This window comes from Procambarus clarkii, chromosome 84 (genome assembly GCF_040958095.1).
Source record: "Procambarus clarkii isolate CNS0578487 chromosome 84, FALCON_Pclarkii_2.0, whole genome shotgun sequence".
Lineage (NCBI taxonomy): Eukaryota > Metazoa > Arthropoda > Malacostraca > Decapoda > Cambaridae > Procambarus > Procambarus clarkii.
Genome location: NC_091233.1, coordinates 11,722,135 through 11,866,313, shown reverse-complemented (window position 1 = coordinate 11,866,313; position 144,179 = coordinate 11,722,135).

The following is a 144,179-nucleotide window of genomic DNA, read 5'->3' as shown; positions in this document are numbered from 1 at the left end:
TTCGTATTATTTAGTTCCAAGAAAAGACATATGACAATGTTGTTTCCAATACAAATGATAAAAAACAATGTGTTTTCATTAGAATTATCTATAATGTTCTTGATTTTCCGTTTATATTAACGATGGAAGATGTACACGTAAAACAGCTCTAATCCGGCTGAAACGTCGATATATGGAATAAAAACCGAACTTCTCCCCATTTCAATATCTTGCTCAGTATTTTAACGAGAAACAAATAGATGATTGAAAATGAAGTGTTTAAGGTTATTATCTAATCAATTATGTGTTTGCATCATTTTTATCGTATATATATATGAATTAATACCCATGGACGGAAAATTTACAAAAACGTGGAAAACGGCAAAATATTGCCTAATTCGATGATATTTTGTTTAAATCACATGAAGGAAAAGGGGATGATAAACGTCAAATTATTGCTAAATTCGATGATTTTTCGTACGAAACAAAATGCAAGAAAACTTGCTTAAAATGCAATATTACGCGAAATTCTGAGATTTGAAGGGCAAATCACATATCGTGATACTACATGAAATAGTATCGGAATATTGGTAAAAATGAATGTATTTGCGTAATATCAAACTACATGATTAACGTAAAAAAGTCACTATTATACCATATTTGAGGATTTTAACTTCAAATCATAGAGCGAGGTTTCGTATTATTTAGTTCCAAGAAAAGACATATGACAATGTTGTTTCCAATACAAACGATAAAAAACAATGTGTTTTCGTTAGAATTAACTAAAATGTTCTTGATTTTCCGTTTATATTAACGAGGGAAGATGTACACGTAAAACCGCTCTAATCCGGCTGAAACGTCGATATATGCAATAAAAACCGAACTTCTCCCCTTTTCTATATCTTACTTAGTATTTTAACGAGAAACAAATAGATGATTGAAAATGAAGTATTTAAGGTTATTATCTAATCAATTATGTGTTTGCATCATTTTTATCGTATATATATGAATTGGACTGAAAATTCACAAAAACGTGGAAAACGGAAAAAATATTGCCTAATTCGATGATATTTTGTTTAAATCACATGAAGGAAAAGGAGATGATAAACGTCAAAATATTGCTAAATTCGATGATTTTTCGTACGAAACAAAATGCAAGAAAACTTGCTTATAATGCAATATTATGCGAAATTCTGAGATTTCAAGGCCAAATCACATATCGTGATACTACATGAAATAGTATCGAAATATTGGTAAAAATGAATATATTTACGTAATATCAAACTACATGAAAATCGTAAAAAAAGTCACTATTTAACCATATTTGAGGATTTTAACTTAGAATCATAGAGCGAGGTTTCGTATTATTTAGATACAAGAAAAGACATATGACAATGTTGTTTCCAATACAAATGATAAAAATCAATGTGTTTTCATTAGAATTAACTAAAATGTTCCTGATTTTCCGTTTATATTACTGATGGAAGATGTACACGTAAAACCGCTCTATTCCGGCTGAAACGTCGATATATGCAATAAAAACAGAACTTCTCCCCTTTTCAATATCTTACTCAGTATTTTAACGAGAAACAAATAGTTGATTGAAAATGAAGTATTTAAGGTTATTATCTAATCAATTATGTGTTTGCATCATTTTTATCGTATATATATATGAATTAATACCCATAGACTGAAAATTCACAAAAACGTGGAAAAACGGCAAAATATTGCCTAGTTCGATGATATTTTGTTTAAATCAAATAAAGGAAAAGGGGATGATAAACGTCAAAATATTGCTAAATTCGATGATTTTTCGTACGAAACAAAATGCAAGAAAACTCACTTAAAATGCAATATTATGCGAAACTCTGAGATTTGAAGGCCAAATCACATATCGTGATACGACATGATATAGTATCGAAATATTGGTAAAAATGAATATATTTGCGTAATATCAAACTACATGATTAACGTAAAAAAGTCACTATTTTACCATATTTGAGGATGTTACCTTCAAATCATAGAGCGAGGTTTCGTATTATTTAGTTCCAAGAAAAGACATATGACAATGTTGTTTCCAATACAAATGATAAAAAACAATGTGTTTTCATTAGAATTAACTATAATGTTCTTGATTTTCCGTTTATATTAACGATGGAAGATGTACACGTAAAACCGCTCTAATCCAGCTGAAACGTAGATATATGCAATAAAAACCGAACTTCTCCCCTTTTAAATATCTTACTTAGTATTTTACCGAGAAACAAATAAATGATTGAAAATGAAATATTTAAGGTTATTATCTAATCAATTATGTGTTTGCATCATTTTTATCGTATATATATATGAATTAATACCCATGGACGGAAAATTCACAAAAACGTGGAAAACGGCAAAATATTGCCTAATTCGATGATATTTTGTTTAAATCACATGAAGGAAAAGGAGATGATAAACGTTAAAATATTTCTTAATTCGATGATTTTTTGTACGAAACAAAATGCAAGAAAACTTGCTTAAAATGCAATATTACGCGAAATTCTGTGATTTGAAGGCCAAATCACATATCGTGATACTACATGAAATATTATCGAAATATTGGTAAAAATGAATATATTTACGTAATATCAAACTACATGAAAAAAGTGAAAAAAGTCACTATTTAACCATATTTGAGGATTTTAACTTCAAATCATAGAGCGAGGTTTCGTATTATTTGGATCCAAGAAAAGACATATGACAATGTTGTTTCCAATACAAATGATAAAAATCAAAGTGTTTTCATTAGAATTAACTAAAATGTTCCTGGTTTTCCGTTTATATTACCGATGGAAGATGTACACGAAAATCGCTCTATTCCGGCTGAAACGTCGATATATGCAATAAGAACAGAACTTCTCCCCCTTTCAATATCTTACTCAGTATTTTAACGAGAAAGAAATAGTTGATTGAAAATGAAGTATTTAAGGTTATTATCTAGTCAATTATGTGTTTGCATCATTTTTATCGTATATATATGAATTAAAACCCATGGACTGAAAATTCACAAAAACGTGGAAAACGGCAAAATATTGCCTAATTCGATGATATTTTGTTTAAATCACATGAAGGAAAAGGGGATGATAAACGTCAAAATATTGCTAAATTCGATGATTTTCCGTACGAAACAAAATGCAAGAAAACTTGCTTAAAATGCAATATTATGCGAAATTCTGAGATTTCAAGGCCAAATCAAATATCGTGATACTACATGAAATAGTATCGAAATATTGGTGAAAATGAATATATTTACGTAATATCAAACTACATGAAAATCGTAAAAAAGTCACTATTTAACCATATTTGAGGATTTTAACTTAGAATCATAGAGCGAGGTTTCGTATTACTTAGATCCAAGAAAAGACATGACAATGTTGTTTCCAATACAAATGATAAAAAACAATGTGTTTTCATTAGAATTAACTATAATGTTCTTGATTTTCCGTTTATATTAACGATGGAAGATGTACACGTAAAACCGCTCTAATCCGGTTGAAACGTCGATATATGCAATAAAAACCGAACTTCTCCCCTTTTCAATATCTTACTCAGTATTTTAACGAGAAACAAATAGATGATTGAAAATGAAGTATTTAAGGTTATTATCTAATCAATTATGTGTTTGCATAATTTTTATCGTATATATATATATGAATTAAAACCCATGGACGGAAAATTCACAAAAACGTGGAAAACGGCAAAATATTGCCTAATTCGATGATATTTTGTTTAAATCACATGAAGTAAAAGGAGATGTTAACGTTAAAATATTGCTAAATTCGATGATTTTTCGTACGAAACAAAAAGCAAGCAAACTTGCTTAAAATGCAATATTATGCGAAATTCTGAGATTTGAAGGCCAAATCACTTACCGTGATACTACATGAAATAGTATCGGAATATTGGTAAAAATGAATATATTTGCGTAATATCAAACTACATGATTAACGTTAAAAAGTTACTATTTTACCATATTTGAGGATTTTACCTTCAAATCATAGAGCGAGGTTTCGTATTATTTAGATCCAAGAAAAGACATATGACAATGTTGTTTCCAATACAAATGATAAAAAACAATGTGTTTTCATTAGAATTAACTAAAATGTTCCTGATTTTCCGTTTATATTACCGATGGAAGATGTACACGAAAACCGCTCTATTCCGGCTGAAACGTCGATATATGCAATAAAATCAGAACTTCTCCCCCTTTCAATATCTTTCTCAGTATTTTAACGAGAAAGAAATAGTTGATTGAAAATGAAATATTTAAGGTTATTATCTAATCAATTATGTGTTTGCATCATTTTTATCGTATATATATGAATTAAAACCCATGGACTGAAAATTCACAAAAACGTGGAAAACGGCAAAATATTGCCTAATTCGATGATATTTTGTTTAAATCACATGAAGGAAAAGGGGGATGATAAACGTCAAAATATTGCTAAATTCGATGATTTTTCGTACGAAACAAAATGCAAGATAACTTGCTTAAAATGCAATATTATGCGAAATTCTGAGATTTCAAGGCCAAATCACATATCGTGATACTACATGAAATAGTATCGAAATATTGGTAAAAATGAATATATTTACGTAATATCAAATTCGTATTATTTAGATCCAAGAAAAGACATATGACAATGTTGTTTCCAATACAAATGATAAAAATCAATGTGTTTTCATTAGAATTAACTAAAATGTTCCTGATTTTCCGTTTATATTACTAATGGAATATGTACACGTAAAACCGCTCTATTCCGGCTGAAACGTCGATATATGCAATAAAAACAGAAACTTCTCCCCTTTTCAATATCTTACTCAGTATTTTAACGAGAAACAAATAGTTGATTGAAAATGAAGTATTTAAGGTTATTATCTAATCAATTATGTGTTTGCATCATTTTTATCGTATATATATATGAATTAATACCCATAGACTGAAAATTCACAAAAACGTGAAAAACGGCAAAATATTGCCTAATTCGATGATATTTTGTTTAAATCAAATAAAGGAAAAGGGGATGATAAACGTCAAAATATTGCTAAATTCGATGATTTTTCGTACGAAACAAAATGCAAGAAAACTCACTAAAAATGCAATATTATTCGAAATTCTGAGATTTGAAGGCCAAATCACATGTCGTGATACGACATGAAATAGTATCGAAATATTGGTAAAAATGAATATATTTGCGTAATATCAAACTACATGATTAACGTAAAAAAGTCACTATTTTACCATATTTGAGGATTTTACCTTCAAATCATAGAGCGAGGTTTCGTATTATTTAGTTCCAAGAAAAGACATATTACAATGTTGTTTCCAATACAAATGATAAAAAACAATGCGTTTTCATTAGAATTAACTATAATGTTCTTGATTTTCCGTTTATATTAACGATGGAAGATGTACACGTAAAACCGCTCTAATCCGGCTGAAACGTCGATATATGCAATAAAAACCGAACTTCTCCCCTTTTCAATATCTTACTCAGTATTTTAACGAGAAACAAATTGATGATTGAAAATGAAGTATTTAAGGTTATTATCTAATCAATTATGTGTTTGCATCATTTTTATCGTATATATATTTATATGAATTAATACCCATGGACGGAAAATTCACAAAAACGTGGAAAACGGCAAAATATTGCCTAATTCGATGATATTTTGTTTAAATCACATGAAGGAAAAGGAGATGATAAACGTTAAAATATTGCTAAATTCGATGATTTTTCGTACGAAACAAAATGCAAGAAAACTTGCTTAAAATGCAATATTATGCGAAATTCTGAGATTTGAAGACCAAATCACATATCGTGATACTACATGAAATAGTATCGAAATATTGGTAAAAATGAATATATTTGCGTAATATCAAACTACATGATTAACGTGAAAAAGTCACTATTTTACCATATTTGAGGATTTTACCTTCAAACCATAGAGCGAGGTTTCGTATTATTTAGTTCCAAGAAAAGACATATGACAATGTTGTTTCCAATACAAATGATAAAAAATAATGTGTTTTCATTACAATTAACTATAATGTTCTTGATTTTCCGTTTATATTAACGAGGGAAGATGTACACGTAAAACCGCACTATTCCGGCTGAAAAGTCGATATATGCAATAAAAACCGAACTTCTCCCCTTTTCAATATCTTACTCAGTATTTTAACGAGAAACAAATAGATGATAGAAAATGAAGTACTTAAGGTTATTATCTAATCAATTATGTGTTTGCATCATTTTTATCGTATATATATGAATTAATACCCATGGACGGAAAATTCACAAAAACGTGGAAAACGGCAAAATATTGCCTAATTCGATGATATTTTGCTTAAATCACATGAAGGAAAAGGAGATGATAAACGTCAAAATATTGCTAAATTCGATGATTTTTCGTACGAAACAAAATGCAAGAAAACTTGATTTAAATGCAATATTATGCGAAATTCTGAGATTTCAAGGCCAAATCACATATCGTGATACTACATGAAATAGTATCGATATATTGGTAAAAATGAATATATTTACGTAATATCAAACTACATGAAAAACGTGAAAAAAGTCACTATTTAACCATATTTGGTTATTTTAACTTCAAATCATAGAGCGAGGTTTCGTATTATTTTGATCCAACAAAAGACATATGACAATGTTGTTTCCAATACAAATGATAAAAAACAATGTGTTTTCATTAGAATTAACTATAATGTTCTTGATTTTCCGTTTATATTAACGATGGAAGATGTACACGTAAAACCGCTCTAATCCGGTTGAAACGTCGATATATGCAATAAAAACCGAACTTCTCCCCTTTTCAATATCTTACTCAGTATTTTAACGAGAAACAAATAGATGATTGAAAATGAAGTATTTAAGGTTATTATCTAATCAATTATGTGTTTGCATCATTTTTATCGTATATATATATATATGAATTAAAAGACATGGACGGAAAATTCACAAAAACGTGGAAAACGGCAAAATATTGCCTAATTCGATGATATTTTGTTTAAATCACATGAAGGAAAAGGAGATGTTAACGTTAAAATATTGCTAAATTCGATGATTTTTCGTACGAAACAAAATGCAAGAAAACTTGCTTAAAATGCAATATTATGCGAAATTCTGAGATTTGAAGGCCAAATCACATATCGTCATACTATATGAAATAGTATCGGAATATTGGTAAAAATGAATATATTTGCGTAATATCAAACTACATGATTAACGTAAAAAAGTCACTATTTTACCATATTTGAGGATGTTACCTTCAAATCACAGAGCGAGGTTTCGTATTATTTAGTTCCAAGAAAAGACATATGACAATGTTGGTTCCAATACAAATGATAAAAAACAATGTGTTTTCATTAGAATTAACTGTAATGTTCTTGATTTTCCGTTTATATTAACGATGGAAGATGTACACGTAAAACCGCTCTAATCCGGTTGAAACGTCGATATATGCAATAAAAACCGAACTTCTCCCCTTTTCAATATCTTACTCAGTATTTTAACGAGAAACAAATAAATGATTGAAAATGAAGTATTTAAGGTTATTATCTAATAAATTATGTGTTTGCATCATTTTTATCGTATATATATATGAATTAATACCCATGGACGGAAAATTCACAAAAACGTGGAAAACGGCAAAATATTGCCTAATTCGATGATATTTTGTTTAAATCACATGAAGGAAAAGGAGATGATAAACGTCAAAATATTGCTAAATTCGATGATTTTTCGTACGAAACAAAATGCAAGAAAACTTGCTTAAAATGCAATATTATGCGAAATTCTGAGATTTCAAGGCCAAATCACATATCGTGATACTACATGAAATAGTATCGAAATATTGGTAAAAATGAATATATTTACGTAATATCAAACTACATGAAAATCGTAAAAAAAGTCACTATTTAACCATATTTGAGGATTTTAACTTAGAATCATAGAGCGAGGTTTCGTATTATTTGGATCCAAGAAAAGACATATGACAATGTTGTTTCCAATACAAATGATAAAAAACAATGTGTTTTCATTAGAATTAACTATAATGTTCTTGATTTTCCGTTTATATTAACGATGGAAGATGTACACGTAAAACCGCTCTAATCCAGCTGAAACGTAGATATATGCAATAAAAACCGAACTTCTCCCCTTTTAAATATCTTACTCAGTATTTTACCGAGAAACAAATAAATGATTGAAAATGAAATATTTAAGGTTATTATCTAATCAATTATGTGTTTGCATCATTTTTATCGTATATATATATGAATTAATACCCATGGACGGAAAATTCACAAAAACGTGGAAAACGGCAAAATATTGCCTAATTCGATGATATTTTGTTTAAATCACATGAAGGAAAAGTAGATGATAAACGTTAAAATATTGCTTAATTCGATGATTTTTTGTACGAAACAAAATTCAAGAAAACTTGCTTAAAATGCAATATTACGCGAAATTCTGTGATTTGAAGGCCAAATCACATATCGTGATACTACATGAAATATTATCGAAATATTGGTAAAAATTAATATATTTACGTAATATCAAACTACATGAAAAAAGTGAAAAAAGTCACTATTTAACCATATTTGAGGATGTTACCTTCAAATCATAGAGCGAGGTTTCGTATTATTTAGTTCCAAGAAAAGACATATGACAATGTTGTTTCCAATACAAATGATAAAAAACAATGTGTTTTCATTAGAATTAACTATAATGTTCTTGATTTTCCGTTTATATTAACGATGGAAGATGTACACGTAAAACCGCTCTAATCCGGCTGAAACGTCGATATATGCAATAAAAACCGAACTTCTCCCCTTTTCAATATCTTACTCAGTATTTTAACGAGAAACAAATAAATGATTGAAAATGAAGTATTTAAGGTTATTATCTAATAAATTATGTGTTTGCATCATTTTTATCGTATATATATATGAATTAATACCCATGGACGGAAAATTCACAAAAACGTGGAAAACGGCAAAATATTGCCTAATTCGATGATATTTTGTTTAAATCACATGAAGGAAAAGGAGATGATAAACGTCAAAATATTGCTAAATTCGATGATTTTTCGTACGAAACAAAATGCAAGAAAACTTGCTTAAAATGCAATATTATGCGAAATTCTGAGATTTCAAGGCCAAATCACATATCGTGATACTACATGAAATAGTATCGAAATATTGGTAAAAATGAATATATTTACGTAATATCAAACTACATGAAAATCGTAAAAAAAGTCACTATTTAACCATATTTGAGGATTTTAACTTAGAATCATAGAGCGAGGTTTCGTATTATTTGGATCCAAGAAAAGACATATGACAATGTTGTTTCCAATACAAATGATAAAAAACAATGTGTTTTCATTAGAATTAACTATATTGTTCTTGATTTTCCGTTTATATTAACGATGGAAGATGTACACGTAAAACCGCTCTAATCCAGCTGAAACGTAGATATATGCAATAAAAACCGAACTTCTCCCCTTTTAAATATCTTACTCAGTATTTTACCGAGAAACAAATAAATGATTGAAAATGAAATATTTAAGGTTATTATCTAATCAATTATGTGTTTGCATCATTTTTATCGTATATATATATGAATTAATACCCATGGACGGAAAATTCACAAAAACGTGGAAAACGGCAAAATATTGCCTAATTCGATGATATTTTGTTTAAATCACATGAAGGAAAAGGAGATGATAAACGTTAAAATATTGCTTAATTCGATGATTTTTTGTACGAAACAAAATGCAAGAAAACTTGCTTAAAATGCAATACTACGCGAAATTCTGTGATTTGAAGGCCAAATCACATATCGTGATACTACATGAAATATTATCGAAATATTGGTAAAAATGAATATATTTACGTAATATCAAACTACATGAAAAAAGTGAAAAAAGTCACTATTTAACCATATTTGAGGATTTTAACTTCAAATCATAGAGCGAGGTTTCGTATTATTTGGATCCAAGAAAAGACATATGACAATGTTGTTTCCAATACAAATGATAAAAATCAAAGTGTTTTCATTAGAATTAACTAAAATGTTCCTGGTTTTCCGTTTATATTACCGATGGAAGATGTACACGAAAATCGCTCTATTCCGGCTGAAACGTCGATATATGCAATAAGAACAGAACTTCTCCCCCTTTCAATATCTTACTCAGTATTTTAACGAGAAAGAAATAGTTGATTGAAAATGAAGTATTTAAGGTTATTATCTAATCAATTATGTGTTTGCATCATTTTTATCGTATATATATGAATTAAAACCCATGGACTGAAAATTCACAAAAACGTGGAAAACGGCAAAATATTGCCTAATTCGATGATATTTTGTTTAAATCACATGAAGGAAAAGGGGATGATAAACGTCAAAATATTGCTAAATTCGATGATTTTTCGTACGAAACAAAATGCAAGAAAACTTGCTTAAAATGCAATATTATGCGAAATTCTGAGATTTCAAGGCCAAATCACATATCGTGATACTACATGAAATAGTATCGAAATATTGGTGAAAATGAATATATTTACGTAATATCAAACTACATGAAAATCGTAAAAAAGTCACTATTTAACCATATTTGAGGATTTTAACTTAGAATCATAGAGCGAGGTTTCGTATTACTTAGATCCAAGAAAAGACATATGACAATGTTGTTTCCAATACAAATGATAAAAAACAATGTGTTTTCATTAGAATTAACTATAATGTTCTTGATTTTCCGTTTATATTAACGATGGAAGATGTACACGTAAAACCGCTCTAATCCGGTTGAAACGTCGATATATGCAATAAAAACCGAACTTCTCCCCTTTTCAATATCTTAATCAGTATTTTAACGAGAAACAAATAGATGATTGAAAATGAAGTATTTAAGGTTATTATCTAATCAATTATGTGTTTGCATCATTTTTATCGTATATATATATATATGAATTAAAACCCATGGACGGAAAATTCACAAAAACGTGGAAAACGGCAAAATATTGCCTAATTCGATGATATTTTGTTTAAATCACATGAAGAAAAAGGAGATGTTAACGTTAAAATATTGCTAAATTCGATGATTTTTCGTACGAAACAAAATGCAAGAAAACTTGCTTAAAATGCAATATTATGCGAAATTCTGAGATTTGAAGGCCAAATCACATACCGTGATACTACATGAAATAGTATCGGAATATTGGTAAAAATTAATATATTTGCGTAATATCAAACTACATGATTAACGTTAAAAAGTTACTATTTTACCATATTTGAGGATTTTACCTTCAAATCATAGAACGAGGTTTCGTATTATTTAGATCCAAGAAAAGACATATGACAATGTTGTTTCCAATACAAATGATAAAAAAACAATGTGTTTTCATTAGAATTAACTAAAATGTTCCTGATTTTCCGTTTATATTACCGATGGAAGATGTACACGAAAACCGCTCTATTCCGGCTGAAACGTCGATATATGCAATAAAATCAGAACTTCTCCCCCTTTCAATATCTTTCTCAGTATTTTAACGAGAAAGAAATAGTTGATTGAAAATGAAGTATTTAAGGTTATTATCTAATCAATTATGTGTTTGCATCATTTTTATCGTATATATATGAATTAAAACCCATGGACTGAAAATTCACAAAAACGTGGAAAACGGCAAAATATTGCCTAATTCGATGATATTTTGTTTAAATCACATTAATGAAAAGGGGATGATAAACGTCAAAATATTGCTAAATTCGATGATTTTTCGTACGAAACAAAATGCAAGATAACTTGCTTAAAATGCAATATTATGCGAAATTCTGAGATTTCAAGGCCAAATCACATATCGTGATACTACATGAAATAGTATCGAAATATTGGTAAAAATGAATATATTTGCGTAATATCAAGCTACATGATTAAGGTAAAAAAGTCACTATTTTACCATATTTGAGGATTTTACCTTCAAATCATAGAGCGAGGTTTCGTATTATTTAGTTCCAAGAAAAGACATATGACAATGTTGTTTCCAATACAAATGATAAAAAACAATGTGTTTTCATTAGAATTAACTATAATGTTCTTGATTTTCCGTTTATATTAACGATGGAAGATGTACACATAAAACCGCTCTAATCCGGCTGAAACGTCGATATATGCAATAAAAACCGAACTTCTCCCCTTTTCAATATCTTACTCAGTATTTTAACGAGAAACAAATAGATGATTGAAAATGAAGTATTTAAGGTTATTATCTAATCAATTATGTGTTTGCATCATTTTTATCGTATATATATATATATATATATGAATTAATACCCATGGACGGAAAATTCACAAAAACGTGGAAAACGGCAAAATATTGCCTAATTCGATGATATTTTGTTTAAATCACATGAAGGAAAAGGAGATGATAAACGTTAAAATATTGCTAAATTCGATGATTTTTCGTACGAAACAAAATGCAAGAAAACTTGCTTAAAATGCAATATTATGCGAAATTCTGAGATTTGACGACCAAATCACATATCGTGATACTACATGAAATAGTATCGAAATATTGGTAAAAATCAATATATTTGCGTAATATCAAACTACATGATTAACGTGAAAAAAGTCACTATTTAACCATATTTGAGGATTTTAACTTCAAATCATAGAGCGAGGTTTCGTATTATTTTGATCCAACAAAAGACATATAACAATGTTGTTTCCAATACAAATGATAAAAATCAATGTGTTTTCATTAGAATTAACTAAAATGTTCCTGGTTTTCTGTTTATATTACCGATGGAAGATGTACACGAAAATCGCTCTATTCCAGATGAAACGTCGATATATGCAATAAAAACAGAACTTCTCCCCTTTTCAATATCTTTCTCAGTATTTTAACGAGAAACAAATAGTTGATTGAAAATAAAGTATTTAAGGTTATTATCTAATCAATTATGTGTTTGCATCATTTTTATCGTATATATAATGAATTAATACCCATAGACTGAAAATTCACAAAAACGTGGAAAAACGGCAAAATATTGCCTAATTCGATGATATTTTGTTTAAATCAAATAAAGGAAAAGGGGATGATAAACGTCAAAATATTGCTAAATTCGATGATTTTTCGTACGAAACAAAATGCAGGAAAACTTGCTTAAAATGCAATATTATGCGAAATTCTGAGATTTGAAGGCCAAGTCAGATATCGTGATACTACATGAAATAGTATCGAAATATTGGTAGAAATGAATATATTTGCGTAATATCAAACTACATGATTAAAGTGAAAAAGTCACTATTTTACCATATTTGAGGATTTTACCTTCAAATCATAGCTCGAGGTTTCGTATTATTTTGTTCCAAGAAAACACATATGACAATGTTGTTTCCAATACAAATGGTAAAAACAATGTGTTTTCATTAGAAATAACTAAAATGTTCTTGATTTTCTGTTTATGTTAACGATGGAAGATGTACACGTAAAACCGCTCTATTCCGGCTGAAACGTCGATATATGCAATAAAAACCGAACTTCTCCCCTTTTCAATATCTTACTCAGTATTTTAACGAGAAACAAATAGATGATTGAAAATGAAGTATTTAAGGTTATTATCTAATCAATTATGTGTTTGCATCATTTTTATCGTATATATATATGAATTAATACCCATGGACGGAAAATTCACAAAAACGTGGAAAACGGCCAAATATTGCCTAATTCGATGATATTTTGCTTAAATCACATGAAGGAAAAAGAGATGATAAACGTCAAAATATTGCTAAATTCGATGATTTTTCGTACGAAACAAAATGCAAGAAAACTTGCTTAAAATGCAATATTATGCGAAATTCTGAGATTTGAAGGCCAAATAACATATCGTGATACTACATGAAATAGTATCGATATATTGGTAAAAATTAATATATTTACGTAATATCAAACTACATGAAAAACGTGAAAAAAGTCACTATTTAACCATATTTGAGGATTTTAAATTCAAATCATAGAGCGAGGTTTCATATTATTTTGATCCAACAAAAGACATATGACAATGTTGTTTCCAATACAAATGATAAAAATCAATGTGTTTTCATTAGAATTAACTAAAATGTTCCTGATTTTCCGTTTTATTACCGATGGAAGATGTACACGAAAATCGCTCTATTCCGGCTGAAACGTCGATATATGCAATAAAAACAGAACTTCTTCCCTTTTCAATATCTGACTCAGTATTTTAACGAGAAACAAATAGTTGATTGAAAATGAAGTATTTAAGGTTATTATCTAATCAATTATGTGTTTGCATCATTTTTATCGTATATATAATGAATAAATACCCATGGACTGAAAATTCACAAAAATGTGGAAAAAACTGCAAAATATTGCCTAATTCGGTGATATTTTGTTTAAATCAAATAAAGGAAAAGGGGATGATAAACGTCAAAATATTGCTAAATTCGATGATTTTTCGTACGAAACAAAATGCAAGAAAACTTGCTTAAAATGCAATATTATGCGAAATTCTGAGATTTGAATGCCAAATCACATATCGTGATACTACATGAAATAGTATCGAAATATTGGTAAAAATGAATACATTTGCATAATATCAAACTACATGATTAAAGTGAAAAAGTCATTATTTTACCATATTTGAGGATTTTACCTTCAAATCATAGAGCGAGGTTTCGTATTATTTAGTTCCAAGAAAAGACATATGACAATGTTGTTTCCAATACAAATGATAAAAAATCAATGTGTTTTCATTAGAATTAACTAAAATGTTCCTGATTTTCCGTTTATATTACCGATGGAAGATGTACACGAAAATCGCTCTATTCCGGCTGAAACGTCGATATATACAATAAAAACAGAACTTCTCCCCTTTTCAATATCTTACTCAGTATTTTAACGAGAAAGAAATAGTTGATTGAAAATGAAGTATTTAAGGTTATTATCTAATCAATTATGTGTTTGCATCATTTTTATAGTATATATATATGAATTAATACCCATAGACTGAAAATTCACCAAAACGTGAAAAACGGCAAAATATTGCCTAATTCGATGATATTTTGTTTAAATCAAATAAAGGAAAACGGGATGATAAACGTCAAAATATTGCTAAATTCGATGATTTTTCGTACGAAACAAAATGCAAGAAAACTCACTTAAAATGCAATATTATGCGAAATTCTGAGATATGAAGGCCAAATCACATATCGTGATACGACATGAAATAGTATCGAAATATTGGTAAAAATGAATATATTTGCGTAATATCAAACTACATGATTAACGTAAAAAAGTCACTATTTTACCATATTTGAGGATTTTACCTTCAAATCATAGAGCGAGGTTTCGTATTATTTAGTTCCAAGAAAAGACATATGACAATGTTGTTTCCAATACAAATGATAAAAAACAATGTGTTTTCATTAGAATTAACTATAATGTTCTTGATTTTCCGTTTATATTAACGATGGAAGATGTACACGTAAAACCGCTCTAATCCGGCTGAAACGTCGATATATGCAATAAAAACCGAACTTCTCCCCTTTTCAATATCTTACTCAGTATTTTAACGAGAAACAAATAGATGATTGAAAATGAAGTATTTAAGGTTATTATCTAATCAATTATGTGTTTGCATCATTTTTATCGTATATATATATATATGAATTAATACCCATGGACGGAAAATTCACAAAAACGTGGAAAACGGCAAAATATTGCCTAATTCGATGATATTTTGTTTAAATCACATGAAGGAAAAGGAGATGATAAACGTTAAAATATTGCTAAATTCGATGATTTTTCGTACGAAACAAAATGCAAGAAAACTTGCTTAAAATGCAATATTATGCGAAATTCTGAGATTTGAAGACCAAATCACATACCGTGATACTACATGAAATAGTATCGAAATATTGGTAAAAATGAATATATTTACGTAATATCAAACTACATGAAAAACGTGAAAAAAGTCACTATTCTAACCATATTTGAGGATTTTAACTTCAAATCATAGAGCGAGGTTTCGTATTATTTTGATCCAACAAAAGACATATAACAATGTTGTTTCCAATACAAATGATAAAAATCAATGTGTTTTCACTAGAATTAACTAAAATGTTCCTGGTTTTCTGTTTATATTACCGATGGAAGATGTACACGAAAATCGCTCTATTCCAGATGAAACGTCGATATATGCAATAAAAACAGAACTTCTCCCCTTTTCAATATCATTCTCAGTATTTTAACGAGAAACAAATAGTTGATTGAAAATAAAGTATTTAAGGTTATTATCTAATCAATTATGTGTTTGCATCATTTTTATCGTATATATAATGAATTAATACCCATAGACTGAAAATTCACAAAAACGTTGAAAAACGGCAAAATATTGCCTAATTCGATGATATTTTGTTTAAATCAAATAAAGGAAAAGGGGATGATAAACGTCAAAATATTGCTAAATTCGATGATTTTTCGTACGAAACAAAATGCAGGAAAACTTGCTTAAAATGCAATATTATGCGAAATTCTGAGATTTGAAGGCCAAGTCACATATCGTGATACTACATGAAATAGTATCGAAATATTGGTAGAAATGAATATATTTGCGTAATATCAAACTACATGATTAAAGTGAAAAAGTCACTATTTTACCATATTTGAGGATTTTACCTTCAAATCATAGCCCGAGGTTTCGTATTATTTTGTTCCAAGAAAACACATATGACAATGTTGTTTCCAATACAAATGGTAAAAACAATGTGTTTTCATTAGAAATAACTAAAATGTTCTTGATTTTCTGTTTATGTTAACGATGGAAGATGTACACGTAAAACCGCTCTATTCCGGCTGAAACGTCGATATATGCAATAAAAACCGAACTTCTCCCCTTTTCAATATCTTACTCAGTATTTTAACGAGAAACAAATAGATGATTGAAAATGAAGTATTTAAGGTTATTATCTAATCAATTATGTGTTTGCATCATTTTTATCGTATATATATGAATTAATACCCATGGACGGAAAATTCACAAAAACGTGGAAAACGGCCAAATATTGCCTAATTCGATGATATTTTGTTTAAATCACATGAAGGAAAAGGAGATGATAAACGTTAAAATATTGCTAAATTCGATGATTTTTCGTACGAAACAAAATGCAAGAAAACTTGCTTAAAATGCAATATTATGCGAAATTCTGAGATTTGACGACCAAATCACATATCGTGATACTACATGAAATAGTATCGAAATATTGGTAAAAATCAATATATTTGCGTAATATCAAACTACATGATTAACGTGAAAAAAGTCACTATTTAACCATATTTGAGGATTTTAACTTCAAATCATAGAGCGAGGTTTCGTATTATTTTGATCCAACAAAAGACATATAACAATGTTGTTTCCAATACAAATGATAAAAATCAATGTGTTTTCATTAGAATTAACTAAAATGTTCCTGGTTTTCTGTTTATATTACCGATGGAAGATGTACACGAAAATCGCTCTATTCCAGATGAAACGTCGACATATGCAATAAAAACAGAACTTCTCCCCTTTTCAATATCTTTCTCAGTATTTTAACGAGAAACAAATAGTTGATTGAAAATAAAGTATTTAAGGTTATTATCTAATCAATTATGTGTTTGCATCATTTTTATCGTATATATAATGAATTAATACCCATAGACTGAAAATTCACAAAAACGTGGAAAAACGGCAAAATATTGCCTAATTCGATGATATTTTGTTTAAATCAAATAAAGGAAAAGGGGATGATAAACGTCAAAATATTGCTAAATTCGATGATTTTTCGTACGAAACAAAATGCAGGAAAACTTGCTTAAAATGCAATATTATGCGAAATTCTGAGATTTGAAGGCCAAGTCAGATATCGTGATACTACATGAAATAGTATCGAAATATTGGTAGAAATGAATATATTTGCGTAATATCAAACTACATGATTAAAGTGAAAAAGTCACTATTTTACCATATTTGAGGATTTTACCTTCAAATCATAGCTCGAGGTTTCGTATTATTTTGTTCCAAGAAAACACATATGACAATGTTGTTTCCAATACAAATGGTAAAAACAATGTGTTTTCATTAGAAATAACTAAAATGTTCTTGATTTTCTGTTTATGTTAACGATGGAAGATGTACACGTAAAACCGCTCTATTCCGGCTGAAACGTCGATATATGCAATAAAAACCGAACTTCTCCCCTTTTCAATATCTTACTCAGTATTTTAACGAGAAACAAATAGATGATTGAAAATGAAGTATTTAAGGTTATTATCTAATCAATTATGTGTTTGCATCATTTTTATCGTATATATATATGAATTAATACCCATGGACGGAAAATTCACAAAAACGTGGAAAACGGCCAAATATTGCCTAATTCGATGATATTTTGCTTAAATCACATGAAGGAAAAAGAGATGATAAACGTCAAAATATTGCTAAATTCGATGATTTTTCGTACGAAACAAAATGCAAGAAAACTTGCTTAAAATGCAATATTATGCGAAATTCTGAGATTTGAAGGCCAAATAACATATCGTGATACTACATGAAATAGTATCGATATATTGGTAAAAATTAATATATTTACGTAATATCAAACTACATGAAAAACGTGAAAAAAGTCACTATTTAACCATATTTGAGGATTTTAAATTCAAATCATAGAGCGAGGTTTCATATTATTTTGATCCAACAAAAGACATATGACAATGTTGTTTCCAATACAAATGATAAAAATCAATGTGTTTTCATTAGAATTAACTAAAATGTTCCTGATTTTCCGTTTTATTACCGATGGAAGATGTACACGAAAATCGCTCTATTCCGGCTGAAACGTCGATATATGCAATAAAAACAGAACTTCTTCCCTTTTCAATATCTGACTCAGTATTTTAACGAGAAACAAATAGTTGATTGAAAATGAAGTATTTAAGGTTATTATCTAATCAATTATGTGTTTGCATCATTTTTATCGTATATATAATGAATAAATACCCATGGACTGAAAATTCACAAAAATGTGGAAAAAACTGCAAAATATTGCCTAATTCGGTGATATTTTGTTTAAATCAAATAAAGGAAAAGGGGATGATAAACGTCAAAATATTGCTAAATTCGATGATTTTTCGTACGAAACAAAATGCAAGAAAACTTGCTTAAAATGCAATATTATGCGAAATTCTGAGATTTGAATGCCAAATCACATATCGTGATACTACATGAAATAGTATCGAAATATTGGTAAAAATGAATACATTTGCATAATATCAAACTACATGATTAAAGTGAAAAAGTCATTATTTTACCATATTTGAGGATTTTACCTTCAAATCATAGAGCGAGGTTTCGTATTATTTAGTTCCAAGAAAAGACATATGACAATGTTGTTTCCAATACAAATGATAAAAAATCAATGTGTTTTCATTAGAATTAACTAAAATGTTCCTGATTTTCCGTTTATATTACCGATGGAAGATGTACACGAAAATCGCTCTATTCCGGCTGAAACGTCGATATATACAATAAAAACAGAACTTCTCCCCTTTTCAATATCTTACTCAGTATTTTAACGAGAAAGAAATAGTTGATTGAAAATGAAGTATTTAAGGTTATTATCTAATCAATTATGTGTTTGCATCATTTTTATAGTATATATATATGAATTAATACCCATAGACTGAAAATTCACCAAAACGTGAAAAACGGCAAAATATTGCCTAATTCGATGATATTTTGTTTAAATCAAATAAAGGAAAAGGGGATGATAAACGTCAAAATATTGCTAAATTCGATGATTTTTCGTACGAAACAAAATGCAAGAAAACTCACTTAAAATGCAATATTATGCGAAATTCTGAGATATGAAGGCCAAATCACATATCGTGATACGACATGAAATAGTATCGAAATATTGGTAAAAATGAATATATTTGCGTAATATCAAACTACATGATTAACGTAAAAAAGTCACTATTTTACCATATTTGAGGATTTTACCTTCAAATCATAGAGCGAGGTTTCGTATTATTTAGTTCCAAGAAAAGACATATGACAATGTTGTTTCCAATACAAATGATAAAAAACAATGTGTTTTCATTAGAATTAACTATAATGTTCTTGATTTTCCGTTTATATTAACGATGGAAGATGTACACGTAAAACCGCTCTAATCCGGCTGAAACGTCGATATATGCAATAAAAACCGAACTTCTCCCCTTTTCAATATCTTACTCAGTATTTTAACGAGAAACAAATAGATGATTGAAAATGAAGTATTTAAGGTTATTATCTAATCAATTATGTGTTTGCATCATTTTTATCGTATATATATATATATGAATTAATACCCATGGACGGAAAATTCACAAAAACGTGGAAAACGGCAAAATATTGCCTAATTCGATGATATTTTGTTTAAATCACATGAAGGAAAAGGAGATGATAAACGTTAAAATATTGCTAAATTCGATGATTTTTCGTACGAAACAAAATGCAAGAAAACTTGCTTAAAATGCAATATTATGCGAAATTCTGAGATTTGAAGACCAAATCACATATCGTGATACTACATGAAATAGTATCGAAATATTGGTAAAAATGAATATATTTACGTAATATCAAACTACATGAAAAACGTGAAAAAAGTCACTATTCTAACCATATTTGAGGATTTTAACTTCAAATCATAGAGCGAGGTTTCGTATTATTTTGATCCAACAAAAGACATATAACAATGTTGTTTCCAATACAAATGATAAAAATCAATGTGTTTTCACTAGAATTAACTAAAATGTTCCTGGTTTTCTGTTTATATTACCGATGGAAGATGTACACGAAAATCGCTCTATTCCAGATGAAACGTCGATATATGCAATAAAAACAGAACTTCTCCCCTTTTCAATATCATTCTCAGTATTTTAACGAGAAACAAATAGTTGATTGAAAATAAAGTATTTAAGGTTATTATCTAATCAATTATGTGTTTGCATCATTTTTATCGTATATATAATGAATTAATACCCATAGACTGAAAATTCACAAAAACGTGGAAAAACGGCAAAATATTGCCTAATTCGATGATATTTTGTTTAAATCAAATAAAGGAAAAGGGGATGATAAACGTCAAAATATTGCTAAATTCGATGATTTTTCGTACGAAACAAAATGCAGGAAAACTTGCTTAAAATGCAATATTATGCGAAATTCTGAGATTTGAAGGCCAAGTCACATATCGTGATACTACATGAAATAGTATCGAAATATTGGTAGAAATGAATATATTTGCGTAATATCAAACTACATGATTAAAGTGAAAAAGTCACTATTTTACCATATTTGAGGATTTTACCTTCAAATCATAGCCCGAGGTTTCGTATTATTTTGTTCCAAGAAAACACATATGACAATGTTGTTTCCAATACAAATGGTAAAAACAATGTGTTTTCATTAGAAATAACTAAAATGTTCTTGATTTTCTGTTTATGTTAACGATGGAAGATGTACACGTAAAACCGCTCTATTCCGGCTGAAACGTCGATATATGCAATAAAAACCGAACTTCTCCCCTTTTCAATATCTTACTCAGTATTTTAACGAGAAACAAATAGATGATTGAAAATGAAGTATTTAAGGTTATTATCTAATCAATTATGTGTTTGCATCATTTTTATCGTATATATATGAATTAATACCCATGGACGGAAAATTCACAAAAACGTGGAAAACGGCCAAATATTGCCTAATTCGATGATATTTTGCTTAAATCACATGAAGGAAAAAGAGATGATAAACGTCAAAATATTGCTAAATTCGATGATTTTTCGTACGAAACAAAATGCAAGAAAACTTGCTTAAAATGCAATATTATGCGAAATTCTGAGATTTGAAGGCCAAATAACATATCGTGATACTACATGAAATAGTATCGATATATTGGTAAATATTAATATATTTACGTAATATCAAACTACATGAAAAACGTGAAAAAAGTCACTATTTAACCATATTTGAGGATTTTATCTTCAAATCATAGAGCGAGGTTTCGTATTATTTTGATCCAACAAAAGACATATAACAATGTTGTTTCCAATACAAATGATAAAAATCAATGTGTTTTCATTAGAATTAACTAAAATGTTCCTGGTTTTCTGTTTATATTACCGATGGAAGATGTACACGAAAATCGCTCTATTCCAGATGAAACGTCGATATATGCAATAAAAACAGAACTTCTCCCCTTTTCAATATCTTTCTCAGTATTTTAACGAGAAACAAATAGTTGATTGAAAATAAAGTATTTAAGGTTATTATCTAATCAATTATGTGTTTGCATCATTTTTATCGTATATATAATGAATTAATACCCATAGACTGAAAATTCACAAAAACGTGGAAAAACGGCAAAATATTGCCTAATTCGATGATATTTTGTTTAAATCAAATAAAGGAAAAGGGGATGATAAACGTAAAAATATTGCTAAATTCGATGATTTTTCGTACGAAACAAAATGCAGGAAAACTTGCTTAAAATGCAATATTATGCGAAATTCTGAGATTTGAAGGCCAAGTCACATATCGTGATACTACATGAAATAGTATCGAAATATTGGTAGAAATGAATATATTTGCGTAATATCAAACTACATGATTAAAGTGAAAAAGTCACTATTTTACCATATTTGAGGATTTTACCTTCAAATCATAGCTCGAGGTTTCGTATTATTTTGTTCCAAGAAAACACATATGACAATGTTGTTTCCAATACAAATGGTAAAAACAATGTGTTTTCATTAGAAATAACTAAAATGTTCTTGATTTTCTGTTTATGTTAACGATGGAAGATGTACACGTAAAACCGCTCTATTCCGGCTGAAACGTCGATATATGCAATAAAAACCGAACTTCTCCCCTTTTCAATATCTTACTCAGTATTTTAACGAGAAACAAATAGATGATTGAAAATGAAGTATTTAAGGTTATTATCTAATCAATTATGTGTTTGCATTATTTTTATCGTATATATATGAATTAATACCCATGGACGGAAAATTCACAAAAACGTGGAAAACGGCCAAATATTGCCTAATTCGATGATATTTTGCTTAAATCACATGAAGGAAAAAGAGATGATAAACGTCAAAATATTGCTAAATTCGATGATTTTTCGTACGAAACAAAATGCAAGAAAACTTGCTTAAAATGCAATATTATGCGAAATTCTGAGATTTGAAGGCCAAATAACATATCGTGATACTACATGAAATAGTATCGATATATTGGTAAAAATTAATATATTTACGTAATATCAAACTACATGAAAAACGTGAAAAAAGTCACTATTTAACCATATTTGAGGATTTTAAATTCAAATCATAGAGCGAGGTTTCATATTATTTTGATCCAACAAAAGACATATGACAATGTTGTTTCCAATACAAATGATAAAAATCAATGTGTTTTCATTAGAATTAACTAAAATGTTCCTGGTTTTCTGTTTATATTACCGATGGAAGATGTACACGAAAATCGCTCTATTCCAGATGAAACGTCGATATATGCAATAAAAACAGAACTTCTCCCCTTTTCAATATCTTTCTCAGTATTTTAACGAGAAACAAATAGTTGATTGAAAATAAAGTATTTAAGGTTATTATCTAATCAATTATGTGTTTGCATCATTTTTATCGTATATATAATGAATTAATACCCATAGACTGAAAATTCACAAAAACGTGGAAAAACGGCAAAATATTGCCTAATTCGATGATATTTTGTTTAAATCAAATAAAGGAAAAGGGGATGATAAACGTAAAAATATTGCTAAATTCGATGATTTTTCGTACGAAACAAAATGCAGGAAAACTTGCTTAAAATGCAATATTATGCGAAATTCTGAGATTTGAAGGCCAAGTCACATATCGTGATACTACATGAAATAGTATCGAAATATTGGTAGAAATGAATATATTTGCGTAATATCAAACTACATGATTAAAGTGAAAAAGTCACTATTTTACCATATTTGAGGATTTTACCTTCAAATCATAGCTCGAGGTTTCGTATTATTTTGTTCCAAGAAAACACATATGACAATGTTGTTTCCAATACAAATGGTAAAAACAATGTGTTTTCATTAGAAATAACTAAAATGTTCTTGATTTTCTGTTTATGTTAACGATGGAAGATGTACACGTAAAACCGCTCTATTCCGGCTGAAACGTCGATATATGCAATAAAAACCGAACTTCTCCCCTTTTCAATATCTTACTCAGTATTTTAACGAGAAACAAATAGATGATTGAAAATGAAGTATTTAAGGTTATTATCTAATCAATTATGTGTTTGCATCATTTTTATCGTATATATATGAATTAATACCCATGGACGGAAAATTCACAAAAACGTGGAAAACGGCCAAATATTGCCTAATTCGATGATATTTTGCTTAAATCACATGAAGGAAAAAGAGATGATAAACGTCAAAATATTGCTAAATTCGATGATTTTTCGTACGAAACAAAATGCAAGAAAACTTGCTTAAAATGCAATATTATGCGAAATTCTGAGATTTGAAGGCCAAATAACATATCGTGATACTACATGAAATAGTATCGATATATTGGTAAAAATTAATATATTTACGTAATATCAAACTACATGAAAAACGTGAAAAAAATCACTATCTAACCATATTTGAGGATTTTAAATTCAAATCATAGAGCGAGGTTTCATATTATTTTGATCCAACAAAAGACATATGACAATGTTGTTTCCAATACAAATGATAAAAATCAATGTGTTTTCATTAGAATTAACTAAAATGTTCCTGATTTTCCGTTTTATTACCGATGGAAGATGTACACGAAAATCGCTCTATTCCGGCTGAAACGTCGATATATGCAATAAAAACAGAACTTCTTCCCTTTTCAATATCTGACTCAGTATTTTAACGAGAAACAAATAGTTGATTGAAAATGAAGTATTTAAGGTTATTATCTAATCAATTATGTGTTTGCATCATTTTTATCGTATATATAATGAATAAATACCCATGGACTGAAAATTCACAAAAATGTGGAAAAAACTGCAAAATATTGCCTAATTCGGTGATATTTTGTTTAAATCAAATAAAGGAAAAGGGGATGATAAACGTCAAAATATTGCTAAATTCGATGATTTTTCGTACGAAACAAAATGCAAGAAAACTTCCTTAAAATGCAATATTATGCGAAATTCTGAGATTTGAATGCCAAATCACATATCGTGATACTACATGAAATAGTATCGAAATATTGGTAAAAATGAATACATTTGCATAATATCAAACTACATGATTAAAGTGAAAAAGTCATTATTTTACCATATTTGAGGATTTTACCTTCAAATCATTGAGCGAGGTTTCGTATTATTTAGTTCCAAGAAAAGACATATGACAATGTTGTTTCCAATACAAATGATAAAAAATCAATGTGTTTTCATTAGAATTAACTAAAATGTTCCTGATTTTCCGTTTACATTACCGATGGAAGATGTACACGAAAATCGCTCTATTCCGGCTGAAACGTCGATATATACAATAAAAACAGAACTTCTCCCCTTTTCAATATCTTACTCAGTATTTTAACGAGAAAGAAATAGTTGATTGAAAATGAAGTATTTAAGGTTATTATCTAATCAATTATGTGTTTGCATCATTTTTATAGTATATATATATGAATTAATACCCATAGACTGAAAATTCACCAAAACGTGAAAAACGGCAAAATATTGCCTAATTCGATGATATTTTGTTTAAATCAAATAAAGGAAAAGGGGATGATAAACGTCAAAATATTGCTAAATTCGATGATTTTTCGTACGAAACAAAATGCAAGAAAACTCACTTAAAATGCAATATTATGCGAAATTCTGAGATTTGAAGGCCAAATCACATATCGTGATACGACATGAAATAGTATCGAAATATTGGTAAAAATGAATATATTTGCGTAATATCAAACTACATGATTAACGTAAAAAAGTCACTATTTTACCATATTTGAGGATTTTACCTTCAAATCATAGAGCGAGGTTTCGTATTATTTAGTTCCAAGAAAAGACATATGACAATGTTGTTTCCAATACAAATGATAAAAAACAATGTGTTTTCATTAGAATTAACTATAATGTTCTTGATTTTCCGTTTATATTAACGATGGAAGATGTACACGTAAAACCGCTCTAATCCGGCTGAAACGTCGATATATGCAATAAAAACCGAACTTCTCCCCTTTTCAATATCTTTCTCAGTATTTTAACGAGAAACAAATAGATGATTGAAAATGAAGTATTTAAGGTTATTATCTAATCAATTATGTGTTTGCATCATTTTTATCGTATATATATATATATATGAATTAATACCCATGGACGGAAAATTCACAAAAACGTGGAAAACGGCAAAATATTGCCTAATTCGATGATATTTTGTTTAAATCACATGAAGGAAAAGGAGATGATAAACGTTAAAATATTGCTAAATTCGATGATTTTTCGTACGAAACAAAATGCAAGAAAACTTGCTTAAAATGCAATATTATGCGAAATTCTGAGATTTGAAGACCAAATCACATATCGTGATACTACATGAAATAGTATCGAAATATTGGTAAAAATGAATATATTTACGTAATATCAAACTACATGAAAAACGTGAAAAAAGTCACTATTCTAACCATATTTGAGGATTTTAACTTCAAATCATAGAGCGAGGTTTCGTATTATTTTGATCCAACAAAAGACATATAACAATGTTGTTTCCAATACAAATGATAAAAATCAATGTGTTTTCACTAGAATTAACTAAAATGTTCCTGGTTTTCTGTTTATATTACCGATGGAAGATGTACACGAAAATCGCTCTATTCCAGATGAAACGTCGATATATGCAATAAAAACAGAACTTCTCCCCTTTTCAATATCTTTCTCAGTATTTTAACGAGAAACAAATAGTTGATTGAAAATAAAGTATTTAAGGTTATTATCTAATCAATTATGTGTTTGCATCATTTTTATCGTATATATAATGAATTAATACCCATAGACTGAAAATTCACAAAAACGTGGAAAAACGGCAAAATATTGCCTAATTCGATGATATTTTGTTTAAATCAAATAAAGGAAAAGGGGATGATAAACGTCAAAATATTGCTAAATTCGATGATTTTTCGTACGAAACAAAATGCAGGAAAACTTGCTTAAAATGCAATATTATGCGAAATTCTGAGATTTGAAGGCCAAGTCACATATCGTGATACTACATGAAATAGTATCGAAATATTGGTAGAAATGAATATATTTGCGTAATATCAAACTACATGATTAAAGTGAAAAAGTCACTATTTTACCATATTTGAGGATTTTACCTTCAAATCATAGCCCGAGGTTTCGTATTATTTTGTTCCAAGAAAACACATATGACAATGTTGTTTCCAATACAAATGGTAAAAACAATGTGTTTTCATTAGAAATAACTAAAATGTTCTTGATTTTCTGTTTATGTTAACGATGGAAGATGTACACGTAAAACCGCTCTATTCCGGCTGAAACGTCGATATATCCAATAAAAACCGAACTTCTCCCCTTTTCAATATCTTACTCAGTATTTTAACGAGAAACAAATAGATGATTGAAAATGAAGTATTTAAGGTTATTATCTAATCAATTATGTGTTTGCATCATTTTTATCGTATATATATGAATTAATACCCATGGACGGAAAATTCACAAAAACGTGGAAAACGGCCAAATATTGCCTAATTCGATGATATTTTGCTTAAATCACATGAAGGAAAAAGAGATGATAAACGTCAAAATATTGCTAAATTCGATGATTTTTCGTACGAAACAAAATGCAAGAAAACTTGCTTAAAATGCAATATTATGCGAAATTCTGAGATTTGAAGGCCAAATAACATATCGTGATACTACATGAAATAGTATCGATATATTGGTAAAAATTAATATATTTACGTAATATCAAACTACATGAAAAACGTGAAAAAAGTCACTATTTAACCATATTTGAGGATTTTAACTTCAAATCATAGAGCGAGGTTTCGTATTATTTTGATCCAACAAAAGACATATAACAATGTTGTTTCCAATACAAATGATAAAAATCAATGTGTTTTCATTAGAATTAACTAAAATGTTCCTGGTTTTCTGTTTATATTACCGATGGAAGATGTACACGAAAATCGCTCTATTCCAGATGAAACGTCGATATATGCAATAAAAACAGAACTTCTCCCCTTTTCAATATCTTTCTCAGTATTTTAACGAGAAACAAATAGTTGATTGAAAATAAAGTATTTAAGGTTATTATCTAATCAATTATGTGTTTGCATCATTTTTATCGTATATATAATGAATTAATACCCATAGACTGAAAATTCACAAAAACGTGGAAAAACGGCAAAATATTGCCTAATTCGATGATATTTTGTTTAAATCAAATAAAGGAAAAGGGGATGATAAACGTCAAAATATTGCTAAATTCGATGATTTTTCGTACGAAACAAAATGCAGGAAAACTTGCTTAAAATGCAATATTATGCGAAATTCTGAGATTTGAAGGCCAAGTCACATATCGTGATACTACATGAAATAGTATCGAAATATTGGTAGAAATGAATATATTTGCGTAATATCAAACTACATGATTAAAGTGAAAAAGTCACTATTTTACCATATTTGAGGATTTTACCTTCAAATCATAGCTCGAGGTTTCGTATTATTTTGTTCCAAGAAAACACATATGACAATGTTGTTTCCAATACAAATGGTAAAAACAATGTGTTTTCATTAGAAATAACTAAAATGTTCTTGATTTTCTGTTTATGTTAACGATGGAAGATGTACACGTAAAACCGCTCTATTCCGGCTGAAACGTCGATATATGCAATAAAAACCGAACTTCTCCCCTTTTCAATATCTTACTCAGTATTTTAACGAGAAACAAATAGATGATTGAAAATGAAGTATTTAAGGTTATTATCTAATCAATTATGTGTTTGCATCATTTTTATCGTATATATATGAATTAATACCCATGGACGGAAAATTCACAAAAACGTGGAAAACGGCCAAATATTGCCTAATTCGATGATATTTTGCTTAAATCACATGAAGGAAAAAGAGATGATAAACGTCAAAATATTGCTAAATTCGATGATTTTTCGTACGAAACAAAATGCAAGAAAACTTGATTAAAATGCAATATTATCCGAAATTCTGAGATTTGAAGGCCAAATAACATATCGTGATACTACATGAAATAGTATCGATATATTGGTAAAAATTAATATATTTACGTAATATCAAACTACATGAAAAACGTGAAAAAAGTCACTATTTAACCATATTTGAGGATTTTAACTTCAAATCATAGAGCGAGGTTTCGTATTATTTTGATCCAACAAAAGACATATGAAAATGTGGTTTCCAATACAAATGATAAAAATCAATGTGTTTTCATTAGAATTAACTAAAATGTTCCTGATTTTCCGTTTTATTACCGATGGAAGATGTACACGAAAATCGCTCTATTCCGGCTGAAACGTCGATATATGCAATAAAAACAGAACTTCTCCCCTTTTCAATATCTTACTCAGTATTTTAACGAGAAAGAAATAGTTGATTGAAAATGAAGTATTTAAGGTTATTATCTAATCAATTATGTGTTTGCATCATTTTTATAGTATATATATATGAATTAATACCCATAGACTGAAAATTCACCAAAACGTGAAAAACGTCAAAATATTGCCTAATTCGATGTTATTTTGTTTAAATCAAATAAAGGAAAAGGGGATGATAAACGTCAAAATATTGCTAAATTCGATGATTTTTCGTACGAAACAAAATGCAAGAAAACTCACTTAAAATGCAATATTATGCGAAATTCTGAGATTTGAAGGCCAAATCACATATCGTGATACGACATGAAATAGTATCGAAATATTGGTAAAAATGAATATATTTGCGTAATATCAAACTACATGATTAACGTAAAAAAGTCACTATTTTACCATATTTGAGGATTTTACCTTCAAATCATAGAGCGAGGTTTCGTATTATTTAGTTCCAAGAAAAGACATATGACAATGTTGTTTCCAATACAAATGATAAAAAACAATGTGTTTTCATTAGAATTAACTATAATGTTCTTGATTTTCCGTTTATATTAACGATGGAAGATGTACACGTAAAACCGCTCTAATCCGGCTGAAACGTCGATATATGCAATAAAAACCGAACTTCTCCCCTTTTCAATATCTTACTCAGTATTTTAACGAGAAACAAATAGATGATTGAAAATGAAGTATTTAAGGTTATTATCTAATCAATTATGTGTTTGCATCATTTTTATCGTATATATATATATATGAATTAATACCCATGGACGGAAAATTCACAAAAACGTGGAAAACGGCAAAATATTGCCTAATTCGATGATATTTTCTTTAAATCACATGAAGGAAAAGGAGATGATAAACGTTAAAATATTGCTAAATTCGATGATTTTTCGTACGAAACAAAATGCAAGAAAACTTGCTTAAAATGCAATATTATGCGAAATTCTGAGATTTGAAGACCAAATCACATATCGTGATACTACATGAAATAGTATCGAAATATTGGTAAAAATGAATATATTTACGTAATATCAAACTACATGAAAAACGTGAAAAAAGTCACTATTTAACCATATTTGAGGATTTTAACTTCAAATCATAGAGCGAGGTTTCGTATTATTTTGATCCAACAAAAGACATATAACAATGTTGTTTCCAATACAAATGATAAAAATCAATGTGTTTTCATTAGAATTAACTAAAATGTTCCTGGTTTTCTGTTTATATTACCGATGGAAGATGTACACGAAAATCGCTCTATTCCAGATGAAACGTCGATATATGCAATAAAAACAGAACTTCTCCCCTTTTCAATATCTTTCTCAGTATTTTAACGAGAAACAAATAGTTGATTGAAAATAAAGTATTTAAGGTTATTATCTAATCAATTATGTGTTTGCATCATTTTTATCGTATATATAATGAATTAATACCCATAGACTGAAAATTCACAAAAACGTGGAAAACGGCCAAATATTGCCTAATTCGATGATATTTTGCTTAAATCACATGAAGGAAAAAGAGATGATAAACGTCAAAATATTGCTAAATTCGATGATTTTTCGTACGAAACAAAATGCAAGAAAACTTGCTTAAAATGCAATATTATGCGAAATTCTGAGATTTGAAGGCCAAATAACATATCGTGATACTACATGAAATAGTATCGATATATTGGTAAAAATTAATATATTTACGTAATATCAAACTACATGAAAAACGTGAAAAAAGTCACTATTTAACCATATTTGAGGATTTTAACTTAGAATCATAGAGCGAGGTTTCGTATTATTTAGATCCAAGAAAAGACATATGACAATGTTGTTTCCAATACAAATGATAAAAATCAATGTGTTTTCATTAGAATTAACTAAAATGTTCCTGATTTTCCGTTTTATTACCGATGGAAGATGTACACGAAAATCGCTCTATTCCGGCTGAAACGTCGATATATGCAATAAAAACAGAACTTCTTCCCTTTTCAATATCTGACTCAGTATTTTAACGAGAAACAAATAGTTGATTGAAAATGAAGTATTTAAGGTTATTATCTAATCAATTATGTGTTTGCATCATTTTTATCGTATATATAATGAATAAATACCCATGGACTGAAAATTCACCAAAACGTGGAAAAAACTGCAAAATATTGCCTAATTCGGTGATATTTTGTTTAAATCAAATAAAGGAAAAGGGGATGATAAACGTCAAAATATTGCTAAATTCGATGATTTTTCGTACGAAACAAAATGCAAGAAAACTTGCCTAAAATGCAATATTATGCGAAATTCTGAGATTTGAACTCCAAATCACATATCGTGATACTACATGAAATAGTATCGAAATATTGGTAAAAATTAATATATTTGCGTAATATCAAACTACATGATTAAAGTGAAAAAGTCACTATTTTACCATATTTGAGGATTTTACCTTCAAATCATAGAGCGAGGTTTCGTATTATTTAGTTCCAAGAAAAGACATATGACAATGTTGTTTCCAATACAAATGATAAAAAATCAATGTGTTTTCATTAGAATTAACTAAAATGTTCCTGATTTTCCGTTTATATTACCGATGGAAGATGTACACGAAAATCGCTCTATTCCGGCTGAAACGTCGATATATGCAATAAGAACAGAACTTCTTCCCTTTTCAATATCTTACTCAGTATTTTAACGAGAAACAAATAGTTGATTGAAAATAAAGTATTTAAGGTTATTATCTAATCAATTATGTGTTTGCATCATTTTTATCGTATATATAATGAATAAATACCCATGGACTGAAAATTCACAAAAAAGTGGAAAAAACGGCAAAATATTGCCTAATTCGATGATATTTTGTTTAAATCAAATAAAGGAAAAGGGGATGATAAACGTCAAAATATTGCTAAATTCGATGATTTTTCGTACGAAACAAAATGCAAGAAAACTTGCCTAAAATGCAATATTATGCGAAATTCTGAGATTTGAAGGCCAAATCACATATCGTGATACTACATGAAATAGTATCGAAATATTGGTAAAAATTAATATATTTGCGTAATATCAAACTACATGATTAAAGTGAAAAAGTCACTATTTTACCATATTTGAGGATTTTACCTTCAAATCATAGAGCGAGGTTTCGTATTATTTAGTTCCAAGAAAACACATATGACAATGTTGTTTCCAATACAAATGGTAAAAACAATGTGTTTTCATTAGAAATAACTAAAATGTTCCTGATTTTCCGTTTATATTACCGATGGAAGATGTACACGAAAACCGCTCTATTCCGGCTGAAACGTCGATATATGTAATAAAATCAGAACTTCTCCCCTTTTCAATATCTTACTCAGTATTTTAACGAGAAAGAAATAGTTGATTGAAAATGAAGTATTTAAGGTTATTATCTAATCAATTATGTGTTTGCATCATTTTTATCGTATATATATGAATTAATACCCATGGACTGAAAATTAACAAAAACGTGGAAAACGGCAAGATATTGCCTAATTCGATGATATTTTGTTTAAATCACATAAAGGAAAAGGGGATGATAAACGTCAAAATATTGCTAAATTCGATGATTTTTCGTACGAAACAAAATGCAAGAAAACTTGCTTAAATGCAATATTATGCGAAATTCTGAGATTTCAAGGCCAAATCACATATCGTGATACTACATGAAATAGTATCGAAATATTGGTAAAAATGAATATATTTACGTAATATCAAACTACATGAAAAACGTGAAAAAAGTCACTATTTAACCATATTTGAGGATTTTAAATTCAAATCATAGAGCGAGGTTTCATATTATTTTGATCCAACAAAAGACATATGAAAATGTGGTTTCCAATACAAATGATAAAAATCAATGTGTTTTCATTAGAATTAACTAAAATGTTCCTGATTTTCCGTTTATATTACGGATGGAAGATGTTCACGAAAACCGCTCTATTCCGGCTGAAACTTCGATATATGCAATAAAATCAGAACTTCTCCCCCTTTCAATATCTTACTCAGTATTTTAACGAGAAAGAAATAGTTGATTGAAAATGAAGTATTTAAGGTTATTATCTAATCAATTATGTGTTTGCATCATTTTTATCGTATATATAATGAATTAATACAAATAAACTGAAAATTCACAAAAATGTGGAAAAGCGGCAAAATATTGCCTAATTCGATGATATTTTGTTTAAATCACATAAAGGAAAAGGGGATGATAAACGTCAAAATATTGCTAAATTCGATGATTTTTCGTACGAAACAAAATGCAAGAAAACTTGCTTAAAATGCAATATTATTCGAAATTCTGAGATTTGAAGGCCAAATCACATATAGTGATACTACATGAAATAGTATCGGAATATTGGTAAAAATGAATATATTTGCCTATTATCAAACTACATGATTAATGTGAAAAAGTCACTATTTTACCATATTTGAGGATTTTACCTTCAAATCATAGAGCGAGGTTTCGTATTATTTAGATCCAAGAAAAGACATATGACAATGTTGTTTCCAATACAAATGATAAAAAATCAATGTGTTTTCATTAGAATTAACTAAAATGTTCCTGATTTTCCGTTTATATTACCGTTGGAAGATGTACACGTAAAACCGCTCTAATCCGGCTGAAACGTCGATATATGCAATAAAAACCGAACTTCTCCCCTTTTCAATATCTAACTCAGTATTTTAACGAGAAACAAATAGATGATTGCAATGAAGTATTTAAGGTTATTATCTAATCCATTATGTGTTTGCATCATTTTTATCGTATATATATGAATTAATACCCATGGACTGAAAATTCACAAAAACGTGGAAAACGGCAAAATATTGCCTAATTCGATGATATTTTGTTTAAATCACATAAAGGAAAAGGGGATGATAAACGTCAAAATATTGCTAAGTTCGATGATTTTTCGTACGAAACAAAATGCAAGAAAACTTGCTTAAAATGCAATATTATGCGAAATTCTGAGATTTGAATGCCAAATCACATATCGTGATACTACATGAAATAGTATCGGAATATTGGTAAAAATGAATATATTTACGTAATATCAAACTACATGAAAAACGTGAAAAAAGTCACTATTTAACCATATTTGAGGATTTTACCTTCAAATCATAGAGCGAGGTTTCGTGTTATTTAGATCCAAGAAAAGACATATGACAATGTTGTTTCCAATACAAATGATAAAAAACAATGTGTTTTCATTAGAAATAACTAAAATGTTCCTGATTTTCCGTTTTATTACCGATGGAAGATGTACACGAAAATCGCTCTATTCCGGCTGAAACGTCGATATATGCAATAAAAACAGAACTTCTTCCCTTTTCAATATCTTACTCAGTATTTTAACGAGAAAGAAATAGTTGATTGAAAATGAAGTATTTAAGGTTATTATCTAATCAATTATGTGTTTGCATCATTTTTATCGTATATATAATGAATTAATACAAATAAACTGAAAATTCACAAAAATGTGGAAAAAACGGCAAAATATTGCCTAATTCGATGATATTTTGTTTAAATCAAATAAAGGAAAAGGGGATGATAAACGTCAAAATATTGCTAAATTCGATGATTTTTCGTACGAAACAAAATGCAAGAAAACTTGCCTAAAATGCAATATTATGCAAAATTCTGAGATTTGAAGGCCAAATCACATATCGTGATACTACATGAAATAGTATCGAAATATTGGTAAAAATGAATATATTTGCGTAATATCAAACTACATGATTAAAGTGAAAAAGTCACTATTTTACCATATTTGAGGATTTTACCTTCAAATCATAGAGCGAGGTTTCGTAGTATTTAGTTCCAAGAAAACACATATGACAATGTTGTTTCCAATACAAATGGTAAAAATAATGTGTTTTCATTAGAAATAACTAAAATGTTCTTGATTTTCTGTTTATATTAACGATGGAAGATGTACACGTAAAACCGCTCTATTCCGGCTGAAAGGTCGATATATGCAATAAAAACCGAACTTCTCCCCTTTTCAATATCTTACTCAGTATTTTAACGAGAAACAAATAGATGATCGAAAATGAAGTATTTAAGATTATTATCTAATCAATTATGTGTTTGCATCATTTTTATCGTATATATATGAAATAATACCCATGGACTGAAAATTCACAAAAACGTGGAAAACGGCAAAATATTGGCTAATTCGATGATATTTTGTTTAAATCACATGAAGGAAAAGGAGATGATAAACGTCAAAATATTACTAAATTCGATGATTTTTCGTACGAAACAAAATGCAAAAAACTTGCTTAAAATGCAATATTATGCGAAATTCTGAGATTTGAAGGCCAAATCACATATCGTGATACTACATGAAATAGTATCGAAATATTGGTAAAAATGAATATATTTGCATAATATCAAACTACATGATTAAAGTGAAAAAGTCACTATTTTACCATATTTGAGGATTTTACCTTCAAATCATAGAGCGAGGTTTCGTATTATTTAGTTCCAAGAAAAGACATATGACAATGTTGTTTCCAATACAAATGATAAAAAACAATGTGTTTTCATTTGAATTAACTAAAATGTTCTTGATATTCCGTTTATATTAACGAGGGAAGATGTACACGTAAAACCGCTCTAATCCGGCATGAAACTTCGATATATGCAATAAAAAAAGAACTTCTCCCCTTTTCAATATCTTACTCAGTATTTTAACGAGAAACAAATAGATGATCGAAAATGAAGTATTTAAGATTATTATCTAATCAATTATGTGTTTGCATCATTTTTATCGTATATATATGAAATAATACCCATGGACTGAAAATTCACAAAAACGTGGAAAACGGCAAAATATTGGCTAATTCGATGATATTTTGTTTAAATCACATGAAGGAAAAGGAGATGATAAACGTCAAAATATTACTAAATTCGATGATCTTTCGTACGAAACAAAATGCAAGAAAACTTGCTTAAAATGCAATATTATGCGAAATTCTGAGATTTGAAGGCCAAATCACATATCGTGATACTACATGAAATAGTATCGAAATATTGGTAAAAATGAATATATTTACGTAATATCAAACTACATGAAAAACGTGAAAAAAGTCACTATTTAACCATATTTGAGGATTTTAACTTCAAATCATAGAGCGAGGTTTCGTATTATTTTGATCCAAGAAAAGACATATGAAAATGTTGTTTCCAATACAAATGATAAAAATCAATGTGTTTTCATTAGAATTAACTAAAATGTTCCTGATTTTCCGTTTATATTACCGATGGAAGATGTACACGAAAACCGCTCTATTCCGGCTGAAACGTCGATATATGCAATAAAATCAGAACTTCTCCCCCTTTCAATATCTTACTCAGTATTTTAACGAGAAAGAAATAGTTGATTGAAAATGAAGTATTTAAGGGTATTATCTAATCAATTATGTGTTTGCATCATTTTTATCGTATATATATGAAATAATACCCATGGACTGAAAATTCACAAAAACGTGGAAAACGGCAAAATATTGCCTAATTCGATGATATTTTGCTTAAATCACATGAAGGAAAAGGAGATGATAAACGTCAAAATATTGCTAAATTCGATGATTTTTCGTACGAAACAAAATGCAAGAAAACTTGCTTAAAATGCAATATTATGCGAAATTCTGAGATTTGAAGGCCAAATCACATATCGTGATACTACATGAAATAGTATCGATATATTGGTAAAAATTAATATATTTACGTAATATCAAACTACATGAAAACCGTGAAAAAAGTCACTATTTAACCATATTTGAGGATTTTACCTTCAAATCATAGAGCGAGGTTTCGTATTATTTAGATCCAAGAAAAGAGATATGACAATGTTGTTTCCAATACAAATGATAAAAAACAATGTGTTTTCATTAGAATTAACTAAAAAGTTCCTGATTTTCCGTTTTATTACCGATGGAAGATGTACACGAAAATCGCTCTATTCCGGCTGAAACGTCGATATATGCAATAAAAACAGAACTTCTTCCCTTTTCAATATCTTACTCAGTATTTTAACGAGAAACAAATAGTTGATTAAAAATGAAGTATTTAAGGTTATTATCTAATCAATTATGTGTTTGCATCATTTTTATCGTATATATAATGAATAAATACCCATGGACTGAAAATTCACAAAAACGTGGAAAAAACGGCAAAATATTGCCTAATTCGATGATATTTTGTTTAAATCAAATAAAGGAAAAGGGGATGATAAACGTCAAAATATTGCTAAATGCGATGATTTTTCGTACGAAACAAAATGCAAGAAAACTTGCCTAAAATGCAATATTATGGGAAATTCTGAGATTTGAAGGCCAAATCACATATCGTGATACTACATGAAATAGTATCGAAATATTGGTAAAAATGAATATATTTGCGTAATATCAAACTACATGATTTAAGTGAAAAAGTCACTATTTTACCATATTTGAGGATTTTACCTTCTAATCATAGAGCGAGGTTTCGTAGTATTTAGTTCCAAGAAAACACATATGACAATGTTGTTTCCAATACAAATGGTAAAAACAATGTGTTTTCATTAGAAATAACTAAAATGTTCTTGATTTTCAGTTTAAATTAACGATGGAAGATGTACACGTAAAACCGCTCTATTCCGGCTGAAAGGTCGATATATGCAATAAAAACCGAACTTCTCCCCTTTTCAATATCTTACTCAGTATTTTAACGAGAAACAAATAGATGATTGAAAATGAAGTATTTAAGGTTATAATCTAATCAATTATGTGTTTGCATCATTTTTATCGTATATATATGAATTAATACCCATGGACGGAAAATTCACAAAAACGTGGAAAACGGCAAAATATTGCCTAATTCGATGATATCTTGTTTAAATCACATGAAGGAAAAGGAGATGATAAACGTCAAAATATTACTAAATTCGATGATTTTTCGTACGAAACAAAATGCAAGAAAACTTGCTTATAATGGAATATTATGCGAAATTCTGAGATTTCAAGGCCAAATCACATATCGTGATACTACATGAAATAGTATCGAAATATTGGTAAAAATGAATACATTTACGTAATATCAAACTACATGAAAAACGTGAAAAAAGTCACTATTTAACCATATTTGAGGATTTTAACTTCAAATCATAGAGCGAGATTTCATATTATTTTGATCCAACAAAAGACATATGAAAATGTGGTTTCCAATACAAATGATAAAAATCAATGTGTTTTCATTAGAATTAACTAAAATGTTCCTGATTTTCCGTTTATATTACGGATGGAAGATGTTCACGAAAACCGCTCTATTCCGGCTGAAACTTCGATATATGCAATAAAATCTGAACTTCTCCCTCTTTCAATATCTTACTCAGTATTTTAACGAGAAAGAAATAGTTGATTGAAAATGAAGTATGTAAGGTTATTATCTAATTAATTATGTGTTTGCATCATTTTTATCGTATATATATGAATAAATACCCATGGACGGAAAATTCACAAAAACGTGGAAAACGGCAAAATATTGCCTAATTCGATGATATTTTGCTTAAATCACATGAAGGAAAAGGAGATGATAAACGTCAAAATATTGATAAATTCGATGATTTTTCGTACGAAACAAAATGCAAGAAAACTTGCTTAAAATGCAATATTATGCGAAATTCTGAGATTTGAAGGCCAAATCACATATCGTGATACTACATGAAATAGTATCGATATATTGGTAAAAATGAATATATTTACGTAATATCAAACTACATGAAAAACATGAAAAAAGTCACTATTTAACCATATTTGAGGATTTTACCTTCAAATCATAGAGCGAGGTTTCGTAGTATTTAGTTCCAAGAAAACACATATGACAATGTTGTTTCCAATACAAATGGTAAAAATAATGTGTTTTCATTAGAAATAACTAAAATGTTCTTGATTTTCTGTTTATATTAACGATGGAAGATGTACACGTAAAACCGCTCTATTCCGGCTGAAAGGTCGATATATGCAATAAAAACCGAACTTCTCCCCTTTTCAATATCTTACTCAGTATTTTAACGAGAAACAAATAGATGATCGAAAATGAAGTATTTAAGATTATTATCTAATCAATTATGTGTTTGCATCATTTTTATCGTATATATATGAAATAATACCCATGGACTGAAAATTCACAAAAACGTGGAAAACGGCAAAATATTGGCTAATTCGATGATATTTTGTTTAAATCACATGAAGGAAAAGGAGATGATAAACGTCAAAATATTACTAAATTCGATGATTTTTCGTACGAAACAAAATGCAAGAAAACTTGCTTAAAATGCAATATTATGCGAAATTCTGAGATTTGAAGGCCAAATCACATATCGTGATACTACATGAAATAGTATCGAAATATTGGTAAAAATGAATATATTTGCATAATATCAAACTACATGATTAAAGTGAAAAAGTCACTATTTTACCATATTTGAGGATTTTACCTTCAAATCATAGAGCGAGGTTTCGTATTATTTAGTTCCAAGAAAAGACATATGACAATGTTGTTTCCAATACAAATGATAAAAAACAATGTGTTTTCATTTGAATTAACTAAAATGTTCTTGATATTCCGTTTATATTAACGAGGGAAGATGTACACGTAAAACCGCTCTAATCCGGCTGAAACTTCGATATATGCAATAAAAACAGAACTTCTCCCCTTTTCAATATCTTACTCAGTATTTTAACGAGAAACAAATAGATGATCGAAAATGAAGTATTTAAGATTATTATCTAATCAATTATGTGTTTGCATCATTTTTATCGTATATATATAAAATAATACCCATGGACTGAAAATTCACAAAAACGTGGAAAACGGCAAAATATTGGCTAATTCGATGATATTTTGTTTAAATCACATGAAGGAAAAGGAGATGATAAACGTCAAAATATTACTAAATTCGATGATCTTTCGTACGAAACAAAATGCAAGAAAACTTGCTTAAAATGCAATATTATGCGAAATTCTGAGATTTGAAGGCCAAATCACATATCGTGATACTACATGAAATAGTATCGAAATATTGGTAAAAATGAATATATTTACGTAATATCAAACTACATGAAAAACGTGAAAAAAGTCACTATTTAACCATATTTGAGGATTTTACCTTCAAATCATAGAGCGAGGTTTCGTATTATTTAGATACAAGAAAAAACATATGACAATGTTGTTTCCAATACAAATGATAAAAAACAATGTGTTTTCATTAGAATTAACTAAAAAGTTCCTGATTTTCCGTTTTATTACCGATGGAAGATGTACACGAAAATCGCTCTATTCCGGCTGAAACGTCGATATATGCAATAAAAACAGAACTTCTTCCCTTTTCAATATCTTACTCAGTATTTTAACGAGAAACAAATAGTTGATTAAAAATGAAGTATTTAAGGTTATTATCTAATCAATTATGTGTTTGCATCATTTTTATCGTATATATAATGAATAAATACCCATGGACTGAAAATTCACAAAAACGTGGAAAAAACGGCAAAATATTGCCTAATTCGATGATATTTTGTTTAAATCAAATAAAGGAAAAGGGGATGATAAACGTCAAAATATTGCTAAATGCGATGATTTTTCGTACGAAACAAAATGCAAGAAAACTTGCCTAAAATGCAATATTATGGGAAATTCTGAGATTTGAAGGCCAAATCACATATCGTGATACTACATGAAATAGTATCGAAATATTGGTAAAAATGAATATATTTGCGTAATATCAAACTACATGATTAAAGTGAAAAAGTCACTATTTTACCATATTTGAGGATTTTACCTTCTAATCATAGAGCGAGGTTTCGTAGTATTTAGTTCCAAGAAAACACATATGACAATGTTGTTTCCAATACAAATGGTAAAAACAATGTGTTTTCATTAGAAATAACTAAAATGTTCTTGATTTTCAGTTTATATTAACGATGGAAGATGTACACGTAAAACCGCTCTATTCCGGCTGAAAGGTCGATATATGCAATAAAAACCGAACTTCTCCCCTTTTCAATATCTTACTCAGTATTTTAACGAGAAACAAATAGATGATTGAAAATGAAGTATTTAAGGTTATAATCTAATCAATTATGTGTTTGCATCATTTTTATCGTATATATATGAATTAATACCCATGGACGGAAAATTCACAAAAACGTGGAAAACGGCAAAATATTGCCTAATTCGATGATATTTTGTTTAAATCACATGAAGGAAAAGGAGATGATAAACGTCAAAATATTACTAAATTCGATGATTTTTCGTACGAAACAAAATGCAAGAAAACTTGCTTAAAATGCAATATTATGCGAAATTCTGAGATTTCAAGGCCAAATCACATATCGTGATACTACATGAAATAGTATCGAAATATTGGTAAAAATGAATACATTTACGTAATATCAAACTACAATGTTGTTTCCAATACAAATGATAAAAAACAATGTGTTTTCATTAGAATTAACTAAAATGTTCCTGATTTTCCGTTTTCACCTCTATTCAGGGTGAAAGGTCGATATATGCAATAAAAACCGAACTTCTCCCCTTTTCAATATCTTACTCAATATTTTAACGAGAAACAAATAGATGATTGAAAATGAAGTATTTAAGGTTATAATCTAATCAATTATGTGTTTGCATCATTTTTATCGTATATATATGAATTAATACCCATGGACGGAAAATTCACAAAAACGTGGAAAACGGCAAAATATTGCCTAATTCGATGATATTTTGTTTAAATCACATGAAGGAAAAGGAGATGATAAACGTCAAAATATTGCTAAATTCGATGATTTTCGTACGAAAAAAATTGCAAGAAAACTTGCTTAAAATGCAATATTATGCGAAATTCTGAGATTTGAAGGCCAAATAACATATCGTGTTACTACATGAAATAGTATCGATATATTGGTAGAAATGAATATATTTACGTAATATCAAACTACATGAAAAACGTGAAAAAAGTCACTATTTAGCCTTATTTGAGGATTTCAACTTAGAATCATAGAGCGAGGTTTCGTATTATTTAGATCCAAGAAAAGACATATGACAATGTTGTTTCCAATACAAATGATAAAAATCAATGTGTTTTCATTAGAATTAACTAAAATGTTCTTGATTTTCCGTTTATATTACAGATGGAAGATGTACACGAAAATCGCTCTATTCCGGCTGAAACGTCGATATATGCAATAAAAACAGAACTTCTCCCCTTTTCAATATCTTACTCAGTATTTTAACGAGAAACAAATAGTTGATTGAAAATTAAGTATTTAAGGTTATTATCTAATCAATTATGTGTTTGCATCATTTTTATCGTATATATAATGAATTAATACCCATGGACTGAAAATTCACAAAAACGTGGAAAAACGGCAAAATATTGCCTAATTCGATGATATTTTGTTTAAATCAAATAAAGGAAAAGGGGATGATAAACGTCAAAATATTGCTAAATTCGATGATTTTTCGTACGAAACAAAATGGAAGAAAACTTGCATAAAATGCAATATTATGCGAAATTCTGAGATTTGAAGGCCAAATCACATATCGTGATACTACATGAAATAGTATCGAAATTTTGGTACAAATGAATATATTTGCATAATATCAAACTATATGATTAAAGTGACAAAGTCACTATTTTACCATATTTGAGGATTTTAACTTCAAATCATAGAGCGAGGTTTCGTATTATTTAGTTCCAAGAAAAGACATATGACAATGTTGTTTCCAATACAAATAATAAAAAACAATGTGTTTTCATTAGAATTAACTAAAATGTTCTTGATATTCCGTTTATATTAACGAGGGAAGATGTACACGTAAAACCGCTCTAATCCGGCTGAAACGTCGATATATGCAATAAAAACAGAACTTCTTCCCTTTTCAATATCTTACTCAGTATTTTAACGAGAAACAAATAGTTGATTGAAAATTAAGTATTTAAGGTTATTATCTAATCAATTATGTGTTTTCATCATTTTTATCGTATATATAATGAATAAATTCCCATGGACTGAAAATTCACAAAAACGTGGAAAAAACGGCAAAATATTGCCTAATTTGATGATATTTTGTTTAAATCAAATAAAGGAAAAATGGATGATAAGCGTCAAAATATTGCTAAATTCGATGATTTTTCGTACGAAACAAAATGCAAGAAAACTTGCCTAAAATGCAATATTATGCGAAATTTTGAGATTTGAAGGCCAAATCACATATCGTGATACTACATGAAATAGTATCGAAATATTGGTACAAATGAATATATTAGCGTAATATCAAACTACATGATTAAAGTGAAAAAGTCACTATTTTACCATATTTGAGGATTTTACCTTCAAATCATAGAGCGAGGTTTCGTAGTATTTAGTTCCAAGAAAACACATATGACAATGTTGTTTCCAATACAAATGGTAAAAACAATGTGTTTTCATTAGAAATAACTAAAATGTTCTTGATTTTCTGTTTATATTAACGATGGAAGATGTACAAGTAAAACCGCTCTATTCCGGCTGAAAGGTCGATATATGCAATAAAAACCGAACTTCTCCCCTTTTCAACATCTTACTCAGTATTTTAACGAGAAACAAATAGATGATTGAAAATGAAGTATTTAAGGTTATAATCTAATCAATTATGTGTTTGCATCATTTTTATCGTATATATATGAATTAATACCCATGGACGGAAAATTCACAAAAACGTGGAAAACGGCAAAATATTGCCTAATTCGATGATATTTTGCTTAAATCACATGAAGGAAAAGGAGATGATAAACGTCAAAATATTGCTAAATTCGATGATTTTTCGTACGAAACAAAATGCAAGAAAACTTGCTTAAAATGCAATATTATGCGAAATTCTGAGATTTGAAGGCGAAATAACATATCGTGTTACTACATGAAATAGTATCGATATATTGGTTAAAATGAATATATTTACGTAATATCAAACTACATGAAAAACGTGAAAAAAGTCACTATTTAGCCATATTTGAGGATTTTAACTTAGAATCATAGAGCGAGGTTTCGTATTATTTAGATCCAAGAAAAGACATATGACAATGTTGTTTCCAATACAAATGATAAAAATCAATGTGTTTTCATTAGAATTAACTAAAATGTTCCTGATTTTCCGCTTATATTACCGATGGAAGATGTACACGAAAATCGCTCTATTCCGGCTGAAACGTCGATATATGCAATAAAAACAGAACTTCTCCCCTTTTCAATATCTTACTCAGTATTTTAACGAGAAAGAAATAGTTGATTGAAAATTAAGTATTTAAGGTTATTATCTAATCAATTATGTGTTTGCATCATTTTTATCGTATATATAATGAATTAATACCCATGGACTGAAAATTCACAAAAACGTGGAAAAACGGCAAAATATTGCCTAATTCGATGATATTTGGTTTAAATCAAATAAAGGAAAAGGGGATGATAAACGTCAAAATATTGCTAAATTCGATGATTTTTCGTACGAAACAAAATGCAAGAAAACTTGCATAAAATGCAATATTATGCGAAATTCTGAGATTTGAAGGCCAAATCACATATCGTGATACTACATGAAATAGTATCGAAATATTGGTACAAATGAATATATTTGCATAATATCAAACTACATGATTAAAGTGACAAAGTCACTATTTTACCATATTTGAGGATTTTAACTTCAAATCATAGAGCGAGGTTTCGTATTATTTAGTTCCAAGAAAAGACATATGACAATGTTGTTTCCAATACAAATGATAAAAAACAATGTGTTTTCATTAGAATTAACTAAAATGTTCTTGATATTCCGTTTATATTAACGAAGGAACATGTACACGTAAAACCGCTCTAATCCGGCTGAAACGTCGATATATGCAATAAAAACAGAACTTCTCCCCTTTTCAATATCGTACTCAGTATTTTAACGAGAAACAAATAGATGATCGAAAATGAAGTATTTAAGATTATTATCTAATCAATTATGTGTTTGCATCATTTTTATCGTATATATATGAAATAATACCCATGGACTGAAAATTCACAAAAACGTGGAAAACGGCAAAATATTGGCTAATTCGATGATATTTTGTTTAAATCACATGAAGGAAAAGGAGATGATAAACGTCAAAATATTACTAAATTCGATGATCTTTCGTACGAAACAAAATGCAAGAAAACTTGCTTAAAATGCAATATTATGCGAAATTCTGAGATTTGAAGGCCAAATCACATATCGTGATTCTACATGAAATAGTATCGAAATATTGGTAAAAATGAATATATTTACGTAATATCAAACTAAATGAAAAACGTGAAAAAAGTCACTATTTAACCATATTTGAGGATTTTAACTTCAAATCATAGAGCGAGGTTTCGTATTATTTTGATCCAAGAAAAGACATATGAAAATGTTGTTTCCAATACAAATGATAAAAATCAATGTGTTTTCATTAGAATTAACTAAAATGTTCCTGATTTTCCGTTTATATTATCGATGGAAGATGTACACGAAAACCGCTCTATTCCGGCTGAAACGTCGATATATGCAATAAAATCAGAACTTCTCCCCCTTTCAATATCTTACTCAGTATTTTAACGAGAAAGAAATAGTTGATTGAAAATGAAGTATTTAAGGTTATTATCTAATCAATTATGTGTTTGCATCATTTTTATCGTATATATATGAATTATTACCCATGGACTGAAAATTCACAAAAACGTGGAAAACGGCAAAATATTGCCTAATTCGATGATATTTTGCTTAAATCACATGAAGGAAAAGGAGATGATAAACGTCAAAATATTGCTAAATTCGATGATTTTTCGTACGAAACAAAATGCAAGAAAACTTGCTTAAAATGCAATATTATGCGATATTCTGAGATTTGAAGGCCAAATCACATATCGTGATACTACATGAAATAGTATCGATATATTGGTAAAAATGAATATATTTACGTAATATCAAACTACATGAAAAACGTGAAAAAAGTCACTATTTAACCATATTTGAGGATTTTATCTTCAAATCATAGAGCGAGGTTTCGTATTATTTAGATACAAGAAAAGACATATGACAATGTTGTTTCCAATACAAATGATAAAAAACAATGTGTTTTCATTAGAATTAACTAAAAAGTTCCTGATTTTCCGTTTTATTACCGATGGAAGATGTACACGAAAATCGCTCTATTCCGGCTGAAACGTCGATATATGCAATAAAAACAGAACTTCTTCCATTTTCAATATCTTACTCAGTATTTTAACGAGAAACAAATAGTTGATTAAAAATGAAGTATTTAAGGTTATTATCTAATCAATTATGTGTTTGCATCATTTTTATCGTATATATAATGAATAAATACCCATGGACTGAAAATTCACAAAAACGTGGAAAAAACGGCAAAATATTGCCTAATTCGATGATATTTTGTTTAAATCAAATAAAGGAAAAGGGGATGATAAACGTCAAAATATTGCTAAATGCGATGATTTTTCGTACGAAACAAAATGCAAGAAAACTTGCCTAAAATGCAATATTATGGGAAATTCTGAGATTTGAAGGCCAAATCACATATCGTGATACTACATGAAATAGTATCGAAATATTGGTAAAAATGAATATATTTGCGTAATATCAAACTACATGATTAAAGTGAAAAAGTCACTATTTTACCATATTTGAGGATTTTACCTTCTAATCATAGAGCGAGGTTTCGTAGTATTTAGTTCCAAGAAAACACATATGACAATGTTGTTTCCAATACAAATGGTAAAAACAATGTGTTTTCATTAGAAATAACTAAAATGTTCTTGATTTTCTGTTTATATTAACGATGGAAGATGTACACGTAAAACCGCTCTATTCCGGCTGAATGGTCGATATATGCAATAAAAACCGAACTTCTCCCCTTTTCAATATCTTACTCAGTATTTTAACGAGAAACAAATAGATGATTGAAAATGAAGTATTTAAGGTTATAATCTAATCAATTATGTGTTTGCATCATTTTTATCGTATATATATGAATTAATACCCATGGACGGAAAATTCACAAAAACGTGGAAAACGGCAAAATATTGCCTAATTCGATGATATTTTGTTTAAATCACATGAAGGAAAAGGAGATGATAAACGTCAAAATATTACTAAATTCGATGATTTTTCGTACGAAACAAAATGCAAGAAAACTTGCTTAAAATGCAATATTATGCGAAATTCTGAGATTTCAAGGCCAAATCACATATCGTGATACTACATGAAATAGTATCGATATATTGGTAAAAATGAATATATTTACGTAATATCAAACTACATGAAAAACATGAAAAAAGTCACTATTTAACCATATTTGAGGATTTTACCTTCAAATCATAGAGCGAGGTTTCGTATTATTTAGATCCAAGAAAAGACATATGACAATGTTGTTTCCAATACAAATGATAAAAAACAATGTGTTTTCATTAGAATTAACTAAAATGTTCCTGATTTTCCGTTTTATTACCGATGGAAGATGTACACGAAAATCGCTCTATTCCGGCTGAAACGTCGATATATGCAATAAAAACAGAACTTCTTTCCTTTTCAATATCTTACTCAGTATTTTAACGAGAAACAAATAGTTGATTGAAAATGAAGTATTTAAGTTTATTATCTAATCAATTATGTGTTTGCATCATTTTTATCGTATATATAATGAATAAATACCCATGGACTGAAAATTCACAAAAACGTGGAAAAAACGGCAAAATATTGCCTAATTCGATGATATTTTGTTTAAATCAAATAAAAGAAAAGGGGATGATAAACGTCAAAATATTGCTAAATTCGATGATTTTTCGTACGAAACAAAATGCAAGAAAACTTGCCTAAAATGCAATATTATGCGAAATTCTGAGATTTGAAGGCCAAATCACATATCGTGATACTACATGAAATAGTATCGAAATATTGGTAAAAATGAATATATTTGCGTAATATCAAACTACATGATTAAAGTGAAAAAGTCACTATTTTACCATATTTGAGGATTTTACCTTCAAATCATAGAGCGAGGTTTTGTAGTATTTAGTTCAAAGAAAACACATATGACAATGTTGTTTCCAATACAAATGGTAAAAACAATGTGTTTTCATTAGAAATAACTAAAATGTTCTTGATTTTCTGTTTATATTAACGATGGAAGATGTACACGTAAAACCGCTCTATTCAGGGTGAAAGGTCGATATATGCAATAAAAACCGAACTTCTCCCCTTTTCAATATCTTACTCAATATTTTAACGAGAAACAAATAGATGATTGAAAATGAAGTATTTAAGGTTATAATCTAATCAATTATGTGTTTGCATCATTTTTATCGTATATATATGAATTAATACCCATGGACGGAAAATTCACAAAAACGTGGAAAACGGCAAAATATTGCCTAATTCGATGATATTTTGTTTAAATCACATGAAGGAAAAGGAGATGATAAACGTCAAAATATTGCTAAATTCGATGATTTTCGTACGAAAAAAATTGCAAGAAAACTTGCTTAAAATGCAATATTATGCGAAATTCTGAGATTTGAAGGCCAAATAACATATCGTGTTACTACATGAAATAGTATCGATATATTGGTAGAAATGAATATATTTACGTAATATCAAACTACATGAAAAACGTGAAAAAAGTCACTATTTAGCCATATTTGAGGATTTTAACTTAGAATCATAGAGCGAGGTTTCGTATTATTTAGATCCAAGAAAAGACATATGACAATGTTGTTTCCAATACAAATGATAAAAATCAATGTGTTTTCATTAGAATTAACTAAAATGTTCTTGATTTTCCGTTTATATTACAGATGGAAAATGTACACGAAAATCGCTCTATTCCGGCTGAAACGTCGATATATGCAATAAAAACAGAACTTCTCCCCTTTTCAATATCTTACTCAGTATTTTAACGAGAAACAAATAGTTGATTGAAAATTAAGTATTTAAGGTTATTATCTAATCAATTATGTGTTTGCATCATTTTTATCGTATATATAATGAATTAATACCCATGGACTGAAAATTCACAAAAACGTGGAAAAAACGGCAAAATATTGCCTAATTCGATGATATTTTGCTTAAATCAAATAAAGGAAAAGGGGATGATAAGCGTCAAAATATTGCTAAATTCGATGATTTTTCGTACGAAACAAAATGCAAGAAAACTTGCCTAAAATGCAATATTATGCGAAATTTTGAGATTTGAAGGCCAAATCACATATCGTGATACTACATGAAATAGTATCGAAATAATGGTAAAAATGAATATATTAGCGTAATATCAAACTACATGATTAAAGTGAAAAAGTCACTATTTTACCATATTTGAGGATTTTACCTTCAAATCATAGAGCGAGGTTTCGTAGTATTTAGTTCCAAGAAAACACATATGACAATGTTGTTTCCAATACAAATGGTAAAAACAATGTGTTTTCATTAGAAATAACTAAAATGTTCTTGATTTTCTGTTTATATTAACGATGGAAGATGTACAAGTAAAACCGCTCTATTCCGGCTGAAAGGTAGATATATGCAATAAAAACCGAACTTCTCCCCTTTTCAATATCTTACTCAGTATTTTAACGAGAAACAAATAGATGATTGAAAATGAAGTATATAAGGTTATAATCTAATCAATTATGTGTTTGCATCATTTTTATCGTATATATATGAATTAATACCCATGGACGGAAAATTCACAAAAACGTGGAAAACGGCAAAATATTGCCTAATTCGATGATATTTTGCTTAAATCACATGAAAGAAAAGGAGATGATAAACGTCAAAATATTGCTAAATTCGATGATTTTTCGTACGAAACAAAATGCAAGAAAACTTGCTTAAAATGCAATATTATGCGAAATTCTGAGATTTGAAGGCGAAATAACATATCGTGTTACTACATGAAATAGTATCGATATATTGGTAAAAATGAATATATTTACGTAATATCAAACTACATGAAAAACGTGAAAAAAGTCACTATTTAGCCATATTTGAGGATTTTAACTTAGAATCATAGAGCGAGGTTTCGTATTATTTAGATCCAAGAAAAGACATATGACAATGTTGTTTCCAATACAAATGATAAAAATCAATGTGTTTTCATTAGAATTAACTAAAATGTTCCAGATTTTCCGTTTATATTACCGATGGAAGATGTACACGAAAATCGCTCTATTCCGGCTGAAACGTCGATATATGCAATAAAAACAGAACTTCTCCCCTTTTCAATATCTTACTCAGTATTTTAACGAGAAACAAATAGTTGATTGAAAATTAAGTATTTAAGGTTATTATCTAATCAATTATGTGTTTGCATCATTTTTATCGTATATATAATGAATTAATACCCATGGACTGAAAATTCACAAAAACGTGGAAAAACGGCAAAATATTGCCTAATTCGATGATATTTGGTTTAAATCAAATAAAGGAAAAGGGGATGATAAACGTCAAAATATTGCTAAATTCGATGATTTTTCGTACGAAACAAAATGCAAGAAAACTTGCATAAAATGCAATATTATGCGAAATTCTGAGATTTGAAGGCCAAATCACATATCGTGATACTACATGAAATAGTATCGAAATATTGGTACAAATGAATATATTTGCATAATATCAAACTACATGATTAAAGTGACAAAGTCACTATTTTACCATATTTGAGGATTTTAACTTCAAATCATAGAGCGAGGTTTCGTATTATTTAGTTCCAAGAAAAGACATATGACAATGTTGTTTCCAATACAAATGATAAAAAACAATGTGTTTTCATTAGAATTAACTAAAATGTTCTTGATATTCCGTTTATATTAACGAAGGAACATGTACACGTAAAACCGCTCTAATCCGGCTGAAACGTCGATATATGCAATAAAAACAGAACTTCTCCCCTTTTCAATATCGTACTCAGTATTTTAACGAGAAACAAATAGATGATCGAAAATGAAGTATTTAAGATTATTATCTAATCAATTATGTGTTTGCATCATTTTTATCGTATATATATGAAATAATACCCATGGACTGAAAATTCACAAAAACGTGGAAAACGGCAAAATATTGGCTAATTCGATGATATTTTGTTTAAATCACATGAAGGAAAAGGAGATGATAAACGTCAAAATATTACTAAATTCGATGATCTTTCGTACGAAACAAAATGCAAGAAAACTTGCTTAAAATGCAATATTATGCGAAATTCTGAGATTTGAAGGCCAAATCACATATCGTGATTCTACATGAAATAGTATCGAAATATTGGTAAAAATGAATATATTTACGTAATATCAAACTAAATGAAAAACGTGAAAAAAGTCACTATTTAACCATATTTGAGGATTTTAACTTCAAATCATAGAGCGAGGTTTCGTATTATTTTGATCCAAGAAAAGACATATGAAAATGTTGTTTCCAATACAAATGATAAAAATCAATGTGTTTTCATTAGAATTAACTAAAATTTTCCTGATTTTCCGTTTATATTACCGATGGAAGATGTACACGAAAACCGCTCTATTCCGGCTGAAACGTCGATATATGCAATAAAATGAGAACTTCTCCCCCTTTCAATATCTTACTCAGTATTTTAACGGGAAACAAATAGTTGATTGAAAATGAAGTATTTAAGGTTATTATCTAATCAATTATGTGTTTGCATCATTTTTATCGTATATATATGAATTATTACCCATGGACTGAAAATTCACAAAAACGTGGAAAACGGCAAAATATTGCCTAATTCGATGATATTTTGTTTAAATCACATAATGGAAAAGGGGATGATAAACGTCAAAATATTGCTAAATTCGATGATTTTTCGTACGAAACAAAATGCAAGAAAACTTGCCTAAAATGCAATATTATGCAAAATTCTGAGATTTCAAGGCCAAATCACATATCGTGATACTACATGAAATAGTATCGATATATTGGTAAAAATGAATATATTTACGTAATATCAAACTACAAGAAAAACGTGAAAAAAGTCAGTATTTAACCATATTTGAGGATTTTAACTTCAAATCATAGACCGAGGTTTCGTATTATTTAGATCCAAGAAAAGAAATATGACAATGTTGTTTCCAATACAAATGATAAAAATCAATGTGTTTTCATTAGAATTAACTAAAATGTTCCTGATTTTCCGTTTATATTACCGATGGAAGATGTTCACGAAAACCGCTCTATTCCGGCTGAAACGTCGATATATGCAATAAAATCAGAACTTCTCCCCCTTTCAATATCTTACTCAGTATTTTAACGAGAAAGAAATAGTTGATTGAAAATGAAGTATTTAAGGTTATTATCTAATCAATTATATGTTTGCATCATTTTTATCGTATATATAATGAATTAATACCCATAAACTGAAAATTCACAAAAATGTGGAAAAGCGGCAAAATATTGCCTAATTCGTTGATATTTTGTTTAAATCACATAAAGGAAAAGGGGATGATAAACGTCAAAATATTGCTAAATTCGATGATATTTCGTACGAAACAAAATGCAAGAAAACTTGCTTAAAATGCAATATTATGCGAAATTCTGAGATTTGAAGGCCAAATCACATATAGTGATACTACATGAAATAGTATCGGAATATTGGTAAAAATTAATATATTTGCCTATTATCAAACTACATGATTAATGTGAAAAAGTCACTATTTTACCATATTTGAGGATTTTACCTTCAAATCATAGAGCGAGGTTTCGTATTATTTAGATCCAAGAAAAGATATATGACAATGTTGTTTCCAATACAAATGATAAAAAATCAATGTGTTTTCATTAGAATTAACTAAAATGTTCCTGATTTTCCGTTTATATTACCCATGGAAGATGTACACGTAAAACCGCTCTAATCCGGCTGAAACGTCGATATATGCAATAAAAACCGAACTTCTCCCCTTTTCAATATCTTACTCAGTATTTTAACGAGAAACAAATAGATGATTGCAATGAAGTATTTAAGGTTATTATCTAATCCATTATGTGTTTGCATCATTTTTATCGTATATATATGAATTAATACCCATGGACTGAAAATTCACAAAAACGTGGAAAACGGCAAAATATTGCCTAATTTGATGATATTTTGTTTAAATCACATAAAGGAAAAGGGGGTGATAAATGTCAAAATATTGCTAAATTCGATGATTTTTCGTACGAAACAAAATGCAAGAAAACTTGCTTAAAATGCAATATTATGCGAAATTCTGAGATTTTAAGGCCAAATCACATATAGTGATACTACATGAAATAGTATCGTAATATTGGTAAAAATGAATATATTTACGTAATATCAAACTACATGAAAAACGTGAAAAAAGTCACTATTTAACAAAATTTGAGGATTTTAACTTCAAATCATAGAGCGAGGTTTCATATTATTTTGATCCAACAAAAGACATATGAAAATGTGGTTTCCAATACAAATGATAAAAATCAATGTGTTTTCATTAGAATTAACTAAAATGTTCCTGATTTTCCGTTTATATTACGGATGGAAGATGTTCACGAAAACCGCTCTATTCCGGCTGAAACTTCGATATATGCAATAAAATCAGAACTTCTCCCCCTTTCAATATCTTACTCAGTATTTTAACGAGAAAGAAATAGTTGATTGAAAATGAAGTATTTATGGTTATTATCTAATCAATTATGTGTTTGCATCATTTTTATCGTATATATAATGAATTAATACCCATAAACTGAAAATTCACAAAAATGTGGAAAAGCGGCAAAATATTGCCTAATTCGATGATATTTTGTTTAAATCACATAAAGGAAAAGGGGATGATAAACGTCAAAATATTGCTAAATTCGATGATTTTTCGTACGAAACAAAATGCAAGAAAACTTGCTTAAAATGCAATATTATGCGAAATTCTGAGATTTGAAGGCCAAATCACATATAGTGATACTACATGAAATAGTATCGGAATATTGGTAAAAATGAATATATTTGCCTATTATCAAACTACATGATTAATGTGAAAAAGTCACTATTTTACCATATTTGAGGATTTTACCTTCAAATCATAGAGCGAGGTTTCGTATTATTTAGATCCAAGAAAAGAAATATGACAATGTTGTTTCCAATACAAATGATAAAAATCAATGTGTTTTCATGAGAATTAACTAAAATGTTCCTGATTTTCCGTTTATATTACCGATGGAAGATGTACACGAAAACCGCTCTATTCCGGCTGAAACGTCGATATATGCAATAAAATCAGAACTTCTCCCCCTTTCAATATCTTACTCAGTATTTTAACGAGAAAGAAATAGTTGATTGAAAATGAAGTATTTAAGGTTATTATCTAATCAATTATGTGTTTGCATCATTTTTATCGTATATATAATGAATTAATACCCATAAACTGAAAATTCACAAAAATGTGGAAAAGCGGCAAAATATTGCCTAATTCGATGATATTTTGTTTAAATCACATAAAGGAAAAGGGGATGATAAACGTCAAAATATTGCTAAATTCGATGATATTTCGTACGAAACAAAATGCAAGAAAACTTGCTTAAAATGCAATATTATGCGAAATTCTGAGATTTGAAGGCCAAATCACATATAGTGATACTACATGAAATAGTATCGGAATATTGGTAAAAATTAATATATTTGCCTATTATCAACTACATGATTAATGTGAAAAAGTCACTATTTTACCATATTTGAGGATTTTACCTTCAAATCATAGAGCGAGGTTTCGTATTATTTAGATCCAAGAAAAGATATATGACAATGTTGTTTCCAATACAAATGATAACAAATCAATGTGTTTTCATTAGAATTAACTAAAATGTTCCTGATTTTCCGTTTATATTACCCATGGAAGATGTACACGTAAAACCGCTCTAATCCGGCTGAAACGTCGATATATGCAATAAAAACCGAACTTCTCCCCTTTTCAATATCTTACTCAGTATTTTAACGAGAAACAAATAGATGATTGCAATGAAGTATTTAAGGTTATTATCTAATCCATTATGTGTTTGCATCATTTTTATCGTATATATATGAATTAATACCCATGGACGGAAAATTCACAAAAACGTGGAAAACGGCAAAATATTGCCTAATTCGATGATATTTTGTTTAAATCACATGAAGGAAAAGGAGATGATAAACGTCAAAATATTGCTAAATTCGATGATTTTCGTACGAAAAAAATTGCAAGAAAACTTGCTTAAAATGCAATATTATGCGAAATTCTGAGATTTGAAGGCCAAATAACATATCGTGTTACTACATGAAATAGTATCGATATATTGGTAGAAATGAATATATTTACATAATATCAAACTACATGAAAAACGTGAAAAAAGTCACTATTTAGCCATATTTGAGGATTTTAACTTAGAATCATAGAGCGAGGTTTCGTATTATTTAGATCCAAGAAAAGACATATGACAATGTTGTTTCCAATACAAATGATAAAAATCAATGTGTTTTCATTAGAATTAACTAAAATGTTCTTGATTTTCCGTTTATATTACAGATGGAAGATGTACACGAAAATCGCTCTATTCCGGCTGAAACGTCGATATATGCAATAAAAACAGAACTTCTCCCCTTTTCAATATCTTACTCAGTATTTTAACGAGAAACAAATAGTTGATTGAAAATTAAGTATTTAAGGTTATTATCTAATCAATTATGTGTTTGCATCATTTTTATCGTATATATAATGAATTAATACCCATGGACTGAAAATTCACAAAAACGTGGAAAAAACGGCAAAATATTGCCTAATTCGATGATATTTTGCTTAAATCAAATAAAGGAAAAGGGGATGATAAGCGTCAAAATATTGCTAAATTCGATGATTTTTCGTACGAAACAAAATGCAAGAAAACTTGCCTAAAATGCAATATTATGCGAAATTTTGAGATTTGAAGGCCAAATCACATATCGTGATACTACATGAAATAGTATCGAAATAATGGTAAAAATGAATATATTAGCGTAATATCAAACTACATGATTAAAGTGAAAAAGTCACTATTTTACCATATTTGAGGATTTTACCTTCAAATCATAGAGCGAGGTTTCGTAGTATTTAGTTCCAAGAAAACACATATGACAATGTTGTTTCCAATACAAATGGTAAAAACAATGTGTTTTCATTAGAAATAACTAAAATGTTCTTGATTTTCTGTTTATATTAACGATGGAAGATGTACAAGTAAAACCGCTCTATTCCGGCTGAAAGGTCGATATATGCAATAAAAACCGAACTTCTCCCCTTTTCAATATCTTACTCAGTATTTTAACGAGAAACAAATAGATGATTGAAAATGAAGTATATAAGGTTATAATCTAATCAATTATGTGTTTGCATCATTTTTATCGTATATATATGAATTAATACCCATGGACGGAAAATTCACAAAAACGTGGAAAACGGCAAAATATTGCCTAATTCGATGATATTTTGCTTAAATCACATGAAAGAAAAGGAGATGATAAACGTCAAAATATTGCTAAATTCGATGATTTTTCGTACGAAACAAAATGCAAGAAAACTTGCTTAAAATGCAATATTATGCGAAATTCTGAGATTTGAAGGCGAAATAACATATCGTGTTACTACATGAAATAGTATCGATATATTGGTAAAAATGAATATATTTACGTAATATCAAACTACATGAAAAACGTGAAAAAGTCACTATTTAGCCATATTTGAGGATTTTAACTTAGAATCATAGAGCGAGGTTTCGTATTATTTAGATCCAAGAAAAGACATATGACAATGTTGTTTCCAATACAAATGATAAAAATCAATGTGTTTTCATTAGAATTAACTAAAATGTTCCAGATTTTCCGTTTATATTACCGATGGAAGATGTACACGAAAATCGCTCTATTCCGGCTGAAACGTCGATATATGCAATAAAAACAGAACTTCTCCCCTTTTCAATATCTTACTCAGTATTTTAACGAGAAACAAATAGTTGATTGAAAATTAAGTATTTAAGGTTATTATCTAATCAATTATGTGTTTGCATCATTTTTATCGTATATATAATGAATTAATACCCATGGACTGAAAATTCACAAAAACGTGGAAAAACGGCAAAATATTGCCTAATTCGATGATATTTGGTTTAAATCAAATAAAGGAAAAGGGGATGATAAACGTCAAAATATTGCTAAATTCGATGATTTTTCGTACGAAACAAAATGCAAGAAAACTTGCATAAAATGCAATATTATGCGAAATTCTGAGATTTGAAGGCCAAATCACATATCGTGATACTACATGAAATAGTATCGAAATATTGGTACAAATGAATATATTTGCATAATATCAAACTACATGATTAAAGTGACAAAGTCACTATTTTACCATATTTGAGGATTTTAACTTCAAATCATAGAGCGAGGTTTCGTATTATTTAGTTCCAAGAAAAGACATATGACAATGTTGTTTCCAATACAAATGATAAAAAACAATGTGTTTTCATTAGAATTAACTAAAATGTTCTTGATATTCCGTTTATATTAACGAAGGAACATGTACACGTAAAACCGCTCTAATCCGGCTGAAACGTCGATTTATGCAATAAAAACAGAACTTCTCCCCTTTTCAATATCGTACTCAGTATTTTAACGAGAAACAAATAGATGATCGAAAATGAAGTATTTAAGATTATTATCTAATCAATTATGTGTTTGCATCATTTTTATCGTATATATATGAAATAATACCCATGGACTGAAAATTCACAAAAACGTGGAAAACGGCAAAATATTGGCTAATTCGATGATATTTTGTTTAAATCACATGAAGGAAAAGGAGATGATAAACGTCAAAATATTACTAAATTCGATGATCTTTCGTACGAAACAAAATGCAAGAAAACTTGCTTAAAATGCAATATTATGCGAAATTCTGAGATTTGAAGGCCAAATCACATATCGTGATTCTACATGAAATAGTATCGAAATATTGGTAAAAATGAATATATTTACGTAATATCAAACTAAATGAAAAACGTGAAAAAAGTCACTATTTAACCATATTTGAGGATTTTAACTTCAAATCATAGAGCGAGGTTTCGTATTATTTTGATCCAAGAAAAGACATATGAAAATGTTGTTTCCAATACAAATGATAAAAATCAATGTGTTTTCATTAGAATTAACTAAAATGTTCCTGATTTTCCGTTTATATTACCGATGGAAGATGTACACGAAAACCGCTCTATTCCGGCTGAAACGTCGATATATGCAATAAAATCAGAACTTCTCCCCCTTTCAATATCTTACTCAGTATTTTAACGAGAAAGAAATAGTTGATTGAAAATGAAGTATTTAAGGTTATTATCTAATCAATTATGTGTTTGCATCATTTTTATCGTATATATATGAATTATTACCCATGGACTGAAAATTCACAAAAACGTGGAAAACGGCAAAATATTGCCTAATTCGATGATATTTTGTTTAAATCACATAATGGAAAAGGGGATGATAAACGTCAAAATATTGCTAAATTCGATGATTTTTCGTACGAAACAAAATGCAAGAAAACTTGCCTAAAATGCAATATTATGCAAAATTCTGAGATTTCAAGGCCAAATCACATATCGTGATACTACATGAAATAGTATCGATATATTGGTAAAAATGAATATATTTACGTAATATCAAACTACAAGAAAAACGTGAAAAAAGTCAGTATTTAACCATATTTGAGGATTTTAACTTCAAATCATAGACCGAGGTTTCGTATTATTTAGATCCAAGAAAAGAAATATGACAATGTTGTTTCCAATACAAATGATAAAAATCAATGTGTTTTCATTAGAATTAACTAAAATGTTCCTGATTTTCCGTTTATATTACCGATGGAAGATGTTCACGAAAACCGCTCTATTCCGGCTGAAACGTCGATATATGCAATAAAATCAGAACTTCTCCCCCTTTCAATATCTTACTCAGTATTTTAACGAGAAAGAAATGGTTGATTGAAAATGAAGTATTTAAGGTTATTATCTAATCAATTATATGTTTGCATCATTTTTATCGTATATATAATGAATTAATACCCATAAACTGAAAATTCACAAAAATGTGGAAAAGCGGCAAAATATTGCCTAATTCGTTGATATTTTGTTTAAATCACATAAAGGAAAAGGGGATGATAAACGTCAAAATATTGCTAAATTCGATGATATTTCGTACGAAACAAAATGCAAGAAAACTTGCTTAAAATGCAATATTATGCGAAATTCTGAGATTTGAAGGTCAAATCACATATAGTGATACTACATGAAATAGTATCGGAATATTGGTAAAAATTAATATATTTGCCTATTATCAAACTACATGATTAATGTGAAAAAGTCACTATTTTACCATATTTGAGGATTTTACCTTCAAATCATAGAGCGAGGTTTCGTATTATTTAGATCCAAGAAATGATATATGACAATGTTGTTTCCAATACAAATGATAAAAAATCAATGTGTTTTCATTAGAATTAACTAAAATGTTCCTGATTTTCCGTTTATATTACCCATGGAAGATGTACACGTAAAACCGCTCTAATCCGGCTGAAACGTCGATATATGCAATAAAAACCGAACTTCTCCCCTTTTCAATATCTTACTCAGTATTTTAACGAGAAACAAATAGATGATTGCAATGAAGTATTTAAGGTTATTATCTAATCCATTATGTGTTTGCATCATTTTTATCGTATATATATGAATTAATACCCATGGACTGAAAATTCACAAAAACGTGGAAAACGGCAAAATATTGCCTAATTCGATGATATTTTGTTTAAATCACATAAAGGAAAAGGGGGTGATAAACGTCAAAATATTGCTAAATTCGATGATTTTTCGTACGAAACAAAATGCAAGAAAACTTGCTTAAAATGCAATATTATGCGAAATTCTGAGATTTTAAGGCCAAATCACATATAGTGATACTACATGAAATAGTATCGTAATATTGGTAAAAATGAATATATTTACGTAATATCAAACTACATGAAAAACGTGAAAAAAGTCACTATTTAACAAAATTTGAGGATTTTAACTTCAAATCATAGAGCGAGGTTTCATATTATTTTGATCCAACAAAAGACATATGAAAATGTGGTTTCCAATACAAATGATAAAAATCAATGTGTTTTCATTAGAATTAACTAAAATGTTCCTGATTTTCCGTTTATATTACGGATGGAAGATGTTCACGAAAACCGCTCTATTCCGGCTGAAACTTCGATATATGCAATAAAATCAGAACTTCTCCCCCTTTCAATATCTTACTCAGTATTTTAACGAGAAAGAAATAGTTGATTGAAAATGAAGTATTTATGGTTATTATCTAATCAATTATGTGTTTGCATCATTTTTATCGTATATATAATGAATTAATACCCATAAACTGAAAATTCACAAAAATGTGGAAAAGCGGCAAAATATTGCCTAATTCGATGATATTTTGTTTAAATCACATAAAGGAAAAGGGGATGATAAACGTCAAAATATTGCTAAATTCGATGATTTTTCGTACGAAACAAAATGCAAGAAAACTTGCTTAAAATGCAATATTATGCGAAATTCTGAGATTTGAAGGCCAAATCACATATAGTGATACTACATGAAATAGTATCGGAATATTGGTAAAAATGAATATATTTGCCTATTATCAAACTACATGATTAATGTGAAAAAGTCACTATTTTACCACATTTGAGGATTTTACCTTCAAATCATAGAGCGAGGTTTCGTATTATTTAGATCCAAGAAAAGAAATATGACAATGTTGTTTCCAATACAAATGATAAAAATCAATGTGTTTTCATGAGAATTAACTAAAATGTTCCTGATTTTCCGTTTATATTACCGATGGAAGATGTACACGAAAACCGCTCTATTCCGGCTGAAACGTCGATATATGCAATAAAATCAGAACTTCTCCCCCTTTCAATATCTTACTCAGTATTTTAACGAGAAAGAAATAGTTGATTGAAAATGAAGTATTTAAGGTTATTATCTAATCAATTATGTGTTTGCATCATTTTCATCGTATATATAATGAATTAATACCCATAAACTGAAAATTCACAAAAATGTGGAAAAGCGGCAAAATATTGCCAAATTCGATGATATTTTGTTTAAATCACATAAAGGAAAAGGGGATGATAAACGTCAAAATATTGCTAAATTCGATGATATTTCGTACGAAACAAAATGCAAGAAAACTTGCTTAAAATGCAATATTATGCGAAATTCTGAGATTTGAAGGCCAAATCACATATAGTGATACTACATGAAATAGTATCGGAATATTGGTAAAAATTAATATATTTGCCTATTATCAACTACATGATTAATGTGAAAAAGTCACTATTTTACCATATTTGAGGATTTTACCTTCAAATCATAGAGCGAGGTTTCGTATTATTTAGATCCAAGAAAAGATATATGACAATGTTGTTTCCAATACAAATGATAACAAATCAATGTGTTTTCATTAGAATTAACTAAAATGTTCCTGATTTTCCGTTTATATTACCCATGGAAGATGTACACGTAAAACCGCTCTAATCCGGCTGAAACGTCGATATATGCAATAAAAACCGAACTTCTCCCCTTTTCAATATCTTACTCAGTATTTTAACGAGAAACAAATAGATGATTGCAATGAAGTATTTAAGGTTATTATCTAATCCATTATGTGTTTGCATCATTTTTATCGTATATATATGAATTAATACCCATGGACTGAAAATTCACAAAAACGTGGAAAACGGCAAAATATTGCCTAATTCGATGATATTTTGTTTAAATCACATAAAGGAAAAGGGGGTGATAAACGTCAAAATATTGCTAAATTCGATGATTTTTCGTACGAAACAAAATGCAAGAAAACTTGCTTAAAATGCAATATTATGCGAAATTCTGAGATTTTAAGGCCAAATCACATATAGTGATACTACATGAAATAGTATCGTAATATTGGTAAAAATGAATATATTTACGTAATATCAAACTACATGAAAAACGTGAAAAAAGTCACTATTTAACAAAATTTGAGGATTTTAACTTCAAATCATAGAGCGAGGTTTCATATTATTTTGATCCAACAAAAGACATATGAAAATGTGGTTTCCAATACAAATGATAAAAATCAATGTGTTTTCATTAGAATTAACTAAAATGTTCCTGATTTTCCGTTTATATTACGGATGGAAGATGTTCACGAAAACCGCTCTATTCCGGCTGAAACTTCGATATATGCAATAAAATCAGAACTTCTCCCCCTTTCAATATCTTACTCAGTATTTTAACGAGAAAGAAATAGTTGATTGAAAATGAAGTATTTATGGTTATTATCTAATCAATTATGTGTTTGCATCATTTTTATCGTATATATAATGAATTAATACCCATAAACTGAAAATTCACAAAAATGTGGAAAAGCGGCAAAATATTGCCTAATTCGATGATATTTTGTTTAAATCACATAAAGGAAAAGGGGATGATAAACGTCAAAATATTGCTAAATTCGATGATTTTTCGTACGAAACAAAATGCAAGAAAACTTGCTTAAAATGCAATATTATGCGAAATTCTGAGATTTGAAGGCCAAATCACATATAGTGATACTACATGAAATAGTATCGGAATATTGGTAAAAATGAATATATTTGCCTATTATCAAACTACATGATTAATGTGAAAAAGTCACTATTTTACCATATTTGAGGATTTTACCTTCAAATCATAGAGCGAGGTTTCGTATTATTTAGATCCAAGAAAAGAAATATGACAATGTTGTTTCCAATACAAATGATAAAAATCAATGTGTTTTCATGAGAATTAACTAAAATGTTCCTGATTTTCCGTTTATATTACCGATGGAAGATGTACACGAAAACCGCTCTATTCCGGCTGAAACGTCGATATATGCAATAAAATCAGAACTTCTCCCCCTTTCAATATCTTACTCAGTATTTTAACGAGAAAGAAATAGTTGATTGAAAATGAAGTATTTAAGGTTATTATCTAATCAATTATGTGTTTGCATAATTTTTATCGTATATATAATGAATTAATACCCATAAACTGAAAATTCACAAAAATGTGGAAAAGCGGCAAAATATTGCCTAATTCGATGATATTTTGTTTAAATCACATAAAGGAAAAGGGGATGATAATCGTCAAAATATTGCTAAATTCGATGATATTTCGTACGAAACAAAATGCAAGAAAACTTGCTTAAAATGCAATATTATGCGAAATTCTGAGATTTGAAGGCCAAATCACATATAGTGATACTACATGAAATAGTATCGGAATATTGGTAAAAATTAATATATTTGCCTATTATCAACTACATGATTAATGTGAAAAAGTCACTATTTTACCATATTTGAGGATTTTACCTTCAAATCATAGAGCGAGGTTTCGTATTATTTAGATCCAAGAAAAGATATATGACAATGTTGTTTCCAATACAAATGATAACAAATCAATGTGTTTTCATTAGAATTAACTAAAATGTTCCTGATTTTCCGTTTATATTACCCATGGAAGATGTACACGTAAAACCGCTCTAATCCGGCTGAAACGTCGATATATGCAATAAAAACAGAACTTCTCCCCCTTTCAATATCTTACTCAGTATTTTAACGAGAAACAAATAGTTGATTGAAAATGATGTATTTAAGGTTATTATCTAATTAATTATGTGTTTGCATCATTTTTATCGTATATATATATGAATTAATACCCATGGACTGAAAATTCACAAAAACGTGGAAAAACGGCAAAATATTGCCTAATTCGATGATATTTTGTTTAAATCACATGAAGGAAAAGGAGATGATGAACGTCAAAATATTGCTAAATTCGATGATTTTTCGTACGAAACAAAATGCAAGAAAACTTGCTTAAAATGCAATATTATGCGAAATTCTGAGATTTGAAGGCCAAATCACATATCGTGATACTACATGAAATAGTATCGAAATATTGGTAAAAATGAATATATTTACGTAATATCAAACTACATGAAAATCGTGAAAAAAGTCACTATTTAACCATATTTGAGGATTATAACTTAGAATCATAGAGCGAGGTTTCGTATTATTTAGATCCAAGAAAAGACATATGAAAATGTTGTTTCCAATACAAATGATAAAAATCAATGTGTTTTCATTAGAATTAACTAAAATGTTCTTGATATTCCGTTTATATTAACGAAGGAACATGTACACGTAAAACCGCTCTAATCCGGCTGAAACGTCGATATATGCAATAAAAACAGAACTTCTCCCCTTTTCAATATCGTACTCAGTATTTTAACGAGAAACAAATAGATGATCGAAAATGAAGTATTTAAGATTATTATCTAATCAATTATCTGTTTGCATCATTTTTATCGTATATATATGAAATAATACCCATGGACTGAAAATTCACAAAAACGTGGAAAACGGCAAAATATTGGCTAATTCGATGATATTTTGTTTAAATCACATGAAGGAAAAGGAGATGATAAACGTCAAAATATTACTAAATTCGATGATCTTTCGTACGAAACAAAATGCAAGAAAACTTGCTTAAAATGCAATATTATGCGAAATTCTGAGATTTGAAGGCCAAATCACATATCGTGATTCTACATGAAATAGTATCGAAATATTGGTAAAAATGAATATATTTACGTAATATCAAACTAAATGAAAAACGTGAAAAAAGTCACTATTTAACCATATTTGAGGATTTTAACTTCAAATCATAGAGCGAGGTTTCGTATTATTTTGATCCAAGAAAAGACATATGAAAATGTTGTTTCCAATACAAATGATAAAAATCAATGTGTTTTCATGAGAATTAACTAAAATGTTCCTGATTTTCCGTTTATATTACCGATGGAAGATGTACACGAAAACCGCTCTATTCCGGCTGAAACGTCGATATATGCAATAAAATCAGAACTTCTCCCCCTTTCAATATCTTACTCAGTATTTTAACGAGAAAGAAATAGTTGATTGAAAATGAAGTATTTAAGGTTATTATCTAATCAATTATGTGTTTGCATCATTTTTATCGTATATATAATGAATTAATACCCGTAAACTGAAAATTCACAAAAATGTGGAAAAGCGGCAAAATATTGCCTAATTCGATGATATTTTGTTTAAATCACATAAAGGAAAAGGGGATGATAAACGTCAAAATATTGCTAAATTCGATGATATTTCGTACGAAACAAAATGCAAGAAAACTTGCTTAAAATGCAATATTATGCGAAATTCTGAGATTTGAAGGCCAAATCACATATAGTGATACTACATGAAATAGTATCGGAATATTGGTAAAAATTAATATATTTGCCTATTATCAACTACATGATTAATGTGAAAAAGTCACTATTTTACCATATTTGAGGATTTTACCTTCAAATCATAGAGCGAGGTTTCGTATTATTTAGATCCAAGAAAAGATATATGACAATGTTGTTTCCAATACAAATGATAACAAATCAATGTGTTTTCATTAGAATTAACTAAAATGTTCCTGATTTTCCGTTTATATTACCCATGGAAGATGTACACGTAAAACCGCTCTAATCCGGCTGAAACGTCGATATATGCAATAAAAACCGAACTTCTCCCCTTTTCAATATCTTACTCAGTATTTTAACGAGAAACAAATAGATGATTGCAATGAAGTATTTAAGGTTATTATCTAATCCATTATGTGTTTGCATCATTTTTATCGTATATATATGAATTAATACCCATGGACGGAAAATTCACAAAAACGTGGAAAACGGCAAAATATTGCCTAATTCGATGATATTTTGTTTAAATCACATGAAGGAAAAGGAGATGATAAACGTCAAAATATTGCTAAATTCAATGATTTTCGTACGAAAAAAATTGCAAGAAAACTTGCTTAAAATGCAATATTATGCGAAATTCTGAGATTTGAAGGCCAAATAACATATCGTGTTACTACATGAAATAGTATCGATATATTGGTAGAAATGAATATATTTACATAATATCAAACTACATGAAAAACGTGAAAAAAGTCACTATTTAGCCATATTTGAGGATTTTAACTTAGAATCATAGAGCGAGGTTTCGTATTATTTAGATCCAAGAAAAGACATATGACAATGTTGTTTCCAATACAAATGATAAAAATCAATGTGTTTTCATTAGAATTAACTAAAATGTTCTTGATTTTCCGTTTATATTACAGATGGAAGATGTACACGAAAATCGCTCTATTCCGGCTGAAACGTCGATATATGCAATAAAAACAGAACTTCTCCCCTTTTCAATATCTTACTCAGTATTTTAACGAGAAACAAATAGTTGATTGAAAATTAAGTATTTAAGGTTATTATCTAATCAATTATGTGTTTGCATCATTTTTATCGTATATATAATGAATTAATACCCATGGACTGAAAATTCACAAAAACGTGGAAAAAACGGCAAAATATTGCCTAATTCGGTGATATTTTGTTTAAATCAAATAAAGGAAAAGGGGATGATAAGCGTCAAAATATTGCTAAATTCGATGATTTTTCGTACGAAACAAAATGCAAGAAAACTTGCCTAAAATGCAATATTATGCGAAATTTTGAGATTTGAAGGCCAAATCACATATCGTGATACTACATGAAATAGTATCGAAATAATGGTAAAAATGAATATATTAGCGTAATATCAAACTACATGATTAAAGTGAAAAAGTCACTATTTTACCATATTTGAGGATTTTACCTTCAAATCATAGAGCGAGGTTTCGTAGTATTTAGTTCCAAGAAAACACATATGACAATGTTGTTTCCAATACAAATGGTAAAAACAATGTGTTTTCATTAGAAATAACTAAAATGTTCTTGATTTTCTGTTTATATTAACGATGGAAGATGTACAAGTAAAACCGCTCTATTCCGGCTGAAAGGTCGATATATGCAATAAAAACCGAACTTCTCCCCTTTTCAATATCTTACTCAGTATTTTAACGAGAAACAAATAGATGATTGAAAATGAAGTATATAAGGTTATAATCTAATCAATTATGTGTTTGCATCATTTTTATCGTATATATATGAATTAATACCCATGGACGGAAAATTCACAAAAACGTGGAAAACGGCAAAATATTGCCTAATTCGATGATATTTTGCTTAAATCACATGAAGGAAAAGGAGATGATAAACGTCAAAATATTGCTAAATTCGATGATTTTTCGTACGAAACAAAATGCAAGAAAACTTGCTTAAAATGCAATATTATGCGAAATTCTGAGATTTGAAGGCGAAATAACATATCGTGTTACTACATGAAATAGTATCGATATATTGGTAAAAATGAATATATTTACGTAATATCAAACTACATGAAAAACGTGAAAAAAGTCACTATTTAGCCATATTTGAGGATTTTAACTTAGAATCATAGAGCGAGGTTTCGTATTATTTAGATCCAAGAAAAGACATATGACAATGTTGTTTCCAATACAAATGATAAAAATCAATGTGTTTTCATTAGAATTAACTAAAATGTTCCAGATTTTCCGTTTATATTACCGATGGAAGATGTACACGAAAATCGCTCTATTCCGGCTGAAACGTCGATATATGCAATAAAAACAGAACTTCTCCCCTTTTCAATATCTTACTCAGTATTTTAACGAGAAACAAATAGTTGATTGAAAATTAAGTATTTAAGGTTATTATCTAATCAATTATGTGTTTGCATCATTTTTATCGTATATATAATGAATTAATACCCATGGACTGAAAATTCACAAAAACGTGGAAAAACGGCAAAATATTGCCTAATTCGATGATATTTGGTTTAAATCAAATAAAGGAAAAGGGGATGATAAACGTCAAAATATTGCTAAATTCGATGATTTTTCGTACGAAACAAAATGCAAGAAAACTTGCATAAAATGCAATATTATGCGAAATTCTGAGATTTGAAGGCCAAATCACATATCGTGATACTACATGAAATAGTATCGAAATATTGGTACAAATGAATATATTTGCATAATATCAAACTACATGATTAAAGTGACAAAGTCACTATTTTACCATATTTGAGGATTTTAACTTCAAATCATAGAGCGAGGTTTCGTATTATTTAGTTCCAAGAAAAGACATATGACAATGTTGTTTCCAATACAAATGATAAAAAACAATGTGTTTTCATTAGAATTAACTAAAATGTTCTTGATATTCCGTTTATATTAACGAAGGAACATGTACACGTAAAACCGCTCTAATCCGGCTGAAACGTCGATATATGCAATAAAAACAGAACTTCTCCCCTTTTCAATATCGTACTCAGTATTTTAACGAGAAACAAATAGATGATCGAAAATGAAGTATTTAAGATTATTATCTAATCAATTATGTGTTTGCATCATTTTTATCGTATATATATGAAATAATACCCATGGACTGAAAATTCACAAAAACGTGGAAAACGGCAAAATATTGGCTAATTCGATGATATTTTGTTTAAATCACATGAAGGAAAAGGAGATGATAAACGTCAAAATATTACTAAATTCGATGATCTTTCGTACGAAACAAAATGCAAGAAAACTTGCTTAAAATGCAATATTATGCGAAATTCTGAGATTTGAAGGCCAAATCACATATCGTGATTCTACATGAAATAGTATCGAAATATTGGTAAAAATGAATATATTTACGTAATATCAAACTAAATGAAAAACGTGAAAAAAGTCACTATTTAACCATATTTGAGGATTTTAACTTCAAATCATAGAGCGAGGTTTCGTATTATTTTGATCCAAGAAAAGACATATGAAAATGTTGTTTCCAATACAAATGATAAAAATCAATGTGTTTTCATTAGAATTAACTAAAATGTTCCTGATTTTCCGTTTATATTACCGATGGAAGATGTACACGAAAACCGCTCTATTCCGGCTGAAACGTCGATATATGCAATAAAATCAGAACTTCTCCCCCTTTCAATATCTTACTCAGTATTTTAACGAGAAAGAAATAGTTGATTGAAAATGAAGTATTTAAGGTTATTATCTAATCAATTATGTGTTTGCATCATTTTTATCGTATATATATGAATTATTACCCATGGACTGAAAATTCACAAAAACGTGGAAAACGGCAAAATATTGCCTAATTCGATGATATTTTGTTTAAATCACATAATGGAAAAGGGGATGATAAACGTCAAAATATTGCTAAATTCGATGATTTTTCGTACGAAACAAAATGCAAGAAAACTTGCCTAAAATGCAATATTATGCAAAATTCTGAGATTTCAAGGCCAAATCACATATCGTGATACTACATGAAATAGTATCGATATATTGGTAAAAATGAATATATTTACGTAATATCAAACTACAAGAAAAACGTGAAAAAAGTCAGTATTTAACCATATTTGAGGTTTTTAACTTCAAATCATAGACCGAGGTTTCGTATTATTTAGATCCAAGAAAAGAAATATGACAATGTTGTTTCCAATACAAATGATAAAAATCAATGTGTTTTCATTAGAATTAACTAAAATGTTCCTGATTTTCCGTTTATATTACCGATGGAAGATGTTCACGAAAACCGCTCTATTCCGGCTGAAACGTCGATATATGCAATAAAATCAGAACTTCTCCCCCTTTCAATATCTTACTCAGTATTTTAACGAGAAAGAAATAGTTGATTGAAAATGAAGTATTTAAGGTTATTATCTAATCAATTATATGTTTGCATCATTTTTATCGTATATATAATGAATTAATACCCATAAACTAAAAATTCACAAAAATGTGGAAAAGCGGCAAAATATTGCCTAATTCGTTGATATTTTGTTTAAATCACATAAAGGAAAAGGGGATGATAAACGTCAAAATATTGCTAAATTCGATGATATTTCGTACGAAACAAAATGCAAGAAAACTTGCTTAAAATGCAATATTATGCGAAATTCTGAGATTTGAAGGCCAAATCACATATAGTGATACTACATGAAATAGTATCGGAATATTGGTAAAAATTAATATATTTGCCTATTATCAAACTACATGATTAATGTGAAAAAGTCACTATTTTACCATATTTGAGGATTTTACCTTCAAATCATAGAGCGAGGTTTCGTATTATTTAGATCCAAGAAATGATATATGACAATGTTGTTTCCAATACAAATGATAAAAAATCAATGTGTTTTCATTAGAATTAACTAAAATGTTCCTGATTTTCCGTTTATATTACCCATGGAAGATGTACACGTAAAACCGCTCTAATCCGGCTGAAACGTCGATATATGCAATAAAAACCGAACTTCTCCCCTTTTCAATATCTTACTCAGTATTTTAACGAGAAACAAATAGATGATTGCAATGAAGTATTTAAGGTTATTATCTAATCCATTATGTGTTTGCATCATTTTTATCGTATATATATGAATTAATACCCATGGACTGAAAATTCACAAAAACGTGGAAAACGGCAAAATATTGCCTAATTCGATGATATTTTGTTTAAATCACATAAAGGAAAAGGGGGTGATAAACGTCAAAATATTGCTAAATTCGATGATTTTTCGTACGAAACAAAATGCAAGAAAACTTGCTTAAAATGCAATATTATGCGAAATTCTGAGATTTTAAGGCCAAATCACATATAGTGATACTACATGAAATAGTATCGTAATATTGGTAAAAATGAATATATTTACGTAATATCAAACTACATGAAAAACGTGAAAAAAGTCACTATTTAACAAAATTTGAGGATTTTAACTTCAAATCATAGAGCGAGGTTTCATATTATTTTGATCCAACAAAAGACATATGAAAATGTGGTTTCCAATACAAATGATAAAAATCAATGTGTTTTCATTAGAATTAACTAAAATGTTCCTGATTTTCCGTTTATATTACGGATGGAAGATGTTCACGAAAACCGCTCTATTCCGGCTGAAACTTCGATATATGCAATAAAATCAGAACTTCTCCCCCTTTCAATATCTTACTCAGTATTTTAACGAGAAAGAAATAGTTGATTGAAAATGAAGTATTTATGGTTATTATCTAATCAATTATGTGTTTGCATCATTTTTATCGTATATATAATGAATTAATACCCATAAACTGAAAATTCACAAAAATGTGGAAAAGCGGCAAAATATTGCCTAATTCGATGATATTTTGTTTAAATCACATAAAGGAAAAGGGGATGATAAACGTCAAAATATTGCTAAATTCGATGATTTTTCGTACGAAACAAAATGCAAGAAAACTTGCTTAAAATGCAATATTATGCGAAATTCTGAGATTTGAAGGCCAAATCACATATAGTGATACTACATGAAATAGTATCGGAATATTGGTAAAAATGAATATATTTGCCTATTATCAAACTACATGATTAATGTGAAAAAGTCACTATTTTACCATATTTGAGGATTTTACCTTCAAATCATAGAGCGAGGTTTCGTATTATTTAGATCCAAGAAAAGAAATATGACAATGTTGTTTCCAATACAAATGATAAAAATCAATGTGTTTTCATGAGAATTAACTAAAATGTTCCTGATTTTCCGTTTATATTACCGATGGAAGATGTACACGAAAACCGCTCTATTCCGGCTGAAACGTCGATATATGCAATAAAATCAGAACTTCTCCCCCTTTCAATATCTTACTCAGTATTTTAACGAGAAAGAAATAGTTGATTGAAAATGAAGTATTTAAGGTTATTATCTAATCAATTATGTGTTTGCATCATTTTTATCGTATATATAATGAATTAATACCCATAAACTGAAAATTCACAAAAATGTGGAAAAGCGGCAAAATATTGCCTAATTCGATGATATTTTGTTTAAATCACATAAAGGAAAAGGGGATGATAATCGTCAAAATATTGCTAAATTCGATGATATTTCGTACGAAACAAAATGCAAGAAAACTTGCTTAAAATGCAATATTATGCGAAATTCTGAGATTTGAAGGCCAAATCACATATAGTGATACTACATGAAATAGTATCGGAATATTGGTAAAAATTAATATATTTGCCTATTATCAACTACATGATTAATGTGAAAAAGTCACGATTTTTCCATATTTGAGGATTTTACCTTCAAATCATAGAGCGAGGTTTCGTATTATTTAGATCCAAGAAAAGATATATGACAATGTTGTTTTCAATACAAATGATAACAAATCAATGTGTTTTCATTAGAATTAACTAAAATGTTCCTGATTTTCCGTTTATATTACCCATGGAAGATGTACACGTAAAACCGCTCTAATCCGGCTGAAACGTCGATATATGCAATAAAAACCGAACTTCTCCCCTTTTCAATATCTTACTCAGTATTTTAACGAGAAACAAATAGATGATTGCAATGAAGTATTTAAGGTTATTATCTAATCCATTATGTGTTTGCATCATTTTTATCGTATATATATGAATTAATACCCATGGACTGAAAATTCACAAAAACGTGGAAAACGGCAAAATATTGCCTAATTCGATGATATTTTGTTTAAATCACATAAAGGAAAAGGGGGTGATAAACGTCAAAATATTGCTAAATTCGATGATTTTTCGTACGAAACAAAATGCAAGAAAACTTGCTTAAAATGCAATATTATGCGAAATTCTGAGATTTTAAGGCCAAATCACATATAGTGATACTACATGAAATAGTATCCGAATATTGGTAAAAATGAATATATTTACGTAATATCAAACTACATGAAAAACGTGAAAAAAGTCACCATTTAACCAAATTTGAGGATTTTAACTTCAAATCATAGAGCGAGGTTTCATATTATTTTGATCCAACAAAAGACATATGAAAATGTGGTTTCCAATACAAATGATAAAAATCAATGTGTTTTCATTAGAATTAACTAAAATGTTCCTGATTTTCCGTTTATATTACGGATGGAAGATGTTCACGAAAACCGCTCTATTCCGGCTGAAACTTCGATATATGCAATAAAATCAGAACTTCTCCCCCTTTCAATATCTTACTCAGTATTTTAACGAGAAAGAAATAGTTGATTGAAAATGAAGTATTTATGGTTATTATCTAATCAATTATGTGTTTGCATCATTTTTATCGTATATATAATGAATTAATACCCATAAACTGAAAATTCACAAAAATGTGGAAAAGCGGCAAAATATTGCCTAATTCGATGATATTTTGTTTAAATCACATAAAGGAAAAGGGGATGATAAACGTCAAAATATTGCTAAATTCGATGATTTTTCGTACGAAACAAAATGCAAGAAAACTTGCTTAAAATGCAATATTATGCGAAATTCTGAGATTTGAAGGCCAAATCACATATAGTGATACTACATGAAATAGTATCGGAATATTGGTAAAAATGAATATATTTGCCTATTATCAAACTATATGATTAATGTGAAAAAGTCACTATTTTACCATATTTGAGGATTTTACCTTCAAATCATAGAGCGAGGTTTCGTATTATTTAGATCCTAGAAAAGATATATGACAATGTTGTTTCCAATACAAATGATAAAAAATCAATGTGTTTTCATTAGAATTAACTAAAATGTTCCTGATTTTCCGTTTATATTACCCATGGAAGATGTACACGTAAAACCGCTCTAATCCGGCTGAAACGTCGATATATGCAATAAAAACCGAACTTCTCCCCTTTTCAATATCTTACTCAGTATTTTAACGAGAAACAAATAGATGATTGCAATGAAGTATTTAAGGTTATTATCTAATCCATTATGTGTTTGCATCATTTTTATCGTATATATATGAATTAATACCCATGGACTGAAAATTCACAAAAACGTGGAAAACGGCAAAATATTGCCTAATTCGATGATATTTTGTTTAAATCACATAAAGGAAAAGGGGGTGATAAACGTCAAAATATTGCTAAATTCGATGATTTTTCGTACGAAACAAAATGCAAGAAAACTTGCTTAAAATGCAATATTATGCGAAATTCTGAGATTTTAAGGCCAAATCACATATAGTGATACTACATGAAATAGTATCCGAATATTGGTAAAAATGAATATATTTACGTAATATCAAACTACATGAAAAACGTGAAAAAAGTCACTATTTAACCAAATTTGAGGATTTTAACTTCAAATCATAGAGCGAGGTTTCATATTATTTTGATCCAACAAAAGACATATGAAAATGTGGTTTCCAATACAAATGATAAAAATCAATGTGTTTTCATTAGAATTAACTAAAATGTTCCTGATTTTCCGTTTATATTACGGATGGAAGATGTTCACGAAAACCGCTCTATTCCGGCTGAAACTTCGATATATGCAATAAAATCAGAACTTCTCCCCCTTTCAATATCTTACTCAGTATTTTAACGAGAAAGAAATAGTTGATTGAAAATGAAGTATTTATGGTTATTATCTAATCAATTATGTGTTTGCATCATTTTTATCGTATATATAATGAATTAATACCCATAAACTGAAAATTCACAAAAATGTGGAAAAGCGGCAAAATATTGCCTAATTCGATGATATTTTGTTTAAATCACATAAAGGAAAAGGGGATGATAAACGTCAAAATATTGCTAAATTCGATGATTTTTCGTACGAAACAAAATGCAAGAAAACTTGCTTAAAATGCAATATTATGCGAAATTCTGAGATTTGAAGGCCAAATCACATATAGTGATACTACATGAAATAGTATCGGAATATTGGTAAAAATGAATATATTTGCCTATTATCAAACTACATGATTAATGTGAAAAAGTCACTATTTTACCATATTTGAGGATTTTACCTTCAAATCATAGAGCGAGGTTTCGTATTATTTAGATCCAAGAAAAGATATATGACAATGTTGTTTCCAATACAAATGATAAAAAATCAATGTGTTTTCATTAGAATTAACTAAAATGTTCCTGATTTTCCGTTTATATTACCCATGGAAGATGTACACGTAAAACCGCTCTAATCCGGCTGAAACGTCGATATATGCAATAAAAACCGAACTTCTCCCCTTTTCAATATCTTACTCAGTATTTTAACGAGAAACAAATAGATGATTGCAATGAAGTATTTAAGGTTATTATCTAATCCATTATGTGTTTGCATCATTTTTATCGTATATATATGAATTAATACCCATGGACTGAAAATTCACAAAAACGTGGAAAACGGCAAAATATTGCCTAATTCGATGATATTTTGTTTAAATCACATAAAGGAAAAGGGGGTGATAAACGTCAAAATATTGCTAAATTCGATGATTTTTCGTACGAAACAAAATGCAAGAAAACTTGCTTAAAATGCAATATTATGCGAAATTCTGAGATTTTAAGGCCAAATCACATATAGTGATACTACATGAAATAGTATCGGAATATTGGTAAAAATGAATATATTTACGTAATATCAAACTACATGAAAAACGTGAAAAAAGTCACTATTTAACCATATTTGAGGATTTTAACTTCAAATCATAGAGCGAGGTTTCATATTATTTTGATCCAACAAAAGACATATGAAAATGTGGTTTCCAATACAAAGGATAAAAATCAATGTGTTTTCATTAGAATTAACTAAAATGTTCCTGATTTTCCGTTTATATTACGGATGGAAGATGTTCACGAAAACCGCTCTATTCCGGCTGAAACTTCGATATATGCAATAAAATCAGAACTTCTCCCCCTTTCAATATCTTACTCAGTATTTTAACGAGAAAGAAATAGTTGATTGAAAATGAAGTATTTATGGTTATTATCTAATCAATTATGTGTTTGCATCATTTTTATCGTATATATAATGAATTAATACCCATAAACTGTAAATTCACAAAAATGTGGAAAAGCGGCAAAATATTGCCTAATTCGATGATATTTTGTTTAAATCACATAAAGGAAAAGGGGATGATAAACGTCAAAATATTGCTAAATTCGATGATTTTTCGTACGAAACAAAATGCAAGAAAACTTGCTTAATATGCAATATTATGCGAAATTCTGAGATTTGAAGGCCAAATCACATATAGTGATACTACATGAAATAGTATCGGAATATTGGTAAAAATGAATATATTTGCCTATTATCAAACTACATGATTAATGTGAAAAAGTCACTATTTTACCATATTTGAGGATTTTACCTTCAAATCATAGAGCGAGGTTTCGTATTATATAGATCCAAGAAAAGACATATGACAATGTTGTTTCCAATACAAATGATAAAAAATCAATGTGTTTTCATTAGAATTAACTAAAATGTTCCTGATTTTTCGTTTATATTACCGATGGAAGATGTACACGTAAAACCGCTCTAATCCGGCTGAAACGTCGATATATGCAAAAAAAAACGAACTTCTCCCCTTTTCAATATCTTACTCAGTATTTTAACGAGAAACAAATAGATGATTGCAATGAAGTATTTAATGTTATTATCTAATCCATTATGTGTTTGCATCATTTTTATCGTATATATATGAATTAATACCCATGGACTAAAAATTCACAAAAACGTGGAAAACGGCAAAATATTGCCTAATTCGATGATATTTTGTTTAAATCACATAAAGGAAAAGGGGATGATAAACGTCAAAATATTGCTAAATTCGATGATTTTTCGTACGAAACAAAATGCAAGAAAACTTGCTTAAAATGCAATATTATGCGAAATTCTGAGATTTGAAGGCCAAATCACATATCGTGATACTACATGAAATAGTATCGAAATATTGGTAAAAATGAATATATTTACGTAATATCAAGCTACATGAAAAACGTGAAAAAAGTCACTATTTAACCATATTTGAGGATTTTAACTTCAAATCATAGAGCGAGGTTTCATATTATTTTGATCCAACAAAAGACATATGAAAATGTGGTTTCCAATACAAATGATAAAAATCAATGTGTTTTCATTAGAATTAACTAAAATGTTCCAGATTTTCCGTTTATATTACGGATGGAAGATGTTCACGAAAACCGCTCTATTCCGGCTGAAACTTCGATATATGCAATAAAATCAGAACTTCTCCCGCTTTCAATATCTTACTCAGTATTTTAACGAGAAAGAGATAGTTGATTGAAAATGAAGTATTTATGGTTATTATCTAATCAATTATGTGTTTGCATCATTTTTATCGTATATATAATGAATTAATACCCATAAACTGAAAATTCACAAAAATGTGGAAAAGCGGCAAAATATTGCCTAATTCGATGATATTTTGTTTAAATCATATAAAGGAAAAGGGGATGATAAACGTCAAAATATTGCTAAATTCGATGATTTTTCGTACGAAACAAAATGCAAGAAAACTTGCTTAAAATGCAATATTATGCGAAATTCTGAGATTTGAAGGCCAAATCACATATATTGATACTACATGAAATAGTATCGGAATATTGGTAAAAATTAATATATTTGCCTATTATCAAACTACATGATTAATGTGAAAAAGTCACTATTTTACCATATTTGAGGATTTTACCTTCAAATCATAGAGCGAGGTTTCGTATTATTTAGATCCAAGAAAAGACATATGACAATGTTGTTTCCAATACAAATGATAAAAAATCAATGTGTTTTCATTAGAATTAACTAAAATGTTCCTGATTTTTCGTTTATATTACCGATGGAAGATGTACACGTAAAACCGCTCTAATCCGGCTGAAACGTCGATATATGCAATAAAAACCGAACTTCTCCCCTTTTCAATATCTTACTCAGTATTTTAACGAGAAACAAATAGATGATTGCAATGAAGTATTTAAGGTTATTATCTAATCCATTATGTGTTTGCATCATTTATATCGTATATATATGAATTAATACCCATGGACTGAAAATTCACAAAAACGTGGAAAACGGCAAAATATTGCCTAATTCGATGATATTTTGTTTAAATCACATAAAGGAAAAGGGGGTGATAAACGTCAAAATATTGCTAAATTCGATGATTTTTCGTACGAAACAAAATGCAAGAAAACTTGCTTAAAATGCAATATTATGCGAAATTCTGAGATTTTAAGGCCAAATCACATATAGTGATACTACATGAAATAGTATCGGAATATTGGTAAAAATGAATATATTTGCCTAATATCAAACTACATGATTAACGTGAAAAAGTCACTATTTTACCATATTTGAGGATTTTACCTTCAAATCATAGAGCGAGGTTTCGTATTATTTAGATCCAAGAAAAGACATATGACAATGTTGTTTCCAATACAAATGATAAAAATCAATGTGTTTTCATTAGAATTAACTAAAATGTTCCTGATTTTCCATTTATATTACCGATAGAAGATGTACACGAAAACCGCTCTATTCCGGCTGAAACGTCGATATATGTAATAAAATCAGAACTTCTCCCCTTTTCAATATCTTACTCAGTATTTTAACGAGAAACAAATAGATGATTGCAATGAAGTATTTAAGGTTATTATCTAATCCATTATGTGTTTGCATCATTTTTATCGTATATATATGAATTAATACCCATGGACTGAAAATTCACAAAAACGTGGAAAACGGCAAAATATTGCCTAATTCGATGATATTTTGTTTAAATCACATAAAGGAAAAGGGGGTGATAAACGTCAAAATATTGCTAAATTCGATGATTTTTCGTACGAAACAAAATGCAAGAAAACTTGCTTAAAATGCAATATTATGCGAAATTCTGAGATTTTAAGGCCAAATCACATATAGTGATACTACATGAAATAGTATCGGAATATTGGTAAAAATGAATATATTTACGTAATATCAAACTACATGAAAAACGTGAAAAAAGTCACTATTTAACCATATTTGAGGATTTTAACTTCAAATCATAGAGCGAGGTTTCATATTATTTTGATCCAACAAAAGACATATGAAAATGTGGTTTCCAATACAAATGATAAAAATCAATGTGTTTTCATTAGAATTAACTAAAATGATCCTGATTTTCCGTTTATATTACGGATGGAAGATGTTCACGAAAACCGCTCTATTCCGGCTGAAACTTCGATATATGCAATAAAATCAGAACTTCTCCCCCTTTCAATATCTTACTCAGTATTTTAACGAGAAAGAAATAGTTGATTGAAAATGAAGTATTTATGGTTATTATCTAATCAATTATGTGTTTGCATCATTTTTATCGTATATATAATGAATTAATACCCATAAACTGTAAATTCACAAAAATGTGGAAAAGCGGCAAAATATTGCCTAATTCGATGATATTTTGTTTAAATCACATAAAGGAAAAGGGGATGATAAACGTCAAAATATTGCTAAATTCGATGATTTTTCGTACGAAACAAAATGCAAGAAAACTTGCTTTAAATGCAATATTATGCGAAATTTTGAGATTTGAAGGCCAAATCACATATAGTGATACTACATGAAATAGTATCGGAATATTGGTAAAAATGAATATATTTGCCTATTATCAAACTACATGATTAATGTGAAAAAGTCACTATTTTACCATATTTGAGGATTTTACCTTCAAATCATAGAGCGAGGTTTCGTATTATTTAGATCCAAGAAAAGACATATGACAATGTTGTTTCCAATACAAATGATAAAAAATCAATGTGTTTTCATTAGAATTAACTAAAATGTTCCTGATTTTTCGTTTATATTACCGATGGAAGATGTACACGTAAAACCGCTCTAATCCGGCTGAAACGTCGATATATGCAAAAAAAACCGAACTTCTCCCCTTTTCAATATCTTACTCAGTATTTTAACGAGAAACAAATAGATGATTGCAATGAAGTATTTAATGTTATTATCTAATCCATTATGTGTTTGCATCATTTTTATCGTATATATATGAATTAATACCCATGGACTAAAAATTCACAAAAACGTGGAAAACGGCAAAATATTGCCTAATTCGATGATATTTTGTTTAAATCACATAAAGGAAAAGGGGATGATAAACGTCAAAATATTGCTAAATTCGATAATTTTTCGTACGAAACAAAATGCAAGAAAACTTGCTTAAAATGCAATATTATGCGAAATTCTGAGATTTTAAGGCCAAATCACATATAGTGATACTACATGAAATAGTATCGGAATATTGGTAAAATTAATATATTTGCCTAATATCAAACTACATGATTAACGTGAAAAAGTCACTATTTTACCATATTTGAGGATTTTACCTTCAAATCATAGAGCGAGGTTTCGTATTATTTAGATCCAAGAAAAGACATATGACAATGTTGTTTCCAATACAAATGATAAAAATCAATGTGTTTTCATTAGAATTAACTAAAATGTTCCTGATTTTCCGTTTTATTACCGATGGAAGATGTACACGAAAATCGCTCTATTCAGGCTGAAACGTCGATATATGCAATAAAAACAGAACTTCTTCCCTTTTCAATATCTGACTCAGTATTTTAACGAGAAAGAAATAGTTGATTGAAAATGAAGTATTTAAGGTTATTATCTAATCAATTATGTGTTTGCATCATTTTTATCGTATATATAATGAATAAATACCCATGGACTGAAAATTCACAAAAACGTGGAAAAAACTGCAAAATATTGCCTAATTCGGTGATATTTTGTTTAAATCAAATAAAGGAAAAGGGGATGATAAACGTCAAAATATTGCTAAATTCGATGATTTTTCGTACGAAACAAAATGCAAGAAAACTTGCCTAAAATGCAATATTATGCGAAATTCTGAGATTTGAACGCCAAATCACATATCGTGATACTACATGAAATAGTATCGAAATATTGGTAAAAATTAATATATTTGCGTAATATCAAACTACATGATTAAAGTGAAAAAGTCACTATTTTACCATATTTGAGGATTTTACCTTCAAATCATAGAGCGAGGTTTCGTATTATTTACTTCCAAGAAAACACATATGACAATGTTGTTTCCAATACAAATTTTAAAAAACAATGTGTTTTCATTAGAAATAACTAAAATGTTCTTGATTTTCTGTTTATATTAACGATGGAAGATGTACACGTAAAACCGCTCTATTCCTGCTGAAACGTCGATGCGTAAATAATACGCAATAAAAACCGAGCTTCTCCCCTTTTCAATATCTTACTCAGTATTTTAACGAGAAACAAATAGATGATTGAAAATGAAGTATTTAAGGTTATTATCTAATCAATTATGTGTTTGCATCATTTTTATCGTATATATATGAATAAATACCCATGGACGGAAAATTCACAAAAACGTGGAAAACGGCAAAATATTGCCTAATTCGATGATATTTTGCTTAAATCACATGAAGGAAAAGGAGATGATAAACGTCAAAATATTGCTAAATTCGATGATTTTTCGTACGAAACAAAATGCAAGAAAACTTGCTTAAAATGCAATATTATGCGAAATTCTGAGATTTGAAGGCCAAATCACATATCGTGATACTACATGAAATAGTATCGAAATATTGGTAAAAATGAATATATTTACGTAATATCAAACTACATGAAAAACGTGAAAAAAGTCACTATTTAACCATATTTGAGGATTTTAACTTCAAATCATAGAGCGAGGTTTCATATTATTTTGATCCAACAAAAGATATATGAAAATGTGGTTTCCAATACAAATGATAAAAATCAATGTGTTTTCATTAGAATTAACTAAAATGTTCCTGATTTTCCGTTTATATTACGGATGGAAGATGTTCACGAAAACCGCTCTATTCCGGCTGAAACTTCGATATATGCAATAAAATCAGAACTTCTCCCCCTTTTAATATCTTACTCAGTATTTTAACGAGAAAGAAATAGTTGATTGAAAATGAAGTATTTATGGTTATTATCTAATCAATTATGTGTTTGCATCATTTTTATCGTATATATAATGAATTAATACCCATAAACTGAAAATTCACAAAAATGTGGAAAAGCGGCAAAATATTGCCTAATTCGATGATATTTTGTTTAAATCATATAAAGGAAAAGGGGATGATAAACGTCAAAATATTGCTAAATTCGATGATTTTTCGTACGAAACAAAATGCAAGAAAACTTGCTTAAAATGCAATATTATGCGAAATTCTGAGATTTGAAGGCCAAATCACATATAGTGATACTACATGAAATAGTATCGGAATATTGGTAAAAATGAATATATTTGCCTATTATCAAACTACATAATTAATGTGAAAAAGTCACTATTTTACCATATTTGAGGATTTTACCTTCAAATCATAGAGCGAGGTTTCGTATTATTTAGATCCAAGAAAAGACATATGACAATGTTGTTTCCAATACAAATGATAAAAAATCAATGTGTTTTCATTAGAATTAACTAAAATGTTATTGATTTTTCGTTTATATTACCGATGGAAGATGTACACGTAAAAGCGCTCTAATCCGGCTGAAACGTCGATATATGCAATAAAAACCGAACTTCTCCCCTTTTCAATATCTTACTCAGTATTTTAACGAGAAACAAATAGATGATTGCAATGAAGTATTTAAGGTTATTATCTAATCAATTATGTGTTTGCATCATTTTTATCGTATATATAATGAATTAATACCCATAAACTGAAAATTCGCAAAAATATGGAAAAGCGGCAAAATATTGCCTAATTCGATGATATTTTGTTTAAATCACATAAAGGAAAAGGGGATGATAAACGTCAAAATATTGCTAAATTCGATGATTTTTCGTACAACACAAAATGCAAGAAAACTTGTTAAAATGCAATATTATGCGAAATTCTGAGATTTGAAGGCCAAATCACATATAGTGATACTTCATGAAATAGTATCGGAATATTGGTAAAAATGAATATATTTGCGTAATATCAAACTACATGATTAAAGTGAAAAAGTCACTATTTTACCATATTTGAGGATTTTACCTTCAAATCATAGAGCGAGGTTTCGTATTATTTAGTTCCAAGAAAAGACATATGACAGTGTTGTTTCCAATACAAATGATAAAAAACAATGTGTTTCATTAGAAATAACTAAAATGTTCTTGATTTTCTGTTTATATTAACGATTGAAGATGTACACGTAAAACCGCTCTAATCCGGCTGAAACGTCGATATATGCAATAAAAACCGAACTTCTCCCCTTTTCAATATCTTACTCAGTATTTTAACGAGAAACAAATAGATGATTGAAAATTAAGTATTTAAGGTTATTATCTAATCAATTATGTGTTTGCATCATTTTTATCGTATATATATGAATTAATACCCATGGACTGAAAATTCACAAAAACGTGGAAAACGGCAAATTATTGCCTAATTCCATAATATTTTGCTTAAATCACATGAAGGAAAAAGGGTTGATAAACGTCAAAATATTGCTAAATTTGATGATTTTTCGTACGAAACAAAATGCAAGAAAACTTGCTTAAAATGCAATATTATGCGAAATTCTGAGATTTGAAGGCCAAATCACATATAGTGATACTATATGAATAGTATCGGAATATTGGTAAAAATGAATATATTTGCGTAATATCAAACTACATGATTAACGTGAAAAATTCACTATTTTACCATATATGAGGATTTTACCTTCAAATCATAGAGCGAGGTTTCGTATTATTTAGATCCAAGAAAAGACATATGACAATGTTGTTTCCAATACAAATGATAAAAATCAATGTGTTTTCATTAGAATTAACTAAAATGTTCATGATTTTCCGTTTATATTACCGATGGAAGATGTACACGAAAACCGCTCTATTCCGGCTGAAACGTCGATATATGTAATAAAATCAGAACTTCTCCCCTTTTCAATATCTTACTCAGTATTTTAACGAGAAAGAAATAGTTGATTGAAAATGAAGTATTTAATGTTATTATCTAATCAATTATGCGTTTGCATCATTTTTATCGTATATATATGAATTAATACCCATGGACTGAAAATTAACAAAAACGTGGAAAACGGCAAGATATTGCCTAATTCAATGATATTTTGTTTAAATCACATAAAGGAAAAGGGGATGATAAACGTCAAAATATTGCTAAATTCGATGATTTTTCGTACGAAACAAAATGCAAGAAAACTTGCTTAAAATGCAATATTATGCGAAATTTTGAGATTTCAAGGCCAAATCACATATCGTGATACTACATGAAATAGTATCGAAATATTGGTAAAAATGAATATATTTACGTAATATCAAACTACATGAAAAACGTGAAAAAAGTCACTATTTAACCATATTTGAGGATTTTAACTTCAAATCATAGAGCGAGGTTTCGTATTATTTTGATCCAACAAAAGACATATGAAAATGTGGTTTCCAATACAAATGATAAAAATCAATGTGTTTTCATTAGAATTAACTAAAATGTTCCTGATTTTCCGTTTATATTACCGATGGAAGATGTTCACGAAAACCGCTCTATTCCGGCTGAAACTTCGATATATGCAATAAAATCAGAACTTCTCCCCCTTTCAATATCTTACTCAGTATTTTAACGAGAAAGAAATAGTTGATTGAAAATGAAGTATTTAAGGTTATTATCTAATCAATTATGTGTTTGCATCATTTTTATCGTAGATATAATGAATTAATACCCATAAACTGAAAATTCACAAAAATGTGGAAAAGCGGCAAAATATTGCTAAATTCGATGATATTTTGTTTAAATCACATAAAGGAAAAAGGGATGATAAACGTCAAAATATTGCTAAATTCGATGATTTTTCGTACGAAACAAAATGCAAGAAAACTTGCTTAAAATGCAATATTATGCGAAATTCTGAGATTTGAAGGCCAAATCACATATAGTGATACTATATGAAATATTATCGGAATATTGGTAGAAATGAATATATTTGCCTATTATCAAACTACATGATTAATGTGAAAAAGTCACTATTTTACCATATTTGAGGATTTTAACTTCAAATCATAGAGCGAGGTTTCGTATTATTTAGATCCAAGAAAAGACATATGACAATGTTGTTTCCAATACAAATGATAAAAAATCAATGTGTTTTCATTAGAATTAACTAAAATGTTCCTGATTTTCCGTTTATATTACCGATGGAAGATGTACACGTAAAACCGCTCTAATCCGGCTGAAACGTCGATATATGCAATAAAAACCGAACTTCTCCCCTTTTCAATATCTTACTCAGTATTTTAACGAGAAACAAATAGATGATTGCAATGAAGTATTTAAGGTTATTATCTAATCCATTATGTGTTTGCATCATTTTTATCGTATATATATGAATTAATACCCATGGACTGAAAAATCACAAAAACGTGGAAAACGGCAAAATATTGCCTAATTCGATGATATTTTGTTTAAATCACATAAAGGAAAAGGGGATGATAAACGTCAAAATATTGCTAAATTCGATGATTTTTCGTACGAAACAAAATGCAAGAAAACTTGCTTAAAATGCAATATTATGCGAAATTCTGAGATTTCAAGGCCAAATCACATATAGTGATACTACATGAAATAGTATCGGAATATTGGTAAAAATGAATATATTTGCCTAATATCAAACTACATGATTAACGTGAAAAAGTCACTATTTTACCATATTTGAGGATTTTACCTTCAAATCATAGAGCGAGGTTTCGTATTATTTAGATCCAAGAAAAGACATATGACAATGTTGTTTCCAATACAAATGATAAAAATCAATGTGTTTTCATTAGAATTAATTAAAATGTTCCTGATTTTCCGTTTTATTACCGATGGAAGATGTACACGAAAATCGCTCTATTCCGGCTGAAACGTCGATACATGCAATAAAAACAGAACTTCTTCCCTTTTCAATATCTTACTCAGTATTTTAACGAGAAACAAATATTTGATTGAAAATGAAGAATTTAAGGTTATTATCTAATCAATTATGTGTTTGCATCATTTTTATCGAATATAAAATGAATAAATACCCATGGACTGAAAATTCACACAAACGTGGAAAAAACGGCAAAATATTGCCTAATTCGATGATATTTTGTTTAAATCAAATAAAGGAAAAGGGGATGATAAACGTCAAAATATTGCTAAATTCGATGATTTTTCGTACGAAACAAAATGCAAGAAAACTTGCCTAAAATGCAATATTATGCGAAATTCTGATATTTGAAGGCCAAATCACATATCGTGATACTACATGAAATAGTATCGAAATATTGGTAAAAATGAATATATTTGCGTAATATCAAACTACAGGATTAAAGTGAAAAAGTCACTATTTTACAATATTTGAGGATTTTACCTTCAAATCATAGAGCGAGGTTTCGTATTATTTAGTTCCAAGAAAACACATATGACAGTGTTGTTTCCAATACAAATGATAAAAAACAATGTGTTTTCATTAGAAATAACTAAAATGTTCTTGATTTTCTGTTTATATTAACGATGGAAGATGTACACGTAAAACCGCTCTATTCCGGCTGAAACGTCGATGCGTAAATAATACGCAATAAAAACCGAACTTCTCCCCTTTTCAATATCTTACTCAATATTTTAACTAGAAAGAAATAGATGATTGAAAATTAAGTATTTAAGGTTATTATCTAATCAATTATGTGTTTGCATCATTTTTATCGTATATATATGAATTAATACCCATGGACGGAAAATTCACAAAAACGTGGAAAACGGCAAAATATTGCCTAATTCGATGATATTTTGCTTAAATCACATGAAGGAAAAGGAGATGATAAACGTCAAAATATTGCTAAATTCGATGATTTTTCGTACGAAACAAAATGCAAGAAAACTTGCTTAAAATGCAATATTATGCGAAATTCTGAGACTTGAAGGCCAAATCACATATCGTGATACTACATGAAATAGTATCGATATATTGGTAAAAATGAGTATATTTACGTAATATCAAACTACATGAAAAACGTGAAAAAAGTCACTATTTAACCATATTTGAGGATTTTAACTTCAAATCATAGAGCGAGGTTTCGTATCATTTTGATCCAACAAAAGACATATGAAAATGTGGTTTCCAATACAAATGATAAAAATCAATGTGTTTTCATTAGAATTAACTAAAATGTTCCTGATTTTCCGTTTATATTACCGATGGAAGATGTTCACGAAAACCGCTCTATTCCGGCTGAAACGTCGATATATGCAATAAAAACAGAACTTCTTCCCTTTTCAATACCTTACTCAGTATTTTAACGAGAAACAAATATTTGATTGAAAATGAAGTATTTAAGGTTATTATCTAATCAATTATGTGTTTGCATCATTTTTATCGAATATAAAATGAATAAATACCCATAACTGAAAATTCACAAAAACGTGGAAAAAACGGCAAAATATTGCCTAATTCGATGATATTTTGTTTAAATCACATAAAGGAAAAGGGGATGATAAACGTCAAAATATTGCTAAATTCGATGATTTTTCGTACGAAACAAAATGTAAGAAAACTTGCTTAAAATGCAATATTATGCGAAATTCTGAGATTTCAAGGCCAAATCACATATAGTGATACTACATGAAATAGTATCGGAATATTGGTAAAAATGAATATATTTGCCTAATATCAAACTACATGATTAACGTGAAAAAGTCACTATTTTACCATATTTGAGGATTTTACCTTCAAATCATAGAGCGAGGTTTCGTATTATTTAGATCCAAGAAAAGACATATGACAATGTTGTTTCCAATACAAATGATAAAAATCAATGTGTTTTCATTAGAATTAACTAAAATGTTCCTGATTTTCCGTTTTATTACCGATGGAAGATGTACACGAAAATCGCTCTATTCCGGCTGAAACGTCGATATATGCAATAAAAACAGAACTTCTTCCCTTTTCAATACCTTACTCAGTATTTTAACGAGAAACAAATATTTGATTGAAAATGAAGTATTTAAGGTTATTATCTAATCAATTATGTGTTTGCATCATTTTTATCGAATATAAAATGAATAAATACCCATGGACTGAAAATTCACAAAAACGTGGAAAAAACGGCAAAATATTGCCTAATTCGATGATATTTTGTTTAAATCAAATAAAGGAAAAGGGGATGATAAACGTCAAAATATTGCTAAATTCGATGATTTTTCGTACGAAACAAAATGCAAGAAAACTTGCCTAAAATGCAATATTATGCGAAATTCTGATATTTGAAGGCCAAATCACATATCGTGATACTACATGAAATAGTATCGAAATATTGGTAAAAATGAATATATTTGCGTAATATCAAACTACATGATGAAAGTGAAAAAGTCACTATTTTACAATATTTGAGGATTTTACCTTCAAATCATAGAGCGAGGTTTCGTATTATTTAGTTCCAAGAAAACACATATGACAATGTTGTTTCCAATACAAATGATAAAAAACAATGTGTTTTCATTAGAAATAACTAAAATGTTCTTGATTTTCTGTTTATATTAACGATGGAAGATGTACACGTAAAACCGCTCTATTCCGGCTGAAACGTCGATGCGTAAATAATACGCAATAAAAACCGAACTTCTCCCCTTTTCAATATCTTACTCAGTATTTTAACGAGAAACAAATAGATGATTGAAAATGAAGTATTTAAGGTTATTATCTAATCAATTATGTGTTTGCATCATTTTTATCGTATATATATGAATTAATACCCATGGACGGAAAATTCACAAAAACGTGGAAAACGGCAAAATATTGCCTAATTCGATGATATTTTGCTTAAATCACATGAAGGAAAAGGAGATGATAAACGTCAAAATATTGCTAAATTCGATGATTTTTCGTACGAAACAAAATGCAAGAAAACTTGCTTAAAATGCAATATTTTGCGAAATTCTGAGATTTGAAGGCCAAATCACATATCGTGATACTACATGAAATAGTATCGATATATTGGTAAAAATGAATATATTTACGTAATATCAAACTACATGAAAAAGGTGAAAAAAGTCACTATTTAACCATATTTGAGGATTTTAACTTCAAATCATAGAGCGAGGTTTCGTATTATTTAGTTCCAAGAAAAGACATATGACAGTGTTGTTTCCAATACAAATGATAAAAAACAATGTGTTTCATTAGAAATAACTAAAATGTTCTTGATTTTCTGTTTATATTAACGATTGAAGATGTACACGTAAAACCGCTCTAATCCGGCTGAAACGTCGATATATGCAATAAAAACCGAACTTCTCCCCTTTTCAATATCTTACTCAGTATTTTAACGAGAAACAAATAGATGATTGAAAATTAAGTATTTAAGGTTATTATCTAATCAATTATGTGTTTGCATCATTTTTATCGTATATATATGAATTAATACCCATGGACTGAAAATTCACAAAAACGTGGAAAACGGCAAATTATTGCCTAATTCCATAATATTTTGCTTAAATCACATGAAGGAAAAAGGGTTGATAAACGTCAAAATATTGCTAAATTTGATGATTTTTCGTACGAAACAAAATGCAAGAAAACTTGCTTAAAATGCAATATTATGCGAAATTCTGAGATTTGAAGGCCAAATCACATATAGTGATACTATATGAAATAGTATCGGAATATTGGTAAAAATGAATATATTTGCGTAATATCAAACTACATGATTAACGTGAAAAATTCACTATTTTACCATATTTGATGATTTTACCTTCAAATCATAGAGCGAGGTTTCGTATTATTTAGATCCAAGAAAAGACATATGACAATGTTGTTTCCAATACAAATGATAAAAATCAATGTGTTTTCATTAGAATTAACTAAAATGTTCCTGATTTTCCGTTTATATTACCGATGGAAGATGTATACGAAAACCGCTCTATTCCGGCTGAAACGTCGATATATGTAATAAAATCAGAACTTCTCCCCTTTTCAATATCTTACTCAGTATTTTAACGAGAAAGAAATAGTTGATTGAAAATGAAGTATTTAAGGTTATTATCTAATCAATTATGTGTTTGCATCATTTTTATCGTATATATATGAATTAATACCCATGGACTGAAAATTAACAAAAACGTGGAAAACGGCAAGATATTGCCTAATTCGATGATATTTTGTTTAAATCACATAAAGGAAAAGGGGATGATAAACGTCAAAATATTGCTAAATTCGATGATTTTTCGTACGAAACAAAATGCAAGAAAACTTGCTTAAAATGCAATATTATGCGAAATTCTGAGATTTCAAGGCCAAATCACATATCGTGATACTACATGAAATAGTATCGAAATATTGGTAAAAATGAATATATTTACGTAATATCAAACTACATGAAAAACGTGAAAAAAGTCACTATTTAACCATATGTGAGGATTTTAACTTCAAATCATAGAGCGAGGTTTCGTATTATTTTGATCCAACAAAAGACATATGAAAATGTGGTTTCCAATACAAATGATAAAAATCAATGTGTTTTCATTAGAATTAACTAAAATGTTCCTGATTTTCCGTTTATATTACCGATGGAAGATGTTCACGAAAACCGCTCTATTCCGGCTGAAACTTCGATATATGCAATAAAATCAGAACTTCTCCCCCTTTCAATATCTTACTCAGTATTTTAACGAGAAAGAAATAGTTGATTGAAAATGAAGTATTTAAGGTTATTATCTAATCAATTATGTGTTTGCATCATTTTTATCGTATAAATAATGAATTAATACCCATAAACTGAAAATTCACAAAAATGTGGAAAAGCGGCAAAATATTGCCTAATTCGATGATATTTTGTTTAAATCACATAAAGGAAAAAGGGATGATAAACGTCAAAATATTGCTAAATTCGATGATTTTTCGTACGAAACAAAATGCAAGAAAACTTGCTTAAAATGCAATATTATGCGAAATTCTGAGATTTGAAGGCCAAATCACATATAGTGATACTATATGAAATATTATCGGAATATTGGTAAAAATGAATATATTTGCCTATTATCAAACTACATGATTAATGTGAAAAAGTCACTATTTTACCATATATGAGGATTTTAACTTCAAATCATAGAGCGAGGTTTCGTATTATTTAGATCCAAGAAAAGACATATGACAATGTTGTTTCCAATACAAATGATAAAAAATCAATGTGTTTTCATTAGAATTAACTAAAATGTTCCTGATTTTCCGTTTATATTACCGATGGAAGATGTACACGTAAAACCGCTCTAATCCGGCTGAAACGTCGATATATGCAATAAAAACCGAACTTCTCCCCTTTTCAATATCTTACTCAGTATTTTAACGAGAAACAAATAGATGATTGCAATGAAGTATTTAAGGTTATTATCTAATCCATTATGTGTTTGCATCATTTTTATCGTATATATGAATTAATACCCATGGACTGAAAAATCACAAAAACGTGGAAAACGGCAAAATATTGCCTAATTCGATGATATTTTGTTTAAATCACATAAAGGAAAAGGGGATGATAAACGTCAAAATATTGCTAAATTCGATGATTTTTCGTACGAAACAAAATGCAAGAAAACTTGCTTAAAATGCAATATTATGCGAAATTCTGAGATTTCAAGGCCAAATCACATATAGTGATACTACATGAAATAGTATCGGAATATTGGTAAAAATGAATATATTTGCCTAATATCAAACTACATGATTAACGTGAAAAAGTCACTATTTTACCATATTTGAGGATTTTACCTTCAAATCATAGAGCGAGGTTTCGTATTATTTAGATCCAAGAAAAGACATATGACAATGTTGTTTCCAATACAAATGATAAAAATCAATGTGTTTTCATTAGAATTAACTAAAATGTTCCTGATTTTCCGTTTTATTACCGATGGAAGATGTACACGAAAATCGCTCTATTCCGGCTGAAACGTCGATATATGCAATAAAAACAGAACTTCTTCCCTTTTCAATATCTTACTCAGTATTTTAACGAGAAACAAATATTTGATTGAAAATGAAGAATTTAAGGTTATTATCTAATCAATTATGTGTTTGCATCATTTTTATCGAATATAAAATGAATAAATACCCATGGACTGAAAATTCACAAAAACGTGGAAAAAACGGCAAAATATTGCCTAATTCGATGATATTTTGTTTAAATCAAATAAAGGAAAAGGGGATGATAAACGTCAAAATATTGCTAAATTCGATGATTTTTCGTACGAAACAAAATGCAAGAAAACTTGCCTAAAATGCAATATTATGCGAAATTCTGATATTTGAAGGCCAAATCACATATCGTGATACTACATGAAATAGTATCGAAATATTGGTAAAAATGAATATATTTGCGTAATATCAAACTACATGATTAAAGTGAAAAAGTCACTATTTTACAATATTTGAGGATTTTACCTTCAAATCATAGAGCGAGGTTTCGTATTATTTAGTTCCAAGAAAACACATATGACAATGTTGTTTCCAATACAAATGATAAAAAACAATGTGTTTTCATTAGAAATAACTAAAATGTTCTTGATTTTCTGTTTATATTAACGATGGAAGATGTACACGTAAAACCGCTCTATTCCGGCTGAAACGTCGATGCGTAAATAATACGCAATAAAAACCGAACTTCTCCCCTTTTCAATATCTTACTCAATATTTTAACTAGAAAGAAATAGATGATTGAAAATTAAGTATTTAAGGTTATTATCTAATCAATTATGTGTTTGCATCATTTTTATCGTATATATATGAATTAATACCCATGGACGGAAAATTCACAAAAACGTGGAAAACGGCAAAATATTGCCTAATTCGATGATATTTTGCTTAAATCACATGAAGGAAAAGGAGATGATAAACGTCAAAATATTGCTAAATTCGATGATTTTTCGTACGAAACAAAATGCAAGAAAACTTGCTTAAAATGCAATATTATGCGAAATTCTGAGATTTGAAGGCCAAATCACATATCGTGATACTACATGAAATAGTATCGATATATTGGTAAAAATGAATATATTTACGTAATATCAAACTACATGAAAAACGTGAAAAAAGTCACTATTTAACCATATTTGAGGATTTTAACTTCAAATCATAGAGCGAGGTTTCGTATTATTTTGATCCAACAAAAGACATATGAAAATGTGGTTTCCAATACAAATGATAAAAATCAATGTGTTTTCATTAGAATTAACTAAAATGTTCCTGATTTTCCGTTTATATTACCGATGGAAGATGTTCACGAAAACCGCTCTATTCCGGCTGAAACTTCGATATATGCAATAAAATCAGAACTTCTCCCCCTTTCAATATCTTACTCAGTATTTTAACGAGAAAGAAATAGTTGATTGAAAATGAAGTATTTAAGGTTATTATCTAATCAATTATGTGTTTGCATCATTTTTATCGTATATATAATGAATTAATACCCATAAACTGAAAATTCACAAAAATGTGGAAAAGCGGCAAAATATTGCCTAATTCGATGATATTTTGTTTAAATCACATAAAGGAAAAGGGGATGATAAACATCAAAATAGTGCTAAATTCGATGATTTTTCGTACCAAACAAAATGCAAGAAAATTTGCCTAAAATGCAATATTATGCGAAATTCTGAGATTTGAGGGCCAAATCACATATCGTGATAATACATGAAATAGTATCGAAATATTGGTAAAAATGAATATATTTGCGTAATATCAAACTACATGATTAAAGTGAAAAAGTCACTATTTTACCATATTTGAGGATTTTACCTTCAAATCATAGAGCGAGGTTTCGTATTATTTAGTTCCAAGAAAAGACATATGACAATGTTGTTTCCAATACAAATGATAAAAAACAATGTGTTTTCATTATAAATAACTAAAATGTTCTTGATTTTCTGTTTATATTAACGATGGAAGATGTACACGTAAAACCGCTCTAATCCGGCTGAAACGTCGATATATGCAATAAAAACCGAACTTCTCCCCTTTTCAATATCTTACTCAGTATTTTAACGAGAAACAAATAGATGATTGAAAATGAAGTATTTAAGGTTATTATCTAATCAATTATGTGTTTGCATCATTTTTATCGTATATATATGAATTAATACCCATTGACTGAAAATTCACAAAAACGTGGAAAACGGCAAATTATTGCCTAATTCCATAATATTTTGTTTAAATCACATGAAGGAAAAAGGGTTGATAAACGTCAAAATATTGCTAAATTCGATGATTTTTCGTACGAAACAAAATGCAAGAAAACTTGCTTAACATGCAATATTATGCGACATTCTGAGATTTGAAGGCCAAATCACATATCGTGATACTACATGAAATAGTATCGAAATATTGGTAAAAATGAATATATTTACGTAATATCAAACTACATGAAAAACGTGAAAAAAGTCACTATTTAACCCTATTTGAGGATTTTAACTTCAAATCATAGAGCGAGGTTTCGTATTATTTAGATCCAAGAAAAGACATATGATAATGTTGTTTCCAATACAAATAATAAAAATCAGTGTGTTTTCATTAGAATTAACTAAAATGTTCCTGATTTTCCGTTTATATTACCGATGGAAGATGTACACGAAAACCGCTCTATTCCGGCTGAAACGTCGATATATGCAATAAAATCAGAACTTCTCCCCCTTTCAATATCTTACTCAGTATTTTAACGAGAAAGAAATAGTTGATTGAAAATGAAGTATTTAAGGTTATTATCTAATCAATTATGTGTTTGCATCATTTTTATCGTATATATAATGAATTAATACCCATAAACTGAAAATTCACAAAAATGTGGAAAAGCGGAAAAATATTGCCTAATTCGATGATATTTTGTTTAAATCACATAAAGGAAAACGGGATGATAAACGTCAAAATATTGCTAAATTCGATGATTTTTCGTACGAAACAAAATGCAAGAAAACTTGCTTAAAGTGCAATATTATGCGAAATTCTGAGATTTGAAGGCCAAATCACATATAGTGATACTATATGAAATATTATCGGAATATTGGTAAAAATGAATATATTTGCCTATTATCAAACTACATGATTAATGTGAAAAAGTCACTATTTTACCATATTTGAGGATTTTAACTTCAAATCATAGAGCGAGGTTTCGTATTATTTAGATCCAAGAAAAGACATATGACAATGTTGTTTCCAATACAAATGATAAAAAATCAATGTGTTTTCATTAGAATTAACTAAAATGTTCCTGATTTTCCGTTTATATTACCGATGGAAGATGTACACGTAAAACCGCTCTAATCCGGCTGAAACGTCGATATATGCAATAAAAACCGAACTTCTCCCCTTTTCAATATCTTACTCAGTATTTTAACGAGAAACAAATAGATGATTGCAATGAAGTATTTAAGGTTATTATCTAATCCATTATGTGTTTGCATCATTTTTATAGTATATATATGAATTAATACCCATGGACTGAAAAATCACAAAAACGTGGAAAACGGCAAAATATTGCCTAATTCGATGATATTTTGTTTAAATCACATAAAGGAAAAGGGGATGATAAACGTCAAAATATTGCTAAATTCGATGATTTTTCGTACGAAACAAAATGCAAGAAAACTTGCTTAAAATGCAATATTATGCGAAATTCTGAGATTTCAAGGCCAAATCACATATAGTGATACTACATGAAATAGTATCGGAATATTGGTAAAAATGAATATATTTGCCTAATATCAAACTACATGATTAACGTGAAAAAGTCACTATTTTACCATATTTGAGGATTTTACCTTCAAATCATAGAGCGAGGTTTCGTATTATTTAGATCCAAGAAAAGACATATGACAATGTTGTTTCCAATACAAATGATAAAAATCAATGTGTTTTCATTAGAATTAACTAAAATGTTCCTGATTTTCCGTTTTATTACCGATGGAAGATGTACACGAAAATCGCTCTATTCCGGCTGAAACGTCGATATATGCAATAAAAACAGAACTTCTTCCCTTTTCAATATCTTACTCAGTATTTTAACGAGAAACAAATATTTGATTGAAAATGAAGAATTTAAGGTTATTATCTAATCAATTATGTGTTTGCATCATTTTTATCGAATATAAAATGAATAAATACCCATGGACTGAAAATTCACAAAAACGTGGAAAAAACGGCAAAATATTGCCTAATTCGATGATATTTTGTTTAAATCAAATAAAGGAAAAGGGGATGATAAACGTCAAAATATTGCTAAATTCGATGATTTTTCGTACGAAACAAAATGCAAGAAAACTTGCCTAAAATGCAATATTATGCGAAATTCTGATATTTGAAGGCCAAATCACATATCGTGATACTACATGAAATAGTATCGAAATATTGGTAAAAATGAATATATTTGCGTAATATCAAACTACATGATTAAAGTGAAAAAGTCACTATTTTACAATATTTGAGGATTTTACCTTCAAATCATAGAGCGAGGTTTCGTATTATTTAGTTCCAAGAAAACACATATGACAATGTTGTTTCCATTACAAATGATAAAAAACAATGTGTTTTCATTAGAAATAACTAAAATGTTCTTGATTTTCTGTTTATATTAACGATGGAAGATGTACACGTAAAACCGCTCTATTCCAGCTGAAACGTCGATGCGTAAATAATACGCAATAAAAACCGAACTTCTCCCCTTTTCAATATCTTACTCAGTATTTTAACGAGAAACAAATAGATGATTGAAAATGAAGTATTTAAGGTTATTATCTAATCAATTATGTGTTTGCATCATTTTTATCGTATATATATGAATTAATACCCATGGACTGAAAATTCACAAAAACGTGGAAAACGGCAAAATATTGCCTAATTCGATGATATTTTGTTTAAATCACATAAAGGAAAAGGGGATGATAAACGTCAAAATATTACTAAATTCGATGATTTTTCGTACGAAACAAAATGCAAGAAAACTTGCTTAAAATGCAATATTATGCGAAATTCTGAGATTTGAAGGCCAAATCACATATCGTGATACTACATGAAATAGTATCGATATATTGGTAAAAATGAATATATTTACGTAATATCAAACTACATGAAAAACGTGAAAAAAGTCACTATTTAACCATATTTGAGGATTTTAACTTCAAATCATAGAGCGAGGTTTCGTATTATTTTGATCCAACAAAAGACATATGAAAATGTGGTTTCCAATACAAATGATAAAAATCAATGTGTTTTCATTAGAATTAACTAAAATGTTCCTGATTTTCCGTTTATATTACCGATGGAAGATGTTCACGAAAACCGCTCTATTCCGGCTGAAACTTCGATATATGCAATAAAATCAGAACTTCTCCCCTTTTCAATATCTTACTCAGTATTTTAACGAGAAAGAAATAGTTGATTGAAAATGAAGTATTTAAGGTTATTATCTAATCAATTATGTGTTTGCATCATTTTTATCGTATATATAATGAATTAATACCCATAAACTGAAAATTCACAAAAACGTGGAAAACGGCAAATTATTGCCTAATTCCATAATATTTTGTTTAAATCACATGAAGGAAAAAGGGTTGATAAACGTCAAAATATTGCTAAATTCGATGATTTTTCGTACGAAACAAAATGCAAGAAAACTTGCTTAACATGCAATATTATGCGACATTCTGAGATTTGAAGGCCAAATCACATATCGTGATACTACATGAAATAGTATCGAAATATTAGTAAAAATGAATATATTTACGTAATATCAAACTGCATGAAAAACGTGAAAAAAGTCACTATTTAACCCTATTTGAGGATTTTAACTTCAAATTATAGAGCGAGGTTTCGTATTATTTAGATCCAAGAAAAGACATATGATAATGTTGTTTCCAATACAAATGATAAAAATCAGTGTGTTTTCATTAGAATTAACTAAAATGTTCCTGATTTTCCGTTTATATTACCGATGGAAGATGTACACGAAAACCGCTCTATTCCGGCTGAAACGTCGATATATGCAATAAAATCAGAACTTCTCCCCCTTTCAATATCTTACTCAGTATTTTAACGAGAAAGAAATAGTTGATTGAAAATGAAGTATTTAAGGTTATTATCTAATCAATTATGTGTTTGCATCATTTTTATCGTATATATAATGAATTAATACCCATAAACTGAAAATTCACAAAAATGTGGAAAAGCGGCAAAATATTGCCTAATTCGATGATATTTTGTTTAAATCACATAAAGGAAAACGGGATGATAAACGTCAAAATATTGCTAAATTCGATGATTTTTCGTACGAAACAAAATGCAAGAAAACTTGCTTAAAATGCAATATTATGCGAAATTCTGAGAATTGAAGGCCAAATCACATATAGTGATACTATATGGAATAGTATCAGAATATTGGTAAAAATGAATATATTTGCCTATTATCAAACTACATGATTAATGTGAAAAAGTCACTATTTTACCATATTTGAGGATTTTAACTTCAAATCATAGAGCGAGGTTTCGTATTATTTAGATCCAAGAAAAGACATATGACAATGTTGTTTCCAATACAAATGATAAAAAATCAATGTGTTTTCATTAGAATTAACTAAAATGTTCCTGATTTTCCGTTTTATTACCGATGGAAGATGTACACGAAAATCGCTCTATTCCGGCTGAATAGTCGATATATGCAATAAAAACAGAACTTCTTCCCTTTTCAATACCTTACTCAGTATTTTAACGAGAAACAAATATTTGATTGAAAATGAAGTATTTAAGGTTATTATCTAATCAATTATGTGTTTGCATCATTTTTATCGAATATAAAATGAATAAATACCCATGGACTGAAAATTCACAAAAACGTGGAAAAAACGGCAAAATATTGCCTAATTCGATGATATTTTGTTTAAATCACATAAAGGAAAAGGGGATGATAAACGTCAAAATATTGCTAAATTCGATGATTTTTCGTACGAAACAAAATGTAAGAAAACTTGCTTAAAATGCAATATTATGCGAAATTCTGAGATTTCAAGGCCAAATCACATATAGTGATACTACATGAAATAGTATCGGAATATTGGTAAAAATGAATATATTTGCCTAATATCAAACTACATGATTAACGTGAAAAAGTCACTATTTTACCATATTTGAGGATTTTACCTTCAAATCATAGAGCGAGGTTTCATATTATTTAGATCCAAGAAAAGACATATGACAATGTTGTTTCCAATACAAATGATAAAAATCAATGTGTTTTCATTAGAATTAACTAAAATGTTCCTGATTTTCCGTTTTATTACCGATGGAAGATGTACACAAAATCGCTCTATTCCGGCTGAAACGTCGATATATGCAATAAAAACAGAACTTCTTCCCTTTTCAATACCTTACTCAGTATTTTAACGAGAAACAAATATTTGATTGAAAATGAAGTATTTAAGGTTATTATCTAATCAATTATGTGTTTGCATCATTTTTATCGAATATAAAATGAATAAATACCCATGGACTGAAAATTCACAAAAACGTGGAAAAAACGGCAAAATATTGCCTAATTCGATGATATTTTGTTTAAATCAAATAAAGGAAAAGGGGATGATAAACGTCAAAATATTGCTAAATTCGATGATTTTTCGTACGAAACAAAATGCAAGAAAACTTGCCTAAAATGCAATATTATGCGAAATTCTGATATTTGAAGGCCAAATCACATATCGTGATACTACATGAAATAGTATCGAAATATTGGTAAAAATGAACATATTTGCGTAATATCAAACTACATGATGAAAGTGAAAAAGTCACTATTTTACAATATTTGAGGATTTTACCTTCAAATCATAGAGCGAGGTTTCGTATTATTTAGTTCCAAGAAAACACATATGACAATGTTGTTTCCAATACAAATGATAAAAAACAATGTGTTTTCATTAGAAATAACTAAAATGTTCTTGATTTTCTGTTTATATTAACGATGGAAGATGTACACGTAAAACCGCTCTATTCCGGCTGAAACGTCGATGCGTAAATAATACGCAATAAAAACCGAACTTCTCCCCTTTTCAATATCTTACTCAGTATTTTAACGAGAAACAAATAGATGATTGAAAATTAAGTATTTAAGGTTATTATCTAATCAATTATGTGTTTGCATCATTTTTATCGTATATATATGAATTAATACCCATGGACGGAAAATTCACAAAAACGTGGAAAACGGCAAAATATTGCCTAATTCGATGATATTTTGCTTAAATCACATGAAGGAAAAGGAGATGATAAACGTCAAAATATTGCTAAATTCGATGATTTTTCGTACGAAACAAAATGCAAGAAAACTTGCTTAAAATGCAATATTATGCGAAATTCTGAGATTTGAAGGCCAAATCACATATCGTGATACTACATGAAATAGTATCGATATATTGGTAAAAATGAATATATTTGCCTAATATCAAACTACATGATTAACGTGAAAAAGTCACTATTTTACCATATTTGAGGATTTTAACTTCAAATTATAGAGCGAGGTTTCGTATTATTTAGATCCAAGAAAAGACATATGATAATGTTGTTTCCAATACAAATGATAAAAATCAGTGTGTTTTCATTAGAATTAACAAAAATGTTCCTGATTTTCCGTTTATATTACCGATGGAAGATGTTCACGAAAACCGCTCTATTCCGGCTGAAACTTCGATATATGCAATAAAATCAGAACTTCTCCCCCTTTCAATATCTTACTCAGTATTTTAACGAGAAAGAAATAGTTGATGGAAAATGAAGTATTTAAGGTTATTATCTAATCAATTATGTGTTTGCATCATTTTTATCGTATATATAATGAATTAATACCCATAAACTGAAAATTCGCAAAAATGTGGATAAGCGGCAAAATATTGCCTAATTCGATGATATTTTGTTTAAATCACATAAAGGAAAAGGGGATGATAAACGTCAAAATATTGCTAAATTCGATGATTTTTCGTACGAAACAAAATGCAAGAAAACTTGTTAAAATGCAATATTATGCGAAATTCTGAGATTTGAAGGCCAAATCACATATAGTGATACTTCATGAAATAGTATCGGAATATTGGTAAAAATGAATATATTTGCGTAATATCAAACTACATGATTAAAGTGAAAAAGTCACTATTTTACCATATTTGAGGATTTTACCTTCAAATCATAGAGCGAGGTTTCGTATTATTTAGTTCCAAGAAAAGACATATGACAGTGTTGTTTCCAATACAAATGATAAAAAACAATGTGTTTCATTAGAAATAACTAAAATGTTCTTGATTTTCTGTTTATATTAACGATTGAAGATGTACACGTAAAACCGCTCTAATCCGGCTGAAACGTCGATATATGCAATAAAAACCGAACTTCTCCCCTTTTCAATATCTTACTCAGTATTTTAACGAGAAACAAATAGATGATTGAAAATTAAGTATTTGAGGTTATTATCTAATCAATTATGTGTTTGCATCATTTTTATCGTATATATATGAATTAAAACCCATGGACTGAAAATTCACAAAAACGTGGAAAACGGCAAATTATTGCCTAATTCCATAATATTTTGCTTAAATCACATGAAGGAAAAAGGGTTGATAAACGTCAAAATATTGCTAAATTTGATGATTTTTCGTACGAAACAAAATGCAAGAAAACTTGCTTAAAATGCAATATTATGCGAAATTCTGAGATTTGAAGGCCAAATCACATATAGTGATACTATATGAAATAGTATCGGAATATTGGTAAAAATGAATATATTTGCGTAATATCAAACTACATGATTAACGTGAAAAATTCACTATTTTACCATATTTGAGGATTTTACCTTCAAATCATAGAGCGAGGTTTCGTATTATTTAGATCCAAGAAAAGACATATGACAATGTTGTTTCCAATACAAATGATAAAAATCAATGTGTTTTCATTAGAATTAACTAAAATGTTCCTGATTTTCCGTTTATATTACCGATGGAAGATTTACACGAAAACCGCTCTATTCCGGCTGAAACGTCGATATATGTAATAAAATCAGAACTTCTCCCCTTTTCAATATCTTACTCAGTATTTTAACGAGAAAGAAATAGTTGATTGAAAATGAAGTATTTAAGGTTATTATCTAATCAATTATGTGTTTGCATCATTTTTATCGTATATATATGAATTAATACCCATGGACTGAAAATTAACAAAAACGTGGAAAACGGCAAGATATTGCCTAATTCGATGATATTTTGTTTAAATCACATAAAGGAAAAGGGGATGATAAACGTCAAAATATTGCTAAATTCGATGATTTTTCGTACGAAACAAAATGCAAGAAAACTTGCTTAAAATGCAATATTATGCGAAATTCTGAGATTTCAAGGCCAAATCACATATCGTGATACTACATGAAATAGTATCGAAATATTGGTAAAAATGAATATATTTGCGTAATATCAAACTACATGATGAAAGTGAAAAAGTCACTATTTTACAATATTTGAGGATTTTACCTTCAAATCATAGAGCGAGGTTTCGTATTATTTAGTTCCAAGAAAACACATATGACAATGTTGTTTCCAATACAAATGATAAAAAACAATGTGTTTTCATTAGAAATAACTAAAATGTTCTTGATTTTCTGTTTATATTAACGATGGAAGATGTACACGTAAAACCGCTCTATTCCGGCTGAAACGTCGATGCGTAAATAATACGCAATAAAAACCGAACTTCTCCCCTTTTCAATATCTTACTCAGTATTTTAACGAGAAACAAATAGATGATTGAAAATTAAGTATTTAAGGTTATTATCTAATCAATTATGTGTTTGCATCATTTTTATCGTATATATATGAATTAATACCCATGGACGGAAAATTCACAAAAACGTGGAAAACGGCAAAATATTGCCTAATTCGAAGATATTTTGCTTAAATCACATGAAGGAAAAGGAGATGATAAACGTCAAAATATTGCTAAATTCGATGATTTTTCGTACGAAACAAAATGCAAGAAAACTTGCTTAAAATGCAATATTATGCGAAATTCTGAGATTTGAAGGCCAAATCACATATCGTGATACTACATTAAATAGTATCGATATATTGGTAAAAATGAATATATTTACGTAATATCAAACTACATGAAAAACGTGAAAAAAGTCACTATTTAACCATATTTGAGGATTTTAACTTCAAATCATAGAGCGAGGTTTCGTATTATTTTGATCCAACAAAAGACATATGAAAATGTGGTTTCCAATACAAATGATAAAAATCAATGTGTTTTCATTAGAATTAACAAAAATGTTCCTGATTTTCCGTTTATATTACCGATGGAAGATGTTCACGAAAACCGCTCTATTCCGGCTGAAACTTCGATATATGCAATAAAATCAGAACTTCTCCCCCTTTCAATATCTTACTCAGTATTTTAACGAGAAAGAAATAGTTGATGGAAAATGAAGTATTTAAGGTTATTATCTAATCAATTATGTGTTTGCATCATTTTTATCGTATATATAATGAATTAATACCCATAAACTGAAAATTCGCAAAAATGTGGATAAGCGGCAAAATATTGCCTAATTCGATGATATTTTGTTTAAATCACATAAAGGAAAAGGGGATGATAAACGTCAAAATATTGCTAAATTCGATGATTTTTCGTACGAAACAAAATGCAAGAAAACTTGTTAAAATGCAATATTATGCGAAATTCTGAGATTTGAAGGCCAAATCACATATAGTGATACTTCATGAAATAGTATCGGAATATTGGTAAAAATGAATATATTTGCGTAATATCAAACTACATGATTAAAGTGAAAAAGTCACTATTTTACCATATTTGAGGATTTTACCTTCAAATCATAGAGCGAGGTTTCGTATTATTTAGTTCCAAGAAAAGACATATGACAGTGTTGTTTCCAATACAAATGATAAAAAACAATGTGTTTCATTAGAAATAACTAAAATGTTCTTGATTTTCTGTTTATATTAACGATTGAAGATGTACACGTAAAACCGCTCTAATCCGGCTGAAACGTCGATATATGCAATAAAAACCGAACTTCTCCCCTTTTCAATATCTTACTCAGTATTTTAACGAGAAACAAATAGATGATTGAAAATTAAGTATTTGAGGTTATTATCTAATCAATTATGTGTTTGCATCATTTTTATCGTATATATATGAATTAATACCCATGGACTGAAAATTCACAAAAACGTGGAAAACGGCAAATTATTGCCTAATTCCATAATATTTTGCTTAAATCACATGAAGGAAAAAGGGTTGATAAACGTCAAAATATTGCTAAATTTGATGATTTTTCGTACGAAACAAAATGCAAGAAAACTTGCTTAAAATGCAATATTATGCGAAATTCTGAGATTTGAAGGCCAAATCACATATAGTGATACTATATGAAATAGTATCGGAATATTGGTAAAAATGAATATATTTGCGTAATATCAAACTACATGATTAACGTGAAAAATTCACTATTTTACCATATTTGAGGATTTTACCTTCAAATCATAGAGCGAGGTTTCGTATTATTTAGATCCAAGAAAAGACATATGACAATGTTGTTTCCAATACAAATGATAAAAATCAATGTGTTTTCATTAGAATTAACTAAAATGTTCCTGATTTTCCGTTTATATTACCGATGGAAGATGTACACGAAAACCGCTCTATTCCGGCTGAAACGTCGATATATGTAATAAAATCAGAACTTCTCCCCTTTTCAATATCTTACTCAGTATTTTAACGAGAAAGAAATAGTTGATTGAAAATGAAGTATTTAAGGTTATTATCTAATCAATTATGTGTTTGCATCATTTTTATCGTATATATATGAATTAATACCCATGGACTGAAAATTAACAAAAACGTGGAAAACGGCAAGATATTGCCTAATTCGATGATATTTTGTTTAAATCACATAAAGGAAAAGCGGATGATAAACGTCAAAATATTGCTAAATTCGATGATTTTTCGTACGAAACAAAATGCAAGAAAACTTGCTTAAAATGCAATATTATGCGAAATTCTGAGATTTCAAGGCCAAATCACATATCGTGATACTACATGAAATAGTATCGAAATATTGGTAAAAATGAATATATTTACGTAATATCAAACTACATGAAAAACGTGAAAAAAGTCACTATTTAACCATATTTGAGGATTTTAACTTCAAATCATAGAGCGAGGTTTCGTATTATTTTGATCCAACAAAAGACATATGAAAATGTGGTTTCCAATACAAATGATAAAAATCAATGTGTTTTCATTAGAATTAACTAAAATGTTCCTGATTTTCCGTTTATATTACCGATGGAAGATGTTCACGAAAACCGCTCTATTCCGGCTGAAACTTCGATATATGCAATAAAATCAGAACTTCTCCCCCTTTCAATATCTTACTCAGTATTTTAACGAGAAAGAAATAGTTGATTGAAAATGAAGTATTTAAGGTTATTATCTAATCAATTATGTGTTTGCATCATTTTTATCGTATATATAATGAATTAATACCCATAAATTGAAAATTCACAAAAATGTGGAAAAGCGGCAAAATATTGCCTAATTCGATGATATTTTGTTTAAATCACATAAAGGAAAAAGGGATGATAAACGTCAAAATATTGCTAAATTCGATGATTTTTCGTACGAAACAAAATGCAAGAAAACTTGCTTAAAATGCAATATTATGCGAAATTCTGAGATTTGAAGGCCAAATCACATATAGTGATACTACATGAAATAGTATCGGAATATTGGTAAAAATGAATATATTTGCCTAATATCAAACTACATGATTAATGTGAAAAAGACACTATTTTACCATATTTGAGGATTTTACCTTCAAATCATAGAGCGAGGTTTCGTATTATTTAGATCCAAGAAAAGACATATGACAATGTTGTTTCCAATACAAATGATAAAAATCAATGTGTTTTCATTAGAATTAACTAAAATGTTCCTGATTTTCCGTTTTATTACCGATGGAAGATGTACACGAAAATCGCTCTATTCCGGCTGAAACGTCGATATATGCAATAAAAACAGAACTTCTTCCCTTTTCAATATCTTACTCAGTATTTTAACGAGAAACAAATATTTGATTGAAAATGAAGAATTTAAGGTTATTATCTAATCCATTATGTGTTTGCATCATTTTTATCGTATATATATGAATTAATACCCATGGACTGAAAATTCACAAAAACGTGGAAAAAACGGCAAAATATTGCCTAATTCGATGATATTTTGTTTAAATCAAATAAAGGAAAAGGGGATGATAAACGTCAAAATATTGCTAAATTCGATGATTTTTCGTACGAAACAAAATGCAAGAAAACTTGCCTAAAATGCAATATTATGCGAAATTCTGATATTTGAAGGCCAAATCACATATCGTGATACTACATGAAATAGTATCGAAATATTGGTAAAAATGAATATATTTGCGTAATATCAAACTACATGATTAAAGTGAAAAAGTCACTATTTTACAATATTTGAGGATTTTACCTTCAAATCATAGAGCGAGGTTTCGTATTATTTAGTTCCAAGAAAACACATATGACAATGTTGTTTCCAATACAAATGATAAAAAACAATGTGTTTTCATTAGAAATAACTAAAATGTTCTTGATTTTCTGTTAATATTAACGATGGAAGATGTACACGTAAAACCGCTCTATTCCGGCTGAAACGTCGATGCGTAAATAATACGCAATAAAAACCGAACTTCTCCCCTTTTGAATATCTTACTCAATATTTTAACTAGAAAGAAATGGATGATTGAAAATTAAGTATTTAAGGTTATTATCTAATCAATTATGTGTTTGCATCATTTTTATCGTATATATATGAATTAATACCCATGGACGGAAAATTCACAAAAACGTGGAAAACGGCAAAATATTGCCTAATTCGATGATATTTTGCTTAAATCACATGAAGGAAAAGGAGATGATAAACGTCAAAATATTGCTAAATTCGATGATTTTTCGTACGAAACAAAATGCAAGAAAACTTGCTTAAAATGCAATATTATGCGAAATTCTGAGATTTGAAGGCCAAATCACATATCGTGATACTACATGAAATAGTATCGATATATTGGTAAAAATGAATATATTTACGTAATATCAAACTACATGAAAAACGTGAAAAAAGTCACTATTTAACCATATTTGAGGATTTTAACTTCAAATCATAGAGCGAGGTTTCGTATTATTTTGATCCAACAAAAGACATATGAAAATGTGGTTTCCAATACAAATGATAAAAATCAATGTGTTTTCATTAGAATTAACTAAAATGTTCCTGATTTTCCGTTTATATTACCGATGGAAGATGTTCACGAAAACCGCTCTATTCCGGCTGAAACTTCGATATATGCAATAAATTCAGAACTTCTCCCCCTTTCAATATCTTACTCAGTATTTTAACGAGAAAGAAATAGTTGATTGAAAATGAAGTATTTAAGGTTATTATCTAATCAATTATGTGTGCATCATTTTTATCGTATATATAATGAATTAATACCCATAAACTGAAAATTCACAAAAATGTGGAAAAGCGGCAAAATATTGCCTAATTCGATGATATTTTGTTTAAATCACATAAAGGAAAAGGGGATGATAAACATAAAAATAGTGCTAAATTCGATGATTTTTCGTACCAAACAAAATGCAAGAAAATTTGCCTAAAATGCAATATTATGCGAAATTCTGAGATTTGAGGGCCAAATCACATATCGTGATAATACATGAAATAGTATCGAAATATTGGTAAAAATGAATATATTTGCGTAATATCAAACTACATGATTAAAGTGAAAAAGTCACTATTTTACCATATTTGAGGATTTTACCTTCAAATCATAGAGCGAGGTTTCGTATTATTTAGTTCCAAGAAAAGACATATGACAATGTTGTTTCCAATACAAATGATAAAAAACAATGTGTTTTCATTAAAAATAACTAAAATGTTCTTGATTTTCTGTTTATATTAACGATGGAAGATGTACACGTAAAACCGCTCTATTCCGGCTGAAACGTCGATGCGTAAATAATACGCAATAAAAACCGAACTTCTCCCCTTTTCAATATCTTACTCAGTATTTTAACGAGAAACAAATAGATGATTGAAAATTAAGTATTTAAGGTTATTATCTAATCAATTATGTGTTTGCATCATTTTTATCGTATATATATGAATTAATACCCATGGACGGAAAATTCACAAAAACGTGGAAAACGGCAAAATATTGCCTAATTCGATGATATTTTGCTTAAATCACATGAAGGAAAAGGAGATGATAAACGTCAAAATATTGCTAAATTCGATGATTTTTCGTACGAAACAAAATGCAAGAAAACTTGCTTAAAATGCAATATTATGCGAAATTCTGAGATTTGAAGGCCAAATCACATATCGTGATACTACATGAAATAGTATCGATATATTGGTAAAAATGAATATATTTACGTAATATCAAACTACATGAAAAACGTGAAAAAGTCACTATTTAACCATATTTGAGGATTTTAACTTCAAATCATAGAGCGAGGTTTCGTATTATTTTGATCCAACAAAAGACATATGAAAATGTGGTTTCCAATACAAATGATAAAAATCAATGTGTTTTCATTAGAATTAACAAAAATGTTCCTGATTTTCCGTTTATATTACCGATGGAAGATGTTCACGAAAACCGCTCTATTCCGGCTGAAACTTCGATATATGCAATAAAATCAGAACTTCTCCCCCTTTCAATATCTTACTCAGTATTTTAACGAGAAAGAAATAGTTGATGGAAAATGAAGTATTTAAGGTTATTATCTAATCAATTATGTGTTTGCATCATTTTTATCGTATATATAATGAATTAATACCCATAAACTTAAAATTCGCAAAAATGTGGATAAGCGGTAAAATATTGCCTAATTCGATGATATTTTGTTTAAATCACATAAAGGAAAAGGGGATGATAAACGTCAAAATATTGCTAAATTCGATGATTTTTCGTACGAAACAAAATGCAAGAAAACTTGTTAAAATGCAATATTATGCGAAATTCTGAGATTTGAAGGCAAAATCACATATAGTGATACTTCATGAAATAGTATCGGAATATTGGTAAAAATGAATATATTTGCGTAATATCAAACTACATGATTAAAGTGATAAAGTCACTATTTTACCATATTTGAGGATTTTACCTTCAAATCATAGAGCGAGGTTTCGTATTATTTAGTTCCAAGAAAAGACATATGACAGTGTTGTTTCCAATACAAATGATAAAAAACAATGTGTTTCATTAGAAATAACTAAAATGTTCTTGATTTTCTGTTTATATTAACGATTGAAGATGTACACGTAAAACCGCTCTAATCCGGCTGAAACGTCGATATATGCAATAAAAACCGAACTTCTCCCCTTTTCAATATCTTACTCAGTATTTTAACGAGAAACAAATAGATGATTGAAAATTAAGTATTTAAGGTTATTATCTAATCAATTATGTGTTTGCATCATTTTTATCGTATATATAATGAATTAATACCCATAAACTGAAAATTCACAAAAATGTGGAAAAGCGGCAAAATATTGCCTAATTCGATGATATTTTGTTTAAATCACATAAAGGAAAACGGGATGATAAACGTCAAAATATTGCTAAATTCGATGATTTTTCGTACGAAACAAAATGCAAGAAAACTTGCTTAAAATGCAATATTATGCGAAATTCTGAGATTTGAAGGCCAAATCACATATAGTGATACTATATGAAATATTATCGGAATATTGGTAAAAATGAATATATTTGCCTATTATCAAACTACATGATTAATGTGAAAAAGTCACTATTTTACCATATTTGAGGATTTTAACTTCAAATCATAGAGCGAGGTTTCGTATTATTTAGATCCAAGAAAAGACATATGACAATGTTGTTTCCAATACAAATGATAAAAAATCAATGTGTTTTCATTAGAATTAACTAAAATGTTCCTGATTTTCCGTTTATATTACCGATGGAAGATGTACACGTAAAACCGCTCAAATCCGGCTGAAACGTCGATATATGCAATAAAAACCGAACTTCTCCCCTTTTCAATATCTTACTCAGTATTTTAACGAGAAACAAATAGATGATTGCAATGAAGTATTTAAGGTTATTATCTAATCCATTATGTGTTTGCATCATTTTTATAGTATATATATGAATTAATACCCATGGACTGAAAAATCACAAAAACGTGGAAAACGGCAAAATATTGCCTAATTCGATGATATTTTGTTTAAATCACATAAAGGAAAAGGGGATGATAAACGTCAAAATATTGCTAAATTCGATGATTTTTCGTACGAAACAAAATGCAAGAAAACTTGCTTAAAATGCAATATTATGCGAAATTCTGAGATTTCAAGGCCAAATCACATATAGTGATACTACATGAAATAGTATCGGAATATTGGTAAAAATGAATATATTTGCCTAATATCAAACTACATGATTAACGTGAAAAAGTCACTATTTTACCATATTTGAGGATTTTACCTTCAAATCATAGAGCGAGGTTTCGTATTATTTAGATCCAAGAAAAGACATATGACAATGTTGTTTCCAATACAAATGATAAAAATCAATGTGTTTTCATTAGAATTAACTAAAATGTTCCTGATTTTCCGTTTTATTACCGATGGAAGATGTACACGAAAATCGCTCTATTCCGGCTGAAACGTCGATATATGCAATAAAAACAGAACTTCTTCCCTTTTCAATATCTTACTCAGTATTTTAACGAGAAACAAATATTTGATTGAAAATGAAGAATTTAAGGTTATTATCTAATCAATTATGTGTTTGCATCATTTTTATCGAATATAAAATGAATAAATACCCATGGACTGAAAATTCACAAAAACGTGGAAAAAACGGCAAAATATTGCCTAATTCGATGATATTTTGTTTAAATCAAATAAAGGAAAAGGGGATGATAAACGTCAAAATATTGCTAAATTCGATGATTTTTCGTACGAAACAAAATGCAAGAAAACTTGCCTAAAATGCAATATTATGCGAAATTCTGATATTTGAAGGCCAAATCACATATCGTGATACTACATGAAATAGTATCGAAATATTGGTAAAAATGAATATATTTGCGTAATATCAAACTACATGATTAAAGTGAAAAAGTCACTATTTTACAATATTTGAGGATTTTACCTTCAAATCATAGAGCGAGGTTTCGTATTATTTAGTTCCAAGAAAACACATATGACAATGTTGTTTCCAATACAAATGATAAAAAACAATGTGTTTTCATTAGAAATAACTAAAATGTTCTTGATTTTCTGTTTATATTAACGATGGAAGATGTACACGTAAAACCGCTCTATTCCGGCTGAAACGTCGATGCGTAAATAATACGCAATAAAAACCGAACTTCTCCCCTTTTCAATATCTTACTCAGTATTTTAACGAGAAACAAATAGATGATTGAAAATGAAGTATTTAAGGTTATTATCTAATCAATTATGTGTTTGCATCATTTTTATCGTATATATATGAATTAATACCCATGGACTGAAAATTCACAAAAACGTGGAAAACGGCAAAATATTGCCTAATTCGATGATATTTTGTTTAAATCACATAAAGGAAAAGGGGATGATAAACGTCAAAATATTACTAAATTCGATGATTTTTCGTACGAAACAAAATGCAAGAAAACTTGCTTAAAATGCAATATTATGCGAAATTCTGAGATTTCAAGGCCAAATCACATATCGTGATACTACATGAAATAGTATCGAAATATTGGTAAAAATGAATATATTTACGTAATATCAAACTACATGAAAAACGTGAAAAAAGTCACTATTTAACCATATTTGAGGATTTTAACTTGAAATCATAGAGCGAGGTTTCGTATTATTTAGATCCAAGAAAAGACATATGATAATGTTGTTTCCAATACAAATGATAAAAATCAGTGTGTTTTCATTAGAATTAACTAAAATGTTCCTGATTTTCCGTTTATATTACCGATGGAAGATGTACACGAAAACCGCTCAATTCCGGCTGAAACTTCGATATATGCAATAAAATCAGAACTTCTGCCCCTTTCAATATCTTACTCAGTATTTTAACGAGAAAGAAATAGTTGATTGAAAATGAAGTATTTAAGGTTATTATCTAATCAATTATGTGTTTGCATCATTTTTATCGTATATATATGAATTAATACCCATGGACTGAAAATTCACAGAAACGTGGAAAACGGCAAATTATTGCCTAATTCCATAATATTTTGTTTAAATCACATGAAGGAAAAAGGGTTGATAAACGTCAAAATATTGCTAAATTCGATGATTTTTCGTACGAAGCAAAATGCAAGAAAACTTGCTTAACATGCAATATTATGCGACATTCTGAGATTTGAAGGCCAAATCACATATCGTCATACTACATGAAATAGTATCGAAATATTGGTAAAAATGAATATATTTACGTAATATCAAACTACATGAAAAACGTGAAAAAAGTCATTATTTAACCCTATTTGAGGATTTTAACTTCAAATCATAGAGCGAGGTTTCGTATTATTTAGATCCAAGAAAAGACATATGATAATGTTGTTTCCAATACAAATGATAAAAATCAGTGTGTTTTCATTAGAATTAACTAAAATGTTCCTGATTTTCCGTTTATATTACCGATGGAAGATGTACACGAAAACCGCTCTATTCCGGCTGAAACGTCGATATATGCAATAAAATCAGAACTTCTCCCCCTTTCAATATCTTACTCAGTATTTTAACGAGAAAGAAATAGTTGATTGAAAATGAAGTATTTAAGGTTATTATCTAATCAATTATGTGTTTGCATCATTTTTATCGTATATATAATGAATTAATACCCATAAACTGAAAATTCACAAAAATGTGGAAAAGCGGCAAAATATTGCCTAATTCGATGATATTTTGTTTAAATCACAAAAAGGAAAAGGGGATGATAAACATCAAAACAGTGCTAAATTCGATGATTTTTCGTACCAAACAAAATGCAAGAAAATTTGCCTAAAATGCAATATTATGCGAAATTCTGAGATTTGAGGGCCAAATCACATATCGTGATAATACATGAAATAGTATCGAAATATTGGTAAAAATGAATATATTTGCGTAATATCAAACTACATGATTAAAGTGAAAAAGTCACTATTTTACCATATTTGAGGATTTTACCTTCAAATCATAGAGCGAGGTTTCGTATTATTTAGTTCCAAGAAAAGACGTATGACAATGTTGTTTCCAATACAAATGATAAAAAACAATGTGTTTTCATTAAAAATAACTAAAATGTTCTTGATTTTCTGTTTATATTAACGATGGAAGATGTACACGTAAAACCGCTCTAATCCGGCTGAAACGTCGATATATGCAATAAAAACCGAACTTCTCCCCTTTTCAATATCTTACTCAGTATTTTAACGAGAAACAAATAGATGATTGAAAATGAAGTATTTAAGGTTATTATCTAATCAATTGTGTGTTTGCATCATTTTTATCGCATATATATGAATTAATACCCATGGACTGAAAATTCGCAAAAACGTGGAAAACGGCAAATTATTGCCTAATTCCATAATATTTTGTTTAAATCACATGAAGGAAAAAGGGTTGATAAACGTCAAAATATTGCTAAATTCGATGATTTTTCGTACGAAGCAAAATGCAAGAAAACTTGCTTAACATGCAATATTATGCGACATTCTGAGATTTGAAGGCCAAATCACATATCGTGATACTACATGAAATAGTATCGAAATATTGGTAAAAATGAATATATTTACGTAATATCAAACTACATGAAAAACGTGAAAAAAGTCACTATTTAACCCTATTTGAGGATTTTAACTTCAAATCATAGAGCGAGGTTTCGTATTATTTAGATCCAAGAAAAGACATATGATAATGTTGTTTCCAATACAAATGATAAAAATCAGTGTGTTTTCATTAGAATTAACTAAAATGTTCCTGATTTTCCGTTTATATTACCGATGGAAGATGTACACGAAAACCGCTCAATTCCGGCTGAAACTTCGATATATGCAATAAAATCAGAACTTCTGCCCCTTTCAATATCTTACTCAGTATTTTAACGAGAAAGAAATAGTTGATTGAAAATGAAGTATTTAAGGTTATTATCTAATCAATTATGTGTTTGCATCATTTTTATCGTATATATATGAATTAATACCCATGGACTGAAAATTCACAAAAACGTGGAAAATGGCAAATTATTGCCTAATTCCATAATATTTTGTTTAAATCACATGAAGGAAAAAGGGTTGATAAACGTCAAAATATTGCTAAATTCGATGATTTTTCGTACGAAGCAAAATGCAAGAAAACTTGCTTAACATGCAATATTATGCGACATTCTGAGATTTGAAGGCCAAATCACATATCGTGATACTACATGAAATAGTATCGAAATATTGGTAAAAATGAATATATTTACGTAATATCAAACTACATGAAAAACGTGAAAAAAGTCACTATTTAACCCTATTTGAGGATTTTAACTTCAAATCATAGAGCGAGGTTTCGTATTATTTAGATCCAAGAAAAGACATAGGATAATGTTGTTTCCAATACAAATGATAAAAATCAGTGTGTTTTCATTAGAATTAACTAAAATGTTCCTGATTTTCCGTTTATATTACCGATGGAAGATGTACACGAAAACCGCTCTATTCCGGCTGAAACGTCGATATATGCAATAAAATCAGAACTTCTCCCCCTTTCAATATCTTACTCAGTATTTTAACGAGAAAGAAATAGTTGATTGAAAATGAAGTATTTAAGGTTATTATCTAATCAATTATGTGTTTGCATTATTTTTATCGTATATATAATGAATTAATACCCATAAACTTAAAATTCACAAAAATGTGGAAAAGCGGCAAAATATTGCCTAATTCGATGATATTTTGTTTAAATCACAAAAAGGAAAAGGGGATGATAAACATCAAAATAGTGCTAAATTCGATGATTTTTCGTACCAAACAAAATGCAAGAAAATATGCCTAAAATGCAATATTATGCGAAATTCTGAGATTTGAGGGCCAAATCACATATCGTGATAATACATGAAATAGTATCGAAATATTGGGAAAAATGAATATATTTGCGTAATATCAAACTACATGATTAAAGTGAAAAAGTCACTATTTTACCATATTTGAGGATTTTACCTTCAAATCATAGAGCGAGGTTTCGTATTATTTAGTTCCAAGAAAAGACATATGACAATGTTGTTTCCAATACAAATGATAAAAAACAATGTGTTTTCATTAAAAATAACTAAAATGTTCTTGATTTTCTGTTTATATTAACGATGGAAGATGTACACGTAAAACCGCTCTAATCCGGCTGAAACGTCGATATATGCAATAAAAACCGAACTTCTCCCCTTTTCAATATCTTACTCAGTATTTTAACGAGAAACAAATAGATGATTGAAAATGAAGTATTTAAGGTTATTATCTAATCAATTGTGTGTTTGCATCATTTTTATCGTATATATATGAATTAATACCCATGGACTGAAAATTCGCAAAAACGTGGAAAACGGCAAATTATTGCCTAATTCCATAATATTTTGTTTAAATCACATGAAGGAAAAAGGGTTGATAAACGTCAAAATATTGCTAAATTCGATGATTTTTCGTACGAAGCAAAATGCAAGAAAACTTGCTTAACATGCAATATTATGCGACATTCTGAGATTTGAAGGCCAAATCACATATCGTGATACTACATGAAATAGTATCGAAATATTGGTAAAAATGAATATATTTACGTAATATCAAACTACATGAAAAACGTGAAAAAAGTCACTATTTAACCCTATTTGAGGATTTTAACTTCAAATCATAGAGCGAGGTTTCGTATTATTTAGATCCAAGAAAAGACATATGATAATGTTGTTTCCAATACAAATGATAAAAATCAGTGTGTTTTCATTAGAATTAACTAAAATGTTCCTGATTTTCCGTTTATATTACCGATGGAAGATGTACACGAAAACCGCTCAATTCCGGCTGAAACTTCGATATATGCAATAAAATCAGAACTTCTGCCCCTTTCAATATCTTACTCAGTATTTTAACGAGAAAGAAATAGTTGATTGAAAATGAAGTATTTAAGGTTATTATCTAATCAATTATGTGTTTGCATCATTTTTATCGTATATATATGAATTAATACCCATGGACTGAAAATTCACAAAAACGTGGAAAATGGCAAATTATTGCCTAATTCCATAATATTTTGTTTAAATCACATGAAGGAAAAAGGGTTGATAAACGTCAAAATATTGCTAAATTCGATGATTTTTCGTACGAAGCAAAATGCAAGAAAACTTGCTTAACATGCAATATTATGCGACATTCTGAGATTTGAAGGCCAAATCACATATCGTGATACTACATGAAATAGTATCGAAATATTGGTAAAAATGAATATATTTACGTAATATCAAACTACATGAAAAACGTGAAAAAAGTCACTATTTAACCCTATTTGAGGATTTTAACTTCAAATCATAGAGCGAGGTTTCGTATTAATTAGATCCAAGAAAAGACATAGGATAATGTTGTTTCCAATACAAATGATAAAAATCAGTGTGTTTTCATTAGAATTAACTAAAATGTTCCTGATTTTCCGTTTATATTACCGATGGAAGATGTACACGAAAACCGCTCTATTCCGGCTGAAACGTCGATATATGCAATAAAATCAGAACTTCTCCCCCTTTCAATATCTTACTCAGTATTTTAACGAGAAAGAAATAGTTGATTGAAAATGAAGTATTTAAGGTTATTATCTAATCAATTATGTGTTTGCATCATTTTTATCGTATATATAATGAATTAATACCCATAAACTGAAAATTCACAAAAATGTGGAAAAGCGGCAAAATATTGCCTAATTCGATGATATTTTGTTTAAATCACATAAAGGAAAAGGGGATGATAAACATCAAAATAGTGCTAAATTCGATGAATTTTCGTACCAAACAAAATGCAAGAAAATTTGCCTAAAATGCAATATTATGCGAAATTCTGAGATTTGAGGGCCAAATCACATATCGTGATAATACATGAAATAGTATCGAAATATTGGTAAAAATGAATATATTTGCGTAATATCAAACTACATGATTAAAGTGAAAAAGTCACTATTTTACCATATTTGAGGATTTTACCTTCAAATCATAGAGCGAGGTTTCGTATTATTTAGTTCCAAGAAAAGACATATGACAATGTTGTTTCCAATACAAATGATAAAAAACAATGTGTTATTCATTAAAAATAACTAAAATGTTCTTGATTTTCTGTTTATATTAACGATGGAAGATGTACACGTAAAACCGCTCTAATCCGGCTGAAACGTCGATATATGCAATAAAAACCGAACTTCTCCCCTTTTCAATATCTTACTCAGTATTTTAACGAGAAACAAATAGATGATTGAAAATGAAGTATTTAAGGTTATTATCTAATCAATTGTGTGTTTGCATCATTTTTATCGTATATATATGAATTAATACCCATGGACGGAAAATTCGCAAAAACGTGGAAAACGGCAAATTATTGCCTAATTCCATAATATTTTGTTTAAATCACATGAAGGAAAAAGGGTTGATAAACGTCAAAATATTGCTAAATTCAATGATTTTTCGTACGAAGCAAAATGCAAGAAAACTTGCTTAACATGCAATATTATGCGACATTCTGAGATTTGAAGGCCAAATCACATATCGTGATACTACATGAAATAGTATCGAAATATTGGTAAAAATGAATATATTTACGTAATATCAAACTATATGAAAAACTTGAAAAAAGTCACTATTTAACCCTATTTGAGGATTTTAACTTCAAATCATAGAGCGAGGTTTCGTATTATTTAGATCCAAGAAAAGACATATGATAATGTTGTTTCCAATACAAATGATAAAAATCAGTGTGTTTTCATTAGAATTAACTAAAATGTTCCTGATTTTCCGTTTATATTACCGATGGAAGATGTACACGAAAACCGCTCTATTCCGGCTGAAACGTCGATATATGCAATAAAATCAGAACTTCTCCCCCTTTCAATATCTTACTCAGTATTTTAACGAGAAAGAAATAGTTGATTGAAAATGAAGTATTTAAGGTTATTATCTAATCAATTATGTGTTTGCATCATTTTTATCGTATATATATGAATTAATACCCATGGACTGAAAATTCACAAAAACGTGGAAAACGGCAAAATATTGCCTAATTCGATGATATTTTGTTTAAATCACATAAAGGAAAAGGGGATGATAAACGTCAAAATATTACTAAATTCGATGATTTTTCGTACGAAACAAAATGCAAGAAAACTTGCTTAAAATGCAATATTATGCGAAATTCTGAGATTTCAAGGCCAAATCACATATCGTGATACTACATGAAATAGTATGGAAATATTGGTAAAAATGAATATATTTACGTAATATCAAACTACATGAAAAACGTGAAAAAGCCACTATTTAACCATATTTGAGGATTTTAACTTCAAATCATAGAGCGAGGTTTCGTATTATTTAGATCCAAGAAAAGACATATGACAATGTTGTTTCCAATACAAATGATAAAAATCAATGTGTTTTCATTAGAATTAACTAAAATGTTCCTGATTTTCCGTTTATATTACCGATGGAAGATGTACACGTAAAACCGCTCTAATCCGGCTGAAACGTCGATATATGCAATAAAAACCGAACTTCTCCCCTTTTCAATATCTTACTCAGTATTTTAACGAGAAACAAATAGATGATTGCAATGAAGTATTTAAGGTTATTATCTAATCAATTATGTGTTTGCATCAGTTTTATCGTATATATATGAATTAATACCCATGGACTGAAAATTCACAAAAACGTGGAAAATGGCAAATTATTGCCTAATTCCATAATATTTTGTTTAAATCACATGAAGGAAAAAGGGTTGATAAACGTCAAAATATTGCTAAATTCGATGATTTTTCGTACGAAGCAAAATGCAAGAAAACTTGCTTAACATGCAATATTATGCGACATTCTGAGATTTGAAGGCCAAATCACATATCGTGATACTACATGAAATAGTATCGAAATATTGGTAAAAATGAATATATTTACGTAATATCAAACTACATGAAAAACGTGAAAAAAGTCACTATTTAACCCTATTTGAGGATTTTAACTTCAAATCATAGAGCGAGGTTTCGTATTATTTAGATCCAGGAAAAGACATAGGATAATGTTGTTTCCAATACAAATGATAAAAATCAGTGTGTTTCAATTAGAATTAACTAAAATGTTCCTGATTTTCCGTTTATATTACCGATGGAAGATGTACACGAAAACCGCTCTATTCCGGCTGAAACGTCGATATATGCAATAAAATCAGAACTTCTCCCCCTTTCAATATCTTACTCAGTATTTTAACGAGAAAGAAATAGTTGATTGAAAATGAAGTATTTAAGGTTATTATCTAATCAATTATGTGTTTGCATCATTTTTATCGTATATATAATGAATTAATACCCATAAACTGAAAATTCACAAAAATGTGGAAAAGCGGCAAAATATTGCCTAATTCGATGATATTTTGTTTAAATCACATAAAGGAAAAGGGGATGATAAACATCAAAATAGTGCTAAATTCGATGAATTTTCGTACCAAACAAAATGCAAGAAAATTTGCCTAAAATGCAATATTATGCGAAATTCTGAGATTTGAGGGCCAAATCACATATCGTGATAATACATGAAATAGTATCGAAATATTGGTAAAAATGAATATATTTGCGTAATATCAAACTACTTGATTAAAGTGAAAAAGTCACTATTTTACCATATTTGAGGATTTTACCTTCAAATCATAGAGCGAGGTTTCGTATTATTTAGTTCCAAGAAAAGACATATGACAATGTTGTTTCCAATACAAATGATAAAAAACAATGTGTTATTCATTAAAAATAACTAAAATGTTCTTGATTTTCTGTTTATATTAACGATGGAAGATGTACACGTAAAACCGCTCTAATCCGGCTGAAACGTCGATATATGCAATAAAAACCGAACTTCTCCCCTTTTCAATATCTTACTCAGTATTTTAACGAGAAACAAATAGATGATTGAAAATGAAGTATTTAAGGTTATTATCTAATCAATTGTGTGTTTGCATCATTTTTATCGTATATATATGAATTAATACCCATGGACTGAAAATTCGCAAAAACGTGGAAAACGGCAAATTATTGCCTAATTCCATAATATTTTGTTTAAATCACATGAAGGAAAAAGGGTTGATAAACGTCAAAATATTGCTAAATTCAATGATTTTTCGTACGAAGCAAAATGCAAGAAAACTTGCTTAACATGCAATATTATGCGACATTCTAAGATTTGAAGGCCAAATCACATATCGTGATACTACATGAAATAGTATCGAAATATTGGTAAAAATGAATATATTTACGTAATATCAAACTATATGAAAAACTTGAAAAAAGTCACTATTTAACCCTATTTGAGGATTTTAACTTCAAATCATAGAGCGAGGTTTCGTATTATTTAGATCCAAGAAAAGACATATGATAATGTTGTTTCCAATACAAATGATAAAAATCAGTGTGTTTTCATTAGAATTAACTAAAATGTTCCTGATTTTCCGTATATATTACCGATGGAAGATGTACACGAAAACCGCTGTATTCCGGCTGAAACGTCGATATATGCAATAAAATCAGAACTTCTCCCCCTTTCAATATCTTACTCAGTATTTTAACGAGAAAGAAATAGTTGATTGAAAATGAAGTATTTAAGGTTATTATCTAATCAATTATGTGTTTGCATCATTTTTATCGTATATATATGAATTAATACCCATGGACTGAAAATTCACAAAAACGTGGAAAACGGCAAAATATTGCCTAATTCGATGATATTTTGTTTAAATCACATAAAGGAAAAGGGGATGATAAACGTCAAAATATTACTAAATTCGATGATTTTTCGTACGAAACAAAATGCAAGAAAACTTGCTTAAAATGCAATATTATGCGAAATTCTGAGATTTGAAGGCCAAATCACATATCGTGATACTACATGAAATAGTATGGAAATATTGGTAAAAATGAATATATTTACGTAATATCAAACTACATGAAAAACGTGAAAAAAGCCACTATTTAACCATATTTGAGGATTTTAACTTCAAATCATAGAGCGAGGTTTCGTATTATTTAGATCCAAGAAAAGACATATGACAATGTTGTTTCCAATACAAATGATAAAAATCAGTGTGTTTTCATTAGAATTAACTAAAATGTTCCTGATTTTCCGTTTATATTACCGATGGAAGATGTACACGAAAACCGCTCAATTCCGGCTGAAACTTCGATATATGCAATAAAATCAGAACTTCTGCCCCTTTCAATATCTTACTCAGTATTTTAACGAGAAAGAAATAGTTGATTGAAAATGAAGTATTTAAGGTTATTATCTAATCAATTATGTGTTTGCATCATTTTTATCGTATATATATGAATTAATACCCATGGACTGAAAATTCACAAAAACGTGGAAAACGGCAAAATATTGCCTAATTCGATGATATTTTGTTTAAATCACATAAAGGAAAAAGGGATGATAAACGTCAAAATATTGCTAAATTCGATGATTTTTCGTACGAAACAAAATGCAAGAAAACTTGCTTAAAATGCAATATTATGCGAAATTCTGAGATTTGAAGGCCAAATCACATATCGTGATACTACATGAAATAGTATGGAAATATTGGTAAAAATGAATATATTTACGTAATATCAAACAACATGAAAAACGTGAAAAAAGCCACTATTTAACCATATTTGAGGATTTTAACTTCAAATCATAGAGCGAGGTTTCGTATTATTTAGATCCAAGAAAAGACATATGACAATGTTGTTTCCAATACAAATGATAAAAATCAATGTGTTTTCATTAGAATTAACTAAAATGTTCCTGATTTTCCGTTTATATTACCGATGGAAGATGTACACGTAAAACCGCTCTAATCCGGCTGAAACGTCGATATATGCAATAAAAACCGAACTTCTCCCCTTTTCAATATCTTACTCAGTATTTTAACGAGAAACAAATAGATGATTGCAATGAAGTATTTAAGGTTATTATCTAATCAATTATGTGTTTGCATCAGTTTTATCGTATATATATGAATTAATACCCATGGACTGAAAATTCACAAAAACGTGGAAAACGGCAAAATATTGCCTAATTCGATGATATTTTGTTTAAATCACATGAAGGAAATGGGGATGATAAACGTCAAAATATTGCTATATTCGATGATTTTTCGTACGAAACAAAATGCAAGAAAACTTGCTTAAAATGCAATATTATGCGAAATTCTGAGATTTGAAGGCCAAATCACATATCGTGATACTACATGAAATAGTATCGAAATATTGGTAAAAACGAATATATTTACGTAATATCAAACTACATGAAAATCGTGAAAAAAGTCACTATTTAACCATATTTGAGGATTTTAACTTAGAATCATAGAGCGAGGTTTCGTATTATTTTGATCCAAGAAAAGACATATGACAATGTTGTTTCCAATACAAATGATAAAAATCAATGTGTTTTCATTAGAATTAACTAAAATGTTCCTGATTTTCCGTTTATATTACCGATGGATGATGTTCACGAAAACCGCTCTATTCCGGCTGAAACGTCGATATATGCAATAAAATCAGAACTTCTCCCCCTTTCAATATCTTACTCAGTATTTTAACGAGAAAGAAATAGTTGATTGAAAATGAAGTATTTAAGGTTATTATCTAATCAATTATGAGTTTGCATCATTTTTATCGTATATATATGAATTAATACCCATGGACTGAAAATTCACAAAAACTTGGAAAACGGCAAAATATCGCCTAATTCGATGATATTTTGTTTAATTCACATGAAGGAAAAGGGGATGATAAACGTCAAAATTTTGCTAAATTCGATGATTTTTCGTACGAAACAAAATGCAAGAAAACTTACTTAAAATGCAATATTATGCGAAATTTTGAGATTTGAAGGCCAAATCACATATCGTGATACTACATGAAAGAGTATCGAAATATTGGTAAAAATGAATATATTTACGTAATATCAAACTACATGAAAATCGTGAAAAAAGTCACTATTTAACCATATTTGAGGATTTTAACTTCAAATCATAGAGCGAGGTTTCGTATTATTTAGATCCAAGAAAAGACATATGACAATGTTGTTTCCAATACAAATGATAAAAATCAATGTGTTTTCATTAGAATTAACTAAAATGTTCCTGATTTTCCGTTTATATTACCGATGGAAGATGTTCACGAAAACCGCTCTATTCCGGCTGAAACGTCGAAATATGCAATAAAATCAGAACTTCTCCCCCTTTCAATATCTTACTCAGTATTTTAACGAGAAAGAAATAGTTGATTGAAAATGAAGTATTTAAGGTTATTATCTAATCAATTATGTGTTTGCATCATTTTTATCGTATTTATAATGAATTAATACCCATAAACTGAAAATTCACAAAAATGTGGAAAAGCGGCAAAATATTGCCTAATTCGATGATATTTTGTTTAAATCACATAAAGGAAAAGGGGATGATAAACGTCAAAATATTACTAAATTCGATGATTTTTCGTACGAAACAAAATGCAAGAAAACTTGCTTAAAATGTAATATTATGCGAAATTCTGAGATTTCAAGGCCAAATCACATATCGTGATACTACATGAAATAGTATCGAAATATTGGTAAAATTAATATATTTACGTAATATCAAACTACATGAAAATCGTGAAAAAAGTCACTATTTAACCATATTTGAGGATTTTGTCTTAGAATCATAGAGCGAGGTTTCGTATTATTTAGATCCAAGAAAAGACATATGACAATGTTGTTTCCAATACAAATGATAAAAATCAATGTGTTTTCATTAGAATTAACTAAAATGTTCCTGCTTTTCCGTTTATATTACCGATGGAAGATGTTCGCGAAAACCGCTCTATTCCGGCTGAAACGTCGATATATGCAATAAAATCAGAACTTCTCCCCATTTCAATATCTTACTCAGTATTGTAACGAGAAAGAAATAGTTGATTGAAAATGAAGTATTTAAGGTTATTATCTAATCAATTATGTATTTGCATCATTTTTATCGTATATATATGAATTAATACCCATGGACTGAAAATTCACAAAAACGTGGAAAACGGCAAGATATTGCCTAATTCGATGATATTTTGTTTAAATCACAAAAAGGAAAAGGGGATGATAAACGTCAAAATATTGCTAAATTCGATGATTTTTTGTACGATGATATAATGAATTAATACCCATGGACTGAAAATTCACAAAAACGTGGAAAACGGCAAAATATTGCCTAATTCGATGATATTTTGTTTAAATCACATAATGGAAAAGGGGATGATAATCGTCAAAATATTGCTAAATTCGATGATTTTTCGTACGAAACAAAATGCAAGAAAACTTGCTTAAAATGCAATATTATGCGAAATTCTGAGATTTCAAGGCTAAATCACATATCGTGATACTACATGAAATAGTATCGAAATATTGGTAAAAATGAATATATTTACGTAATATCAAACTACATGATTAACGTGAAAAAGTTACTATTTTACCATATTTGAGGATTTTAACTTCAAATCATAGAGCGAGGTTTCGTATTATTTAGTTCCAAGAAAAGACATATGACAATGTTGTTTCCAATACAAATGATAAAAAACAATGTGTTTTCATTAGAAATAACTAAAATATTCTTGATTTTCCGTTTATATTAACGAGGGAAGATGTACACGAAAATCGCTCTATTCCGGCTGAAACGTCGATAAATGCAATAAAAACCGAACTTCTCCCCTTTTTAATATCTTACTCAGTATTTTAACGAGAAACAAATAGTTGATTGAAAATGAAGTATTTAAGGTTATTATCTAATCAATTATGTGTTTGCATCATTTTTATCGTATATATAATGAATAAATACCCATAGACTGAAAATTTACAAAAACGTGGAAAAACGGCAAAATATTGCCTAATTCCATGATATTTTGTTTAAATCAAATAAAGGAAAAGGGGATGATAAACGTCAAAATATTGCTAAATTCGATGATTTTTCGTACGTAACAAAATGCAAGAAAACGTGCTTAAAATGCAATATTATGCGAAATTCTGAGATTTAAAGGCCAAATCACATATCGTGATACTACGTGAAATAGTATCGAAATATTGGTAAAAATGAATATAATTAATTAATATCAAACTACATGATTAACGTGAAAAAGTCACTATTTTACCATATTTAAGGATTTTAACTTCAAATCATAGAGCGAGGTTTCGTATTATTTAGTTCCATGAAAAGACATATGACAATGTTGTTTCCAATACAAATGATAAAAAACAATGTGTTTTCGTTAGAAATAACTAAAATGTTCTTGATTTTCCGTTTATATTAACGAAGGAAGATGTACACGTAAAACCGCTCTAATCCGGCTGAAACGTCGATATATGCAATAAAAACCGAACTTCTCCCCTCTTCAATATCTTACTCAGTATTTTAACGACAAACAAATAGATGATTGAAAATGAAATATTTAAGGTTATTATCTAATCAATTATGTGTTTGCATCATTTTTATCGTATATATATGAATTAATACCCTTGGACTGAAAATTCACAAAAACGTGGAAAACGGCAAAATATTGCCTAATTCGATGATATTTTGTTTAAATCACATGAAGGAAAAGGGGATGATAAACGTCAAAATATTGCTAAATTCGATGATTTTTCGTACGAAACAAAATGCAAGAAAACTTGCTTAAAATGCAATATTATGCGAAATTTTGAGATTTGAAGCCCAAATCATATATCGTGATACTACATGAAATAGTATCGAAATATTGGTCAAAATGAATATATTTGCGAAATATCAAACTACATGATTAACGTGAAAAAGTCACTATTTAACCATATTTGAGGATTTTACCTTCAAATCATAGAGCGAGGTATCGTATTATTTAGTTCCAAGAAAAGACATGACAATGTTGTTTCCAATACAAATGATAAAAAACAATGTGTTTTCATTAGAATTAACTATAATGTTCTGGATTTTCCGTTTATATTAACGAGGGAAGATGTACCCGTAAAACCGCTCTAATCCGGCTGAAACGTTTATATATGCAATAAAAACCGAACTTCTCCCCTTTTCAATATCTTACTCAGTATTTTAATGAGAAACAAATAGATGATTGAAAATGAAGTATTTAAGGTTATTATCTAATCAATTATGTGTTTGCATCATTTTTATCGTATATATATAAATTAATACCCATGGACTGAAAATTCACAAAAACGTGGAAAACGGCAAAATATTGCCTAATTCCATGATATTTTGTTTAAATCACATGAAGGAAAAGGGGATGATAAACGTCAAAATATTGCTAAATTCGATGATTTTTCGTACGAAACAAAATGCAAGAAAACTTGCATAAATCCAATATTATGCGAAATTCTGAGATTTGAAGGCTAAATCACATATCGTGATACTACATGAAATAGTATCGAAATATTGGTAAAAATGAATATATTTACGTAATATCAAACTACATGAAAATCGTGAAAAAAGTCACTATTTAACCATATTTGAGGATTTTACCTTCAAATCATAGAGCGAGGTTTCGTATTATTTAGTTCCAAGAAAAGACATATGACAATGTTGTTTCCAATACAAATGATAAAAAACAATGTGTTTTCATTAGAAATAACTAAAATGTTCTTGATTTTCCGTTTATATTAACGAGGGAAGATGTACACGAAAACCGCTCTATTCCGGCTGAAACGTCGATATATGCAATAAAATCAGAACTTCTCCCCCTTTCAATATCTTACTCAGTATTTTAACGAGAAAGAAATAGTTGATTGAAAATGAAGTATTTAAGGTTATTATCTAATCAATTATGTGTTTGCATCATTTTTATCGTATATATATGAATTAATACCCATGGACTGAAAATTCACAAAAACGTGGAAAACGGCAAGATATTGCCTAATTCGATGATATTTTGTTTAAATCACATAAAGGAAAAGGGGATGATAAACGTCAAAATATTGCTAAATTCGATGATTTTTCGTACGATGATATAATGAATTAATACCCATAGACTGAAAATTCACAAAAACGTGGAAAAACGGCAAAATATTGCCTAATTCGATGATATTTTGTTTAAATCAAATAAAGGAAAAGGGGATGATATACGTCAAAATATTGCTAAATTCGATGATTTTTCGTACGAAAGAAAATGCTAGAAAACTTGCTTAAAATGCAATATTATGCGAAATTCTGAGATTTGAAGGCCAAATCACATATCGTGATACTATATCAAATAGTATCGAAATATTGGTAAAAATGAATATATTTGCTTAATATCAAACTAGATGATTAACGTGAAAAAGTCACTATTTTACCATATTTGAGGATTTTACCTTCAAATCATAGAGCGAGGTTTCGTATTATTTAGATCCAAGAAAAGACATATGACAATGTTGTTTCCAATACAAATGATAAAAAACAATGTGTTTTCATTAGAAATAACTAAAATATTCTTGATTTTCCGTTTATATTAACGAGGGAAGATGTACACGAAAATCGCTCTATTCCGGCTGAAACGTCGATAAATGCAATAAAAACCGAACTTCTCCCCTTTTTAATATCTTACTCAGTATTTTAACGAGAAACAAATAGTTGATTGAAAATGAAGTATTTAAGGTTATTATCTAATCAATTATGTGTTTGCATCATTTTTATCGTATATATAATGAATAAATACCCATAGACTGAAAATTTACAAAAACGTGGAAAAACGGCAAAATATTGCCTAATTCCATGATATTTTGTTTAAATCAAATAAAGGAAAAGGGGATGATAAACGTCAAAATATTGCTAAATTCGATGATTTTTCGTACGTAACAAAATGCAAGAAAACGTGCTTAAAATGCAATATTATGCGAAATTCTGAGATTTAAAGGCCAAATCACATATCGTGATACTACGTGAAATAGTATCGAAATATTGGTAAAAATGAATATAATTAATTAATATCAAACTACATGATTAACGTGAAAAAGTCACTATTTTACCATATTTAAGGATTTTAACTTCAAATCACAGAGCGAGGTTTCGTATTATTTAGTTCCAAGAAAAGACATATGACAATGTTGTTTCCAATACAAATGATAAAAAACAATGTGTTTTCGTTAGAAATAACTAAAATGTTCTTGATTTTCCGTTTATATTAACGAAGGAAGATGTACACGTAAAACCGCTCTAATCCGGCTGAAACGTCGATATATGCAATAAAAACCGAACTTCTCCCCTCTTCAATATCTTACTCAGTATTTTAACGACAAACAAATAGATGATTGAAAATGAAATATTTAAGGTTATTATCTAATCAATTATGTGTTTGCATCATTTTTATCGTATATATATGAATTAATACCCTTGGACTGAAAATTCACAAAAACGTGGAAAACGGCAAAATATTGCCTAATTCGATGATATTTTGTTTAAATCACATGAAGGAAAAGGGGATGATAAACGTCAAAATATTGCTAAATTCGATGATTTTTCGTACGAAAGAAAATGCAAGAAAACTTGCTTAAAATGCAATATTATGCGAAATTCTGAGATTTGAAGGCCAAATCACATATCGTGATACTACATGAAATAGTATCGAAATATTGGTAAAAATGAATATATTTACGTAATATCAAACTACATGAAAATCGTGAAAAAAGTCACTATTTAACCATATTTGAGGATTTTAACTTAGAATCATAGAGCGAGGTTTCGTATTATTTAGATCCAAGAAAAGACATATGACAATGTTGTTTCCAATACAAATGATAAAAATCAATGTGTTTTCATTAGAATTAACTAAAATGTTCCTGATTTTCCGTTTATATTACCGATGGAAGATGTTCACGAAAACCGCTCTATTCCGGCTGAAACGTCGATATATGCAATAAAATCAGAACTTCTCCCCCTTTCAATATCTTACTCAGTATTTTAACGAGAAAGAAATAGTTGATTGAAAATGAAGTATTTAAGGTTATTATCTAATCAATTATGAGTTTGCATCATTTTTATCGTATATATATGAATTAATACCCATGGACTGAAAATTCACAAAAACGTGGAAAACGGCAAAATATTGCCTAATTCGATGATATTTTGTTTAAATCACATAAAGGAAAAGGGGATGATAAACGTCAAAATATTACTAAATTCGATGATTTTTCGTACGAAACAAAATGCAAGAAAACTTGCTTAAAATGCAATATTATGCGAAATTCTGAGATTTCAAGGCCAAATCACATATCGTGATACTACATGAAATAGTATCGAAATATTGGTAAAATTAATATATTTACGTAATATCAAACTACATGAAAATCGTGAAAAAAGTCACTATTTAACCATATTTGAGGATTTTAACTTAGAATCATAGAGCGAGGTTTCGTATTATTTAGATCCAAGAAAAGACATATGACAATGTTGTTTCCAATACAAATGATAAAAATCAATGTGTTTTCATTAGAATTAACAAAAATATTCCTGCTTTTCCGTTTATATTACCGATGGAAGATGTTCGCGAAAACCGCTCTATTCCGGCTGAAACGTCGATATATGCAATAAAATCAGAACTTCTCCCCATTTCAATATCTTACACAGTATTGTAACGAGAAAGAAATAGTTGATTGAAAATGAAGTATTTAAGGTTATTATCTAATCAATTATGTATTTGCATCATTTTTATCGTATATATATGAATTAATACCCATGGACTGAAAATTCACAAAAACGTGGAAAACGGCAAGATATTGCCTAATTCGATGATATTTTGTTTAAATCACAAAAAGGAAAAGGGGATGATAAACGTCAAAATATTGCTAAATTCGATGATTTTTTTGTACGATGATATAATGAATTAATACCCATGGACTGAAAATTCACAAAAACGTGGAAAACGGCAAAATATTGCCTAATTCGATGATATTTTGTTTAAATCACATAATGGAAAATGGGATGATAATCGTCAAAATATTGCTAAATTCGATGATTTTTCGTACGAAACAAAATGCAAGAAAACTTGCTTAAAATGCAATATTATGCGAAATTCTGAGATTTCAAGGCTAAATCACATATCGTGATACTACATGAAATAGTATCGAAATATTGGTAAAAATGAATATATTTACGTAATATCAAACTACATGATTAACGTGAAAAAGTTACTATTTTACCATATTTGAGGATTTTAACTTCAAATCATAGAGCGAGGTTTCGTATTATTTAGTTCCAAGAAAAGACATATGACAATGTTGTTTCCAATACAAATGATAAAAAACAATGTGTTTTCATTAGAAATAACTAAAATATTCTTGATTTTCCGTTTATATTAACGAGGGAAGATGTACACGAAAATCGCTCTATTCCGGCTGAAACGTCGATAAATGCAATAAAAACCGAACTTCTCCCCTTTTTAATATCTTACTCAGTATTTTAACGAGAAACAAATAGTTGATTGAAAATGAAGTATTTAAGGTTATTATCTAATCAATTATGTGTTTGCATCATTTTTATCGTATATATAATGAATAAATACCCATAGACTGAAAATTTACAAAAACGTGGAAAAACGGCAAAATATTGCCTAATTCCATGATATTTTGTTTAAATCAAATAAAGGAAAAGGGGATGATAAACGTCAAAATATTGCTAAATTCGATGATTTTTCGTACGTAACAAAATGCAAGAAAACGTGCTTAAAATGCAATATTATGCGAAATTCTGAGATTTAAAGGCCAAATCACATATCGTGATACTACGTGAAATAGTATCGAAATATTGGTAAAAATGAATATAATTAATTAATATCAAACTACATGATTAACGTGAAAAAGTCACTATTTTACCATATTTAAGGATTTTAACTTCAAATCATAGAGCGAGGTTTCGTATTATTTAGTTCCAAGAAAAGACATATGACAATGTTGTTTCCAATACAAATGATAAAAAACAATGTGTTTTCGTTAGAAATAACTAAAATGTTCTTGATTTTCCGTTTATATTAACGAAGGAAGATGTACACGTAAAACCGCTCTAATCCGGCTGAAACGTCGATATATGCAACAAAAACCGAACTTCTCCCCTCTTCAATATCTTACTCAGTATTTTAACGACAAACAAATAGATGATTGAAAATGAAATATTTAAGGTTATTATCTAATCAATTATGTGTTTGCATCATTTTTATCGTATATATATGAATTAATACCCTTGGACTGAAAATTCACAAAAACGTGGAAAACGGCAAAATATTGCCTAATTCGATGATATTTTGTTTAAATCACATGAAGGAAAAGGGGATGATAAACGTCAAAATATTGCTAAATTCGATGATTTTTCGTACGAAACAAAATGCAAGAAAACTTGCTTAAAATGCAATATTATGCGAAATTTTGAGATTTGAAGCCCAAATCATATATCGTGATACTACATGAAATAGTATCGAAATATTGGTAAAAATGAATATATTTGCGTAATATCAAACTACATGATTAACGTGAAAAAGTCACTATTTAACCATATTTGAGGATTTTACCTTCAAATCATAGAGCGAGGTATCGTATTATTTAGTTCCAAGAAAAGACATGACAATGTTGTTTCCAATACAAATGATAAAAATCAATGTGTTTTCATTAGAATTAACTAAAATGTTCCTGATTTTCCGTTTATATTACCGATGGAAGATGTTCACGAAAACCGCTCTATTCCGGCTGAAACGTCGATATATGCAATAAAATCAGAACTTCTCCCCCTTTCAATATCTTACTCAGTATTTTAACGAGAAAGAAATAGTTGATTGAAAATGAAGTATTTAAGGTTATTATCTAATCAATTATGAGTTTGCATCATTTTTATCGTATATATATGAATTAATACCCATGGACTGAAAATTCACAAAAACGTGGAAAACGGCAAAATATTGCCTAATTCGATGATATTTTGTTTAAATCACATAAAGGAAAAGGGGATGATAAACGTCAAAATATTACTAAATTCGATGATTTTTCGTACGAAACAAAATGCAAGAAAACTTGCTTAAAATGCAATATTATGCGAAATTCTGAGATTTCAAGGCCAAATCACATATCGTGATACTACATGAAATAGTATCGAAATATTGGTAAAATTAATATATTTACGTAATATCAAACTACATGAAAATCGTGAAAAAAGTCACTATTTAACCATATTTGAGGATTTTAACTTAGAATCATAGAGCGAGGTTTCGTATTATTTAGATCCAAGAAAAGACATATGACAATGTTGTTTCCAATACAAATGATAAAAATCAATGTGTTTTCATTAGAATTAACTAAAATATTCCTTCTTTTCCGTTTATATTACCGATGGAAGATGTTCGCGAAAACCGCTCTATTCCGGCTGAAACGTCGATATATGCAATAAAATCAGAACTTCTCCCCATTTCAATATCTTACTCAGTATTGTAACGAGAAAGAAATAGTTGATTGAAAATGAAGTATTTAAGGTTATTATCTAATCAATTATGTATTTGCATCATTTTTATCGTATATATATGAATTAATACCCATGGACTGAAAATTCACAAAAACGTGGAAAACGGCAAGATATTGCCTAATTCGATGATATTTTGTTTAAATCACAAAAAGGAAAAGGGGATGATAAACGTCAAAATATTGCTAAATTCGATGATTTTTTGTACGATGATATAATGAATTAATTCCCATGGACTGAAAATTCACAAAAACGTGGAAAACGGCAAAATATTGCCTAATTCGATGATATTTTGTTTAAATCACATAATGGAAAAGGGGATGATAATCGTCAAAATATTGCTAAATTCGATGATTTTTCGTACGAAACAAAATGCAAGAAAACTTGCTTAAAATGCAATATTATGCGAAATTCTGAGATTTCAAGGCTAAATCACATATCGTGATACTACATGAAATAGTATCGAAATATTGGTAAAAATGAATATATTTACGTAATATCAAACTACATGATTAACGTGAAAAAGTTACTATTTTACCATATTTGAGGATTTTAACTTCAAATCATAGAGCGAGGTTTCGTATTATTTAGTTCCAAGAAAAGACATATGACAATGTTGTTTCCAATACAAATGATAAAAAACAATGTGTTTTCATTAGAAATAACTAAAATATTCTTGATTTTCCGTTTATATTAACGAGGGAAGATGTACACGAAAATCGCTCTATTCCGGCTGAAACGTCGATAAATGCAATAAAAACCGAACTTCTCCCCTTTTTAATATCTTACTCAGTATTTTAACGAGAAACAAATAGTTGATTGAAAATGAAGTATTTAAGGTTATTATCTAATCAATTATGTGTTTGCATCATTTTTATCGTATATATAATGAATAATTACCCATAGACTGAAAATTTACAAAAACGTGGAAAAACGGCAAAATATTGCCTAATTCCGTGATATTTTGTTTAAATCAAATAAAGGAAAAGGGGATGATAAACGTCAAAATATTGCTAAATTCGATGATTTTTCGTACGTAACAAAATGCAAGAAAACGTGCTTAAAATGCAATATTATGCGAAATTCTGAGATTTAAAGGCCAAATCACATATCGTGATACTACGTGAAATAGTATCGAAATATTGGTAAAAATGAATATAATTAATTAATATCAAACTACATGATTAACGTGAAAAAGTCACTATTTTACCATATTTAAGGATTTTAACTTCAAATCATAGAGCGAGGTTTCGTATTATTTAGTACCAAGAAAAGACATATGACAATGTTGTTTCCAATACAAATGATAAAAAACAATGTGTTTTCGTTAGAAATAACTAAAATGTTCTTGATTTTCCGTTTATATTAACGAAGGAAGATGTACACGTAAAACCGCTCTAATCCGGCTGAAACGTCGATATATGCAATAAAAACCGAACTTCTCCCCTCTTCAATATCTTACTCAGTATTTTAACGACAAACAAATAGATGATTGAAAATGAAATATTTAAGGTTATTATCTAATCAATTATGTGTTTGCATCATTTTTATCGTATATATATGAATTAATACCCTTGGACTGAAAATTCACAAAAACGTGGAAAACGGCAAAATATTGCCTAATTCGATGATATTTTGTTTAAATTACATGAAGGAAAAGGGGATGATAAACGTCAAAATATTGCTAAATTCGATGATTTTTCGTACGAAACAAAATGCAAGAAAACTTGCTTAAAATGCAATATTATGCGAAATTTTGAGATTTGAAGCCCAAATCATATATCGTGATACTACATGAAATAGTATCGAAATATTGGTAAAAATGAATATATTTGCGTAATATCAAACTACATGATTAACGTGAAAAAGTCACTATTTAACCATATTTGAGGATTTTACCTTCAAATCATAGAGCGAGGTATCGTATTATTTAGTTCCAAGAAAAGACATGACAATGTTGTTTCCAATACAAATGATAAAAAACAATGTGTTTTCATTAGAATTAACTATAATGTTCTGGATTTTCCGTTTATATTAACGAGGGAAGATGTACCCGTAAAACCGCTCTAATCCGGCTGAAACGTTTATATATGCAATAAAAACCGAACTTCTCCCCTTTTCAATATCTTACTCAGTATTTTAATGAGAAACAAATAGATGATTGAAAATGAAGTATTTAAGGTTATTATCTAATCAATTATGTGTTTGCATCATTTTTATCGTATATATATAAATTAATACCCATGGACTGAAAATTCACAAAAACGTGGAAAACGGCAAAATATTGCCTAATTCCATGATATTTTGTTTAAATCACATGAAGGAAAAGGGGATGATAAACGTCAAAATATTGCTAAATTCGATGATTTTTCGTACGAAACAAAATGCAAGAAAACTTGCATAAATCCAATATTATGCGAAATTCTGAGATTTGAAGGCTAAATCACATATCGTGATACTACATGAAATAGTATCGAAATATTGGTAAAAATGAATATATTTACGTAATATCAAACTACATGAAAATCGTGAAAAAAGTCACTATTTAACCATATTTGAGGATTTTACCTTCAAATCATAGAGCGAGGTTTCGTATTATTTAGTTCCAAGAAAAGACATATGACAATGTTGTTTCCAATACAAATGATAAAAAACAATGTGTTTTCATTAGAAATAACTAAAATGTTCTTGATTTTCCGTTTATATTAACGAGGGAAGATGTACACGAAAACCGCTCTATTCCGGCTGAAACGTCGATATATGCAATAAAATCAGAACTTCTCCCCCTTTCAATATCTTACTCAGTATTTTAACGAGAAAGAAATAGTTGATTGAAAATGAAGTATTTAAGGTTATTATCTAATCAATTATGTGTTTGCATCATTTTTATCGTATATATATGAATTAATACCCATGGACTGAAAATTTACAAAAACGTGGAAAACGGCAAGATATTGCCTAATTCGATGATATTTTGTTTAAATCACATAAAGGAAAAGGGGATGATAAACGTCAAAATATTGCTAAATTCGATGATTTTTCGTACGATGATATAATGAATTAATACCCATAGACTGAAAATTCACAAAAACGTGGAAAAACGGCAAAATATTGCCTAATTCGATGATATTTTGTTTAAATCAAATAAAGGAAAAGGGGATGATATACGTCAAAATATTGCTAAATTCGATGATTTTTCGTACGAAAGAAAATGCTAGAAAACTTGCTTAAAATGCAATATTATGCGAAATTCTGAGATTTGAAGGCCAAATCACATATCGTGATACTACATGAAATAGTATCGAAATATTGGTAAAAATGAATATATTTACGTAATATCAAACTACATGAAAATCGTGAAAAAAGTCACTATTTAACCATACTTGAGGATTTTAACTTAGAATCATAGAGCGAGGTTTCGTATTACTTAGATCCAAGAAAAGACATATGACAATGTTGTTTCCAATACAAATGATAAAAATCAATGTGTTTTCATTAGAATTAACTAAAATGTTCCTGATTTTCCGTTTATATTACCGATGGAAGATGTTCACGATAACCGCTCTATTCCGGCTGAAACGTCGATATATGCAATAAAATCAGAACTTCTCCCCCTTTCAATATCATACTCAGTATTTTAACGAGAAAGAAATAGTTGATTGAAAATGAAGTATTTAAGGTTATTATCTAATCAATTATGTGTTTGCATCATTTTTATCGTATATATATGAATTAATACCCATGGACTGAAAATTCACAAAAACGTGGAAAACGGCAAGATATTGCCTAATTCGATGATATTTTGTTTAAATCACATAAAAGAAAAGAGGATGATAAACGTCAAAATATTGCTAAATTCGATGATTTTTCGTACGATGATATAATGAATTAATACCCATAGACTGAAAATTCACAAAAACGTGGAAAAACGGCAAAATATTGCCTAATTCGATGATATTTTGTTTAAATCAAATAAAGGAAAAGGGGATGATAAACGTCAAAATATTGCTAAATTCGATGATTTTTCGTACGAAAGAAAATGCAAGAAAACTTGCTTAAAATGCAATATTATGCGAAATTCTGAGATTTGAAGGCCAAATGACATATCGTGATACTACGTGAAATAGTATCGAAATATTGGTAAAATGAATATAATTAATTAATATCAAACTACATGATTAACGTGAAAAAGTCACTATTTTACCATATTTAAGGATTTTAACTTCAAATCATAGAGCGAGGTTTCGTATTATTTAGTTCCAAGAAAAGACATATGACAATGTTGTTTCCAATACAAATTATAAAAACAATGTGTTTTCGTTAGAAATAACTAAAATGTTCTTGATTTTCCGTTTATATTAACGAGGGAAGATGTACACGTAAAACCGCTCTAATCCGGCTGCAACGTCGATATATGCAATAAAAACCGAACTTCTCCCCTTTTTAATATCTTACTCAGTATTTTAACGAGAAAGAAATAGTTGATTGAAAATGAAGTATTTTAAGGTTATTATCTAATCAATTATGTGTTTGCATCATTTTTATCGTATATATATGAATTAATACCCTTGGACTGAAAATTCACAAAAACGTGGAAAACGGCAAAATATTGCCTAATTCGATGATATTTTGTTTAAATCACATGAAGGAAAAGGGGATGATAAACGTCAAAATATTGCTAAATTCGATGATTTTTCGTACGAAACAAAATGCAAGAAAACTTGCTTAAAATGCAATATTATGCGAAATTCTGAGATTTGAAGCCCAAATCATATATCGTGATACTACATGAAATAGTATCGAAATATTGGTAAAAATGAATATATTTGCGTAATATCAAACTACATGAATAACGTGAAAAAGTCACTATTTAACCATATTTGAGGATTTTACCTTCAAATCATAGAGCGAGGTATCGTATTATTTAGTTCCAAGAAAAGACATGACAATGTTGTTTCCAATACAAATGATAAAAAACAATGTGTTTTCATTAGAATTAACTATAATGTTCTGGATTTTCCGTTTATATTAACGAGGGAAGATGTACCTGTAAAACAGCTCTAATCCGGCTGAAACGTCGATATATGCAATAAAAACCGAACTTCTCCCCTTTTCAATATCTTACTCAGTATTTTAACGAGAAACAAGTAGATGATTGAAAATGAAGTATTTAAGGTTATTATCTAATCAATTATGTGTTTGCATCATTTTTATAGTATATATATGAATTAATACCCATGGACGGAAAATTCGCAAAAACGTGGAAAACGGCAAAATATTGCCTAATTCGATGATATTTTGTTTAAATCACATGAAGGAAAAGGAGATGATAAACGTCAAAATATTGCTAAATTCGATAATTTTTCGTACGAAATAAAATGCAAGAAAACTTGCTTAAAATGCAATATTATGCGAAATTCCGAGATTTCAAGGCCAAATCACATATCGTGATACTACATCAAATAGTATCGAAATATTGGTAAAAATGAATATATTTGCGTAATATCAAACTACATGAAAAACGTGAAAAAAGTCACTATTTAACCATATTTGAGGATTTTAACTTCAAATCATAGAGCGAGGTTTCGTATTATTTTGATCCAAGAAAAGACATGACAATGTTGTTTCTAATACAAATGATAAAAATCAATGTGTTTTCATTAGAATTAACTAAAATGTTCCTGATTCTCCGTTTATATTACCGATGGATGATGTACACGAAAATCGCTCTATTCCGGCTGAAACGTCGATATATGCAATAAAAACAGAACTTCTCCCCTATTTAATATCTTACTCAGTATTTTAACGAGAAACAAATAGCTGATTGAAAATAAAGTATTTAAGGTTATTATCTAATCAATTATGTGTTTGCATCATTTTTATCGTATATATAATGAATTAATACCCATAGACTGAAAATTCACAAAAACGTGGAAAAAAGGCAAAATATTGCCTAATTCGATGATATTTTGTTTAAATCAAATAAAGGAAAAGGGGATGATAATCGTCAAAATATTGCTAAATTCGATGATTTTTCGTACGAAACAAAATGCAAGAAAACTTGCTTAAAATGCAATATTATGCGAAATTCTGAGATTTGATGGCCAAATCACATATCGTGATACTAAATGAAATAGTATCGAAATATTGGTAAAAATGAATATATTTGCGTAAAATCAAACTACATGATTAACGTGAAAAAGTCACTATTTTACCATATTTGAGGATTTTACCTTCAAATCATAGAGCAAGGTTTCGTATTATTTAGTTCCAAGAAAAGACATATGACAATGTTGTTTCCAATACAAATGATAAAAAACAATGTGTTTTCATTAGAAATAACTAAAATGTTCTTGATTTTCCGTTTACATTAATAAGGGAAGATGTACACGTAAAACCGCTCTAATCCGTCTGAAACGTCGATATATGCAATAAAAACCGAACTTCTCCCCTTTTCAATATCTTACTCAGTATTTAACGACAAACAAATAGATGATTGAAAATGAAGTATTTAAGGTTATTATCTAATCAATTATGTGTTTGCATCATTTTTATCGTGTATATATGAATTAATACCCATGGACTGAAAATTCACAAAAACGTGGAAAACGGCAAAATATTGCCTAATTCGATGATATTTTGTTTAAATCACATGAAGGAAAAGGGGATGATAAACGTCAAAATATTGCTAAATTCGATGATTTTTCGTACGAAACAAAATGCAAGAAAACTTGCTTAAAATGCAATATTATGCGAAATTCTGAGATTTGAAGGCCAAATCACATATCGTGATACTACATGAAATAGTATCGAAATATTGGTAAAATGAATATATTTGCGTAATATCAAACTACATGATTAACGTGAAAAAGTCACTATTTTACCATATTTGAGGATTTTACCTTCAAATCATAGAGCGAGGTTTCGTATTATTTTGATCCAAGAGAAGACTTATGACAATGTTGTTTCTAATACAAATGATAAAAATCAATGTTTTTTCATTAGAATTAACTAAAATGTTCCTGATTTTCCGTTTATATTACCGATGGAAGATGCACACGAAAATCGCTCTATTCCGGCTGAAACGTCGATATATGCAATAAAAACAGAACTTCTCGCCTTTTCAATATCTTACTCAGTATTTTAACGAGAAACAAATAGTTGATTGAAAATGAAGTATTTAAGGTTATTATCTAATCAATTATGTGTTTGCATCATTTTTATCGTATATATAATGAATTAATACCCAGAGACTGAAAATTCACAAAAACATGGAAAAACGGAAAAATATTGCCTAATTCGATGATATTTTGTTTAAATCAAATAAAGGAAAAGGGGATGATAAACGTCAAAATATTGCTAAATTCGATGATTTTTCGTACGAAACAAAATGCAAGAAAACTTGCTTAAAATGCAATATTATGCGAAATTCTGAGATTTGAAGGCCAAATCACATATCGTGATACTACATGAAATAGTATCGAAATATTGGTAAAAATTAATATATTTGCGTAATATCAAACTACATGATTAACGTGAAAAAGTCACTATTTTACCATATTTGAGAATTTTACCTTCAAATCATAGATCGAGATTTCGTATTATTTAGTTTCAAGAAAAGACATATGACAATGTTGTTTCCAATGCAAACGATAAAAAACAATGTGTTTTCATTAGAAATAACTAAAATGTTCTTGATTTTCCGTTTATATTACCGAGGGAAGATGTACACGTAAAACCGCTCTAATCCGGCTGAAACGTCGATATATGCAATAAAAACAGAACTTCTCCCCTTTTCAATATCTTACTCAGTATTTTAACGAGAAACAAATAGATGATTGAAAATGAAGTATTTAAGGTTATTATCTAATCAATTATGTGTTTGCATCATTTTTATCGTATATATATGAATTAATACCCATAGACTGAAAATTCACGAAAACGTGGAAAACGGCAAAATATTGCCTAATTCGATGATATTTTGTTTAAATCAAATAAAGGAAAACGGGATGATAAACGTCAAAATATTGCTAAATTCGATGATTTTTCGTACGAAACAAAATGCAAGAAAACTTGCTTAAAATCCAATATTATGCGAAATTCTGAGATTTGAAGGCCAAATCACATATCGTGATACTACATGAAATAGTATCGAAATATTGGTAAAAATGAATATATTTGCGTAATATTAAACTACATGATTAACGTGAAAAAGTCACTATTTTTCCATATTTGAGGATTTTACATTAAAATCAAAGAGCAAGGTTTCGTATTATTTAGTTCCAAGAAAAGACATATGACAATGTTGTTTCCAATACAAATGAAAAAAAACAATGTGTTTTCATTTGAATTAACTATAATGTTCTTGATTTTCCGTTTATATTAACGCGGGAAGATGTACACGTAAAACCGCTCTAATCCGGCTGAAACGTCGATATATGCAATAAAAACCGAACCTCTCCCCTTTTCAATATCTTACTCAGTATTTTAACGAGAAACAAATAGTTGATTGAAAATGAAGTATTTAAGGTTATTATCTAATCAATTATGTGTTTGCATAATTTTTATCGTATATATAATGAATTAATACCCATAGACTGAAAACTCACAAAAACGTGGAAAACGGCAAAATATTGCCTAATTCGATGATATTTTGTTTAAATCACATAAAGGAAAGGGGGATGATAAACGTCAAAATATTGCTAAATTCGATGATTTTTCGTACGAAACAAAATGGAAGAAAACTTGCTTAAAATGCAATATTATGCGAAATTCTGAGGTTCGAAGGCCAAATCACATATCGTGATTCTACATGAAATAGTAACGAAATATTGGTAAAAATGAATATATTTGCGTAATATCAAACTACATGATTAACGTGAAAAAGTCACTATTTTACCATATTTGAGGATTTTACCTTCAAATCATTGAGCGAGGTTTCGTATTATTTAGATCCAAGAAAAGACATATGACAGTGTTGTTTCCAATACAAATGATAAAAAACAATGTGTTTTCATTAGAATTAACTAAAATGTTCTTGCTTTTCCGTTTATATTACCGAGGGAAGATGTACACGTAAACCGCTCTAATCTAGCTGAAACGTCGACATATGCAATAAAAACAGAACTTCTCCCCTTTTCAATATCTTACTCAGGATTTTAACGAGAAAGAAATAGTTGATTGAAAATGAAGTATTTAAGGTTATTATCTAATCAATTATGTGTTTGCACAATTTTTATCGTATATATAATGAATTAATACCCATAGACTGAAAATTCACAAAAACGTGGAAAACGGCAAAATATTGCCTAATTCGATGATATTTTGTTTAAATCACATAAAGGAAAAGGGGATGATAAACGTCAAAATATTGCTAAATTCGATGATTTTTCGCACGAAACAAAATGCAAGAAAACTTGCTTAAAATGCAATATTATGCGAAATTCTGAGATTTGAAGGCCAAATCACATTTCGTGATACTACATGAAATAGTATCGAAATATTGGTAAAAATGAATATATATACGTAATATCAAACTACATGAAAAACGTGAAAAAAGTCGCTATTTAATCATATTTGAGGATTTTAACTTCAAATCATGAAGCGAGGTTTCGTATTACTTAGATCCAAGAAAAGACATATGACAATGTTGTTTATAATACAAATGATAAAAAACAATGTGTTTTCATTAGAATTAACTAAAATGTTCCTGATTTTCCGTTTATATTACCGATGGAAGATGTACACGAAAACATCTCTCTTCCGGCTGAAACGGCGATATATGCAATAAAAACAGAACTTCTCCCCTTTTCAATATCTTACTCAGTATTTTAACGAGAAACAAACAGGTGATTGAAAATGAAGTATTTAAGGTTATTATTTAATCAATTATGTGTTTGCATCATTTTTATCGTATATATAATGAATTAATACCCATAGACTGAAAATTCACAAAAACGTGGAAAAACGGCAAAATATTGCCTAATTCGATGATATTTTGTTTAAATCACATAAAGGAAAAGGGGATTAAAAACGTCAAAATATTGCTAAATTCGATAATTTTTCGTACGAAACAAAATGCAAGAAAACTTGCTTAAAATGCAATATTATGCGAAATTCTGAGATTTGGAGGCCAAATCACATATCGTGATACGACATGAAATAGTATCGAAATATTGGTAAAAATGAATATATTTGCGTAATATCAAACTACATGATTAACGTGAAAAAGTCACTATTTTACCATATTTGAGAATTTTACCTTCAAATCATAGATCGAGATTTCGTATTATTTAGTTCCACGAAAAGACATATGACAATGTTGTTTCCAATGCAAATGATAAAAAACAATGTGTTTTCATTAGAAATAACTAAAATGTTCTTGATTTTCCGTTTATATTTACGAGGGAAGATGTACACGTAAAACCGCTCTAATCCGGCTGAAACGTCGATATATGCAATAAAAATCGAACTTCTCCCCTTTTCAATATCTTACTCAGTATTTTAGCGACAAACTAATAGACGATTGAAAATTAAGTACTTAAGG